The following is a 103,034-nucleotide window of genomic DNA, read 5'->3' on the forward strand; positions in this document are numbered from 1 at the left end:
GGGAAGACTGGAGAGGGCCACAGGACCTGTGCACCCACTGTCAGGGAGATGCTGCCAGCTCTGAACCAAACACACACATACCGTGCAGAAAGCAGGGACTGAAGTCCAAGCCGTTTTGCAAGTAAAGTCTACCTTACTGATGTAAGGCATCAAAGGCCTGAGCACTAAGGGTTGAAAACAGCTATATTTTACAATTATTTTACTGACAGTTATTTTACTTTATTTCTATCAATCCAATTTTCATCAGAGGAAGTCAAGATCTGGACTGTGCCATTATATGAAACCCTAGGCAGAGGCCTCAAGGATGACTCTTCAGTGTCTCTGTATTGGTGCACGCAGTGCTGACATCCCTATTCACATAATTTCTTCCAGTGTGGCCTGAGCCACATATGATGGTGTTTCAGGTGTTTCAGGTCTAGGGAGACCCCGGAGTCAGGACATCCTGCAACAGAATGTGCTACAGAGTTTATGGCACTGCAGTGGGCTGTAACAGAGTGGCTGATTTGCTACTTGCGGATGTGCCTCTCTCCTCCAGCTTCTATTTCAGAAGCAGTTCATTCCCTAGCAAACCTGGGGCAGCAAGACCTGTCTGCACCCTCTGTCATCTACTTATGCCAGCATTCAAACCTCTGTTCTCTTTTCAGATCATTTGTGGGGGGTAATTTCCAGTCACCTACTTGAGCATCTATTTCAGGATTCACTAGCTGGAGCTTGGCCCCTCTCTGTGGCCCGACACAGACACTTCTGTGCACCTGAGGCTATAGGGAGAGGTTTTGTCTAGCTCACTGAAAGAGATGTACACCAAGGGATCATGTCTCTGTTTGCAGGAACAAACTGCCTCCTGTGCTTGAACTTCCAAACCCAGTCTGGACATCACAAAGCACAGTGCAGTCTCCCATTAGAGCTAGTTGATCTCCCAAGGGGGTAAGAGGGGGAGACAGAGAGACATGTGACAGATGCCTGGGAGTAAAGGATTGTCTCAGCATTTTAATGAACTATGTCCTCAGAGACCTGAGAAACTCATGCCATGTATTATGTGACCTACATCCAATCATAGAGGCTCAAGACGCTGTTCTCTGAGACTGATGGCTAAGGGGTCAGTTGACTGAGGAGGGTGGATATGGCTTGCCTGCTTACTGGGGGATAATGAAAACCTAGCACCCCTCCAACATACTTACTGCAGAAGCCCATTCCAAGCTCCTAGACTACAGCCATGCCCATCCTCTCCCAGAAGGATGCTTGTGCAGGATGTGGCTTCTTGGGCACCACATAGCAGGGCTGGAGGGGTTCCCCATGCCTTGCTATGCTCAGTGCTCCTGAATCTCATTCTCCTGCAGCTGGGTAACAGTGGGGTGCCAGAGGGGAATGAACCAGCAAGCAGGATTTAAAAACCAGAGCAACCCACCCTTTCAAGGTCAGACTCAGGTTGAGCTGCACAGGGTTTTCTCTAAGAGGCCACCGGAGCCCTTTTGTTCCTCGCTGCTCTCACCATGTTCATCCCAATGTACATGTGAAAGAAACAATTAACAATAGGGCACTCCTCTACGAGGATCCAATGCACTTTGAAGTGTCCACCAACCAAAGGCTCAAGAATGATACATCATTTTCCACTGTGAACGTGTCAAACTAGTACAGCAATTGAAAAAATGTCTCCACATGCCTTCCCAGCATGCAGACAGGGACCAGCTGGAGAGCCACTTCATATCCGACATGTCACCCCCTGACAGCTGTCTTCTTGGGAATTTTTGGTATGTAAAGTTTTCTGACTCCTTTTTTAAAGTAAAGCACAAGAATTAATCAGTTCATTTGAAAATTGCAGCCAGGTCTCTCCTAAAATGCAGTATTTCCTTCAAGACTGAATGAAGAAGATTTTCTTGCACAAAAATACCTGCAAAGTGTTTTTAAAGTGTCACTCATTGTAAGTGATGTCAATATTTAGTCAATTCTACATCAAAATCTCCCACAGCTTTTTTCCAGGCTGAGGGGCCCATTCAGCAAAGGTATTCCAGCACCAGGCTGTCCTGGACCGTGTGAGCAGACGCACTAACCACAACGCACACCATTAACCGGGGCAGGGATCCCTCTCTCCTAAGTGTCACAAGCATTTCAAAGAGTAGGAACACCCAAATCATGCTGGTAAAGCAAAAGGCAGCTCACTAAACAGATGAGCAGCAAAAAAATGTCTGAGGTCACTGTTCTGACACTAGTTCACTCAAAATTCTTTTTCCTCCACTAAAATGAAGCTTTTTCTACATCCTAACCTGAGTAACAGGTTTTGTCACAGGGTTCACCCTATTGTCAGGAGGAGAGGAGAGGAGAGGTTTGGAGAGGAGAGGACTCCTTGTTGAGGTTAGTGGATGTGCACTTCAAAGCAAAGAGAAAATGGGGCTCCAACAGTTGGGAAACGTAAGACAATAAGCTGGAAAATTTCCAGATGGGTCACCAGTGAATTGTTCCTTTACTTTGTCCCCTACAGGCAGTTAAAAGCAAAGATATTTCAGTTGCATAGCATCTTTTCACTCACCTGCTGCTTCCTAAGTCTCTGCTTTGCCTCCACACTTGAAAAAGAGAGCCAAGAGTGTGAGGGGAGGTGATAATGGTTCATGTGAAACCAGAAGTACTGGCCTGGAGAGGAGTAGTATTGAGACGGAGGAAGACCACTAACACTCGTACTCAGGGATCCTGATTTTAGATTTCATGTTGACAGTGACTGAAGTGGAAAGATGTCAATGACACACTGATGGCATAAAAATGGATGTTATTCAACATCAAACTGCAAGAATTGGGTAATCTTAGGAGTAAATGCAATGAGAGAGGAAAGGATTGCAGTAACTCTGAACCACACACCTCAGGAACTGATAGCAGGAATTTCTGTCATGAGGAAAAATATCACTGCCTGGAAATGCGAAGGAACAACAGCTCATAGGATGAAAACAAACCTCCCTCCATCTAGTCTGACCTTCAAAGTGGCAGGGGGGAAAGGGGTGAGGGAGACAGGTAGTTTGGTACTGATACTGTTCAGGCCTCCAAACAGGTTGTTCTCTAGACTTAGAGCCTGGTCTCAGCCTGGGATGTGAGCCTGGCCAACTCAGGACCTGTGGGTTCATATGAAAGGGATGTCTGACAGAGTGTGCATAGGGGTGCAGCCAAAGCCCTTGGTATCCCTTCCTGCACCCCAGCACACAGGTGCTGCAGACAGCAGCAGGGATGTCCTGCCCTGGCACTGATCCTCATGAAGCCTGGTCCTGACCCAGAGCTCAGGGAAGGAGTATATGAGTCCTCTAATCTCAGGGAAGGAGAATATGGAATTTCTTCCCAGATTCCTGCTGTCCAGTTGTCCACTTTGCTCTCTCTCCTCATCTTCTCGTTGAAACTAACAGCTCTGCTCCCAGGAGAAGAGCAACCTGGCTCTCCCAACAGATAAAGCTTTGACTCTTTCACCCCGCTCCTCTTTTTTCCCTTCTTGACAGTCTGCTTTGACCTGAGTGACATCCTCTCTTTGCTTTCAATCCCTGATTTTCTGCACTTGGGGACAGACTTTGAGCAGGCACTAAGTGCTGAGGCTATGCAGAGACGGTGAGGGGGGGCTGCAGCTACCCCACAGCCTGCCATTCAGGCAGATGGTGGAGAGGGCCGATATGAATAGCTCCTGTCAGTCTCATAGAGCGAACTTTACAATTGTGCTACGTGTTGGACTGCACGTGACTAATGCCATTCTTCTGCAGGCTGCAGGCAGGACACAGCTGTTTCTTTAAGGAGAATTTTGTTTTTCTGGGCAGAAAAGAAAAGCACCCATGACAATGTTGTATTCATGTATCCAATATTACACTCCGTAATTGGGCACGATCAAAGCTCATCCTGCCTCTCTCTCACTGCGTCTCTTTCTGGTAAATAAGATAATGTTTAGAAAAGAGTATGGCCTTGGTTTGGTCCTTCTGGAGGTTTAAATTCTACCTCCCCACACAACAGGTATGCACTGAGAAGAAGCAGCAGGGCCAAATATAGGGTTTTTTTAAATAATTCTGAATTAATTAATTTCAAGATCAGTAATGAACTCCACACCAAACACTACATGGAGCTTCTGTTGATGAGAAATTGTGCTGGAGAAAAGATAAAAAAAATACAGACATCAATATAAACATGTGAAAAGGTGAAGACCTCTTAAAAACTGCAAAATAAGAAATGCACAATGGGTGCTGGACAGGGGATGAGTCTGGATCTTGAGCTTACAGTGCAGAAGGGCCATGTGAGACCAGAAGTGTAGTGCTCCTCCTACCCACACTTTGGTCAGGCTCACAGCCTTGTTCTCTGTTCCACTGTATTGGATGAGGCTTCTCCATATCAGTGTTTCAACACTGAAATCAGTGCTGGGTGCAGCCAGAAACACACCCCTGACACTCCTGGACTAGCAATTCCTTACCCTGGGGCATGACCCTGTCCCACAGCCCAGACAGGGCTGCATGTGCAATTGGGCAGCCCTTGGCATTGGGATAAGGTGCAGACAGCCCCAGGCAGTGCTGCCCTGAGCTGGCCCCCAGGGCAGTCTGTCCACGAGGCACGCAGCTATCTATTTAGCAAGGCACAGTTACATCCCTAACATTTCCTTCCGATTGCCTCCCTTACTGTGTTTCCAGACAGACCATCTGCCCACCAGCACTGGTGAACCACACCATGCAGCTACACTATCTTTTATCTTATCTCATAACTTTAGCATAATTCATAATTTGGGGAGTTCAACCACCTTTGCTGTAGGCAGTAGTTCTCAAAGAAGTAGAATCAAGGTTGTACCAAGTTCAGTGTCATCCCTCCATCCCAGTTTTGGAAATGTCCTTCTCTAAAGTTGTCCTTTTGCTTCAAAGGAGTGTGGAAAGGTGATGAGGGCTGTAGCTGCTGCTGAGTGTCACCCTGGGAACCCCTAGAAGGGTCCATGGTAGGTGAGTGTTGGGAAATGCAAACAGCACACTGCACTTGCTGAGCAAGCTGGTCACAAGGAGCTTTGCAGGGCCTGCTTTTCTGCAAGGTGGGTAGAAACTTCCACAGGAGAGGAAATTATCACAGAGACGGAGAAGCATACACTTCTCTGGAGCGCTGCTGCCATCCTTACTACCCTGACGGTGCCCCAATGTGCGCCTTTGTGCTGAGCACCTTGGGACTAAGTGTGTATGCCAGGGTCTGCCTCTCAGCGTGCCGCATTTGATTCCCAGGCTGTGCTGGCACAGGTACGTGGCCATCACCGGGGAAAACGCCTGTCCGCCTCGCCGCTCCGCTCCAGGGAACAGCCAGGTAAACCCCCGTGCCCTCCCGGGGTGCGCTGAACAGCCCGAGCCGGGGCCGTGCCGCGGCGCTGCCGCCAGGCGGCGCTGCGGGAGCCCGGCTGGGCCCGGCCCGCTCCCTCGAGTTCGCGCCGATGGTTTTCTGTTTGCTGTGGTCCGTCCTCTTCCCTCTCTCCCTCCTTCCTTCCTTCCTTCCTTTTCTCCCTCCCTGCTTCCTTTCCTCCTTTCCTGCCTTCTTCCTTCCCTTCCTCTCCCCCAGCGCTGCTCCCGGCCCCGGCAAGCCGCAGCCTTTACTCCGGTCAGAAAAGCCAACATCAGGGGTTAACTGTTATTTATAACAAATCCCCTCCCTCTCTTCTCCCCTTATCCCCTTTCAGACGGTGCTGAGGGGTGCGTTCGGGAGTTGCTCTCATCTCCCCACACTGTACTGCTGCTGCTAAAACGCTGCGCACCAGGAGAGCAGGAAAAACCATCGCAGGGAAACAAACGAGCCTCTGTATCCAGGAGTCCCTTGCACGGGCAAAAGGTTCAAGGATGCCTGAGCAAAACCCAGGACAGCCCTAGAGCTCCCTCAGTTCAATGCTGCCTGAGCGTCCTCAGCGCCTTCCAGGTGCTTGAATCCAAATCTTCGGGACCAATCCTGCATTCATAAAGCATTGGTAAGATTTTCTGAGGAAAATAGGGTCTGCAGCACATACTGTGGTGAAGAAATCGAGCAAATCACAGAGCCAATATTGATCGAGGCATTACTGATCAGAATCAGTCTCCGCTGGAGCTCAGTATTTGCTCTAGGAGCTCTGGGCTTGGTACTCCCACTGAAGCCAAATTTTAACCGGGCGTGGATTTTTACAGGTGCCAAATTAGGTTCCACCATGAGTTTTCCATTAAAAACACAAGAGCTGGGTACTTGGAGCACATTAGCACTCTGCTTTTCTGGGATATTACGTCCCAGTGTTTACATCCACTGGGATTCTATGGTGGGTGCTGACAGGAGGCAGCAGAGTTTGGTATGTGCTCCTGCAGAATGTAAACTACTTTGAACACCAATATGCTGAAGTAAAAAAAAAAAAAAAAAAAGTTTGTTTGCCTTAACACAATCTCTTCAATCATCTTTTGAAGAGAGAATGCTAATAAAGAAAAAAATAATGTGTAATTGCTCATAACAAATAACAATAAGAATATATTGTCCAAATTGGGCGGCCAAACCAATTTTTCCAAGTCTGATGCCAAGTTTGTCGTTTTTCTTCTTTTCTTTCTGCCCCCAGTGAATGTAGTACATAGGAAAGCCTGTCACTGTTGCACAAGCTAGATCTGTGCATCAAGCTGCCAGGCACGAGCAGAGCTTCACATGAGAGATAGTGGTATTGGAGAGCCTGGTCTGATCCATCATGGGGGACCAGGGGAATTAATCCAGATGGATGGTGCTTTTAAGTAATGCTTCGCTCACAAAACTCTCTAATCAGTGCCTCATGGTGAATGAGAAGTATTTGTAGCTATTTGTGAGAGTAGCTTAAATGTCTATTGCTTGCAGTGTGATTTGCACCTTGGCAATGAAATTAATAGACTTTTATATCTGATGAAACTTTTATGTCTGAGGAGGCTTTTATACCTGAAATACTTAGCAGAATTTGTATTCTTTTCTTCATGGAAGTATAATCTGAAGCTAGGCTCAAGGACAGCAAAGAGTGGTACAAGCAATACTTTGGCACAGCTTTGGCAATCCTCAGCTTAGTGACTGCTGTTTGTTCTATCAGATAGGAGTGACACAAAGTAAACTAGAGGAGACTTACAGTTTACCAGCCTGACTAAAACAGAGCTCTGCCTCTGCATCTGCTTGTCAGAGAAAGATCTGTAGACTATAGAGCTACCTGCACTGAGAGTAAATAGGAAGAGTGAAAATGCAACTTGCTGTCCTGCTAGGAGTCTCCTTCTCACTGACAGGAAGAGGTATGAGCATATATGTGTGCTGCTGTAGATCCCAGTTCAGAGGAATACATGAGCACGAGCTTATGTGCACTCTAAAGATGTCAACATATTCTTATTTATATGGACTCTACTAAATTAACCTTTGATTAGCATCAATCAGTTCTCCCTAACCCACTTCTTTTGGACAATGCTGAACAGAATGCTAATTCCAGCAGTCCAGGTTTACAATGTGATATATTTGAAACAATTGTCCAGTTGCAACTGATAGAACTTAAATGTTGGATACTGAGGGAGTCCTCAGGCCTGAGCTGGTCGAGAAATCCCCCTCAGTCTAAGAGCTTAACCTAGATGTACAGGACCCTTCTGTTAAGGATTAGTTTTGCTGGAAAATGCAAAAGGTTTACATTTTCTGATAAACAAGTGATTACATCTGCATTATTCCCAGAGCTGAAGCTTTGATGGCAAGGTGGAACATCTTTGGACAAAGAGAAGCACAGCCAGCCTCTGAAAAGCAGACCCTTTTGGATAAATTGACCTGGATAAAACAACAAGGACAAGATAGCATTCAACTCAGTGTGCTGAAAGAGCAAATATGAAATTTCTGAGCTACCAAAGCAGAACTTACACCAGCCACCACCTCAAGGAACAAAGGTGAGTAATGCGATAGGGACCTGTATGAATAACAGAATAAATATAGCAACATTTCCTCTGGATTGGTGGTAGGTTTACAAAAGGGCTTATGCTAGGATCGATGCTGTTCACCATCTCTATATGGGGCATGGCAAAGCGGGTGAATACTGGCAAAGTTTGCAGATGATACAAAATTATTCATAATAATCAAAGCTAAAGCTGACTTTTGCAGAAGGAGCTTATAATACCAACTGACAGTGAAGTGCCAGATGAAATTCAGTATTGACAAGTGCAAAGTAAGGCACTTAGGGAAAAAATAACTCTACTTATACATCTGCAGTGACGGTCTCTAGATAGCAACACTCAAGAAAGTTCTTGGGTAACTGAAACTGAGGTTTCTGAAAACATCACTTACTGCCCTGCAACAATCAAAAGGCAAATTGAATAGTAGGAATTGCTAAATGAGAGAACACAATAAAACAGAACAGAAAATAGTGTTCCAGCACTGAGCTAATAACTTTAGAAAAGATATAGAGCAGGTAACAAGGATGGTCAGAGTTTTGTAACAGTTTATTTTTCAGGAAAGACTAAATTAGACCTTTTCAACTTGGAAAGAAAACTACCTGAGGTGACTAGATTTAAGTGTATAAAATCACCAATGGCATGGAGAAGGTAAACAGACCAAGGTTAATTTGTATTTCTCTGATACAAGAATTAGGGATAACAAATTGAATTATCCTACAATAGATTTAAACCATAAGGAAGAAATTTTCCACATGATGCATTAAATCATGGGACTTGTTGCCAAAACAGCAACTTGTTGTTGCACAAATGTGTTTAAATAAGACTTAGACAAAGTCATGCCATATAGGACCACTGTTAGGATGAAAAATCCACCTTCAACCTGTAGCTCAGGGACTCTTGAAACTATCGATTGCCAAAAACCAGAAGAGGGTATCAGGTGTAGATCACTGTATACTGCCCCTGTCCTTGTGCCCTTCCTTAAATATCTACATAAGCTGATATCTGAGGTGAGATACTGGGCTATAGAGACTTTTCATCTTATTCACAGGAACATTTTTTATTTGAAGGAATGGGAAAATACATCCTGGGTATGATTATGCAGTGAGAGGCAAGGAATGTGTGTACTGGAACCATGTGAAAAACAAGGTCCCATTTCCTTCAACGCACTACTTACAAGTTTGTTTGGGACTATTCTGCATTGATAGCAATTTTGTTTTGATCCTCATAAAAGGACGTCTGCAGCTCAGAAAGATTTAGTTAGGATTTTTTTTAAAAGACGAGGTTGTTCTAGGGAGCTAACGTAATTCAAAGTGTCATCCATCATGAAAAAAATACTTTATTTTTTTGTGAAGATTTTGTTTGAATTGTTGTTGTATTATGGTCTCAGTCATAGCATCTTTTCTTACACCGGAATATACAGTACTGAGCCCATTAAAACAAAAGTCCCAGTCCAGTTCTGAAAGCAGCAACATGCCTGCTTACCTCTGGAGCCTCTCTCCAGCATGGCAGGAAGTCAGGGTGGCCATTCATTTCTATACACTTGAGTGTGTGTGTGCTTGCAGATTTGTGGTGCGGGAGAAAATCCAAGCCAGAGAGAGAGAGAGATAAAATTATATTTCTTCTTATTTGCTTGTTTGCAGACTCTACCAGGGGCTCAGATGCACTAGCTCAGTTGGCACAGTGTCTGCATCTAGGCTGACTGTGGGGTCTAAAACATAAACAAAGTAGGCAGTTGTTGAAGGCAGCACGCAACTGGCAGCAACCAGATGCGGGCCTGACAGGAGGAGCAGACAAGCTCCTGGGGCAGCACAAATTCAATTTTGCTCAACTTGCTGCTGAGTCTCATGTTGCATTGCCTGGTTTGCAAACACAGGGAGGCATTTTCCCACTGGAGCTAAAAACCACTGAGATGGGGATGTTTCTGCTGTCCCATTTTATCATACAGATTTCATGACCACATTTGAGGACATATCTGACATAGAGGCAAAAGTGAAAGACTTTGAGATTTCCCAGGAGTGAGACAAATATCCATCCTCAGCCCCAGGAGCCTTCTGATACTGCAATGAAGTGTTTTTGGTAGGAAAACTTTGGTTGCTTTCTGTTCCAAACAGCTCAGCTTTGATAAATGCAGCAGGATTGATCTGTGCTGTGTGTCCCTTAACTGAGTTACCATGTATAATCCTCTCTGGAACAGAACATTTACATTCCACTGACCTAGTTGAAAAAATGCATTAATTTTAATTTATGCAAAATTCTCCCAATAGAAGAGTGAGAGGAGAGAGGCGATTTTTTATTTGCAGTCCTTGCCTGCTTGGAGCTAGAAGTGAAGGCCAGCTTTTTAATCAGGATTTTTTTAAAATGCTGAAGCATTTCAGTGGGTGTCTTGTTCATGTAATCCAGATAGAGCTTTATTACCTCACATATATCTCATGGAGTCACAAATACAAAATGTACCATCAACCTGTCTCCTCTCCACTGCAGGGTGTCTCTCTGCCTCTGGAGACCCCTGTGCCATGGGGCACCAAGGATAGTTTAACACAAGAAAGAAAACAAAGCCTTCACCCAGACACCTCATTTCAACTGGCCCTGTTGGACATCTCTGTGAAGGCTGATCCCATATGGAGGGATTGGGGAACTTTATTGTTGAAGAGGGGGTTAATGGTGCATATTCCTATATCAGCTGACCTGAAAAGCTGACCTGAAAGCTAACCAGAGAGCATGGTTAGCCCACAGCCCAGCCCCAGTGCTGCAGTTCCAACAAAGGAAAAATGGCCAGTAACATTTGTGAGAGTTGGCTGTGTAGCCAAAAATTTGGCTGTAAGGTCACTTCATCTGTCTCAGTGAGTCAAACACAACAGGAACATTTACAAAAGGAACTGAGTGGAGGGTGCTTTGCTATTGCTTCAGCATGGAAAAACAGAGGGAAAGATGCCTCATGTTAGAATTCCCTTTAGTAAGAATCATTTTGGGGTCTCGACTCAGCAATGTGGCTGCAGCCAGCCAGCCCCATTTCCACATGGGAGGCTGGCAGAGCAAGGAAGAGGTAGGAGCCATCATAATTGCTCAGCAAGCTCTTTGGCGGTTACCAAAATTGCTGCAATCAGTGTGAAATAAAGCAAATTCAGGAGCTTTTCATACCAAAATGGCCTAGGAACAGGAGAGCACCACAGTGTCTGTCATCTTTTTCTTTACTCCTGCATAAAGGGTAAATTTGGGGCAGGTGAGCACAAGGTCCTTTCTCTATCCCTGGGGGCTCAAACCCAGCCTGTCTTATGCTGACAGCCCAACTATGGCTGAGTCCTCTTTCTGTGCCCAAAGCAGGAGCTCTGCGAGCCTGAGCAATGCCACAGCTGTCCACAGGAGCCTGTGTGTGACCTGAGGGGGCAACTCAGAAACCCACTGGTCTGGGGAGATGTTTGAATCCCAGTTCTGTCATGAACCCTCATCCTATAGCAGAAACATGAAACACAGCCTATGCTTATGCACTGTTGCTGCATAGTATTTTGTCTCATGCAGTCCTTGACAAGGTTACCATGCAAACATAGGAACCACAACTTGAGCAAATGAGAGGAAAAAAAATCCCAAACCATAGTTATCTGCAACTGTGTAATTCTTAAATCTCCTTATCATGTAGTACCCTGCTGTTTACAGTCTTGCACCTTTCTTTGTTTCAAAATCATCTCTATAATAACTTCAAGAATGAGAAAAACTTCCCTTGTACGTGCAAGTAAGCGTTTGTGTTTACTGGAGATATCACAGGGATGAATTTTATTGCTAATGTGTAAGGGCAAGAGCCACCATGCTTCCAAGAGACTACTGCCCACCTGACATGATATTTTTTCTTGGTTGCTGGTATCTTTAGCTTACAGTAAAGCTCATTTCAGATGGAAAGTACTGTAGATGTTTCACTCATTACCAATGGAAATGTGATGGTGTGTTCTCAGTAAGGCTCTGAATGTGCTTATCTCCAGCTGTTTAAGAACACATTCATGTTGCTGAAGAAGGGCAATCCCTACACTAAACTGCAGCTGCTCAGAGAGATATAGTATTGTAAAATGCAGACAGTGATTTGTGACAATAGAGAAATTTTCCTTTTTTTCCCCAGGCAAAAAGCAGTCATTTTACAATCTATCTTATGCAGCATGAGAAAGCTATTATGGAAAGTAACCTTTCCCTTTTTCCAAATGAATAGATACCAAGAACATCAGAGGTATAGTATCAGGCAGGTATAAATAATGAAAGGTGAGGAAAGCAGAAGGTATATTGTCCACCAAAAAAAGTACCCCATCAGCTCCCTGAACATATATAAAGATTTATTTGGTAATTAAACCAGCAATATTAATTTCAAACATTACAATCCAATTGTCAGGTTTTCAAGCCTAGATAACTCACAAGCTGTCAAATCTCCTTCCAAACACATGTACACTCTTACAAACCTGTCTTTCTCTGCAGCTGGACTTCGGCAGAGTCTTAATTACTTCAAGAGAGAAAGATGCTTATGCAATGATACAACTTTTGCTAAAAATAAAGAAAACAGAAATCTATAAGTAATATCAGTGAAACAATGCGCATCTCTCTATACAATTTAAGGTTTGGAGAACTCTGGCAGAACGGAGGGAATTTTATCAGCCATTCTTCCAGGTATGGAAGTGTTGAGAAGAGACCAGACAGTAGCACTAGACCAGTTGTTCACTTGAGTAGCTTGGTAAAAGCAGTCTGCAGGTGGCGATACTTTTTCAGAAGAATCTTTATCTTCCATGGAATTTGTCATGATATTCAGGAATTTGAATTACTCATAGTTTATAGGGATTTGCTGTTATTAATCTAGTTTGTTTTAAGATTTCAAATGTCATTCTGTAATGTCACTCTAAGGACAAAGCTGACCAAAGCTTTCTGACAGAGAAGATCATTCCACAGTTTTGAACACACCTGGTGTTTTGTGCCATCACATCCAGACGCTTACTAAGAAAAGCAGCACATAATCATGAGCGTCCCACCTCTGTGGTCAGGTAGGATTTGTTCAAATAGGGGTGGCCCACTGTGCTATACCCTGAACCAGACCCTGTTCTCTGTGCAGGGTCTTTACCAGTGCAAGGAACTTGGCGGACCAAACTGGAGATGCTGCTAAATCTGTTTTGAGGGAAGGAGCGATCTATCAAGAGTTTGGCAAAGCTTATTGTATGAGCTGAATTGGCCTAATGTGATCCTACAACATCTAGGAACAAAAGTATCCCTGAAAATGTGGGAGTTTTGCCACCTTCAGGACAGGCTTGGTTGCATACCAGAAGGGCTTCTGGCATGGTAGCCTCACTGGCTTGATGCAGATGCATTAGTCTCTTCCTTCTTGCTATTACATTAATTCATATTTGTGCAAGCATACTGGTCAGAAACTCCTTGAGACTAAAAAAAAGCTTTTATTTTTTTTCTTTCTAAGAATTAATCATTAATTATCCATTCATGATTTCCTGGACCATTTAGGTAACCCACGTTTCAGCTAATGGGTTTATTCATTTTATGTCAGTTTAACTGTGTCACATTGTATCATGTTTCTTGATTGGGTGAATGAAACCTTTAAAATGGGATGTAGCAAGTAATGAATACCATGCTCATACAGTAGAGTAATTCTTCATTTTGTGTGTGACTGACTATGCAAACAAGATTACATCCAGGCCAGTGCAGCCAGCCACCACAGGGTGAATGCAGCAAGCCAGCTGCACAGGGAGTAAGTGGAGTTTGAAAATGTCATGGCAGACCTGGTCCAAATGCTGTGAATGAAACATCCCCTTTTCACAAAGTTTTTGTAAGAAAAAAATTAACTGGCCCTACAAAACGATCAGCGCTATCATCTGTTTGTTTGCTTGTTTGTTTTTGTTTAACAGTGGCTTTTTAAAACCTTTAAAGCGTATTGTTACCACTGGACTGAGTCTAATTTTGTTATCTGAATACACTAACCAGGGATAGCTGTTCCAAAAAAAAAAGGAGTAAATATAAAGAAAACCACAGTAAAACAATTTTAAAGTGAACAAAGTGAACAACTGAAAATTGAACTAATTCAAAAGAGTTTCTTTCTAAAATTGTTTTTGTATTTTAATGCACAAGCGTGCCCATCAAGCACGCCCACTCAGCATTATTTCTGCAACTGTAGTACACAGAAGCCTCAACATGAGAGGGCTTCATTGTCCTTTGCTTTACTCTTCTGTACAGGCTGAGCTGCAGACATGAAAATCTATTGCTCCAACAATTTCAGAGGGGGGGGAGAGAATTCTCTAGAAATATCTGTGATGGTAACTACTGTACGGATCAGAAACATGGATGAATCCAGCAGCATTCAGAGGTTTTCACAAATATTTACAAACCCTGTTTGCAGTGTGCAGGCAGCACTAATCACCAGTACAAAAGACGTATCAGCGTAGTGTTTAGCAACTGTGGTGAGCACTAAGAGTGTGAATGCTTGTTGGCTCTGGAGAGATTGCTTGGTAGTGGGAATATTGATTTGCAGACAGAAGATTTAGATAATCCATTTTCAGGAAGGCTTGTAGAAAAAAATAAATTCTGATTGCTGTGTATTTGACACAAAAGAAGGCTGCACTTTGTTTAGTTACATCTGCATGTTACACATCAGAACCTGAATAGATTTCCCTTAAAAACTGCCTTTTACCAGACTTCACACTGTTCTACTACAGGCAGATAGAAGCAAGACAAAGGGGTGTAGAAATTAGTTCTATCAGTGCAACTAAAATAGTTGGAAAAAACAAGTAAACTTTTGAATACAGAAATCATTCTTTAGGTCTGAAACTGGTACCAAGCTTCAAACTCAGTTTAAATTTGTTATGGTAACTGAAACAATGGTTCTGACTGATTACGTACAAAGGTTGGTTGGTACTCATGGAACAGGTGAACGGAGCAAGAGGAGATGCGATGAAGTCCTGCAGCCCAGAAAGAAACATCTAACATTGGAGCAGCTTTCAGAGAGTCACAGATTATGCCGAGTTGGAAGGGACCCACAAGAATCATTGAGTCCAACCCTTAGCCCTGCACAGAACCATCCTCAAGAATCACACCATGTACCTGAGAGTATCATCTAAATGCTTTTTGAACTCTGTCAGGCGTGGTGCTGTCACCACCTGACAGGCTGGGGAGCCTGTTCCAGTGCCCAACCACCCTCTGGTTGAAGAACTTTTTTCTAATATCTAACCTAAATCTTCCCTGACACAACGTCAGGCCATTCCCTTGGGTCCTGTCACCAGTCACCACAGAGAAGAGATCAGTGCCTGCCTCCCATCTTCCATTGCAATGAGGTGGCACCTCAGTCTCCTCTTCTGCAGGCAGAACAGACCAAGTGACCTCAGCCATTCCTCATACAGCTTCCCCTCAAGACCCTTCACCATCTTCATTGCCCTCCTTTGGACACTCTCCAATAGCTTAATATCTTTCTTATATTGTGGCACCCAAAACTGCACACAATATTCAAGGTGAGGCTGCCCCAGTGCAGAGCAGAGCGGGACAATCCCCTCCCTTGACAGGCTGGCGATGCTTTCCCTGATGCCCCCCAAGGACACGGTTGGCCCTCCTGGCTGCCAGGGCACTGCTGACTCATATTCAACTTGCCATCAACCAGGACCCCCAGGTCCCTTTCCACGGCACTGCTTTCCAGCATCTCATTCCCCAGTCTGTCTGTGCATCCAGGGTTGCCCCATCTCAGGTGCAGAATCCAGCACTTTCCCTTGTTGAACTTCAAATGCTTGATGATTGCCCAGTCCTGTAATTTGTCGAGGTCTCTCTGCAGGGCCTCCCTGCCTTTGAGGGAGTCAACAGCTCCTCCGAGTTTTGTGTCATCTGTAGACTTGCTTAGTGTCCCTTCCAGTCCTGCACTGAAGTAATTTATGAAGATGTTGAAGAGCACAGGGCCTAAGAAGGAGTCCTGCAGAACCCCACTAGTGACACTATTACCCTCTGTGCTCCACCCGTGAGCCAATTGCTCACCCACTTCATTATGTGTTTATCCAGAAGGATCCTGTGAGAGACAATATCAAAAACTTTACTGAAATCCAAAAAGATTGCATCAACTACTTTCCCTTCTTTAGCACAAAACTGATGTCTTTGCTGAGCTGGTAATAACTCTCTCAGCAGAGAGATTTTTTGGGTAGGTTGGCTAACCTGTTGAGTACACCTTATCTGTTGGTGTGACAAGGAAAATGGAACGGATCCTTCACAGTGTTATATCAAGCAGATTATATTAAGTGCAACTGGTCAATGAAATACATCCAAGCTGACATGTCTCTGAAATGCTGAGACGTTTATTCAAAACAAGATTGTGAAGCAGAATGAAGGACCAGTGGGAATATATGTGGCTCATATTGATTCAGTTAGGAGCTTGCTATAAAGCTAAACACAACAAGCTTCCAGTGAGTTCATCTGTCTGTCTCTGTTCCAGGCCCTTCGGTGCTTCTGTCCATTAGCGAGTCCCTTTTAGCTTGGGGTGAGTTGTTAAAAGATCTTGGACTGCTCTGGATCAGGGCTTCAGGTTCCTCCTCCTCATCCTCCTCTGCTCTTCTGCACCAGGACTCCTTTCTCTATCATTCCTTCTCCTCTTTGTATTGTCCTCTGTCATAGATTCATATCATTTCTATCATCATCTTGCTAACAGCTCTTATTTAGAAGTAAAGTAGGATCTCTCACCCGTATGTTTATCTTGCTAATGGGAATTATCTGAATAGAAGATGAACACAAGCAGCACTCATTTACCATGAAAGAGCAAGCTGGAAAGTGTCAGAGAGATGCGATGAATGAACTCCTCTTGCTAATGGCTAGCTGGCCTTGTTATTAATATAGTTATAATAATGTTAAGCTTCTTTATTAAGTCAGCAGACTGGGGCTATTGGTTACACTTCATTTCTATGAAATAGGCCCATTTTTCAATTACATTGTAATTCATGGTGCCTTTAAATGCCTGGAAAATGCAAGAAGTTCAAGAACATCTCCAAAGTTTAACTACAACAAAAAACTCTGTACAGAAAGACCACATCCGCTGGCTTGTGATTTACTTCTTCCCTGTTCCCAGATGAAGAGAAGAAAGTGATTACGCCCATGCCGATTTGGAACCAAAGTTTGTGACAGATAAAACTGAAAGTAAGTAAAGATTATCCTGAGGACATAACTGAAATTGTCTTTTTAAAACCCTCTGCCAGAGACCTCCAAATGCTGAGTTACCTGGTTGTGCTTAGCAGTCACATACTGGTGTGCAGCTGCAATTTCAGAGAGCCTGGCAGCATGAGGGGACACGTGTTAGAGCACCTTTATCTCTTCCTCATGCCTCTGTGCCCCGATGTAAGCACTGGGTCCATTTTCAAGTCCCTACCTATTGCTGGGGCATAGACATGGTACAGTCCATCCTGGGGCTGTAGGGCACCCAGGGGAGCACTAGGATCCTCATGTCTCTCAAGTTTCTAGTTGTGTGGGGAAATAGCATTACCCTAAGGATGCTCTTGGACAGTGATGAAAGCAAAATGCTGTTTGCCTCTGGATCACTATAGACACTGTATATATCTGAGCTCTCAGCCTTGCCCAGGTCTCAGCAGCACTACTGCCCTCTCCTGCTGTGCACACTGATGTGAGGGCTGGCTCTCAGTTACAACTTGTCTCATGATGCCTGTTCAGGAGGGAAGCAGAGTCTTTTTCCTTTTTGATGTCCTTGTTTTCATCTGTTCCATTTAGTGGTGTTTTGAGGTCTAGTAGGTAGGAGTCCCAGGGGATTCTGTATTCTCCTGGTTGGAAATCCTTTTCAAAGGAGACAGTTAATGGTTGCTGAGGAGGGTGAAGAATGACCGTGGAGGGAATGGTTGACTCCCAACTTCATCAGTGAAGACAAATGTAATAGTGGTTGGAAGGAGGAGAGCAGAAAACAGCTATCTTTTCTCTAACTCTCTTTTTCTGGGTCTCCTGAGTCCCATCCCAGTTGCACAACTAGGCATTATCTTTAAAATTACCCCTATCTTTCCAAGACAGTCAAGTCCTTTCTAAAGCTAAAGCTATGGTTACACCCCCACAACACAGGAGGAAGAGACTGAACTTTGAGAAACGATTGGAAAAACTGCAAATATAAACTTGAAGTTGATCCAGTTACCACTGTTTGGGAGACCCAAGTGGTAGGTTTTTGTAAACCCTTGGCTGCTGATGAAAGGCGGTTCAGTTGCTCTCTGACTCTCTCTCACTCCATTTGTATTGTTCCAGTGTGACAGCTCAGCTTTTGCCAGCATGGCAGCAGTGATTTACTGTTCACATTATGGATAAGGAAAGGACTTGAGGTACGTCCCTTATTCCCCCATCTCTTGGTCTTTCAGCTCCAGTGATTTCCACTGCACTGTGACATGAGCACACCTTTGTCTGGTGTCCAGCTCAGCACAACTTACAGTAAGGGTCCTGGTGCCAGGCAGTGGGGGCTGTTGGTCAGCTAGTCATCTCCTTTTGTTTGGGCATGTAGGGGTGTCTATGATAACACTGAGCCTCTCTGATATTCTCAGGGCAAAGCACTGGCTGCAGAAGACAGCCAGCGACATTTCACCTCCCTGATTAGGATGAAGCAGCCTTTTGAATTTGAGAGTGACTGATATTCATGACCTTTTCCTCTCAGAAGTGAAGAACTGTCTTTAAAACATGCTCCGCCTGTGTCTGGGGATGTGCAGTCAGCTGAGCTGCCCTTGAAGACAGAACTTGAAAGGACTTCACTTCCCAGGGTGTTGGTCCTATGAAGGGAGGGGAATAGGGGGTTTGCTTATTCAGGGTAAGAAAATGCACATGAGCGCTCAGGGGTGGGCAGTTGCACTTTCTATCTTGCTCAGCTGTGACCAACACCGAGGCATCCTGTGCCTCAGGCTGGTGATGGCAGTAGGGCTGGCTGGAGGAGGCATGCCAGAGCCTGAGTGCAGGTTCCACCACAGGACACAGGGCAGGACCTGCCCCAGTGCCAGCTAGGTGATTGATAGTGTGTAGCTTATCCTCCCAGTGTATCTTGTGCTGCCATTTTGTGGTGGGAAAAGTTTCACCCACTAAGAGAGTTTGAGAGTTAAAGGTGCCAACAGCTTGTCCCACTAATGGACTTGAAACCCTTAGAGCTGCCAGGAAGTTTGGAAAACTGAAACCACTTTCTGCAGATTCACCAAACTGTTGCAGTTTGTCATGCATGAGGAGGAACCCCTGCGCATTGTGCCAGAGATGAAAAGGCTTCCTTAGAAGGGATGAAAAATTAGTTTAAGATATGAGTTATCTCCATGCACAGACTTATAAAGACAGATGTACAGCTGAGCAAGGGGGTTGAGGTGTTTTAATCACAGCTACAAGGCTCTTTCCTAATTTCCTACATATCTTAAGACAAACTAGGGGTCTGATGCCAGTTCCTTGCAGGAAGTAGCAATGCCAGGATTGTAGCTTGCAGCCTTATCAAAATTATAGCAAGATACAATTCTGTATTAAATGATTGAAAAAATAAAAAACCACCCCAAGAAATAGAACCAAGGAGTCATAGAAGATGATCATAGCACTCTTATGATCACAGTGAACCTTTTAAGCTTTAAAATTTTGAGACTATAAAAATGATATTTTCTGTGCAATACAAAAATGTCTGCTCATTGCTAAAAAATATTGTTTTCATTACTGCTACTACTGTCTATGCCAAGGCAGAGTTTGTTTCCTCTCTGCATAGTGGAAGGGAAGTCCTGAGAATTGCAGACCTGCAGCTGAGAGTCAAATTACACTGAAGATATTTTTACAGCTTTTGGCTTCTTTTAGTGGACCTCCTTTTGCATGGATACTCTTTTCAAGCAGAGCTTTGTGGATGTAAGTAGGCACAGGAAAAAAAAAAAACAGGAAACTTTCTCAAGTATATGCATTAGCAACTAGTCCTGAGGCTCATCTGAAGCTGTTGTACCTACTTAGGCGGTGTTTGAAGAGCTTTCAGATCATAATGAATTCATGCACCCTACTTAATTTAAATACACGGAGGCACCATTTTTCAGTGCATAATCCTGAGCTCTCCTGTTTCATTTTGCACATCAAACAGGAAGGTACTTGGGATCAGTCTGACCTCGTGCACACTGCCATTATGAGAGAATAAAAACTATTTCAATGGATGCAGTGTTTGGGGCAGTGAGCAGCATCCAAGGGATTAATCCAGGACCCCTGGTGCCCAGCCAGGCTGGCAAGGGGGAGAGCACAGCTGAGGGGCAGTGTGTGGCTGTGCCTGTGAGCCCCCCACCTCAGTCTGTGCCAAAACTCCCAGAGGGTCCCAGCCCTGAGGCAGGGCAGGGGGCTTGAGCTGCGTCTCTCACTCTGTTCATCCATCTATCAACCTTATGCAAACAGAGGAAGGGATGACAGACTGATTACTGCAGATAATACAGACAATACAGGTAAAATAAGAGCTTTTCAGATGTTGGGGGAGAGGGAAGGACTTTTGCAAGCATGGAGGAGGGTGTGTGTATTGATAGGCACATCAGTTGCTGCAATTCCCAGGAAAGAGTGGCTTTACTTCCAACAGTCTTTCCATCTGCATACTTTTTAATGTAAATAAGTCTTTCAGCTCCATCACCTCCTTATCCCAGTGGTGGACTTGGACATGTCCCCATATAGCTTTTGGACACAGAAGCTTACCTGTGGCTTACATGGCAAGAAAACTGTCCCTGCCTATGCAGAGCAGCCTTACACGAAGGCCACAAGTTACACACCTTATACACATATCTTTAGTTAATACAAGGGCATCTCCACAAATGTGTAGCGTGATGTGTGCTTCCAGCTTGCTACACAGAGCTCTCTGTGACAAAAAACTTGTCTCCTCCATGACAGCCTATAAAGGTGCATGGAGTTTCTTGTAATGCTAGTGGCAGGGGCTTGGTTTGGCTCAAGAAGCTCTGACCACTAGTTATATGACCTTAGAGATTTTTCCTCTTCCCTTTCCATCTGAACCTGACCCAATCCAGGCCTCTCCCCAGTAGGGAAAGTACTGAAGAATGAGAAGAAAACAAGGGAGAAGAGATGCCAGGTCCAGAGGAGTTACAGATGGCCATGGTGTATCGCAGAAATCTGTCTGCAGATGAACCCTGGACTGGCCTAACACTGTTACCATCATTGGCAGCAAGTGGTGGAAGTTGATGGCACCTAATCCACCCTTGGCCCCAGATACCAAGCTCTCTACCTCCAAAACGCTTCTGATGCTCAAAGTGCACCTCACCAGACCTTACTGCTGTGAAAACTGCAGTTACTTCAGACTCACTACTGCCTCTTCACACCTGCCATGGCTGCTCTACTATGCCAGCACACTTCAGCCCATGGCCACCCTCCTCTCCAGAACCCTGTCTACAGTGTACTAGCCCTTCTCCTTCCTCAGCCAGGCTTGCCAATTGCTGGTCTGGGGTCATGAGTGCAGTTCTGGAGTACTTCAGCAAAGGGAAAAGGGGAAAAGCCTGCTGCAGGCTGTGCCAAAGGTACCTGAGCAGGTCCAGCAGGCACCTCACTAGCTTTTTGTGTCTCTCTCTGTGCAGCAGCTAATCCACAATCCAGATAAAGTAGTTGTGGGTGATGGAGAGCTGACAGTACCACCCTCTGTGCCGTGGGGATCATGGACAGTGAACTGTCTGGAAGAGGTGGCTCTAGAGAGGTGTCAGCAGGGCCCATGCACACTGCTGTCAGTGAGAGTGCTTCCAATCATGCACTGCCTGTGGCTGATTTGCAAGAGTATGCGCAATGGATGCAGTCTTGCACATGAATCACAGAATATGCCTTCCTGTGTAATTTTATCAGCCGTAAATTGTGAGTCACAACCAGGTGTGCCAAGTATTGAGTTCTGCGTGAGCCCACAGACAGGGTCCACACCTGGAAGATCCAGACTTTGGAGCATTTTGAACACAATCATTTTGCCATGTTGCCCATAGCTTGTTTTTTTACCTTAGGCAACAAGCTTGAAGAGGTCGCCTAAAGCACAGCAGATCTCCTGCCCTACATGTGCCCTATTACTCTTGTTTTGAACTAGTGGCATCCAAGCCTTCCCAGTGTCTTTCAACACCCTTTTTGCCATCTCCAGGATGAAGGATGAGAAGCAGGAAGAGCTATTTTTCCATACATAAAAAAAAATTAAGTAAAAATTAAGTTAAAAAGTACAAAAAGTAAAACATGCATCTCAGGCCCAAGCAGACCAAAGTCACCATGCACTTCAGGGGACAGACCCAGATGAAGCCTCACCCATGCAGATGAGGCTGACAGCTGCCCTGTGATGTGAAGGGGGAAGAAGGCCAGGAGGTCTCCTGAGACAGTGATACTAGGAGCTGGCAAAGCAGCAGAAAAAATAGCTTCCACAGGAGTCTGCAAGATGGCAAGTTTGCCCTAGCAGGCTAGTTAAAGCCACCTTGGGTACCCTTACATGACAGGGCAGACATGCCAAGATCCTTCGGATCCTTTTGAAATTGTACTGACCTCAGCTTGCCCCTCAATCCATGCTCTGGTTGCCTCCCGTCTAAAGAAGAAAGTCCTTTGGCAATCCTCCTGCTCCGCTCGCTGACACTGCCCCTTGCCAGTAATTAAATAATAATGGACTAATGGAATATGTCATGATGGTAAGTGCTCAAAAGATTTATCTTTGTGTCTTCATTTAAGACATTTTAGCATCAGCCAGCAGTTTCCAGCCATCATGATAATTTATTTGAGTGATTTATACGGAAAAACAAGACAATACCTCTAAGACAGCTCCTGGAGCGTGGCTTGTTGCTGGCTAACACTGCCTCTGGGAGCAGAGGTACTCATTTACACCTTGTACTTCTCATCTCAGCGGGAGGGTGATTACCCCTGACAACAACACCCCTTGCCAGGGATTTTAAGCATTTCTGTTTGAACAAATATGAAGCTGCATGGAATAATTTAAAAAGCACAGAGCACGGGAACAACATGGGAAAGGATTATTTCAACAGTGCTCAATGCTGCAAAATGAAATGAAAAGAAAAAAAACCCAAACCAATAAACTCAAAGAATAGATCCAAAGTAAAACCAAAATGTATTTAGGGACTCCAGAACAAAAACTGAGGGGAGAGAGGGCCTGAATAATCTGTGGGAATAATCAGACGCTAGACACTACCACGTTAAAGCTCTCGGAAGCACTGACTGAGAGCAGCTGCAGAAAGTACATTTTTGTCCATAAAAGAGCAGTGAACCATTCTGCAGAAACATACAAGCAATTTACAGGCTCACCATTGCCTCTACAACTGCCTGGTCTATCCATTTGCAGAGAAATATTGCCAGTTAAACAATACTGCACTGTACTAAAAGTTGACTTACTGCATTTCTGAAGCCCTTCAGTGATCAGTGCCATCCTTTCCTCCCTGGACTCAGTGATGTCCCTGCATGTTACATTCATTTGCAGAGCATCAGTGGCCTGGCCACTGGCACACAAGTCATGGAGCCAGGAGGCAGAAGGGAGCATTCCACCTCGCTTTGCAGTCAGAGACAGACAGCAGGGCTGGAGGAGACATATTTCCAAATATTAAGTATCTCTAAGACTAAAGAGCAAGTTATTTTCTCCCAGGGACCATGACACCTGTTAAGCAGTACAGAGGGATCAGCATGTTGAGTCAATCAGCAGATAGAATGTCTCACCACAAGCTGCACCCAAGCAGGGGGTCTCCAGGTCAAGGACAGAGAGCACAAGTCTGAGGGAGAGACTGTCCTTGTTCTCCTGCGCTCTGCTGGTGTAATGAGACTACCAAAGCTTTCCTGTTACAACCTGAGCAAACCCTGCTGGTGCTGCCTAGGGAGTAATATGCTCTGAAACTGCTGCGAGTGTTTGCCATGTCTCCCCCTCCTTGTCCCTGCATCCTCAACACTATTTCTCCATCTCTGAGATAGCTGGGGTAATTAATACCTGTTTCCCAAGGCCACTGCCGATGTGAACAAAGTTAAATAGCCTTTTGTCCGACTGGGAACCTTGTCTCTGAAGCAGCTGCAGTTCAGGAGTTTGTTCTTGTTACACTCTGCAACAAATTCCACCAGTGAAGGCTTTCTCAAAAGCAACAGATTTTTAATAGACTCCTTAGCTCTGACGAAGTGATGTTTTTTGATAAATAATAAAATACCCAACTCAGAAATAGCTATTAATTATTCAGTGGAACAGCAACTACAACTTCAGTTGCTTCATGTCCCAAACCAATGGGGAGGATGGGTAAGGGAAACAAAATAAAAATAAGCAAAAAACCAAAACAAAAAAGCCCCCAACAACACAACAAAATAATCTCACACAAAACTCCCTTACCAATTTGTTTCACTCTTTGCTCCACAGTTTACTGAACCTGTGGGCTCACAATACTGCTTCAGCTCCCTGGGAGCAGAGCTATGTATTTACCTCTCTTACACCCCAAGGAAGTGAATATGCTGTTATCAGGTAAATTAAATTAGTTTGGTAACCAGGCCAAGCCAGTGTAGGTCCCTGGTGATTAAAGAAGATATGTCAAAATACATCAGTTGCAGTCCAGCCTATATTACTCATATTAGCTTTTCCAAGAAAGGAAAGCTCTGAACAAACTCTAAATTCCCTTGAAGGGACTCTGGGACTGCAGTCAGGTTGCAGTGTTACTTGAGACGAGTCGGCAAAAGACCATCAAAACACACAAGATGAAGTACTAAGATAGCAGAACAACCTGACTTTTCAGGATCACCCTCCCCATAATATGTAAGTGCACCCCGTAGGCATGAACAAGCAAGAAACCTCCACACCCTATGTCTAGTTAAGCCCATGTCATTTAAAGAAGCCAGGATTTTCATGCCATTTATCAATCTATGGTAGTGATAGGTGATACCTGCCACCAGGCATTGATGCTTTCCTTATTGACCCTTCCTGCATGAGTTATTACTCTAGAAATAAGGGAGGATGAGCACGATGAAGTAAAGTGATTTGTACTAATGATCACAACTATTATGGAAAGAAGCAACAAATGAAAACAACCCATTGGGTTCCCAGGCTCAGTGAGCACATGAGTCTGTGCTCTCTGTTGCTGTCCTCTTTTCCTAAGCAAAGGAAGGGGAGGGTGGTTGAGATAAGAAGACCCACATTCCCTTTTTTTCATAAGTTCTTTCTAATAAGAGAGGCCTATCCAGGAAAGTAAACTTTATCCCTGATTATTGCTAAAAAGAAATGTTTAGGAGTATATATTTGTTTTAAGAAGTGTTGTGTTGTTCCCTAGTGCACAGAGAGAGCTCTGTGTGTGCACGTTTCTCTTTGTGCACAAGGCTCCCATGCAAGCCATGGAGGAAGCCTCCTAGTTTGGTCAGAGACAACAGATAAAACTGTACCCAGGCTCCTATGGCATGGTTGCTGCAGCAGCAGCCACCCAGCCACAGCAGGATCTTTGATCTCCTCCAGCTTTCTCCTACCCCCAATATATTCTTTGGAGATGTTTTCATTAAATGCTTGAGAACAACATCTGTGCCAGCTTTCCAGTCTTCATATGCATCAGTCATTCCTCTTGAGACAGAAGGGGACTTTTGCTACTGACTTAGGGCTTTGTACTTACAGGTTTTTATAAGCCAGTGATAGGAATATTAAAACCAGCTGTATTTTTAGCACATGGAAAAAAAATGTTGAGGTGTATTATTGAAAGTCAATAATAAAGGAAACATAGGTTGTAAACAAATACTTGGGGGGGGGAGAAAAAAATCCCCAACACCACTGTCTGTACTTCCTTTTTTCACCCAAGGAAATCCACAAACCAGCTTAGTGACCACTCTTTCTTTCTCTCTTGAGTCTGATTCTCCTCTCATTTACACAGCTGTAAATCCAGAATAGTTACTTTGAAGTCAGAGGAGTTTGAGAAGTTCTAAACACATGTAATAGGAGAAGAATAGGTTTATCTATAAACAGACACTCCCCAGCTGACCAGATCATGATCCTGTTGATTTAGGGTATTTCTCAGTTAGTTCAACAAGAGCAGGAGAAGCCACTTCATTCAGTGAATTTACACTTGCAGACAGATCTACTAAATCCATGGAAGTTACATCAGTCTCTGATGTCAGAAGACTGGGGATTTGATTTTGTGCATACTGGCATAACTCAGCAAAAATCTGATAAGTAGGAGAAGTCCAACTTAGATCCATTATTTACAATGAAAAATACCTGCATTATTTTTCATCAAAACACTCATTGTTTGTTAATAGCCTGAACTGAGCAAATCACTAGCAATAAAATATCATAAAGCCTCTAGATGAAAGTTTGATAGCTGATAGGCAGTTTTGAATATTAATTGATGCAAAAAAAAAGGTAAAAAATACCCAAGGACAGCTCTGACCGTGCACCAAGATGAAGTCAATAGATAGGTGTCAAATGGGTACTAAGCAGGAAAAGCAATAGGCCTTGCTATTAGCACAGCGTTTTGATTCACATGCTGTAATAAAATGACATTGTTAAGAGGATGGACAAAAACCTGGAGTTCCGAAAAAAAATATCATTGGTAACAGAAGGTCTTGTTGATTCCTATAGCAATCAGATTCACCAGTAAAATCTAGCATCTTACCCTTGTGGGGATTTTAAGAAACACAAATGCTTTTTTATGTTTTAAAACAGAATTATCTTCTGTCTTTGAAGAGTAATAGCTGATCACTGGTTCTTCAGTGATCTCTTGGAATATGCGTTGTAAAGAAGGTGCAGAAGTTATACTAAACCCACGATTTATAGAGCTGAAAGTGCTAAGGGTTGTTCTTCTGTTTGCACACATGGCAGTAACTGACTTTATTTTCCTTTAACACACCACAGACTACAAGATATAGCACTTTTCTCCCACCATGCTTTCTCCTGAGCATAGATAGTACTGGAAACGATGGCTCCTAAAAACTATTAAGTGGCCTAAATACTGTGGAGTATGGTATTTGCTTTGATGAAATCAGGCAGAAAGTCAGGACTGAAGCAAGCCAACATGACCAGCTGAGATGGGATGGTCCTGCTGGTGGACTCTGGACTGACACGACCACTGAAGGAAAGCCCAGCTAGGAGGCACGTGATAAATTCATACGCATAAAAGCATTATAAGATAACACCAGCACTGCTGTGTTTTCCAGTTTGGAAGGGAACCATATAACCACAGATTTGATTGAGCTTCTGCTGGGAAGTCAGTGTAATCATCACCTTGAAAAACAGATCTGTTGTCTGTCACATAGACACAAATTGCTTATGACACTTTGGGTTGTTCAATTATTCTTACTTCTAACAAGATTAAAAAGAAGTTTTTCAGGGTGCTTTTTATCACTTCCCTTTGCAGCACTAGTGAGGATGCTTGGCTTTAGCATGTCTTTTGATTCCCTAAGTTGAGGAAGTTATCATTTCCAAATAGCTGGGCCTCTGGCTTTTTGTATCACATGTTGCTCTACAGGAACCTTTGGGAGTTGGCCACAGGCAGATCAACATGAGAAAAGGTGGCAGAAATCTGCAGGATGTCATTGGCTTCAGCTCTTCTATCAGCACATATTGCACAAAGCAGAACTTGCCCTTAATATTCTTTTGTTGTTCTAACATCAAAGGGCTAAATTATGCCCACTAATATGTGTAAGAGGCTTTTCAGTTATCTTTCTGATGCAAATTATATCATTTTGCATTATCCACTGATTATCTGTGGTTTGAAAAGTACCGCAGATGTTGAGCAAAGCCTATATGTCAGTTCTCTCCTCTGAGAACAGCATCCATAAGAAAAATTGAAACAGCCCTGTAGGAATTCTAGTTTAGCTGTAGCTCAAGGGTGAAATCAGTTTGGGCTTTAAAATATTTGTCAGGTATTTGATGAAACTGTGATTAAAGGACTGGGTTTGCCCAGCTCAGCACCTGGATGTATACCAAGTCATCTCCAGCACATACATCCTCTCCCCTTGCTAGATACCTATATTTAGGATGCTGTTACATTTAACAGGCGCTCCAGGTCCATTAGACAACAGCCCAGTGTGAGATCTGCCCTTGGCTCTCACTGCACAACATGGAATAAGTTGTATTTGATTGTGGCAACATGCCGACAATACCAAGGTTAATGAATTAAAGATGTAAAACAAAGAATGCTTAAAGAAGTCCAATTACGAGTGATTGTTTTACTAGGTGGTATTTAGGATTCAGAATAATGATTACAAAATAAATCCTCTACTCGCCTCTGACTGGGCTCTTGTAGAGGTGCACAGCATTTCAAAAAACAGTTGAGTTGAGAAAAAGCAAATACAACAAAAAGCAAGGCAACATCAGCCACATGTGGTATTACTTCCTGGTTTTAAGGAGCAGTGATAGGAAAGTATGGGGGAAAAAAGGAACTATATCTTGACTCCGCCCTGTGAGTGTTATTATCATAATGTGGATAGATCACCTTTCTGTTTTTGCTTGTGTTAAATATCAGTAACCTAGCTCATTTGCAAGTTCAAGCTTTTGTATGTCTGTAACATAGCCTGTGACTGTAGTCAACAGTTATTAATTTAATGGTAGTTTCTGGACCATATCTTATTATCTAGTCAGATATATTGAATTATGACAGAAGACTTCTCCAGAAGTCCACTGAGGGCACTCACAGAACATTGCCAGATGATCCAACATCCAAGACAAGGAGGAGTGAGAAGAGCCTTATCACCCAGTCCCATCTATGCCTCTGAAGGTCTGAAGCTCTATCGAATTCACCCAGTCCTTAACTTGTGGAAGTTAGGGAAGATGTGATTCTATTAGACTCTCCTTTTTCCTCCTATGCTGAACACCCTACAAGGTTGCAACAGGACCACAGACAGGCCTTGACCACACATTGAAGGGCACAGTATGAAAGGTAGCTGCCAGAGTTGGAAGAATCAATGTCAGCTCTTTCTCTTTGCCAAAAAGACTATTGATTCTCTATACTAACTCCTGTAACTTGGCTGACAGGTTCGTAGGACAACAAGAATCTCAGCTAAGAACAGTGCTGCTTCAGCCAGTTGTTCTTAATAACACTGCCAAGAAAAGATTTATAGACAGGAGCTGAACACGACGAGAGACTTTTTTTTTTTTTTATGTAAGAACATATTTCAGGAATTTGCTTGGGTACCAGTTTTCTCATATTCTTTTCCACAAAGATGCAAGAGTACAGTCTCTCTGGAGTGCTTGATGAGTAAGAGGTGATATATGAAGTGGAGTAAGAGGATGTACATAAAGCTAGTCTGTGTGTTCCCTCACATAGGAGCAGCTGTACAATAGCATGGGTTCTTAAACCACGACCTTCTAGACTCACAACTAACCCATTCCCTCTTGAAGTTAATTAGAATTAACTTCAGATCTTGGTGATCTGTATGCAGATTGTATGTTTACCACAGTCAAGGTCTGGCCCTCCATATGTCCTCTTTTCCTAAGGCCATCCACTTGTTTGGCTGTTCCTGCCATGTGCATATATTCTTCAAAAATAATAACCAGATCTTTAAACGATTTCTCTGCTTTATCAGACGTCTATATCCTGACCTTTTGTTTGAGAAACACTACAAAATCTGGCACAATGCACTGGCAAATAAAGGCAATACAATAAAAATAGTGGTGATTGGTTGGATGTTACCACTATGGTAGAATATATGTTAGAAGAGGGAATATGCTATGTTGACTATAGGATAGCTCTGATTTACTGTACTTTCAAACCATAACTCAAATACCCTGTGTTTTTCAGAATGTCTGTAACTTTTTTTCTCTTGTCTTAATGCAGTCCCTTCTCTCCATTATCTTTATGTACCCTATCCTGTCCAGAGAATATCTGGTGGAAACACAAGCACAGAGCACCTTGCAGGCTGGCAACTTGGGCTTTGCAAAGCTTTTATGGGAGCAATAAGGAAGACAACCAGCAAAAATAGATTGATATCTGAGATAGTGTCTACACATGCTTGTTATGTGATTGACTGTGACAATGCCAGATGATGGAAATAGATATTTCTCAAGCTTTACTCATCAAAAAGAAGCAGACAGAAGCACGAGCTTCTTTCATATGTTTTCTTTTTGTAAATCATGTTTCAGTAAAACACATGAGTAAAGTCCTATTTAATTTGAACTTTAAGTCTTAACTATTTGTTGAACAGCATCAGGCAGGTAATGTCTGGGGGACTTCTGAGGACTTGAAACCTCTCACTTTGGTCTTCCAGCATATTTCATATCGGAACAAAAAGCCAGCATCCTTGAAAACAAAAAATCTTGTAAAAACATTACCCCTCTTGGATTCTGGCAATACACTGAATGGGAGTGAGCTTTGAATTCTGAGACTACAAGGTTAGGTTTAGTGCCCAGGTGAAGAAGTCCCCTGCAGAGCAAGTACTGCAGGGGGAGAATTCAATCACTAAGGTATTTCCAGGCTGAAACACCTGGATGGTGGATTAGACTGAAATACATTCACAGAATGTGCTGAGATGTTTCTTCCAAGCAGGAACCAATTACAGAAAAGAGGACATTTGTTTCTTTAAGTACAAATCTAATTTTTGGTTATTCTACTGGATATACAATATAGAAATTTTTCTACTTTAATAGATAGGGATGAATTCTAACTTGTGCCTGAGCCTCTCCCAGTACTAAGCAATTATTTCTCCCTTTTTCTCACCCAGAAGCCTTAAGATAGTATATAAAAAATAACAATATTCTTCTAAAAGATTTGGCTGTCAATTTGCTGAAGAGTGTCTTCTGGCTAATGGGACACAGTTCACATTCAACCTTAAAAGGACTGTGATAGAAACTATTAAATACCCCAATTAGGAATGAGAATGAGCAGTCCCTTAGGGACCTTTGCACTCTGATGTTCTCACTGCCAGTGGAAGAATAAATAAGTGCAAAGCCTGTCACCCTAGCTAATAACTCCCAGAGACAGAGGTTACAATGACACAATGGGAGTTAGCCCATGTTTCAATGATGTTTTGCTATTAAATTTGCCTCTCTGAAAGGCTTTTTATGACTGTGAGAAAAAAAGAGGTGTCATGCTCAAAGCATATGACCCAGCAGTCTGGGTTTTATGACAGCCAGCACTAATCAAGCACAGGAGACTTTTATTTTTTTAAAATAATGTACCAGTAGCTTTCCTTTGGAGGGGAATATGAGCTAGAATTGACCCTTCTACAGGGAGCAGATATTTCTTGACCAGGCAAAATCCTGGACTACACAGAATGCTGCCAGGTCCCCAGGTCCCCAGTAACCATAACAAATCATAACAAGGAGGAACCAGGAGAATGATGAAGATTCAGCACTGCAGTAGACATCACAGGGGCCAGTGAACCCATATTCCTGTTATTAGGAGGATCTTCATGCCACAGTCTTGTCCTGCTACACTTTTGATGACTGCTGGATAACCACTCAGATTAATGTCTGATCTCTCATGATTAAAAAAAAATTTTTGCATGCTTTAAACCTCGTATTTAGATAAATGTGAAAAAAACAAGTGTTCTAGAGGTATTTTTTAAGTGAAATTAAATTTCATATGCATTAACAGAAGATGTCATGTGCAGCAATATGGCTTCAGAGATGCAGAACATTTAAGATGAAAATTCTGCTTATGGGAGAGTCATGAAAGGAAATGATTGCTGGAGCCTGCAAGACTAGCAAGGGTGAGGTTAAAAACATTTAATATTTTTACAGGTTGGTCTACACAAATCAAAGTCAAGTAAGAAGGCAGCAGGTGTTAAAGTTGTTAGTGCCAATTATTAGTTTAAGGAGTTAAGAAACAGCAATGGAGACAAATTATTTAGGGCTTTTAATGCAAAAAGAACAAATGATCTACAGTGCTGGTTAGAGCAGCCAGTATGATGGATACCCTGGGAGGTTGGTTTAGGCAAGAATGGAGAAACTCCAGTTTTCTTACAAAGTTTTCAATTCTTTACCTCCATCATATGTCTTTATTAAATTTTCAAGTAAAAAATGGAGCTGGATGTCCAAGCTGCAGCAGAAATAAATAGAAAAGCATTTTTACAGTGTGTGAGGATTCACACTAATTGCACCATGAGGGCAGATTTACAATCCCTTAAAAAGCCAAATCTGAGGATCTGACCCCTGCTTGAAAAAAAAAATAATTAGAAATAACTGAAGTTATAACACTTCTTTAACACCAACCCTCAAAGTGTTTTACAAACATTAATTTCGTGCAGACCCCAGGAGAGCTTCATTACTCTTCCCCCGCTCCCTATTTTACAGGTGAAAAAACAATGCAGAAGTGAAATGTCTTTCTCAGGACCACATACTGCCTGCCTTGTACCTACCAACTTCGATGCCCCTGCTCATACCACTAGATCATGCTGACAAGTTAGTGTGATAATTCTCAATGTGAAATAGTCTCCTGGAAAAGAAATGTATAACCCATTAAATATACAGCTTACTTACATTTTCTTACGTTTAAAGTACATCTTTAAATAATATGTTTTCAGTGAGCAATTTGAATAGTTCATAATTTATAACATTAAATCATGCCAAGGTGTTTTTTTACAGTCAAATCTAATGAAATTTCTGTTAACTTCATACCAGAAGTTGAGCCAGTGATTCATTGAAGGTTTTGTCACTGTCAGATTTGCAGTTAAACATATTAAAAATTGATCCACTTATATATACTTTGCTGCAGTTGAAGTTATCAAGGTTATAAATTCCGAACAGTTCCCATGCTTGTGGTGAGGAATACCAGTTTTAGGATGACAACATTCAGCATAACCTTTCTTTTTGCACTAAAAAGCATTTTCCTCCACAACCTGCATGTTTAACCTCTGAGATTTCCCCTTTACAGAACACAAAGACTTCAGTTTTCCTTGTGTTTTAGAGATCATCAAGAAGCAGTATACTTCCTTTTTCTTTTCTTCAATGAGTGACTGTCTTTGAAATCACTGTAAGTGCAAGGCATGAAATACTGCTTTGTGAGTTTACATACCTCTTCCAAAAACACTGGAAATGCCAGACTAATGCGTTCAAAACAGATTGGCTTTGTGGTTGTTTTTGTATTTAGGTGTCTGATTTGGGGTGTCTGGAAAGAGCCCAATGCAAAGGATGGTTTTTAAACTTCAAGTGTCTCCCAAAAGATCATATATATTTATATATGCAATATGTGTGCCTATGCACTGAGCTCTCTGAGGAGGTGACTCTGGTCTCTGCTGTGAATGTTCTCAGCCCCCTCGAATGGAATAAAAATTCCCAGTCTTGTTTCTCCTAACTGTTCATCTCAAGCCTTCAGATCTTTCTTGGATCTATTTCTAAAACTATTTTTTTTCCCTATAATATATAATCGGCACTCACCTGACAGGAGAGTTTACTCAAGACTTTGAAAAAGCTTTAGGACCACATGATAATAAATTCTCCTTAATCCCAAATATATACGAGATACAGAGCAGGGCCCACAACAAGTTTTATAGAGAGCATTAGTGTCATCAGTTTAAAGAGAATTAAAAAGAAAAATAACATTGCATTCCTGAGGAAAAATCCAAGTAGTGCATTATACTAAAAGGAACCTTTCTAGGGGGAATTGCTTATGAAAGAGATTTTTAGTTCAAAATAAAGAAATCACTAGGCACTGCATTAGCATTATATTCATCAAAAATAGTCTTCTGAAATATCAGGATCCAAAGAAGAGACCAAGTAAAAGACACAAAGGAAAGTAAGCAAGCCAAATGGAGAAACATCTTGCATTTGCAGCAAAGAGTGTTTGTGATCAGATTCACAAATAAGACAGACGCTCCCTGCAGTTGGGAACATTCGAAACCTGACTTATAGCTATGATCCATTACACTGCTAGATTTATTGACCACCTGTTGTGAAAACAGACCCTTTTTCACAGCAAAAGCTCAACTCACTGTTTGCGAAGTATCTCCTGTGTTATTTTCCCAATTTCCTCGAAGACGCGATTAACCAGTGCTGCTCCATCCCTGCACGCTCACCAATCAGTGCAGTATTAATAAGATGCCAGGTGAGACAACTGAACCTCCTGGTGAGCTATTGAAAGGAAAGTGAGCTTGCTAAAAATATTTAGAGATTTATTTGATTTCTCTGCATGAAGTCCTCTATAATTTATCACTTCAGCTCACACTTGTTCTGTTTTCTGCTTTGTTTTATTTTAGAAGGTGGCCTTTCTCTCCTGATATACAGTAAGCACATCAGATGTTTGGATCTGTGATGGTTATCTGTGCACTCCAGTCCCTGTGTTTAGCTATTTTCCTATCTGGTACACTAGCAGGCTTCTCTGGTTGTTCTGCTGAGCACAGAGAGGCTGAAACGATATACATCTCAAATGTGTATGTATTGAGCAATACGGTTACAGTGTTCTCTTCTTTAGGAGTTATATTGTTCATAAATATCCAGATATGAATGGGCACAGCGCTGGGGAAAGCAGGAGATTGATTCTTATTCTTCTGAGATGCAGAAGCAGCCTGCTCTGCTTTACTAAATCACAGTAAAACAACCCCTCATATAATGGTTATTTAATTTTATCAAACAGGTCCCCTTGGAACAGGCAGGTTTTCTGTGAGAAGCTGAAAGCAAAATCAAACATGACATTTTGGGATATTCATCAAAAGCAGTTGAATGAATGAATGTCTGAAAACAAACACCAGTTTTTCCCCAATATTGCAATAGCCAGGGTTGGAGACATGACAAATTTTAGAAATAAAAAAAAACATTGGGCTTACATTGTAAACTGCTGACAAATAAAAACAATCTGTTAAATTTGTTTGAAAACTTGCGTTTACTTAGCATTATAATGGAAAGTCTTATAAGCATAGAAACAGTCCCATGGAGCTGTTGGATGCCATGTAGTCAGTAACAGCAACTATTCTGTGTATGAAAGTCTGTCAAAATCAGTAAGGACTGCAAAGTCCAAAAGCAAAATAGGTACGGGAACATACAGGTAGTGGATGTAGTTGCCACTCAAGATGACCCAGAACTGGTTATCTCACTACATTTACTGAGAAAGGTAACAAGGCACTTTTGTTTCTGGTACTTCTAAATGAACACCAAAACTGACTACAGGACAAGTACATGGAACAGTCTGGTTGATACTACAGAATAAAATCAAGGTTTTCACAATAAATCAGTCTCAAAATGGCCAATCCTAGCCAGATTGAGAGGTCATTGTATATCAAGCCATCTCCTAGGTAATGTTGAAGTAGGAATATTTGATAGATTCATATGTGCCTGGGTGGAAAATTACCTGAAAATGTAAGAGGTCAGGCCTGGTATAATACAGAAGGCATGAATGATATCCAGAAAAATGTTTTGGTGAATGGCTTGAGTTATATCCCAAAAGTCTCAATGAAGTTGATGTTGTTATCTTAGGCTGAGCACTCAACAATGCTGCTCAAAATCATTAACTGCCTTTGGAGATCTTGATTTTTTAATGTGGAGAGCCATTTGCAGGTGAGGAGTTTTTTTTAAAAAAACACATTGCTGTATTACATTAAAAATACATTATATTACATTGTATTACATTAAAATACATTGATATATAGCCATGTAAGTAAATATATAAATTAATTTATTCCATTCAAGAGAGGGCTATGGGCATGTTATATTTATCTCCACTGAGCACTGAATAAAAGCTTAAGAGCCTGTGGAAAGAAGTAAGGGCTGAGTACTGAAAGATGGAAGCTTACCACTGTTTTACTGCTCAGTCTTAGTTTCACAGGATTTAACCTCAGGCAGAGATTAAATGGCAACTTTTTACAGGTTTAGACAAACTTACTGAGCCCATTGCGTGCAACAGGGCATTTTCTTTCAAAGGTGATTTATGTCCTCTGTGTGGCTGGAGCAATAAATACTCTGCAAATTAACTCCATGCTGGCTTGTAAAACAAAATCTACATTAATCTCAACTATCAGAGACAACTATAAATCGAATGAAAGTGAAACAGGGTAAAGAGAGTTTGGAAACAAAGCTCCATCACTGGCAACACAGCCCTCAGCAGACATTTTGGCAATGTTGGCTGAGTTCAGCTGTCAGGAGGCTCCAGAGGACTGACTCTTGGGGCACCTTCAGCAAGGTTGAACATGAAGCTTCAGGTCTCCATAGGCCACATGCAGGGTCCTGGAGACCACTGTGGGGAATAATTACCTCTGCTCCAGGAAGGAGATCAGTAGGAAAGCTGAATTTTTTGTCAACAGGAGGAGGAAGGAGTAATTGGAGAGCAGGAATAGGAACATGGAGAACATAGCAGAGTCACATTGGTCCTCATGGGTCAATAGAACAGAGAAACTTCACCGTTTCCGGTTGATGTGTATGAGTCACATGTGTTTGTACCCAATGTGTGAGTTATCCTGGCTCTATCTTTCTGCAGTCAGTGCTCTGGGAGAATCACATTATTGAAGCCTTCTATAAAACTTGTTTCCAAATTATCTTTTCTGGATGAAAGGTCAATGCTCTTCTTTTTGAGCTAGCTCTGAGGAACCTCCCCCATAACTAAACATACAGGATTTCCTACAAGCAGTGCCTCCAGCTAATGCCAATGGAGAAAGCAGGAGTTGTTTCAGATTTGAGAGCTAAAGGTAAGGAGGAGAAGGAAAGAAGTATACATAGCTATTGTAGCTATTTCTACTGGACTATGAAGTGTGGCGAAATTCCTATCGTTTTCTTAGCCTGAATAAATGTATTCATCAGGGCCCCTTTTCATCAAAGAATACTGTATGCAAGTATCTGTAGGTGCATGGACCCTACATCCTATAGATGATACACAGATGCAGCGTTAGATATACACTTACGAAGCCTCCTTAATTACAATATAAGCAAGCATCATTTGCTATCAGATTTGCAGCACTCTCATATTCTGTGCTCCAAATTAGTCTTGGGTGAATTCCATCCCCGCAGCTCACCCATTCTTCTATTACAGCTAATCCAATTACTTCAGACTCTTATCTTCCTTCCAGTGTGCACATATGCCATCTTCCTCATGGAAGTCATTCTGTAGAAAAGTTAATAAGCATATTTCTGTTACAGAAGTAATGCACCAAAGTTTTTATGAGCACAGGAATTCATTGTCTTTGTGGTGAGCAAAGCAACACATTGATGAACAAGATGGATGAGCAATTTAAACAAATGAAAAGGAAGAATGAATGGATAACTGAAAAAGGCTACACCTCACCCCCAGTTCAGACTGGAAATAGCACAAAGAGAAATGTTCTTGAAAACAGATGGTTGACACTACAGAAAGCTTTTGGACTCAAACTTTCCCCTTTTCCAAAATGAAAATATGCAGAGTGCCTGTTGATGACGGAGTTTCCCAATCTGTGGGTGCCAGTAGGATCTGACAGGGCACACCAGAACTCTCTACTTGAATCAAGTCAAAGCTGAAACTTGACCTGGTTCTAACTAAAAGTGGTTGTAAGGAGAGGAGAAGCAGTGTTTTCGTGCACTTGAGCTAGTTACAGAAATGAGTTTGAATTGTGAGAGACAGATGTTATCAGAGCTGAAGGTGCCTGGAGGCCTCTGTGTACAGGTGGCTCACTGCAGACAGGGGACCCCACTGAAGCCTCTGTGTGAAAATGCAACCACTGAGTTTGCCGGCTCACATTCCAGGAAATGCATTCTGGTGCAATTATTCTCTTTCTGCATCTGCGTGGTGTCTTATTTTCCAAACTGGCAGTGGAGAGCTCAGCTTCCAGATTCAAACACCAAAATGGGATCTAATAACTGCTCATATGAGATGCTTGGGAAGCAGCCTGATGACTGAGTTACGTTTTAAAAGATGAGAGGGGTAAGATCTGTACTAGCTGAGAGCTAATCATGCTCCAGCACCATAAAATTGGAGAGAAAAGGACTAATGCACACGCTGAACAGTGATGCCAAACTCCACCAACATGGCCAGGAGAGAATGTCCTGGGACTCTGGAGTTGCACCCCGGGACTGGCTCTACCCCTCCACCACCACCAGGGCCAGGGAGAAGAGGATATCAGCACCAGGTTAACCTATAGAAGGAAAAAGGAAGGAAAAAGGGGAAAGAGAACCAGCCTGTTTGCTCTGGCACCCAAAGCAGCTCTTAGCTGTTCTAAACTGTTCTGTGTGGGACTATCAGCATAGTTGATGCTGGATTATTCCAGCAAAAATGAGCATTATGAGAATATATTCAAGTGCAGGAGAAGGATAGGGTAAATCAGCATCTGGTAAAACAGCTTTATTATGAGGCAATTTTTTAACTCAAGAGTAAACATTTGTTCCCCTGAGCAAGAAGTCATCCGTCTTAAAATCCTCCATAATGAAAAGACCCATAGGATATACCATCTTCAGGACTCTATTTCCTTTCCCAGTGGGAAGACTCATTGCAAAGACATTCAAAAGGACAGTGGGGTTTTTTTATGGAAAGCAGCATGGCAGGCCCATGGAGGTCCTAACTCTTGTCGTGTCGCTACCTGAAAGCAACAAAGAATTGCTCCTGCCTGCAATATCCAGTATGCAATGGCAGAATTACATTCCTATATGTCTAGGACAAATGTATGGAGCTGGACTGTGGATTTCCAGTTCATTGGACAGTGTTCTACAGGCATGGGTACACACAGGCTGCTGCAGGCATTTCAGCTCCTCTCCCACAGCTGGGACTCAGCAGGACTGCTGCTGTCACCTGGTCAATTTTTTAGGGGAAACCAGAAAATGGCAGCTAAGGAGCTGATTAGATAAATAACATGGTGTTTCCAAGAAAAAATAAGCTGCCCTTTGCAAACAAAGATACTTCAAAGACAGTTTGCTTATCACTTTCCCTTAATACCATATAATTTATATAATTTAATACCATATACAATTGGGTAAAATATATACCTTCTCAATGTTCTGCTCTTTAAGACTGCAAGTGCACTGGGGCATCCCTGCCTATTCCTTAGCATTTGACCTGGGCCATATTAAGTGAAGGCCCAATACTAGTTCATCCCTTGGCACTACAGCAATAAGGAAAAGGAAATGATATTCACATTAAACAGTCACTATAGCTTTGGATACAAAGCAAGTAAAATGGATTCACCAGTTCATAAACAGAGAAATGTTTCCTTTGGTTATGGGTTTTCTCCCTGCTCATACAGACAATTGCCAATTATTCCTGCCTATAGGTATAGAAAGATTACTCATCACCAAGTTAACAGCAAGGTAATCCACAATTGCTTCTGTAATTCAGGTTTAGAGTTATTACAGCAGCACGAGTCAGAAGGATTAAATGAGAAGGAGGGTATGCTGAATACAGGAAAATATTAAATGCAAATTGTAATTATTCATGACTGACTCACGAAAAAAATTTGTATTCAAAATCTGTCATGATTTAAACATTGAAGAATACAATGCTTTGCATTTATGTAATGACTTTCATCAGAGGATCTCAAAATGCTTAGGTGGCACTGAGATGAATGCAAAATAATGTCAATCTTGCAGAGGGGCTTTAGGTGTGTTTCTTCTCAAATTAGCAACCAGTGGAAGGTCCTGCATTTGGGATTTGAAGCAAGGGATAAGCTAAAGGACAGAGGAAGCATCTTAAGACAGAGCCTAACAGTCAGTTAAACAAGACAAGGGGGCAGACAAAATGGTGTGAGGGGCAGTCAGCAATGTGAGACATACCACACATCAGCATGTTACTCCTCTGGGAGTGAGTGACCCCAACCAACACTGCTAAGGCTGCATGTGGCTGTGTGCTTAGGTGGACACTGTGCCAGGAGAAGCTGAAATGTGTCGTCATTAGCAAAGATCAGCTACTGCTGCCTCCATTATCTCTTCATAACACCTTGTACACTAGTTATCTTCCACCACTGCATCAGATAAATTGATGGGAAAGTTCCTCAAAACAGGGCCTCCCAGGGGTTTCCAAGACATCAGAATGAAGAAAAAAAAATTGCAAAATTAAAAAAGAAAAGAAAAAAAAAAAGACACACGCTCTTCCTCCACCTCCTGCACAGACAAGCAGAACTAACAAGCAAAGAAAAATGGAAAAAGTGAAAGCAGCATCATTCAAAACCTAGCCCACTTTGAAATAAAACCATTGTGAAAATATGGCACAAACTAATACTTGATGGTCTGGGGAACAGAAAGGGCTGACAAAGATGGATCTGATCCATCCTCTAGTCCTCAAACTGGTTTAGCCTCTGTTGATCCTTACAGATGCATTTCTAATATCCTTTAAAATATCCAGTGATAGAGTACTTAAAAATATATCAAGCCTCTTTCATCTCTCTGATTATACCACAAGTAAGCAGCAAGCAAATATGTTGCATATACAAAAATACCCCAAAAATTTCCTCACTAGCTAAGAATTCTTAGTACCAGAAAAAACATGATGTGGCTCATCACTCATCACAACAAAGACAGCATGGGAATTTTGCAGCACGTTCCTTCATCCCTTTTCACGTAGGCTGAGAAGGATGGTGGCATTTTAAAGCAAGAGAGAGTACACCTCAGTCTGTGTGGAACAGAGTGTAGGCACTGATGTTAGGGGACATGAAGATGGAAACCTTAACCACTGTCTTCCTGGAACCTCTTGAGAGCTCTCTCAGTTTCATGAGACAAAGCGAACTGCAAGATACAGAGCACTCCAAGGTGTAAGTGCTTTGGCTGGAGGAACTGTGGACTGCCAGGCCCTGTTGAGAACTTTCTTCTTTTACCTAGTATTTGGTAGAACACGTATTTGTTAAGATGAAGAAGGAAAAAGAACATATCAAGGGTTTGAATGTTGCCAAAAAGATGGGCTCTCAGAAACATAAAGATAATAACTGAGATTTTATTAATAAGAGATGATTTCAGAACTTACACCTTTTTTCTTAGAATTGTTGCCTAAACATATTGTTGCTTTTCCTTTATGTCTAGCTGAGAAAATTCTTTGCACTGCGTATGCCTCCAGGCCTACCTCTGCAGTGGGCCTTGCTGCCAGAAAAATGCCTTCTGACCCTAGAAAATACATAGAGCAACCCACAGTACCTCAATGTTTAAAATATTTTATAATACAGATATGTTAACTTTTGTACCAGCATTCATCTGTTCTTCAATGGCCAAGCAAGGATTAGTGCAGTTTTCAGTTCTGAAACACCTGTATGTTTGGCTGTCTTCTGTACAAGGAAGGAGGCATGGTCTGTCAGGCAGTCTATGTGTGTGTGGCTCTTTGACAGCTAGTCTAAGCCACAAAGAACCATCCTCCTACCTACTGACCTAATATAACAAGATCCTAGCAGTATCTTACCAAACACTAAGATAACCTACCACCTATGATCAGCAGGCAGATCCCAGTATATCTTCTGCAAACCAAAAAGCGTAGGCACCAATTTAGGTATCTTCTCTTTCTTCAGACATTAGAGACCACACAGGATGTAAGACATGACAGCAGTGGCCAACTGGATTGGTGTGCCTCAGGGTGACTTCAGACACAGATGATGCAAAAGACTTAGAGAGATTTAACACCCTGTAAAAGTCTAGAAAACACTGACAAACTGCTGGATCTTCCTTCCCAGCTGCAAACAGAGAAGCAATATATTGTCAGGAGAGTACAAATGTGCTGGACAGATTTGAATCAATATATTAAACAAAAGCCTGTATTATGGACCAGAAGACCTGCTGGGAGAGCTGGGAGCTGCTACCAGTAATGCCAGTGACAGCTGTCAGTGTTTGTCCCAGAGCAGTGTTTGGTTCTCAGCATCCAGATGTTGGAAAGAAACTCTCCCCATTAACCCCAGCGCTATACGACCGCAGCAGATCTCAGTGGCAAGCTCTGCTGCCGGTGGTATCTTTGTGATAGTCCCCCACCAGCTGTGATTTATAACCAATCAATAGCTCTTGTTATGAGACAGATGGGCCCATTACAATGTGACCTGCTCAGAGTCTGGCTCTTAACTCTTAACCTCGGCTGATATAAATTATTCACAAAAATTCTGTGTTGAACATTGGCACAATCTCGTATTTCTTTCCGTACCATTAACAAATGTCACATATTTGTCAGTGGTACAGATTATCTCATCCACCTCACCACAGTGGATGCCACGTTTTCAAATGTGTTGTTAAAGAAACAGCAGAATGGCTCTTTACCAAAATCCACTGCTCTAGAACATATGGATCCATGAATGAAAATTGAGGCCATGTTACTGAGAACACAGCTGCGTTGGGCAGGACACGTCTCCAGGATGAAGGACCACCGCCTCCCTAAGATCCTGCTTTATGGTGAACTTGCCACCGGCTGCTGCAAGAGAGGAGCCCCAAAGAGGAGATACAAGGACTCCCTGAAACAACATCTCAGCCTTGGCCATATTGATCACCATAACTGGTCTACTCTGGCTTCCAATCGGGAGGTCTGGAGACACACCATCTATAACGCTGCTGATGCCTTTGAGAAAGCACACAGGATCACCCTTGAGGAGAAAAGACAATGCAGAAAGAATCGTGTCTTGCAGAATACACCATCTAAGGAGTCTTTCTGCTGTGCCTTTTGCAACCGATCATGCCTGTCTTGTATTGGCCTTTTTAGCCACCAACGTGCTTGTAACAAATGTGGGTAGAGCCCTTCCCAAATCTTCATTGGTGAAGCCTAGCCATGAATGAATGAATGAGAACATATGGGTAAGTGAAGAAAATCAAAAATTACTTTGGGTGTGTTTCTACCAGTATTTTCTTATAACAATTAATAACACCTTCATGATTTCCTCTCAGCATCCCCACAGCTTGGAACCCAGATATGAACCTAGATGGTCTATGTGCTCACAGCCACCAAGACAGGTTGGACAACCCATACCTGAGATCTGCAGACCCAGAGCTTACTAAAATCTGGTTACTAGTTTTTCAGACTAGGAATCATGTCAAATAAAAACAGAGAGAGGGAGAAGAAAGAGAAAGCAATGTTCTGTGAAATGGACCATCTTTCAAGCATTTTTTAATGAAACACTGTCAAATATACAGACCTGCACACAGTAGTTTTAGTCCCCAATTCAATCATACTTTTGCTAGGCATAGAAACTGCTGGACTTGTAGTTTTGGGGAATATTCTGATGCTTGGGATTCACTAAACTGACAATCAAAATTATATCAGTCAGACTAAAATATATGCCCGTTTCTCCTTGAAGGGGGACTTAAAAAAAAAAAAGGCAGCTAAACTGATAGTTTTGTTTTAGAAGCAGTGATTCTCCATCCTTGCCTTTCATCTGGAACTACTTCGACTCCTGTACGTTTACTCAGTCCTGTCCTTGCTATCTGTTTCCATAATAGTCTTGGCAACCATGGTTCTGGTCTTATATCGTTCTTCATCCACAAGAATCTCAAGGATAGTACAGAAACACATCCTTAATAGTAGTATGGAATAAACAACAAGGTACCTTTTCAGGGCTTACTAGGGTTTGCTGAAATTTTATCACCTGACCAGTCATTTTCCAGAGAAGCAGCTACAGACCACAACTATTAGACATTTGTACTGGATTTCCCTTATAAAGCAGATGAGGAATTCCTCTTGGAAATGTGTAACCAGCCCTGCCTTTTATATTGAATCTGCAAGGGAACCAAACAGAGTCCAAGAGTAAATGTGAAGGCAGTGTTTTCATACTGTCTTTTACACATTCAAATAACAAGTATTTAATCTTCTGTAAAGACAGATGAGACCTAAGCAGCAATACATAATGAACGAAAAGTGATATAGCATTTCAGTGATTCCTGCAACCTGTAGTTCACTCAGGATGTAGGGACTTCATTATAATAGCCATAAGGGACTAAGAATGTAATATATTTAAGAAGTAGTAATATGTTGTGTGAGCAATTGATAAAGCTGAAAAAAACAGACATTCTTGGGACATACAAGCTCTTCCTCACATCTAGGACTCTTCTGGACACTTTAATAACTAATCCCACACGTTTTATCTTTATAAACAAAGAGTAGGGATACTGCTGAGCAAATCCATTTGCTGAAGAGAACAAAATGTGAGAAACTACTGAAAGTGAGTAAGCAGGAGGCCTGTTTATCACCGAATGCAGCATCTCAGAGCTAGAAAACTGAAAAGACAAGAACAGGCTTACATGATGTATAGCCACAGCTTTTTTGCCCATGAATCTGCTATGTCCTGTAATTTCAAGTGATGGAGTACAAGCTAAAGACGACATGATGGAGCTCTCCAACATTGGTCCTATTCACTCCTCACCTAAACTGACATGGAGCCATCGATTTTGATTAAGGTATTCCTGATCTATGGCAAAGAAAAGGAAACACCCTGCTTTTGTTTTCCAGATGCAGTGCAGTAGCCCATATTTATGTGAAAGAAAACTTGAAGAGTACCTACTGAAATTTGGATACTAATGAAACTTAAAACTCATTTCCAATCCTTAAGTATAATGAAAATCAAAGAATCAGATGTTACAACAGTTTATTCTAAATATGCTCAAAGTTAGGAATCAAATTTTAAATGATCAAATCTTCCAAAAATCAAATCTATTCTTTGCATGGTCCTCAGTTTTATCAAATAATTGGGATCATCAAGAAGAATCCTATCCCCTTCCTGGGAACTGATGACGGTGTTTGGAGAAATGCAAATTCCTCCACTGTTTCGGACACTGTGACCTTTATTGATTTCTGATCTTCTAAAACCTTCCCAATAAGGTGTGGATTTCTGGCAGAGACTTTCAATCTAAAAACAATAAATTTGCTTTCCACATGTTGAAAGCACTGCTTTAGATATATGGAGCAATAAAAATATATTTTAAAAATAGCAACAAAAATATTTTCAGTGCAAGCCAAAGTGATGCTGTACATTTACTTGCTTGCTGATGGTTTTCTAGACTGAAACCCAAAAATTCATCTGAGACAGACCATGCTTTCAGGCTGCAGAAAGCTTTGAAAATTCAGTGCTGAAATATTTTCTGTTTATGTTTTGGCTAGCATTTCACCAGGTTGGACACTCTTCTTCAGTTCATTGACGCAGATCCAGAAATGTCATTAGCAAAAAAAGCTTAAGTGGATTCTTCCTAGGCCTGACTGACCACAGATCCTGAGAAGAGGTCGCCTTCACTTCCTCTGCCACTAGCTCCAGCTAAAACTCCACTCTGATGTTTCAGAAGACATAGGGACAAAGCTTGCCTAAAGTCAGACTGGGAATATCTGTTGATTTTAATGAAGTTTTGACAAGTCAGCCTCGAAGGGAACCTACTCCTGTGCCCTCTGAACACTTGAATTCATGCTGTAAACTCCATCAATACCAACAAAATAAATAGCCTCCTAAAGTCTATTATAAAGTTATGGCTACTTAGATTAAAGGAGTACAGTAATATTTGTTTGCACAGGTAATCAGTGCAGCAGTCCTTACTAATGTTTCCTGAGTAGCTGTTGCACTGGAGTGTTAATAACAAGTTTTTCAATTATCAGCAATTGTTTTGAAAAAAAGCCACAAAGTAAAAAACATAAATACTCCTTTGGTAATCAAACCAAAGATGAAAAGGAAAAAGTAATGGTCATCATTCTATCGAGTGTTAATATTCAACTTAAAGCTTAAAAAAACCTGCTTGAATGATGCTATTTGTGCAGTCTTTTTCTGAAAACAAATAAAAAACCCCTTTTAAAATAGCTGAAGTTATTATTTTGAGCTGTAACACTTACTTTTAACACACTTTTCATCTCCAGAGCACTGAGCCAGAGCATGGACCTTTGCTGATCACACCAGCAAAGGAACTGATATTGGTCATGATTTTTGTGATGTGCTAAAAACATTTTGGAGGACAGGACCCTGTTACTGCTTTTCCCACCAAACACAATACAAATTTCAGGTAGCTAGATCTGGTCATGCTGGTTTTGACAGGCAGGGAACCTGGTGTAGGTAATTTTAAAAATATGCCCAAGGTGGCAGGGAAGTTGTGGCTGGTAGCAGTAACCAGGAAAGCCTGGTTCTGGTTCAGGGATGGTAGCCCTAGCCATTATCCTGCTCAACACTTCAGTAGTGTGACTGCTACAAACAAATCATTCTGTTCTTGCACACACCAGTCCTGGTGCTACAAAATACTTAACGCGTTATTAAGCAAAACATATTTCAAGCCTGTCATTGATTCAGTCTTGCAAGCATTACATCATTTATCTTCCTTGTAAGTGGGAAAAATTCCTGGACTCTATTTTCTCTCCATAGAAACTACAGAAGAGAAGCCAATGTAATTAATTAAAAGCACTGGTGTCATGTGGACAAGGACAGGGCACATATTCAGCCCTTTCTTTAGCCATTCAGACTAATGGGAAATATGCCTGTATGTGGACCACATGACTGGGTCCAAAGGATGGATTTAATGTATCTGCAGACCAATCATTTTCCCAAGGGAATTGTCAATTACCAGAGTGAAACAGAAAGGATGCTGATTACCTGGGCTAAACTCTGCTCTTTTTTGTGTCAGAACAATATCCCTGATTGCACTTGCTTCTATGCGACGGGGTTGAGTTTGGCTCTGTCTACTCAGTTCCCTGGGTTGTCTTGGAACCACAGAAACAGTGCTTTGAGATGGACAAATAGCTACTTGGACAATTGCTAATGGCAGGCAAATCCGCAGTTCTTCAGACATTAAGGCTTTGTAAATACTGAAAGAAAATAAATCTGTGTTGTATTTTTTTGGCGTACAATGCCTAAAGCCTTATCTCTCATTCTGTCAAGAACCAAGAACTATGTATACAGATGGTGCAATTTATTATGTTCTGTACTGTGACCAAGTGCTGAAATACCTTCAGGAAATCACCAGAAAGCCTGAAAAGCTTTGCTGTCTCTTGTGACTCCAGCTCACTAAAACTATAATTGAATGAGCACAATATATTAAGCCCTGTGTATTACACAGTAGGCTTACAGAAAAGGACACCATCTTTTTCAGCATCATTACAGAAAATATATTTGCTGTACAATTACTGCCCACAATGTCTCTACCTCTCGGTATTCTGCCCTCACAAAACCACAAGGCAGGGATTTACAATAAATGTCTAGGTTCAATGAGTCTACCTCAACTCAGGTGGAACACCATCACATTCCAGTATGCTGTTCTCATTTGTAAGATGCTGCTGGGCCTTATAGTCCTGACATTTAAAACAGCACCTGTTGGGGCTGAAATGAATGGAGATGGCAGTGTAACAGTGGTATGAAAAGAAAATTTTAGCTGTGTATCAGCTGAGAAATGAATGTATTTCCATTCCCACTTCTCTGAGCAGATTTTTATGAAACTGATTATTAAACTTGACTCAGTGGGTGCAAGAAATACAAAAAAACCCTAAATTCAGTATCCTCAAACCTATTCATCTCAGGATATGAAATATAAACCCTGTGTCCAATATTCTGTTCAAACCCACATGCTTACTGCATTCGAAACATTGAAAACAGGACTCCTGTGCCATTGATCCAACAACAGACGTTTGATGGTCATTCTGATACCCACAAAGCCCAACTTCCAGCAACGGCCACCATTCACACAGCAGTTGTTTTGCTCATTTACTGCTTCACTTTATTCTTGATTTTCTACTGTTTCCTTCTTGTGGGGAAGCCGGGTTGCGGTGCCTTGCTGTTGTGGGGGGGGAGTGGGGAAGGGGAAGGTGGTCTATCCACTTCCCCCCAAGCACTGTTACACATTTCTGCGTGCTTTCTCAGAACATAGAAACACAAATGCCATGAAGCGTCTTCCCTGTTACATCCCAGAGACACTGGGCTGACCCAGCCCCAGCTCCCGCCTGTCGCAGGACAAGCCCTTGTATCACTCGTGAGCGAAGGGGGGAACACCAACAACCACCAACCGCAAAACCACCCGGCCTCAATTCTGGATGAGGCTCCTCCAGGACGGGGGGTGCCGGTTGATCCCGCGCTTTCCCCTTGGCTCGGTCCCGCTCTCGGCTGCGGGGAGGGCGCGGTGGGCGGGTGCGGCGCTTCCCGGCTGCCGGAGGTGCCCGAGCTTCCCGGGGGCCGCCCCCGCCGGGGCTGAGCGGAGGGCAGCCGCCGGGAGGAGCCCGGGCGGGGAGGGAGAGACGAGGGGAGCCGTGCGCGGAAGGGACTGCCTTGATGGGCTTGAAAAATCACTGCAGCAGCAGCGGCGGCGCCGGCGGACAGGGGGGAGATGCAATCCCCGGGCTGCGGGGCCGCGCCGCTCCCCTCGCCTCGCCCCTCAGGCTCCGGCCCCGGCCCTGCCCCTTTTCCCCTGCGCCCGGCTCCAAACTTTTTCCGCCGCCCGCTCATCCCCTCGGGTGTGAGGGAGCCCCGAGCTCAGCGGTGAGCGCCGGCCGGGGAGCCCCCGGCACAGGCAGGCTGCCGGCGGCTACGGCCAGAGCATCCCGTGGAGGGGGAGCCAGCGGGGCGGGCGGGGAGGGAGGTGGGCAGGGCGGGGGTGGAGGCGCGTCTCCCTGCTGAGGGAGCTGGGACTTGAAGAGCTCTGGGTTTTCCCGACCACTCTTTCCCCTCCCCACCCGCCCATCTCCCTGCCTCCCTCTCCCCCCTCCTTCCCTCCCGCCTTCCCTCCCTCCCCTCCAGAATTAAAGTTGGGACAGTCGCGCTCCGGGCATGGGTGCGAGCCAACGCCTCTGCCGCCGGCTCGCTCTGCTCCCTCCCCAGGTCGCCCGGAGCCCGCGCCCCCGCCCACCCGCCCAGGAGGGATGCTGCTCCGGCAGCTGCTGGGGCTGCTCCGCTGCTGCTGGCCCTCCCTGCTGCTACACTGTGCCCTCCACCCGCTCTGGGGGTCCCTCCAGGTAGGGTCGCCCTAGCCCGCTCGCAGCTGCGGGGCGAGGGGGGTGGCGGGCCGGGGCCGGGGCGGGGGCAGAGCGGGGGCGCGGGCAGAGCCCCTCCGGCACCCCCGGCACTGCGGGAGGAGGCCGTGGCGGCCCCCGATCGGGGTGAGCTGTTGCTCTCGGGGGCGCGGGCCCCGCTCGCTGGGCGCTGCGGGACGGCGAGTGTGCGGGACGGGCGGCCGGGGACAGCCCCGAAGCGCCGAACTCGGTCCGAGAGCGGTCGGTCCGAGCAGGATGGAGTTGACTTTCTTCGGCGCGCTGGCGGCCGGAGGGATGGAAAGCGCATTTTGCTGTAGGTGGCAAGATGCACGGAAAGAGGCAGTGGCGGAGCGGAGACCCGGCGGTCATGCCTTGCCGTGGGTTTTCGGTGTTGATTGCGAATTGAGGATTCTGTGGGTTAAGGGCTGAATCAGCTTTTGCCAACTCCGACACGGTGGTGTTTTGTGACCTTGATTGTAATGTGAGGTGACCAGCAAGAGAGACTGGGAGAAACTGGTATATAGTGAGGGAGAGCGCCTATCCAGTTTGGAGACTCAGAACAGCAGCAAAGCTCAAACTCAAATGCGTCACTTCGATATTTTAAAGTTTATTTATCATATATGTCTTCAGAGAAGTGATTGATGAGCCAGCCAAGTGCCGTTCAAGAACTGACCAATTACAGTTTCTTTCTTGGAGAAAATATAGTGGAGACTCCACATCTTTTACTCCCTGATCTAAACTTAGTGACTCCCAAGACATTAAAGAGAGATGTTGTTTGTTTTAGCATCTTGTCTCTTGCCATGAATGACAAAGAGGATTTGTGCTCCTTACGAATTAAAATGAACAGAAATACAACTAAAACAACCCAGTTCCCCTGTCATAGAAATCCCTGCCAGTGCTACCTTCCTGCTGTCCTGCTCAAGTATTCAGGTAGCTGAGCTTAAGTTAAAACTATAACTGCATTTTTCAGGGAAGCATAGTTGGGTGAAAAGAGATGCCTCGTGCAACCTCTCTCCTGTAGTCAGTCAGTCAATCAAATAGAAAAAAAAACAACTTGCATAAACATCTTTCTGGCAAACTAGTCAGATAATCTAAGATAATCTTTCAAAAATAATTATGTTTATAAAAATTGAAACAGGCTCTGAGAAATGCAAAAGCCAAGGAGCGCAAGCTTTCCTTGCTGTAATTTGGAAGTTTTGTTGTCCCATTCATCAACTGTACTTCTGCTATTGCCTGCTGTTCTGTCAAAGAGCAAGCAATAAAGCTGCTCAAGCTTTTGTCCAGTTCACCCAAAACTAGGCTTAATCTAGAGCTCCTATCAGCAGGTACCAATGGGAAGGGCAGGTGTGGAATGCTCACCTGCATGCCAGCCTTCCGTCCTTCCTGTGACTGAAACTCCTTCATCTTTGAACCCCTCCCATGACTCCCTTCCCCATGTTGAGTCATAATCCTTGCTGTTTATCTTCAAAGTCTCACAAGCCATGTTCTCCTTGACTAATTCTGTAATGTTGCATCGTGTCGCTCCCCTGCCCCTGCTCCATCTATAGCAGCCGTCATGTTTTCTCACGTCTCTTCTCCCAGCCCCTTTTCACCCATTCGTCTGTGCAATGACTTATGTGTGGCATTGCCTTCCCTCCCACCTCTTTGCATTCCCTCCCTAGGCCCTGCCTTGTGACACTTAAGGGAATCAGTCAGATGCTAATCAAAGGAGAAGCATTTATTTTATTAAAAGCAAAACCAAAACAAACCTCACAATTTTTTCTCATTAGCCTCATAGCCAGCTCTGTGACAAGAAGGATGGGATGATTCTGTCTGATGCTTTTGACATAATTTAAAAAACAGAGCAGTAAGGGTCATGATAAATAGCAGGGTCACATTTTTTCTGGTTTCATAAACATGGATCTGGATTAACTCTGATGTGAATTACACAGAGCTGTCCTGGGATTTATGCAGTGGTGTTGAGATCTCATCTCTGTAGACTGCTTCCAAGAAAGCAGTCTTGCTTTCTTTGTAGAAGACAAAGCTCTTGCTACATCAGGAGGCTTTTAGAGGTCCCTGTGCCTTTTCAGTCAACTGCAGTTTTCTTTTAAAGCTTTCCTCCTTTTACCTGATTAAAAAAGTCGCAAGAGGGCCACCCTCCAGGGAGTGTATTAATCCTGTTTTCCCATCCCACTCTGTAGAACATGCTCGTGGACTGCTGCAATCACATGGGACTCTGAAATACTAAAGAGCTCTGGCCACATGCAGGCAGCCCCCGATTGGGGTGAGCTGTTCCTCTACTTTATGTAAAGCAGGACTAGGACCACTCTTTCTAAAGGAGATTTTGCATTAAAGAGAAATATGCTACAGGTACAAACTTCAACAGAGACTGCAAAAAGAAACCACCAGTTACCACTTTCTGTTTGTTTTTCCCTGGACATTTGTGGATCAGATTTCATTTCCATAAATATTTTAAAACATTTGTCCTTTTTGCAAAACATGTTCGCATGAAATGCAAAAATCCATAAAGTCAAGTCTACATATTTTCAGAGCAGAGAAAAAAACAATGCATCAGCTTGAAGTCCAGGCAACACGTCTAGACTGGCCAGCTGCTGAGTGTGTTTTAAGAAAGCCTCATGCCAAACAAACAACCAAGTTTAAGACAGGCCATGGCTTCTCCAGCACCCAGACAAATGGCTGGAAGGTGCAGAGGTAACAGCTAGGGAGCAAGCCCTGTGGGGTCCATTTCCAGAAGTGAACCCTTCCCAAGGCAACCTCTGTGCTACAAACTGCCTGGCAGCCTGTTGGGTTTCTAGTTACACATGAACCTGCAAAGGGCTTCCAAAGCCATTCTGGGACCATGAAAGTGTCCAGCAGAACAAGCAAGCAGTAAAGTTTGAGGCCAGATTCAATTAGCAGATCTGGCCAGAAAAAGATTAGGGTCTTTCAACATGCCTTTTTTCTCCTGCCACATGCTGTAAAAACTTACCTGGAATTTCAGACAGTAAGAAAGAAACATGAAGTATTATTTTATCATCTTTTGCCAGAGCAAGATTGCATATTTTCTAGTGATTTGTTCTGCTTACCTTTAGGAGACACAAGTAACAGCCTTCATTTCTTTCATAAGAAGACTAATAGACATCAACAGAGGGATTTTTTTTTCCTTGAAAAGGGTCCAAATGTTTTTCTTTTTTTCCTAATTCTATTTTGCTACTGTTATCTACTGTTTTATGTTACTGTTGCTATTCTGTCTTCCTGCAGCAGTCCTTGGCTATTTCTCTCCTCTTCGAGGCCCTCAACCTCTATTTGAGTCTTTCCTTTTCCTGCCAGATTTCAGCCAACTTACAAAATCTTTGTTATTGAAAACTAACCATCTAAGAGAAACCCCTGCAAGGTAATATCTGTGTTCCTACAGGTATCTTCTAACAATCAGACATTTTACTCAGTGACAAGAGAAGGGAAACAAATAGGTGATAAAGCCTCTGCTTTTAAATGTCAGTTCTTTCACGATTCTTTAAAAATGATCATACGGAATTTTGCTAAAGGTGCAGGCTCAGATACTGAGAGACAAAGGAACTTTTTTTTTTTTTCCCCAAAAGTAATATTTTCAAAGTAGACAGGACAAAGGAGTGACTGGTCATGTATAGGGTTAATATTGTCTGCAAAGTAATTGAGAAAATTATCCAATGGTTTCTGAGGACGCTCTATTACCAGGCTAGGGTAGGAGAGACTCCAGGGATTTAAAAGCAGTCAATAGCTCTAAAAAAAAGACAGAGCAAGCTTTTGGTTCATGTTCATATTAGGTTAGAGCAATAAGTCAATGTAGCTTTGCCATACCAGTACTGTCTTCAGACTTACATACACAAAGCTGCTTCTGGTTTGCAAACAAAGCTGGCTCCAAGTCTGCTCAATGTTATTCTGCCCTGTGTCTATCTTCTCCCATCACACTGGCTCATGTGAGACTGTAGTGAGCTCATAGGATTCAACAACAAAGGATCTAGTTAGGGGACAGTAGTTATAGCTAGGAGTTAATAGTTGCTTCCTGATCAGTTGCTGGGACCAGTGGAGAGATGGTACCCCACCTCCTTCCATCAGCACAGTAAGCATTGTCACACCCATTCAACAAGGTATACCACAGCCACTGCATGGAGTGGATGCTTTTCTCATGGGGCTCTTCTTGGGAGCGTGCCTAGCACCCCAACACCACGTGTGAACAGTGTTGAAAGAGCTGAGGCAGTATGGAGGATATTCTGCTGCCTGGGATCACTTACTTTAAAAATAAATAAACCTGCTTAGCAGACAGATTTATTACCAGTCATGAGGGATTATGCAGCCGAGTCACTTTGATTCATTAGGCCGTTCAGAGAGTTTGTGTAAGTTCCTGGAAGCTGTCTGAGATGGTCTTTAACCGTCCTCTTACTGTTACCTGATGGTGAAGGGGAAACTTGGAAAGCACTTGTGCTGAATTTGTTTTTCCCTATGTTTGGTAATAGATTTCGACAAGCTGTTTAAAGAACTGAGCCTTCTGCCTTATGCTGTGCTGAGCTGTCCTTCCGACTCAGCTACATGTAGACTTTTCTATTCTTTCCTCCTTCCCTCCCTATAATATTTAATCAACAAAGCCCTACCTCCATTTCCCTGAGGCCAGAGTAATGCGTCTTTCTGCATTTAGAAACCTCCTACGCATGTGAACGTGTCCTTTGTGCAGTGATGTTGTTTTAATTAGCCACATCTCTCTTTTTGGCCAGAAATATAAAATGACTGTGCACAGCTTTCCTGCAGCCAAGAGGCAGTGCAACCCCCTTGGTGCCCAGCTGGGGGGAGTGGGAGAGGTGCCTAGCCTGGGGGTTAGGGTTGAAAAGGCAGAGGAGGCAGACTGTGCCCGGAGCTGGCAGGGAAGGGAAGCAAAGCTTGGACGGGAGAGAGAAGCGGGGAGAAGGCAACCCTGGCTGACCCTGAGGATAGGCAGAGAGGCAGAAGAAGCATGCCTAAAAGAAATCAGAAAGCATGGCATGAGACATCCTCTTTGTAATGACCAATATGTTGTGGAAAAACTCTGATTACAGAGGATGATGTTAGGCCAAAACTATTAGGAAAATAACCCGTCTGAGACCAAACTGCACGAGGCAATAGCTGAATGCTAGTGTAACTGTCCTTAGCTTCAGCAAGACACAAGTCTGTCCCAGGTGGTCTCCTGATACTTACATTCAAAATGCTCGTTAGATAACATGCTTATTAATCTTTTACACTTTACTTTGTCTCCTTAAAATTGTATCCAGTATTTTCCATCTGAGTATAAGTCATTCAGAAAGAGCTGGCTTAGAGACCTTTGAAGTTAATATGTCTCAGAAGCTTCTGTGATGCTCAGCAAATTTCCTTTTCATTAGGGACTGACTCCATTTTGTAGCATTATAATAGGAATTTTAATGAATATTCCTTAAATCATTAGTTATGTAAATACTGCTGATGAAAAGACAAATTTGCTGTTCATAAGTGGTCCTTGTCATGACTAGATCAAGCTATTGAATATATCATATACCAGTACTGGCTAAATCATTGTCCATTGCCAATCGATGCCCATACTTGGGTTCTGCAGTGCCTCATCTTCAGTTTTATTAGCCAACACTGCATGTTACACAGGTTACAATGTGGCATTTCCATTTTAACTGTGTCATTGCTGTGGTCTACAGATGAGTAAAATATGTGTTCGCTCTCCTCTTGGTGGGAAGTGAAACACCCTGTGAAATGCTCTCTCAACTTCAAAGTGATGCTGGCAAAGCAAAGCAGAGATGTCCTCTGGCTTTCAGTTCTGCCATAAGGAAAATGAACATAATCCTGACCCTAACTGTCTTGTAATTTTTATTAGCTCTCTTTGGCTTGCAGCAATGACCCTGTGAATAATGCATGCTGCTAGATGGCTTTCCTAAGGAAAGAAGGCTTACGCAATCATATTGTCTGCCACTGCCTGCCTTCTCCTTACTCCATAATAACTCAAAAAACAGCTGGCCAATTTCAACCAAATTTGACAGAGGCAAAAGGAGTCTTGAAGATATTGTATTAAGTAAATAATAAAAGATAAAAAACGGGAACCACATAGGGAATAGACACTCTTGTAGTCACCTTAATGAGGAACGTGAGCTCAGTTCTCCCTACAGGTCTGAGGTGCCACTCGGATACTCAAGTCTAAGAAACACATTCATGGAAAATCAGTTGTCACTGTTTTGCTGCTCATGCAATGACTTGTTTCTTCACAGATCACTCAGGGTGAGCCCCAGAAGTCATGCTCCAAGCCTGTAGCAGAGAAAGTTACAGAGAGCTGCCAGGAAATTTGCCAGTGCAGGCCACCTCCACTGTTACCACCGCCTCCTCCACCTCCACCGCCCCCAAGGTTGCTGGCGGTGCCGAGTAAGTAGCCACTGGTACAGTTGTGGTGCACTGAAGGAGGGCAAAGCGACGGGGACACCTGGACAGACAGAAGGAGAAAGGATGTGGGAGAGGGCACAGCTAGCTTGTTTGTCATTTTCCACTTAGCAAATGGAGGAAGAAGTGTTCTCAGTAGAGATGGAGATCTGTTTTCTGATCAATGAATGATGCTTAGCTTTTGGAGGAAAGCCAGACAAGTTCCCTCCTATCATTGTATTATATATGATTCCCTAGTTTTAAATGGTTTCCTAATCCCCTAGCCCTGGGAAATGCTTTCCTACGGAGACTTAGCGCTGTGCTGACCTTTGAGTTGCATGAACTCCTTTTACGCCAGGTACGCGGCTTGACAGTCTGGGTACTCCAAGGGAAATTAATTACGGCTGTTACAAAAATCAGAGGCATGTCAGAAGTCAGTGGCAATTGAGCAGTTTTCCCACTAATGCACATACAGGCTAAGACTCATCTATTTCTCTTCATAAAAATCAATGCTCCCCATCTTTATCCGAGTTCCTCCTAATTTCCAGCCATGCGTCCCCATGTCCAGCACACTTGGTGCCTTCAGCTCTGCCAGCTCCCTTCCACATCAGTGGTCCTGTGATCCCTGATGCACAGATCATTTCTGGAGAGTGATAGCTGTGCTGGTGGTCCCCCAGAGGCAGTCCCTGTGCAGTGGGACAGACCTCACCAGTGCTATGTGCGCTCACTGGGTGCAGAGACATGGACTAGGTCCCAGGTATTTGGTATTCCAGCAAATCTCCTTAATGTTTATGCATTTTCACAAATTCATCTCTCCCTATAAGGCTGCCTATTAATTCATCTCCCTGCTTATATAAACTCTCCTGGGAGCAACGTTGCAAAGTATATCTAGTATCCTCAGCACTTCCCTCAAAGAAAAATAAATCATTAGGTATCATCATTGGGCTGTTTGTCTTTATCAGTGCCGTCTCCAGATGTGCAGAAGACACGAAGTCTTCTGCACAGCTTTTAGTCAGACGGAGGACAGGCAGAATTTTTCAGTGTCTTTTCTGCCAGGAGCATGATTTGTACTTGTGCTACACTGCAGAAAATTAAGGCAAAGGCAGAGAAAAACCAACAGGGAAACACTTGGGAAAGAAAGTACAAAGACAGCTGGGAAAGGAGAGAGGGATGTTTTTTATAGCAGAAAAAATCTCTTTCAATGTTCAGGAAAATGTCATGGACAGTAATATTGAAAATTACCTTGATCTTTGTATCACAGGCAGAAAATTACGTACTTTGCCACTCTGTTTTCTTATACTTGGGGCACCCTGTGTCCCTGAGGGAGACAAGATGTGGCATTGGCACAGGGACCAGCCCTGCTGTCCAGCTGCAGTGGGAAGGGGGGACTGGTGCCAGGCTGCTTCCCCTCCCTGGGCTGCCATCAGGCAGCTGCTTTGAGTGCATGGATTTGGCTCCTGTGAAGTGGGAAGGAAGTCATGTCAGAAAAAAAGAAGTCTGTCACACATTGCAAAAAGATGAACAAGAATTCAAATGGGCCTGTGACTGGGATAGCCTGATGCTTACTCAGGCTGGATTGCCAGGTGCTAACCCAGTTTTAAAAATGAGCTATATATATCCAGATGACTAATATTTAAGCAAGTGACTTCATTTCAAATACAATGAAAAAAATAGATTACACATTTCTTTCACCAGTAAGCTTTAGAGTAGCAATCAAGTGCCTCATCTTGAAAGATGCTTTCATTATTATCAGCTGTCTAGGCACTGTGATTTAGCCCATGTGTACAGCAATCCTCATCCTTGTGATAAGGAACAAGCCTAGTGGTTAAATATTGATGTTATAGATACTGCTTTTAAAATGGTATTCAGAGAAGAAGGCACTAAAAAGCCAAAACGAGCTATTGTGAAGTGGTTGAAGCTAGACTTGCACTTTGCACTTTCTAAGTGATTGAAGTTTAGCATTGGAAAGACCTTAGCAAAAAAGCAGCAGCCTGGGAGCTGCAAGATTTTTACCTTTACAAGGTACAGTGTCTGCCCCACGAGGCACTCCATAAAGATGCTGGCATTGCTCTCAGAGGTTTGTGAGGCACAAAAGGCTGCAGTCTGCTAGGTACTGTCCTTAAAAGCTCTCTCAGCAATCAAACTGAATCTTGCTGGAGGTTTAGATCAACTCTAAAACAGCTGCTGTGGTTTGGGCTGGATGATTAAAGCCAGTACATACAAAATTCCTGTCTATCCAATAACTAAAGACAGTTCAGTTACCTGCTAAATGAAGCCATCTAGTGCTCTTTGACAGCTGCTGCTGTGGAAAAGCAGGGGATCCTCTATGTGTCCTCTTTATTAGTCCCACCTGAATGTTTTGCAGCCCTCCTTGGTTGTATGGGATAGCACTGGGTAACTGTTTGTGAGCAGCTGAGTCATTCTCTGAAAGGCTATTATTGTTCTTGAGGACAACTGAGGACTTTCAGGAACAGTTACAGAATCACAGAATATGCTGAATTGGAAAGGACCCACAAGGACCATCAAGTCCAACTCCTGACCCTGCACAGGACTATCCCCAAGAGTCACACCATGTGCCTGAGTGTATCATCCAAATGCTTCTTGAACTCTGTCAGGCTTGGTGCTGTCACCACTTCCCTGAGGAACTCATTCCAGCATCCAACCACCCTTCTTCTATGTGAAGAACCTCTTTCTAATATCCAGCCTAAACCTCTGCTGACACAACTTCAGTCCATTCCCTTGAGTTCTGTCACAGGTCACCACAGAGAACAGATCAATGTCTGCCCCCCCTCTTCCCCTCATGAGGAAGTTGTAGACTACAATGAGATCTCTCCTCAGTCTCCTCTTCTGCATGCTGAACAGACCAAGTGACCTCAGCCACTCCTCATACAGCTTCCCCTTAAGGCCCTTCATCGTCTTCGTTGCCCTCCTTTGGACACTCTCCAATGGCTTAATATCTTTCTTATATTGTGGTGCCCAAAACTGCCCCAATATTCAAGGTGAGGCCACCCCAGTGCAGAGCAGAGCGGGACAATCCCCTCCCTTGACCGACTGGAGATGCTTTGCCTGATGCCCCCCCAGGACACGGTTGGGCCCCCTGGCTGCCAGGGCACTGCTGACTCATATTCAACTTGCCATCAACCAGGACCCCCAGGTCCCTTTCAGTGGCACTGCTTTCCAGCATCTCATTCCCCAGTCTGTCTGTACATCCAGGGTTGCCCCATCTCAGGTGCAGAATCCAGCACTTTCCCTTGTTGAACTTCAAATGCTTGATGATTGCCCAGTCCTGTAATTTGTCGAGGTCTCTCTGCAGGGCCTCCCTGCCTTTGAGGGAGTCAACAGCTCCTCCGAGTTTTGTGTCATCTGCAAACTTGCTTAGTGTCCCTTCCAGTCCTGCGTTGAAGTAATTTATGAAGATGTTGAAGAGCACAAGGCCTAAGATGGAGCCCTGTGGAACCCCACTAGTGACAGGTCACCAGTCTGATGTTTCCCCATTCACTATTACCTTCTGTGCTCCACCTGTGAGCCAATTGCTCACCCATCACATGGTGTGCTTATCCAGCTGTGTGCTGGACATTTGTCCAGAAGGATCCTGTGAGAGACAGTATCAAAAGCTTTACTGAAATCCAAAAATATTACATCAACTGGCAGTGCATTAAGCATCCCTTTAGACATTTTGATATCGACAGGTTGATCCAGCAACAAATCATTAGCTCTGTTTCCTGCAGATAGATTTGTACAAAATCTATTAAATGTTGTGAATTCCATAATTCATATATAACTGGCAAATGTTGCGTTTACTCTGAGTGGAAATAAGCTAATTCCCTCTGCAGAAAATTATTAGAATTACACACAGCTTAGCAGGCAGTCTAAAACCTCGAGCAGTGTTAGGAACACCAGCTTTCCAGGCTTTAGGAGACACCTCCCTGTTACAGTTGTGTATTTACAGCAGGAATGTGTGGGTGTTCAGGAAGGACATCAGCTGTGCTGCCCCCTGTGGATGCTGGTTCTCTCAGTTTTGCTAGGTGAGCCTTATCTTTTTCTGCAAAGTGGGGCCTATGGAGGATTTAAGTTTTTGGTTTCCTGAGCTTCATTCCAGATGCAGTTTGTTGGCAACACATTGAGATATTGCTGTCTTGTTTGGTATGTATACCTTGCTGAGGTTCTTCAAGGAAAGGGGCTCCAGCCCATGTTAGAAGAAAGTAGGATTGTGGGGACTGTGTGATGAAGTGGTGAGGACTGTCAGGAGACGTGGTCTCGGAGCCGATTGAGGTTCCTCCAGACAGTCTGGCATATTGATGTTTCCGGAGTAAGTCCCCTTATGCAAGCAGCAGCCTGCACTTTAACCCATGCCTAGAAAACTGCTCATTGATAAAGTGAAGGGAAAGCTCATGAGGCTCTGAGGGGCCTAAGGCCAACTAAGCTTAGATGCTGACAGCAAAGGAAGGAGGAACTTTCAGTGAGTATGCACCCTCAATAAGGCTCTGGTGACCTGAAGGAGATAGAGATGCTCAGAACCTGGCCTTTAATTAACTGTGTCTTTTTTCCCCCCGATCTGCTTTCCTCTTTGCCTCTGGATTTCAGCCAGGACTAAGACAAGGTGGATGGAGTACTTGTTTAGGCAGCATTTCCAACCTGCCTTCATGGACCCATGAGATTAAGCTAGTTCAAATGATGTTGACCCTTAAAAATCTAAGAAACTGCTGTTGTCAACCCTTAAATACTCTGTGAGCATGCAGGTTTCTCCAGGGGCATTGCAAAGAAGAAAGGACTTTGTTTGAAAATAAAAGGCAGGTTTTCAAAACAGGAAAGGGTTAGAGCTGCAGTCAGTATCGGTTTTAGACTGTGTAAGGTCTGAGGAAAAAACCATTTCAGAAAGTACTTCTTTAAAATGGTACAAGGAAGAGAAAGGATGTTCTACATGAACTCCTCACCTGCTGTTGAGCAACATTTGCTGTCTCTGCTCTACCTGTCTCCTGAACTGTGTGAGGAGTCCACAGTACTGCCATCTGCTCTCTGTATGATGGAAGGGTTCAGTCAAATATTGCTTCAGTTTGAGTTTAGAGGATGAAGCTTAAGCTGAGTCTGGATACATGAACCATGTTGTATGCTTGCACACAGGTACACAGTGAAGTCTTTACATCTCTTGACCTCAGTGACAGTTTGTCCTGAGCTGACAGTTGAGATCAAGCATGATCACGTCAGTGCAAAGCCAGAGTGAATGACATCACTGCAGAAGACTCTAATCTCCATGCAGTAATTGTATAATTCTGTTTTTAAGGTGAAATCCTTTCCTTTATCTTCAGAGATAGAGCATCTAATTAACTAATTATTTGGACTGACGAAAATGCCAAAATAAAAATGACAAACTCCAGGAAGGCTGAAACCTTTTGGCAACTATATAAGCTCAGATGTACAGCTTGATTTCAGAAAGTGTGCAGGGTCCCTTCAGTGCAAGTAGGAAAGCTAAGGACATTCAGATCTTTTGGGACAGATGATAGAATCATGGAATGGATCATATTAAAAGGGACCTTGAAGACCATCTAATTCCACCCCTCTGCCACAGTCAAGGACACTTTCACTAGACTGGGTTGCTCAAAACTGCATCCAACCTGGCCTTGCACACTTCCAGGAATGGGGCATCCAGAACTTCTCTGGGCAACCTATTCCAATGCCTCACCACCTTCACAGTAAAAAATTTCTTCTTAATACCTGATCTAAATTTATGCTCTTTCCATTTAAATCTGTTATCCTTTATCCTTATTCCTACATGCCCTTGTAAAATACCCGTCTCCAGATTTCTTGTAGACTCCATTCAGGTACTGGAAGGTGCTACAACATCTCCTGAAGCCTTCTCCAATCCTCTCAGGAACAACCCCAACTCTCTCAGCCTGTCTTTGTAGAATAGGTGATCCAGCCCTCTGATCATCTTCATGCCCCTCCTCTAGACTCACTCCAAGAGATTCACATTCTCCTTATGTTGGGCACCCCAGAGCTGATCACTGTTCTGCAGGTGGAGTCTCATGAGAGTGGGGTAGAGGGAAGAATCAGCTTCCTCAATATGATGGTCATGCTTATATTCATGCAGCCCAGGACATGGCTGGATTTCTGGGCTGCAAGCTCACACTGTTTCTTGTTCAGCAACATCCCCAAATCTTCCACCTCAGGGCTGCTCTCAATCCAGTCTCCACCCAGCCTATATTTGTGCTTGGTATTGCCCTGATCTGGGTGCCAGACCTTGTTGAACTTCACAAGGTTTTCACGGGCCCACCTCTCAAGCTTGTCAAGGTCCCTCTGGATGGCATCCGTTCCCTCCAGTGTGTTGACTGCATGACACATCTTGGTGTTGCTGGCAAACTTGCTGAGGGTGCACTCAATCCCACTATCCATGATGCTGACACAGATGTTAAACAGCACTGGTCCTAATAGTGACCCCTGAAGAACTGCACTGAAGGAGATATTTGGACACACCTGAGGAGCCTTGGGTTGATTTCTCCCAAGTGCTGATGTCCAAGGGAATTGTTAGCAAACAGACAGGGCTGGGTTTGTTTTATAATATGGGGAAGACATTTTTCTCCATGCTTCATACAACATAGTGACTACCAAAACTGAACAGCAGAGAGAGAACTACAGTAGCCCCCAAATGGCCAGGGCCACATCATCTCCTACATGAAGACATTTGTGGTAGTGACTGCTACTGTGAGAGCAAGTCTGGTCTAGACAGTGACTGTTTTTAAATGCAAACAGTATGCTGAAACAGGGAAGCCCTTCCAGTTTTGGTAACACAGCTGTCATACTCTGAATTGCAGTCTTCTGTGAGAACATTGTTCATAATTTACAAAGCAAAACCAAAATTCAATTCTTGTCTTCTCCCACATACACTTTCATGTTACTGGAGGAATGTGACTCTCAGAATTGGCAGTAGGATTTTGAGGCTCTCAAATCTAATTTGAAATCCAACCCCGCAGCCTGGAGTCATAGATGATGGCACATATAGATTCCAGTCCAGGTCTCCATCATGTTGTTTTCACATCACAGACACTCCGATCTCTCTTAGCACAGTGAACCAAATAATTAAGCGTCCAAGACTGGATTTAAGCAGAATTCACTCACCTAAATCAGAAATGCAGTGATTGGATTTTCTGCCTCAAGTAGCTGGCACCTCTGATTTTATCACTGAAGACATAATCCTGATGTTTTTTGGATTTAGCACAGTTATTTCTGGTGTAGGAATAAAAGTTACAAGTCCTCACCTCTCAATCAAAATGAGAAAATTATTTAGGGTGAGGACATTTCTTAAACAGCAGTCAAATAAGAAATTTGAAATAGTTCGGGCATCTAAAATGTTATAGTAAGTCTGAAGAGCTGGATTAGTGACCAAAAAGCAGGTAAGATTGGAAAGGTTCCTGCTAATACTTCCATGATAGAATTCTGCTGTCACTCGTGCACCTGACATCTCATATTGGGTTGTTGTAAACTCCCTGTCTGTCTGTGTAAAACACTGGTTAGAGCAGACTGTCAATCACAGATTCCACTCCTTTCCCAATTCAGAGTTTTTCACCACAATAAATTCTGAAATGTTTTGTCAAGTCTAATTGTTATTTGGGCAAGTGATGAATCTTCCCCCTGCTCTGGGACCTTCTGTATTTGTTTTGAATTTTTCATGCAGTAATAAATCTATATAATGGAAAAATCCTCTCTCTTGAAAATGCATTTTGAAGTATTTAAAAGTAAGAGCCTCAGGACAGATTTTGCAGTGCAGGAATCAGTGGGAGTTCTGCTATCTATAGATTAAAAGCATTGTCTAATTTTTTAAAAGAAACATGAGATATTAAACTGGTTCTGCAGTAGAACAGTCCTTTCTATTCTGAGATGCATACTCCAACAGCTTGTTTTCTTTGTTGTTTTTTTTTAAACAGAAGGAGTTGGCTAAGCTGGAGACATTAATTCCTTCTGTGGATGGCAGTCCATTTGTACGTGCCTACCATTTCACTGATTAAGAAGATAACAAATCTTCAGTGAAGTTACTGATGAGTCAGAGGCTGCTGATTTACAAGTAATTGTAGGTTCACCTGCCCCTGGCAGAAGGAGTTGTGCCTCATCTTGACAAGTCAGAAGTCAATGCTTAATTGGCACAAGCTGTTCCAGCAGGGAGGGCTAAGCAGCTGACCTCGCTAAAACAGACCCACAGAAATATGTTCTTGTAATAGTTGTGAGCATTGTATTTTTGTGAACATGATACAAAGGTGTTGCACTGCTTGTGTAATTGCAACTTATGGGCAATTTTTGAATCAATATAGCAGATCAAGGAAGCAGCAGTCTGGGAATTTGGGATGTTATCCCAAAGTGAGGACATAGTGTCCATTAATATACTATGAACATAGGTTAATAACTGATGCCACTGCCAAAAACTGTCATTAATAATTATGCAAGTTAATTTAATACTTCCACTAGTAAATCATATTACCATTATAACCACATAAATACAGCAGCAGATTGTGGATTCTTAATTGTTATTTAAATTAATCGTTTTATAATTTTGAAGTGTCTTTTAAATGGAGCTGGTATTTCATCAGTTCATTGGTTAGAAATATTTTTAGACAAAGATCTGTTCCTTGACAAATGCTGCTATTAAACTGGACCTTTACCAATGGAGCAGATTCTCTTGAATCATCTCTGGACATTTTCCTTTCCTTCTGGAAGCAATGCATAATCTTATTTCATCGCCACTATCAAAGGAAACTACTGTCAGTGGAGCACAGGGAGGGTTTGGTATAACCCTCGCTTAGGTTTGTCAAGCTGCAGGTGCTCTACCTCCTCTTTATAGGGCACCATTCTACAGCATGGGCTGCTTACAGCTGTAGGCTTCAGCAAGGAGTGATGGTGAGCAGCACTTCTGCAAAAGCTTGCCTACCTGTGCAGGTCTAGACTTCTGTGTAAAGCCTGAGGACAATGCAGGCAGCAACCTGCTACCAATTTGGTTGTAGTTGTGACTGGAAGGTAACCTGTGCCTTTTCTTTTACCTTTCAGAGAGTTACAAATGGACTGAGTGGTGATTGAGGACTTCATATTGGGCATTTGGCATGGTGAAATGCCTTGGTCTGTTAAATGTGATGTAATTGCCTTTTTAGTGTTCTATATTTTATGGAAACTGCATGAAAATTTATCATTTGAAAAATATGATTTTATTTATATTAGAATTAAATTTACTCCTGGTTTGGAAGGCATTACTCACGTCAGTTCCATTTTACTCTACATGTGTCATCAACTTAATTTCCCTTAAGTTGAACCTGAATACAATTTGGAAAAGGAACTTAAGTGCACTAGGTATGGGAATTATTTATTGATCTCCTGAGGGGCATTTTTAAGTGATCACTGTAGCTCTTATTTCTGGCAATAACTGAGCCATTGAAATTATAGAAGGAATAAACCACGTAATATCAAACAGCAGGATAATGTTTATATAGATGCCGTACACCAACAGAAGTATCAGCTACTTAGTCAGCTGACTGTTCCATAAAACTTAGACATATGATTTGCAATATGGCTTTCTTAGTAAAGTAAACTCGTTAAAGCCATCTGTACTTACCAATCTAAAGTGTGTGACTATTATAGTCACTCTCTCCATATAGTGGAGTGCTCAACAGGCAGACCATTAATTTTTCAGAGATGAACACAAACTGGTGCCTTAGAAACCGCTGTATTAACACATTAGGAAAATGTTCTGAGTATTTCCAAGTCTTCCACAATCTGTGTTAGGAAATTCAGTCTGCAGTTGGCTGAAGCTGGTTTTGTATCAGGCTTCTCTGAAGGCACTAATGAGAAAGTGTCAACTCTAAGACGTGAGGTTTGTCCTGTCTTTGCTATTACCTGGAGGTTCCTGACCTCTTTAAAAAGCTTTCCAAAAGATAATATCTTAGTTATACCAGTAGCACAGAATTTTATTCACATTGCATAGCCTGTGATTTTGATGGCACCACTCGTGAATGCTGTTGAACTTGAAGAAGTTGTGCAGATCTGGACTTTAATTTAATCTGTACACAGAACATTATACCAAGAAAATCTGTCATCTTTCTGTGGGCTTGAATCTACCAGCCTTGAGGTATCTCATTAATCATTTGCTGGTCAAAGACTGGTCATCAATATAGGAGTTTAGACTCCTGAAACCGTGTTACAGCTGTTTGCATTTCAGCCTATATCATCCCTCCTTTGAAGGTCTGTTCACTGCAAGAGCCGAAAGATTGATAAGCTCTCAGAATACTTGATGGTGATGTACTGTGACTCCTGCAAGTGAGGCATCTTGCCCACCCTCTGGGGAATGGTGAAAAGAGAGTCCAGGGCACTGCTTATCCCTCTTGCCACCAATCTGCTGGGAGATCACAAGAGAGTCAGCTACCCTATCAGCCACTCAGAGTTGTCATATCTGAAACAAAGATACGTTTTCACCTCTGTAAACTTTGGATTTGAGACTAGTGGACATCAAGCACTGAAGATTATTATTATTATTATTATTATTATTATTATTATTATTATTAGGCTCAGAAGTGAACTATAATTGCTATAGAATTGATCAGCTGTGTCCTGTCCTACCACTCGTTGAAGAGGAGGCTGTACCATCACACAGCGAGGATGACCATGCCAGGAGTGAGATGCAAAGTCTATGGCTATGCTGTTACCACACAGTAATGAATGAAAGGAGGCAGCCTGAGGAGCTGGACATGAACCCACAGTACAACACAGCACTATGTCCTGTCTTATTTCTCCTCTGTCAGTGATGATACAGCTTCAACAAAACCCTGACAAAGGAGTTTGCTGTATCAGCAAATATAGGAATTAACAACCTGGAAAGGCTATCACTATTTGTACTTACAGTGTCCACACAACTGCCACTACCACAGGACCTTAACAGGCTCACTGGAACCTGCCTTCATGGCACCTTTTGGGGCATGGATTTCATCCAAGGGTGCCTGAGGCTCAGTGGAAGCAAGAGCTAGCTTTTCAAGAGCTTTTATCACCTAAAAATGCAGATGGATGCTGAATGACCTCTCCAAACCACTTAGCTCTCAGCAAGTGTCCTAAGCCATGGCCCACTCCACCTTATTTTGGAGTGGAGAGGTGCTTTCTATGTGTTGTTTACAAATCACTTCCTCACTGTTGATCTGAGGTGAGTGGTGGCCAGCAGGTCACAAGGGAGGATGAGGCCAATTTTCTACTTAATGTCTTTGCTCTTTGGCAGTCACTTCTCCATGAGATGCCTCCTGCAGCTTCACTGCCCCATGAAGGAGCCTATCTCTCCCAGAAATATCTGGTAGCTGGTGATGAGCCCATCTTCTGCCCTAAGACAGCCTCTGAAGCAGCCTGAAAGCAGGCCAGCTTGACTGGGGAAGAAACTCTCCAGAAGACTCATTTCTTTTCATAGTTATCTTACTGCAGTGGATCTGGGAGGGGATATTGGCTATGTGATGAAAGTGGGAAAATGCATCTGCTTTCCCTAGTGAGTTCCACTTTAGAAGCAACCCTTCTTTCACTGGTCCCTACTTTTGTTTGATGTCAAATGGCTCAGGGCCCAGTGCCATAAGCCTGCAAGCAAAGGTAGCTCTTTTCCCAGGAAGCTTGAACAAGTCTCCCCATATCTGATTCCTAACAGCAAACCTCCTCCTGCCCATGTTGAAGTTGTTCATGCCTGTACTGAGCTACTTGGGTCTCAGCAGGCAGGCACCCACCACAACAAACACCAAAACAGAAGCTCCTGGGTTGTTTCAGCCTTGTTATGAGATGCAGCGAGGAACGGTCTCACACAGTGGGGCGGCCAACCAGCTCCTTGCAGAAGTGGCCACAGGACACCATACCTGGGGCATGCAGGCAGGGGACAGGCTGCAGTATTTGCTTGCTCTGCAAGGCTGATGACAGATTGTTACAGGCACCAAGCTCATCTTTAAAACATGTTGGGAGTCCACTCATCTTTGTGTGTCATACTGGTTTTTAGATCCTCCCTGGGAAATCTGTGCCAGCCAGAGCAGAATGGGGGGAGGGGCACATCTGTATGGGTGTCTGTGTGCATGTGTGCAGTCTTGTTAATGGAAGTATGCTTGTTAATGGAAGTGTGCTGAAATGGCAAAGGCAGACTTAACATGAAGGTTCAGTGTTTTCAGGCCGCTTTTTTTCCAGGATGCTCTTTTCACTGCTGTAATGTGATGAGGTCATCACGTTTGCTGGGACAAGCAGATGATGCTCAGCACTGATTTTTCCCCACTGAAGAATTGCCAGTGCTCATAACGTGCCTGTGCACGTCACTCGCTGCTGGAGAGTCAGACTGTGTGTTTGTGCAATGAAGTGGATGGTACTGTGCTGGCATATCTCTATGTCTCTCAGTGGTGCCTCTGTTCAAAAGAACTGAGAATTACTGTCCCCAGGTCAGTGCTGTGCTCTGCTGTTCTGTCACAGACTGTGGCCTTACTGCTGTGTTTCCTTGAAAAGTTAGTTGACGGGAAGGTCAGGGAAATAGAGCTAGTCCTTTAGAAATATAGATGAAGTACTTATAAGTGGGCCTATTTATTAAAGAATCGGGAAAGGAATAACAATGGTGTTGACATGCAGCCTTATGTTGCACTTTTTATCTTTACATCTTGCAGCTATTTAGAAAGATGGGGCTATCCTGTTCCCATCCTGGAGAAGGAGAAACAAGGCTGGAGTGGAGGTCTTTCCAAAATCACCCAACAATCAAGGGAGAGAGCTAAGCGTGGAACCCACATCCTGAGAGGAATTTCTTGTCTTCCACTCACGGTGACACTCTGCCTAAGTAAAGAGAGGTTAAAACCTGTACCATAAAACTCAGAAGATTAACTTAAGGTTTTGTATCTGCGTACCCGACTTAAATCATTCCGGTTGTCTGAGTGCTGAGAACCTCTGGAAATCAGGTCACCTTCTAAAATAAATTCCAGGGTACTAATTTAACAGCAAATTCTCAGGCACTTGTGACCTGTTTCTTAGATGAATCAGATACCCACTAATTTCATCGACATCTCCTGCATTTCAGAAAACATACCACCAAGTACAGTAGGGCTCACTTAAGCATCAGCTCCCACAGAGGGACAGGACTTAGGACTACCCGGAGGTGTCACTGGGATTGTCTCAGTGCTGCCTAGCCTGGCGGTGATCCAGGTTGTGGAGAGCAGGCAACTCTGAAGGTACCCACGAGGCTCTCCTGAGTGTCGGTGTTAGCTGCAAGGAGAAGGCTGCCTTGCAAGGCACAGACTTTGGTTCTCATTTGCTTGGGACAGAAACCAATAGGGTGTGATTTAATCAGGGTAAAAACAATTCAATCCTTTATGTTGAGAGAGAATCAAATGATGATGGAAAAACGGCGTCTCATCGGGAGACTGCTATTAGAAAAACACAGGACAAAGTCAGATCAGAGGGCAGTGGCTGATGTGAGCATGCATTGTAAAGATAAATGCCAGAGCTGAGTGTTAACACAGAAGCTAGCTATGATGTAATCTCCTTAAAAGCCTTTTTTCCACAAGGCCTATAAATGCTACTACTTCTCCAGATCGTGCTTTAGAGAACAGATTCTCCCTCTTTGCTCTCTAACCCCACTCTCATCCAAAAGACCTTGGCAGCTGAAACCATGTTTTGCCCCTACTTGTGGGGTTGTGCCTCAGTTCTGGTGGGTCCCATCAACTTCACCAACAACCTAATAGGATTAAGGCTGGCAGGTCTGGCCCTCAGCCTGTCGATCGTTTGGAACACAGACTTTCCCTCCCTACTTTGACAATCCATTGACTGCTCTGATCTGTGCATTGGCATCCTTCCATAAGTATGTAGAATTGTTCTCTAGTTTTCCTCTGCAGTTGTACAAAACCAATACAGGTTATCCTACAAGCTTAGCATCATCCCTTCCTGGGCACCCTGTGGGATCCTACCTTGTTCCTGTCCATAGGTCTTGCCTGCTCAGAGCTCCTGGGCGCGGTGTCAGTGTGCTGGCTTGGGGCAGAGATTTGGCACCTGCCTGGGAAGGCAAAAAGGGAGTTTTTTGCTTCCACCCCATATTGTAGTTTTGGCCAAATCAAGTGTTTGTGTTTACTCTCAAAGAAGAGGCAACATGTTCCAGAGGGTAGGACTGGCCAGGAGTCAAAAGACATTTTGTTTCCTGGCTCTCTCACAGAGCTGCAGTGACTTTGCACAAGCCACTTCCTCACAATGTGCTTCACTTATATCTGAGAGACCAATACTTTCACCTGCTATTATTTTATTTTGGTCCTTATTATATGTTCATTTTCTATAGGAATCTCAAATCTGCCAAGGAAAAGCAGCTACAGGACACCTACCAAGACAGCACAGCAACATGGGGCTTTAGTGAAATCCACTGCAAAACCCAAACCTAAATGCATGCAGGTTCAATAACCTCTAAAGGTTAGATCTTGAGCATCACACTTAAAACTCCCCCACCCAGCTGCTCTCTTTCTCACTGACTGTATCCAGGCTCAGGGTTTTTCACCTGCAGTTTCAGATCTGTTTCTTGCAATGAGCCATGCATTACTCTATTGCCTGTGACCTTCAGAAAATTCCTGCAGAAGTGCCCCTTTCTTCCACCTCCTGCACATTCCAGTCTCAAAAACTAAGTATGTTTCTTGTTTCAGAAGGGAAGTGTTTTTAGAAAGGAAGAGAAAACTAAGGAGATGAGGGAACCAAGAGTGTAGAATAACAGCGTCTCCAGTGTAAGAGCTGCGGGGGAGGGAATTTCTCCAGCATCAATCCCACACATTTTTATTATAGCAGAAGTTCCCGCTGCGTAGTGATTGCAGTATCCCCCTTAAAAGTGTAGTAGGAACATATGCATAGAACAGCTGCATGATATAAACTTGTCTGCAGCATAATGCAATAAACAGAAGTATCATCTGCTACAGGAATAGCTGATTTCTACCAGTGTTATTTAACCTAGCTGTTCCAGGGAGGCCGTAAATCAGGCCAGGCTTCTGCTGAGCACACCGCTATTGCCTGCTTGTTTACCCAACTGGCTGCTGGCACTCCGGAGATGGCCCTAAGATTACAGGCAACAGGAAGGGTGAAGATCTATAAGGAAGTTTAAAAAAAAAACAACAACAAACAAACAAACAAAAAAAAAAAACCAGACATTTTTTCTGGAATAAAATTTGCTCCAGAATTACGTGATTCTTCTTTTCTTTAAGCCAGTTTGTTGCACATCATGTGCAGTTACAGCCATGCTCCAGAGATGAGTGAGTTGGCATAGGATATTGCTGGTCAGAAGCAATTCTTTGGTCTTTCCTCACTGGGTAGTATCTTCCTCCTGTTCTGTGTACAGGATCTGAGGGAACAGGTCCAGCAAAGCAGCTTTCTGGGTCATTGCTCACTGGGGACTGTGATAATCCAAATTCTTTCCATCATGTTCGAATTTACTGGAGATGAACTTGTCCCAGGTGGTCTTCGTTTATTATTGAAGTTGTTGTCTATTCCTGCTTTACATTCCTGCTGTGTTGGCCTGGTCCCTTGAGTTAATGGTGGCTGTAATAATGACCTGGCTTTCTGTGGTATCCATCCTGCACCTTTTTTACCCCCGACTCTAAACGGGAAACAATGTGTCCATCACTTTGAACAGAACAGCCCTGGGAAGCCACAGTGCTGTGGGAGTCTCATATTTTATTGTATTTCCTGGAGTTAAGCCACCTGAGACTGTTTTAGTGTTTGGAACTCTTCTTTGGAGCTTGCTTTGTTTCTGCTGCTCAGAGGAAAGCAATGGCAACGCAGCAGCGGGGCTAAGGCTGTCTCTCAGCTGCTGTGCCAAGAAGCTGCAATGGCAGAGCACCTCCATACTGGACATTTAAACATCACAGAGCCACAGAATGGTTTGAGTCAGAAGGGATGTTTAAAGCTCATCTAGTCCAAACCCCCTGCCCTGGGCAGGGACACCTTCCACTACACCAGGTTGGCTCGAAGCCCCATCCAGCCTGGCCTTGAACACTTCCAGGGATGGGGCATCCACAGTTTCTCTGAGCAGATATATGCAAGCATATGGCAGTGCACATGACACCACCTTGCTTTTCTAAGATGGTCTGCTCCCAGTATCTCATCTACATGGTTTCATATCTCCCAGGCGACCAACTGTAGCTGCCATTGGGATGCCAGGAGGGGGGCAGTCTTGCCCAAAGCCCTCCAGCCTGCAGTTAAACACATTTGGTTATAACCATGTCTTACCATGGGCAAAGAAGTTGCCCCATTGCAGTCCTGGCCAAATTCAGTTTATCTTTCTTCAGTGTATAATTGTGTGTTCATGCTGCTGGCGACAGCACCTGGTGCCACCATGAGCTCATGTGATTGAGGCTAGACCCGCTCAGACTCCTCCCGTGTTGGCTCCACCATAGCTGAAATCTGGGAATGCCTCCACCCTTCCCTCCCAGAGTCCGGTCACAGACTTTAGCTCTGGCTTTGCTGTGGGGTCTGGAGGCAGTGCAGAGGGGGATTATGGCTTCTTGCAGGCTGTCTCTGAGTCTGTAACCAGCCAGTCAGGAAGGGGGCTGGCCTAGACCCGAGGCTCCTGTTGATACCAGGATTGCTTTTGGCATTTGATATGTTGTGCTCCTACATCTCCCCTTCAGGAGTTCAAGCATGGCCAGGTGTGTTGTCTGCGGGCAACTGCTGTGAAGGGAGGTTGATGAACTGATTTTCAAACCCACCAGAGAGACAGTAAAGTGCATCCATTCATATGGCCAATGGCCTCTTGGCCTATATCAGGAACAGTGTGGCCAGCAGGACCAGGGAAGTGATTCTTCCCCTGTACTCAGCACTGGTGAGGCCACACCTGGAGTACTGTGTCCAGTTCTGGGCCCCTCAGTTCAGGAAGAACATTGAGGTGCTGGAGCAGGTCCAGAGAAGAGCAATGAGGCTGATGAAGGGACTCGAGCACAAGTCCTATGAGGAGAGGCTGAGGGAGCTGGGGTTGTTTAGCCTGGAGGAGACTCAGGGGAGACCTCATCACTCTCTCCAACTCCCTGAAAGGAGGTTGTAGCCAGGTGGGGGTTAGTCTCTTCTCCCAGGCAACCAGCAATAGGACAAGAGGGTACGATCTTAAGCTCTATCAGGGGAGGTTTGTGTTGGATATTAGGAAGAAATTCTTTACAGAGAGAGTAATCAGACATTGGAATGGGCTGCCCAGGGAGGTAGTGGATTCACCATCCCTGAAGGTTTTTAAGATGAGACTGGATGTGGCACTTAGTGCCATGGTCTGGTAACCATGGTGGGGTTGGATCCAGGGTTGGACTTGATGATCTCAGAGGTCTTTTCCAATCCAGTTGATTCTATGATTCTATGATTCTATATCTAATAGCTCCTATATCTTCAAAATAAATAATTTCAAACACATACAGAGGTGCCCCAAATGTAAACATTTGTCTTTATATGTTCAGTTGATGAAAGAAATCTCAAGTGCATGGAAGAGGGAGAAGAAAAAAAAAGAGTTGGTAGACGAGTTGGTAGGTTCTCTTATTCTGTCACCAACAGTTACTAATAAATCCTGAGGAACCACTGAGAATGTAAAGACATTTAACAAAATTATTTGCGGAGGTTTCGTTTATATGGATGCATAGGTATACCCCTTTATAGACATACATTAAATATATATATTATATATATCTCCTTTCTCTATATATATGTGTGTTCATACACATACATACACATACATAGACATGTATATGTATGCACATATGTATACACACATATGTAATCATATATTTTGTGTGTTTATATGTGCAAACACCAGGGAGTTCCCCCCACAGCACACAGAAGCCTGACATGGTTAGACAAGCCGCTTCTTCATCAGCAGTGGAAAATGTCAATCCTTCCATCCTTCCTTCCTTTGGTGAGCTTGTCTGCACCTGATCACCGGCCTGAGCATTGCCTTCTACAGGCAGCTGCAGCTGCCACATGAATGAGAGCTCAGGGTTCCCTCTGGCCACACACAAGCCACGGGGCTCTGTGCTGGGGCAAGCATGAGGATTCGTGTCATGCTTGGCTTCCTGCTCCAGGAACAGGCACCAAGGTCGCCCACCTCCTGGTCAGCCTCCTCTCCCCCATCCTCCCAGGAAATTTTCCACTTAAATCCAAGAATGTGGAAGGGAACACATACTTTGCCTATTCCCAAAATGCCTTTCAGGATAACAGCTGAAGATCTATATTTGTGTCAAGGTCTAGCAGCAACACGAACTTCACTAGCAGGCTCTTTTGAAGGATTATTTTCCTGTGCTGGCTGGCTCTGGCTGTTAGCAGCCCTGGCTACATACAGTGTGTTTCTATCACATGGATTATCCAAACACATCTGTAGCATTTCCTACGTGGTGAAATACAGCAAACAGGGGGGACATGAGCTGACACTGTCTCACAAATCTCTCCCCATCACCCCGAGTAAGGTAACAAATCTTGCTCCCAGAGACCCCAGAACCTCCGGGGCACTTATGAGCATCATTATGCAGATGCTGGGACAAGATCCTCAGCTGGCCCCAGTCCCATGGCTGTGTGGACTGCTACTACTTTACATCTCTTGAGTCCTTGGACCTTTTTTATTAGCTGCCTAAAGCTTCTTCCGGATGTACAATTAAGTTAATCAGCATTAAGTTAATCAGCACTCACTTTAGGGTGAATTTACACTGCTGGGGGGACTAAAGGACCTTATGTAAAAGTAGACAAGAGATCTCAGGCTAAAGACTGAAATCAGCTTTCTCAAAACGGATATAGGCACGTGATGGAGGTTCCCCTTTTTTCTCATGTTTTACACAACACTATACTCATAGAGTAAATGTCCGAGCCTTGGTGTCAGTGTAACTGTTCCTTCTGTAGGGTTTCTCCTCACAGAACCCAAGTTATTTCGCATTAATCAGGGGATTCATTGAACTCCTCTATTCCACAGGGGCTTCTATAAGGCACGTTGATGTGACCCAAACTGCAACAGACACAAAATCCATCTCCATATTTAACTGGGATTTTTTTCATATACCTTAACATCTGAAATCATATCTAAACCTCTTCACATTTTCTGAGCTTGTCCCTACATCCCAGTGTGATAATGGGTGTAGAAACTAGTGTCTCTCAAATGGAGATGTCAACATGCAACTTACAAGAATATATCAAAATAATAGAGCAAATAGGAGGGAAGATAAAGTAGAACTACAAACCTTGGTTTAGCCAGCAGATTAACAGGTCTCTGGAATATGTGACATACATAGAGATTGCTAAAAACACATTGCCTGCATCTCCAGTTCCCTTTAAGTTGCATCCAAGACTGATAAAACATGGTATATGGTATATGAACCTGCCTTCAAATAAAATCTAATCCTGCTTTCTAACATGCTAATTATAAGCGCATGGCTTATAATAGCCCTACAATAGCAAGAGAAGTGCTACAGGAATAAAGATGGCCCCTGCCTGTTGTGAATATACAATATTAACACCAATAAAAAGATGTCTCATAAAGATCATTCTGACAGCAATCTTGACCTTTCTGCAAGAACAGGAATAAAAGCAGGAGGAAAAATCGTAATCAGTTTTGCTTTATCTTGGAAGCTCTCTTCCTTTTTTAGGCATGAAGTTACTGTTCTTGTAGAGAGGTGATGGGGGTCACTGTCACCCTTCCACATCATATCAGTGGACACTCACCAGCTGCTTGAAGCTGAGCCTGTGAGGGAATTGACACACTCAGACCTCAGCCAGAGACAGCTCCCCTGAGATTGCACATGGAAGCATGGGTCTCTGCCTCCCTTAGCTATTTTCCAGCTTAGCCCTGTGTTTGATTTTGGTTTGTTCTTTGTTTTGTTTTTCTTTGCTTTGCTCTGCTCTATTTTCCTTTGGTTTGCTTTGCTTTGCTTTGCTGGGCTGGCTGATGGGGGTTGGCTGGTGGGAAGGGATGTCCTGATACAGGGTCCCTGTCTCGACATCACTGCTGAGGGCTGCACAAAGGCGCCAGCTCAGCCCAGCAGGGCCCCCATGATGAAACACTTTCTGTCTTCTGACAAACTTGGTGGTGTTACTTTGTCCCGGCATTCCCATGCAAAGAGCGATTAGCCTAAAACCCATGTTTGTAATGGAAAATAATAACCCTAAACAAAATAAATTATAGGAGCACTAGAGTTCAAAAATACGAGCTTCATGAAGTACAGCCAGGACCACTAAAGATAACCTTATGGTGTATCCAAGGATTACAAGTCCTGTTTCTATATCTGTCTCAGACAGTACAAGAATGTGTCACTTTTATAACTTATACAAAACAATTTAATACTTAACCCAGAAGATTAAAACAGCTTCATCAAATTTTTTTGTTTTGTTTTGTTTTGGAAGCTCAGAGCAGTTTTGAGAGTGACCCATTGAGATTTAATAAAAAGAAATCAGAGGCTTGCAATTTTATGTAAGCATTCTTTCCAGTGATACAACCTCTATTTTTGTGCCTGAACATTGAGGGAAACCTTCTGTAGCTGAGCTAATCTTTCCTGGTATGCACATTTCCGACTAGAACCATGTGTGGTCAGATACCTGCTAACATTAGAACTGGAGCTGTGTCTTTGTGCTGAGCCTTCAAAACAAACTTAGTTAAAGAAAGCAGGTGTAAGATTTTTGTGGTGCTGAAATAGTTTGCAGGATGCCTTTGCTCTAAAAGTACTTTTTCATTAATTTGTTTTCAATAAGTTGGATCCAACAATCCACTGTAGGTGTGAAATGGGTTTGTTCATTGTATTTATTTAGGCCTGGTGCTGATGGAAATAAGAGAAGGTGATGGCCCTCTAAGAGTAAACCTTACCAACTTCATGTACTTCATGAATTTAAAGGCCAAGAGAAAAAAGGCATTTGCTCATGTGGACTTTGCAGAGACAGAGCATTTTCTTTACTTACTCAGTTCTTATTCTGAGTCCAACTCTTCAGCTGAATTTAGACTTCTTACAGGAAAAAATAGAACCTAAATTTTTCATTGGAATGCTTGACCAGAGCTGAAAGACTATGGTAATGGTTAATTATCCTTAATGATAATAATTACCCTATTTCTAAGCTAAATATGTTTGTCTCTGTTTGTATTGGAGCACAGTCCTGAGTCATTTACAAATTCTACCCGTATCCTTCACCCTATTCTGGGGCAAATGGGAGGTCACTATTAAAATCACACATTATCTCAGCAGTGACTTTCCATTTATAGTTAGATTTTGAGACGTACCAGTTCTCTGGCTTTTAACTCAATTTATGTGTGCCACACTTACTGTGTGGCTTTGTAGTTTCATAACCCCAACATTATATCGAATTAAGTCAGATGTCATATCAAAGTCTAAGGTTGTCTCACCAGCACTAATACATCTATTTACCAAACTAGTAAACTCCTCAGAAAATATCTAGTTGGATTGACAAGATGTATCTTCCTAAGCCTGTGCTGTTTAGCATCAATTATTTATTTTAATATTTTATTTATAGAATGAGATATCATTATTTTGGCAAGATTTCTATAAGGATGTCAGACTGTGATTGCTTAGCTTACCCTTCTTATCTTCTTTAAAATGTCATCACTTTCCTATCACTTTCCACCCAGCGGTGTGTTCAGCGTGCAGAATGACACTTCAAGGTTTAGGAGAAAAAGTACATTTTCCTGAGTTTTTTGCTCTGTGAAAATAATTTGTCTCCATTCACCTGACTTTGAGAACAGTGAAGAGCAGCCAGGAGTGAGTCAAACCAAGAAGCAGTCATGCTGTGAGCAGCTGAAGCTGCTCACATGAGACTGGTGATGGGTGCCAAGGGAGCACCCACCATGGCCAGGCTGGGCAGTACTCAGCCCTGTGATGATGATGACAGGACTCCAGGCACCCAGGGATGTCCTCCACCTCCCAGATACACCGCTGCAAATGACAGCATTATGTGGCTTGTTGTTTCTTTACACTTTTTTTGTAAACACGAGTGTAAAGAGCACAGTTCGGTTCTGAAACCATTGCGGGTTTTTAAGGTGTTTGAAAGAGGTGGTACAAAGAAGGAGGCGACTGTGAGAATGGTTTCCCTGCATTTCATCAGAGGTTTTTTAAGACAATGAAACAAGTGGACAATGACATTGTTATAGATAGTGTGGAACATCTGCTCAGTGTGTTTTGTAATGATTTCAGTACCTTCTTAGAGGAGGGTTTGGGACCCATATCTTTGCTCCTCCAGAGAGTGCCCAAGAAATACATTTCTATTCCATGCAAAGCGGCACAGTCGCAAGAGGTTGTGGCAGCTGCCCTCACCCCAGGATAATTTCTGATCTTTGAGGGCTTATTGACACATGTGGGCTCAGCCCTTCCCAGATGAGACCTGTTTTTTCTACACTGCAGTGTGCAGCTGGGCTCTGGGAGTCCAGCACAGGATGGAGAGCCTCCCCAGCCCAGGGGTGCCTCAGGGAGCTGAGCTGTGAGCTCCAGCCCATGGAAACTGAGACATCTACAGCTCCCTAACATCAGGAGCTCAGTGTGGGGCTCACTAAGAGGCATGCTGAGGCATCTCTGAGGACATGGTGCTTCCCAGGCACCTTGCTGGCTCTTTGGGAAGTTCCCCTCTCAGCTGACATTTCTAGCTGTACACAGAGTCATCCACGAAGGCCAGACTCAGCCTTCCCATCAGCATAAGGGATTAAAAGCAGTTCTGCTCTTCCTCAGAGGATAATTGTGCGGAGAAATGCATTAAGGACATAGAAATGCCAGGGTAATGAGGGCTATGTGAATGCATACAGGGAAAGGCAGAAACGTGCATGCAACTAGGAGCTTATTAAAAAAGGAGTGGACATTTCTAAGGAAAACAAGATTACCTAGCACTACAATAATAAGGGGTAGAAATAGAAAATAATTTTTAAAGCTGTGTGAAGCCATGAGCCACTAAGAAAAAGGATTCCAGTGTGACTTCTTGTGCTTCTTTCTGAGTGCCTGATCTGGACCAGTGGGGAAGGGAACTGAGTCAGATGTATTAGGAGTCACCTCCACATTAGCAGTTCATATTTTCCTGTCATTAATGACTGCATACAGGCTGTCAGAAGTAATATTTATTATTCAATCCCACATATATCTGTTTATTCTCCATGTAAAAATACAGTGATAAACCACGAAGGAGCACAGACATGTGGCAAGCATGGCTTTATACCCTGTCTCTGCCATTTGTCAGTCTCATTTGTTGTGCTGAGGAGCAACCCAGTCTCACTATCATTTTGCTTTATGACTAGTTTGGTTGATCCTGCCTTTGAAGAAGAACGAGGATTAGATAAGGATAGCTGCACTTCTCACATTTTCTGTGACCTCATCAAATTTTACATGACACCTGATGATGGATGTGTTTCCTTTGACTTCACTGCAATCTTTTGTGTTTTTCAGGACAACATGAGAAGGGTAAAATTGACCTTGAGACTGCCTGCTCCTTCATGCAAAAATTTTGTCATCTTTGAAATGCCTTTTGTTCTGGAATCTTAGAAAAAAATGACATTGAAAACTTTCAGAGAATATTAAAATCATTAGCTTTATCACAACAGAATAAATAGTTCCATCACCCACTGAAAACTGACTTCTGCAGCTGACATAGTAATAAAGTAGAAATTCAGTTGCTGGGACCATCTAGGAGTGGACATAGTCAATGAAGAAGCCAGGAACCACTAGTTTTTAAAATCACTACATTTTTCAGCTTTCTTTTTCTCTCCCATAGGGCGAAAAAACAACAAACAAATGCAAAAAACACCCCACCCTCACAGTCAATATATGCACAATAAATGGAAGGCAATATTTGCTAGACAAGTATGATCATAATGATAGCATGTGTTAAGGGCTGATGCATGTGAGAAAGACAAGACCTTTTATTGGTACCACATGCTGAACTGCCCATAAATTATCAGGCTGTTGGGTTTGATTACTTCTTACAGTGCTTTACCTAGTCTTTTCCTAAGGTGCCCCTGGAGATATCTTGGGATGAATGTTGCCAACTCCTCTTTGCCTCTTGCAAATGAAAAAAAAATCTTTTCTCAGTAATTCTGTAGTTCAGGATTTAACCTGTTAGGAGTTAATCTAAGGGTATGTGTATGTCTTTTCCTAATCAAACACAAGAGATAAAGCAGAGGTCAAATCACAATACATAATGCCAGACTAATGACATATTTTACCTTGTGCAGCTATTTGTGATGTATGTAAAAGGGAGTTCAGAATATCAAATTAAACAATTAGACTTAAAAAAGACCTTTTTGTTATTTAATTAATTATTAATTTTACTATTTAATTCTCTCCCCTTCTTAGCTGAGCATGTAGATATAGACAGTCCCATTGACTGATTGGTTATTAAACTTCACTTAAGGTGACTGAAATTCTCATGGATTTATGTGATTGCACATGCTGCATTAAGGGTCTCTTTGCCTGTCATAATACACTGGTACTGCTCATGGCATTGGCTGTTGCTCACCGTTCTTCAGGAAATAAGTATCCCCCCAAAGCATGGGAAAAGGAACATGGCTCCAAAGAAAAATATATTAACTAAACGCCACCGAATGTGAAATACTGATTGAGTAATATTTACATAGAAAATTCTAGCCCCAATTGTAATAGGAAAAATGTAATATTAACTGCTTATATTTTCACAAGTTAACATTTTTTAATGTTAACATTTCTTAATTGTTTGACTTAGAATTAAAAGACAGTGCAATGAAAAAGAATCTTGTCAACTATAATACTCTGAACATAATTAATAAATGTAATAGAATTCATATTCTTTTAAAACAAATCCCTCTTCCTCACTCAAAGGTTACAGTAATATTAGCTGCAATATGGATTGGTAGGCACTGCTGCAGCTCTCCAGCAAACCTCCCCTAATGGGCTTTCAAAACCTACTCTTATCAGCTTAACATCTCTCTCTAAAATTAAATCTGATGCAGCAGGAGATGGCAAATGCAGAGGGAGAAGATGTTTCCCACGAGTAGCAGAGCTGAGCCTTTCTCCTTCATGCTGAGCGCCAGATTGTAGACAATGCTAACACAGAGAACTTGGTCATCTGAGGACCATGACAAGAAATATCTAGTACCCAAAAGAGCAATTGGTTGCTTGGGGAAAAAAAAGAAACGGGTTCTAAACGTGAAATAACCTCTTTGCCTGTATCTGTGGCCCTGGTATAGTGCTACTGCAGGGGAGATTGAAGTGTATCTGATTATACCCTGTTGATTTGGGGGAACTCATGTATTTTTCTACTCTGTTTTTACAGCTCCCAAGTCTACCTTCTGTCCCACTGAAGAGACCTGGTGGCCAGGCCTGATTATTATCATTGCAGTATGCTGCGCCACACTAGTGTTCCTCTTTGTAGTTGTCATCATTTGCTACAAAGCCATAAAAAGGTAAGGCTCCAGATGCTTTTACTGTGCCTAAGGCAATGTAGCCCCACAAAGGTTGACCCAGGAATTTGCCTGACACTTTGTTTTGTTTAAAGGCATCCTAAAGACAAAAGGCATCCTGTAGTCAACATGTGTTTCCATTGGAAGGTTGCTTATGTACCATATCTTACCTGTGTAAAGGGTGAAGTTCAGTCATGGGCATGAGGAGGGGAAAAACTAGAAATGGGATAGAGTGCAGTGTTCAGATTAATAAGAACTTGCCTGAAGTCAAATTGCTGGAGGTCACTGGTGAATGTGGAGAGCTTTGGCTTGGCCAAGTATAGGGGTGGGAAACTGTCCTGTTCACTTCTGGTAGTGTTCAAAATTTACGTGAGGGACATGAGATTTTTGGCCCAGGCCCATCACTAATTTTAGCACTTCAAATTGATGCAAGCTCTTTTAACTCTAAGTCTTCATTTGGAGGCTCTACTTCTAATTTATTCTTCCTTCAAAATTATAACCTATGGAATGAAATTCAAAACCTGTCTCTTTTAATGTAAAATCCTCTGTGAAACCTATGTACAACACAGTGTGTAGTAACCATTTCAGGTCACTGTCTTTGCAATAGCTGTGCTTCATATGACCTTGAGTAGTTAGAAAGTATTGACTTCAGTTACACAGAAAAACGGGAGTGAGAATAATTTCTTCACTTAAATAACATTTTATATTCTAGTGAAAAAAGTCAAAACTAACATTTCTGTATGAAGGCTCCAACTGCAAGTCCAAAGGGTCAACTTAGAGGAGAAAGTAACTTGTGCGACTTGTAGGCTAGATGGATGAAGATTCTTTTGTCCTCTGTTGGTTTTAATATGGCTCTGACAGCACCCCACAATAGTGTCTTCATGGTGTCATGTTTTATACTGTAAGTGTCTTGGACAGAAGCTCTTAGTATATCCAGGTGCCCCAGCCTGAAGTAGAGATCACAATATGCCATCCATACCTCTCATGAGACACTGCAGTGACATTGAATTGCAGCTTGGATTAAATAACAATTTTTCTCAACTTTGTCATTTTTGAATTATATTTTCTTGGGGGGGGGAAATGAAAATAAATGAAAATACGTTTAATGAAAAATGTTATCTCCATGCAAAGCGATTGCAAGATTTGTGTTGAGCCTCAGCAGGGACATCGCAATGGTGGAGCATTGGACATGCTTTGTGATTGTTTGAAAAATTTATACAGGGTTTGAAAGAGCATCAAAAAGGGAGAATTCAAACAAGAAGAGAGAAGTCTCTATTTTATTTCTTATTAAATTTACATAAGTATCTTTGCTATTCTAGTTTAGCTGAAATGAATGTTTATTATTTGGGGGAAGCTGTAAAGTTTTCACTGTAGCAACGGCACTTTTAAAAAGTGATTTCTGGAGGACAGAGATCATAGTCCATTTGAATTGGTAACACAGTGAAAAATCTCTCACTTATAGATCCTGATCTATCATTGCTGCTCATTTGTATTTGTCTGCCAAATTGTGAATGATTTGTGTCAAGGCTGCAAACTATACATGTGAGAGCAGTAGCCCTCCAGGGCAACTTGTGCCTAGCAAGGAATTGCTTTTCAAATCTGCCGTGATGCTGGTAGATGGGAGGAATAGATGAGAGGAAGAGAAACAAAATTTAAATAGACAAATTTAGAGCTGCCTTGCAAAGGTTTGGGGAATTCACATAACAGCCTCATGCTTCATGTCAGTGAAGAATAATACTGATACTTGATGAAGATACCCATTATTTGTCAACAATATGAATATCAACATACAAGTTATCTGCTTGAACAGGCATTAAGCTCAGAGAAAAGTGAAAATTCCTCTTAGATCTTCTTATTGTTGACATTCACACTACTGACAAATGCTAAGCTAAAAACTGCTCGAATGTGGGATGGACAGCTATGAAGGAAAATCTTATTAATTAGAATTTTATAGACTAACTAGAGCATTTCTTTTCATCAATGAGTCCTTCTTAAAACAGTTCTACTAAAAGAATGCCCTAAAGTGCCTGGCAGCATTCCCCAGCAGTTCAGGTTTCTTGATCCACTGTAAAAGATATCTATTGATAAATGCTGGGAAATAAGATCAGATGCTTCACAAGAGAAACATCTCTACCTTCAACACAGAGTATTATCATATATTGTTGAGCTGAATCAGCTTCAGTTAGAGTGAGAAATCCTCCACTCTTTTTATTGGGAGGTAGAAGTGGCTAGAGAAAGAGTAAGGGGATTAATCTGGGTGATACTGAAGCCTAGAATCCCTCCAGTGGGTTCCCAGCCTCTGGCTCCATAACTGTTGGCTGCCCTGTCCTTTCTCACACCCCCATCCCACCAACTCTCCTCTGCACTTCTCCCTCTAGGCCCTCCTTCCTGCACATCTTCTGGAACTGTAACCTCTGTCATTGCAGCATCTCTGACAAATCTGTCTCCTACCTCCACTGAAGAGGTGGTGAAGAGTGAAATAAAAGCAGTCATCTGGTTGTAGGGTGTAACAAGGGTTAAATGTTTTAGTAGGAAAGTGCAGGCAGGGATTTATTTGCACAGAGTTTGTATCTGTTGTTAATCTCTCACTTTCATGTGAATCAAATTTGAAGTAGAAAAGAAAAGGAAAAATCCTATTGTGCTTAAGTTGAAATCTCATTTCCTGGTTTCAAAGGGCCAGACCCAGTCAAACTCTGTCATGTCTGCTTTTCTGAAGCAGGAAGAGAGGGACTAACTGCCCTCGGGGTATCATAACTCAGATGTATTTTTATTCAATCTGTATATAAACTGTTTCTCTCAGGGTAGTTTGTTTTCCCTCGTAAAAACTGAAACTTCAGCATATCACCAATTTTAGGCACTAAGACATTTTGTAATAAAATGCAACCTAGTGGATTGGTGCTTCTTTGTGTGTAATAACTACCTGAACCAAACAAGCATGCTACTACCTCCATCCATGCGTCTCCCCTGGAAATACTCAGGTTCTCCCAATAAGAAATGGTCGTAAGAAATGCTGAACCTCTCTTGTCCATGAGGGAACTAATAGCAAATTGCATCTATCAGCTTTAATATTCAGATAAATGCTAGGCAGGTTAAACTCTTGGGAAAATAGATATGGAGCCATACTTCAAAGGCACTTCAAACAGCCTCTAAATTTCCTGTGTGTGTTGCTAGTGACTGCAGCATTGGACACTGCATGACCAGCACACAGGGTACAGGTGTGTGTTGCCGCACAGATCAAGCACCAGAGGACATCATACATGATAGTGTCGCTTAGCACCATCTGTGACATTTGCAGATTTCTAGGACAGGCTTAATCACTGGCTGGAGCTCAGCCTCAGTGTAAGCAGTGGGACTTTTCCACTCATTTAATGGATGAAAAAGTGATCTCACAACCAGTGATTTCAGTAAAACATAGCAAGAGCAGATGAATAACTGGTTCAAAATCTAGAATACCTCCAAGTAATTACCTATCATGTCTCTGTCTGTAAAAACTTGCCATTCTTACTCTTGCCCCAGAAGACTGTCATCAAGAAGTAAAACCAGGAGGTCCAAGGACAGTTCATAACTAGAATAAGCTGGAGGAAGTTGGATTATTTCAGTATATTACATGATCTGTGGGCTTGCACAGTGAATGCCAGCAGCTCATCTTCATCTGGTGTAAATCAATTCAGAATCAAAAACAATCAGTGGAATTTAATTGATTTTAATCAGCTGGGGAGGTGACTGTCTCAAGCTTTTTTAACATCTGCAAGCACCTGAATAATAGTGAGACAGTAAGACTGAAGGAAAGTGAGAAGTAAACAAGAGTAAAGAGGATTAACGAGAGTTATTTGGTAAATAAGCAGATGAGATGGGGGAGAGAGGGACCTGCAATATATAATCCTATTTCTGCAGCTCACTGGTATGTCGGTGTCTGTGAGAGGAGTAAGATATTTACATAAAAGGGAAAAATACATCCCTGGCTTTCTGTATGAAATTAAGATACTGGAGCCATCTCTTAAACCTCAAAGGGGAAAACAAAGCTGAGCATCCTGGTCTCTGTGACAAGTGATGTGCCAGCGATGCAGCCTGGCAGGAGGTGTTTCAAATGGCTTTCCAACGTGTGAAAACCATACACTTAGTATCTTCAGAACATCCATATAGTCTGAGATGACCCATGAGCAGCTCATTGTGTCTAGGGATGTGGCTCCTTGGCTCTGCTGGATTTTAGGTAGGATGGATACATCTATTCTGAGATGAACCACAGGGCTTGCTGCCAAAGAGCCCTCTTTCTAAGTCAGCAGGGGAAAACAGGCTGATGGTAGGCAAATTTTTCATTATACACCTTTTATTCACTATTGTAACTTTGTCAAGCTGCTGTTTTGTATGTGTCCCATAGCCTCAGAGAAAGGTACCATAAATGCCTACATATGCACTTCCTTAAATCGGCACTGAGTTCACCTTCAAATAATAATTAAATGGAAGAAAACGTACCGAAATAAAACAACAGGTCATATTTAAACTGTCTTAAAATTCATTGCTCAGGTATTTCTAGGGTGCTTAGCATTAGTGTATGATTTATGGTCCCTGTATATTGCAAGATCTAGTTTCAAAAGTGGGAGCAAGGTTCTGAAATTCGGCTTTGTTTAACGAAATGAGGCAGATGCTTGTGAGGCAAAAACACTGAGGAGGCCAAGAAGTAGCAGTGGGGACCGTGGTGAGAGTGTCCCATGGTGCAGGAATTGATTGCCCACGAAACGGGTCATGGCCCTGTACCTTTCCTCCAGCCCATTTTGTACCACTCACTCCCCCAAAGAGCAAGAACTGTGTAGTCCTCTACGTGGCCATCTCCTGTGAGCCACAGAGGCCAAGTACAATCTAGTCCAAAATCATTATTAATTGCAACAAAACAGTTCTGTCTATTGTGGGGAGAGAAGACAGAACAGCATCTTAAATGTTCTTATCCCCTTAAAAGAAGATGCTCATGGCATGACTGATGACAGATGGGTCAAGGTGAATCGAGATTGTTGATCTCTTCTACCTGACATATTAGAAGGTTTTGTACTGAAACTGTGTCTTAATTCTCAGCAAGTGCCAGCAAAGACAGCAGTTACTCAGGAGACACAGAGTAAGATAGTTGATAGAAAAGCTGGGTTTAAAAATACTGTTTGAGTGGGGAATGCTGAGAGGGAACAAGAAGATCTATGGGGGCAGATCTCTGCCTCCTTGATGCAATTCATCGATGTCAGACCAGTTCAAAAGGGAATAGGGTCTTCATTGAAAGATCTTGGGAATGTTACTGAGGGCAGTTGAAAGACTTGAAAATTTTGGAAAAGCAAGGAAAACACATTGTAGCCCAATTCCACTGTCTGAATGTTGATGCTTAACAACAACAGGATCAGTATCTACTACTGAACACCACTGTCCAGGTCTTCTGTTACCCCCAACCAAAGCCCAACATCCCCATGTGTTGCTTAGCCTCTCTGCCTAATCATCTCCCAGTAGTTAATTTACTCTCATCTTTGGAATGAGGCTGCAGGTGGTCTTATAAAGACAGTTTAAATACCCTGAGCAACCAGTCTTTCTTCAGGAAATCCCATATTTTAACCATCAAGAAATGAGTTCATAGAATCACAGAATGATTGAGGTTAGAAGAGATAGCTTCTGATCCAAACTTCTGCTCTAACAGAGTCATCTAGAGCAGGTTGCTCACATCTGTGTTCTGGTGGGGTTTGGATATCTCCACAGATGGAGAGTTCTTGCTGGTTTTCTTGTGTTCTTTCAAAGCTATCACTATTTATTAAACTAAATGTAGCCCTGCCTGATGAAAACTGTGTGCTAGTACAAGGAAAATCGGTTGTTATCCCAAACAGTATTGAAGTCTAGATGTTGGTTGTGCAATAATTTCCAGGGTAGTGTTTATGAGACAAGCAAGCTGCTGAACAGCTTTACAACCTGACCCAAGCCCACTAGAAATTCCAGAGCTCTGCTGTATTTATTCTATTAATTTAGTGGCCTCATTGGGGATTTTGGACAGGTTACTGGTAGTTAGCGCTGCCCCGTGTTTTTTGGGTGCATCGAGATGAAGGAAGATTGGCCTCATTTTTTTAAGTACAACAACAAAAATATTGCTACTACTTGTTAGGTTCCTTTGACAGATCAAGGACTGCTGTATAAAGTGGATGAAATAGTCTTTTACTTAGAAAGACAGCTGAGCCAAGCTGTATTAGCACTGCTGTGCAGGACAGTTTGCTTTGCCGTTGCCTCTGCAGAATGTGTTGGTTGGATAAGCAGAAGGATCTGCTCTCCAGTGATGTCAGTCTGGGATTTTTATAAGTGCTACATGATTTCATAGCTGTTATAGGGCAGGATTTCTCTGTCTCTTCTAAGTTGTACAAACTCACATTCTGCTAGGGAGAAAGTTTGTGGTCATAAATGGATAAAATGCCCCAGTGTTTCTCATAGCTGGGAAGACTGGAAGCCTTCAAGAGGCTTTAGTCTAGCGTAAAGCAAGTGGTCCAAGCATTTCACAGAATACTCTCTGATGGATCATTTTGCACTTTTTCACTCCTAATTTGTGATGTATTGATAAAGATGCCAACAGAAATCTGAAGAGCATTACGATCTACCTTGTGAACAATTAACTTTCCACTGTGACCTGAAACAAACTTCTCTTTCTACTGCAGAAGAAATTGAACAGGCAGAAGTCTACCAGTAGAGCCAAGTATTGTAGAGTTACTGCCTCAGTGCGATCTAGTAGCCATGGGTGGATTTTACGTGCTCATAACAGACTATAATGCTCATGGTGGTCTAATTGTATTGGTTGGATTTACCCCAGCACAATTAGAAGACACAGGTGAATGCTAGAGCTTTAAAATATACAGGAGAAGAGAGTTGCCAGGTTTACCATGATGTTTTTATTACATTTGTTCCTGAAGGCAAGGAAATAAAATTTTCTTAGACCTTCATATAATTTTTAAGCCAATCATAGTTTTTGCAAGCTGACAGGAGGTCACTTGTGGCTGACCCTGTTGGTGAAAAGCCACAGCTGTGGCTGAGGCATACCCAGCACATTTGAAGAAAGTTTTTGTCTTGATTTGAGCTTAGGACTGTGTCTTTTACAGCCTGCAAGAACCCAGCAGCAGCATCCTGGGGTTCTTGGGTCAATCTTTTTGTAACTCAGAAGAAGAAATTGTGCCCGTGGTAGTAGGGTGGCTGTGTGGATCCTTTACTCCAGCTCTGTATGACCCAGAAATTCCCTCTACACAGTAAGATTCCTATAGAAACGTCCTGGGTGCCCTTATTGCCCCTTTTGCTTTGCATCTGGAGTAAAAGCAATAAAGCCTGATTTCTCCAGTGTCTGAATAACTGCAGCTCCTCGTGAGTTCAGCACACATGGTGAATTTGCAGGAGTTCTAAACCACCAAAAGTTAGAACAAAAAAGTTAGAAAAGCATGGGAGTGCCCTAGCAGTTCCCACACATGCCCTACACTGCCCCAGGCAGGCTTTGCCAGACTCAGTCTGTTCTGCCTCAGCCTGACAAGAAGCCAGACCTGAACGAGAAGCAGCTGAGCACCAGTTGATCTCCCACCCATCGCGAGCATCCGAACACTTTCAATATGATCAGACCATTCAGCACTCCACTCAGCCCTGTGCACATGCCCCTTTCCCTACTCCCAATCTCTGCCCTTTCATGTTTTCTGCAGAACTTTATTTTCTGCATCACCCTACCATTGCCCCAAATTTGGCCACGTAGAAGACACCCCCTTCCTACCTGACCTTTCAGCATCCTTCTGGCCAGCAGCCTTGGCTTGGTGCCACCCTTGACTCCCCTAATTTGTGGCCTCTGCTGGCTTTGATTTTGATGCCTGGCTCTAACCTGGACTCCAATGTGCAGAAACCCCAGGGAAAGGCGGAGCTCGACAGCACGAGCTGCGCTCAGAAGCACTTCCCTCCTGTGCAGAGAATCCCAGCCAGAGGTAACAAGGCATCTGACCAAAACAAATTTTATTTCCTACTGTAATTTACGTGCATTAGCTTCACACCTTGTTTAGTTAGTCACAGCTTGGTGTTTTAACAAGATCTCAGCTTTACCATGCCCTCACAGAAAGCAGGTGTTAATAAAGAAAGGCTCAGAGGTTCTTGTCCACTTGAGCTGGTTTCAAGGGTCCCCCCTGAAGGAAGGTTACATCCTGCACATCCTCCCCTTGCTGTGCTATTTACTGCCCTGCAGCCACACTGCCCAGCAGGAAAGGGTGCAGACAGGGTCCCCCTCTGCAGATGTGTGACACACCAGGGGTGCACATCAATCGCTTGCAGCCACCCTAGAGCCCCTTGCAGCTGTGCTGCCACCACTTGTGTGGCTGCACAGTCTGATTTCTGCTACCTCTGTCCTTCCTCCTCTGCACCCCGTGTATTTACTGCTGAATGTTTATTATGCTGCAGGGTTGCTAAGCAGCACAAGCTCCCTGCTTTGGAGAGCCTTGCCATGAAGGCGACACACGCAGTAGGTCAGTGTGGGCAGAGCTGGGAGTGGGAGAAGATGGCACTGTCTGGGGTGGTCCTGCTCTGCCACACTCTTGCCTTGCTCTCACACCAGTGTCCCCTCCATCAGCAGGCACATGGCCACCCCCTCCAGTATGGCTGGGCTGGAGAATGATGCTCCTGGTTTGTCCATCTTGGAGAGCTGCTGGCTAATTAGCCACGTCAGAGAGCATTCGTGGAGATGAACGTCACAGCATCCATTCCCCAAGCTAATGCCAGGTGAAGGAGTGAAGGACTGATAACAGAGGGTTAAAGACGTATGTAAAGAGATGTATGTAGAGTCTGATCCCAGCTGTGTGCAAGGTTGGAGTGCGAAAATAGGTAATTCCTCATTCTGGCCTTTAAAAGAAGCCATGAAAAGAGGTCCCATGTGGAGAAATAGTGCTCCCTTTGGTGTTTGCTTTTTGAGGCAGCAGCATGAAACCTTATGAAATGTTAATACTCCCAAGCTGCTGGAACTTCCCTTCAGTTGCTCTGAGCCCTGAGAAGCCAGTGTGGAGACTGGCTGAACTCAATTTCTTTCTCAGAAATTGTCCCCAGTTACAATTTTCTAAAGCCACATCTGCACAAAAACAAATCTTTGCATAGACATCAAGGTGTGCAGGACTTTCTGGTTGCTCTGCTTCTGCATGGACTTGCCCCATTGCACACCTGGAGCGTGGGAAGGCTGAGACCACCCTGTCCAGTCCATGCACAGCGGGTTTGCATTTATCCTGCAAAGAGCAGGATCTGGCTCTGCAGACTCTTCGTTGTGAGTGGAGAAAGCCAGAAGCAGATGCTTGGAAATAGTGGTTTCACTCTAGTTGGAGGTAGAGACAGATTGCCTCAAATGAAAAGTGATCTAGGTAGCTGCAAAGGTCAGTTCATTTTACAAGTTTTGATTTTCTTCTCAGTTCCTTGCATTTATTTGTGTTGCAGACACTCTTCTCTTGAAGACATTTATATAGCAGAAAATCTACAGAGAATTCTTGTTCATCTGCACAGAAATTACTCATACTATTTAAATAATTTTGTGAAATAGCAGTAGCCTTGTTCTTGTGTATGGATCAAGTCTTATCATTCAAGGTCTTGTCTATGTTTACCAGTGATTAAATGGCAAGGTAGTTACTTGTATTGAGCAAAAAATCTGGGCACAGCTTTATTTTGAGGATGGAAAAGTCCATTGCCTAAAATGGCAGTATCTACAGTCACTTGGCTGGTAAGAGACATACTGTCCTTCAGAGACAGCAAAAGAGCAGCGAAGAGCAGCCCTTGATCATCTCCTCTCTCAGTCCCTTATTAGTCCAACCCCACATCTTTCTAGTACTGATGCCCAACCTGACTGGAAGCATGGGCACCAAAAGCCATTCAGTTTGCAGACATGGTAGGGGATTCTTCTACCTTTTCCTTCTTCCACTTTCCCCTCCAATATGGAAGCTGTGTAGTTTTCTCTCTCTCCCTGCTCTCTTCTCCAGCGATCCCAGTTCAAATTGGTATTTTGAAAGTGGAAGAAACTTTCATTTGCATCTCCAGCCTAAATTTACCTATGGCTTCTTCCTTTCTTCTTTTCAAATGCCGTTCTCCTTTTCTGGTGTTCCCTGAGGCCAATCCCATCCACTCTTTCTTTTCATTAGGCTAGACTGTTCAAGCTTGTTTATTGTCTTCTGTAAGAAGTTAGGACAGAAATTGGAGCTGGCTACTCTCTTTAAATGATAGACTTGTTAGGACAGATCAAGCCTAACGCAATAGAGTTACATATAATTCGATTTATCTGGGTGGGACATATATATTGCCAATCCCAGGCTGTTTCTGGATTGCTTGGAAGATCGTGGTGCACCATGAACTAAGCTCCATGAATGTGCCTTAGCTGCCTGCACTGCTCTGCAGCTGCTCAGGCCTTTGAGGAGCAGGAGTGTGCCCACCTCATCCCTAAATGGCACTGCCCAAATGTCAGGGCCATGGACATGACCATCCTCCAGACGTGTTTTGACTTTGTTCCATACATTCGATGTCTTTTTTTTTTTCCTCTTTTGGTTTTTGGGGTTTTGGTTGGGGGGTTTTTGGTTTGTTTTTAGTTTGTTTGAGGTTTTTGATTTCATTTAGTGGCTTTTTGCCAGGCTGGAAAGCTGGCAACATGAGCTCATTTTTTTATATTGGTCTCATTCATTTTTTTCTTTTTGTAATCAAAACATATCAACAGTGTATTCCACACTGAGAACACCCGACAGACGTCAGCTGTAATAACCCTCCAGTCAATAAAACCTTTTAAAGATCATTAGAGGAAATGCAAAGAATGGGTTGCAATGTGAGGGGTCACTGAAAGTACTTTTATCAGTTATGTCAGTTAATTGTCTAGTATCCTAATAATAAAGCTGCTTCTCTTCCTTAAGATTGGTTTTGTGTAGGAGAAAAATTCTGAAGTTAGCTTCATTGAAGGACTTAGTAGGAAATGGGATTGCATCACCTTAGTCTCCCAGGGACAGATCTTCCTCTGTAACATCAGAACAAATCTTCCTCAAGTCCAACAAAGTCTGTGGATTTACTCTGACTTTGCACTGCTCAAAATAAATGAAGACTAAACTCCACTTCTTGAATTTCATGTGCGGCTCAGCAATCTACTGCAATTACTTGCAATCTGAACGGGCCAAATCCTTCCTTCAGATATACCCAGAGCGACTTTAGCAGGCTGGGATAGATGCAGTTCTGCAGAAAGAGATCTGCCTGCCACGCTTTGCAAGCCTGAGTGCACCAGCTCAGGGAACCTCTAAGTGCTGATGAATGGCTGCAGAGCAGTTACGTATGGATTTTTTTTTTCCCCAAGAGAAGCACTCAGCAAAGGCTTGATCTTCAATCTGTGCACAGAGAGGGGGATTTGAGTGTGAACCATCCCAAAACAGAAATCACCCACACACCTGCAGGGCTTGCTTAAAAATACACCAGGAACCAGTCAGCTAAAACTGGCTGTGAGGGAGAGTCAAATTAGCGGTAAATTGCAGGCTTCGAAATGCTCATGTGAACAGCTAGAAAAGAAGAATCCCTCCTTGGGAGATTGTATCTTGGGGTTAGATCAAAGCCTATTGCTGCAATATGACTTCCAGAGCTGTGAAAGAGACTTTCCCCTTTTGCATAATAGTCCTAACACTGTGCAGGGCACTTGTACAGATCTTCTCTTGTTCTCCACACAAGACAGACAGAAAAGGTCTGAAGATTTAAAAATTGTATGCTTACTTACTCTTGTAAATATTATTTATCACCTGATCACTAGTTTTGTTTGGCCAAGACTGAAGTACTCAAAGGTCTCTAGGAAAAGAATGGCCTTTTCTGATTCACAAAATACTTTTTATTTATTTTTGTAAGGAGAAAAGGGGCAATGAAGCTTGAGGAAGGAGAGCTCCATCAAATGTCCAAATCTGAAAATAATCCAGTATACATAGTCCTTCCAAATGCCGCAAGTAGTATCATCCAAGTTACCTATAAAACTCTCTAGTTTGGAAGAGTAAGTAAAGAAAAAATCACATATTGGGGTAATAAGTAATAAACACTGGGACAAGACAGTTTGTCTTTTAGATGCTGGACTATCTAACTTACTAGAGAGGAGATGGAAATACGGGCAATGTAAGAGCCTTGGGAGACTGGGAGTACTGAACGTTGGTCCATGACAAGCACTGAGCAGTAGTGAATGTGTTGCTGAAAGTTGTCCAGATGGAGTTGTGTTTTATTATAACTGTAAAACATTTACCTTGTACATGGAAGGTAGTTGAGCCAGTAACCTCTTTCTACAAATAATAAGTAGTATGCTGCCTTTTTTCTGGTCAGATAAATGGTCCACATATGGCCGTTAACTAATTTAATAGAGAAAAAACAAGGTTTCAGAGAATTTTCGTCATTAGAGTTTCTTCTTTGATTTCTATCTTTAGATTATCAAGTAGAATATATCTGGACTAATTTTTTTTGTCCTTCTAAGACAGTCAAAGGGGAGAAGTTGGAATGTGATTCTTCCCATGGCTCTGAAAACTCTCACCAGACAAGTGTCCTTTTTCAACATGAGCCCCATATGTCTGAGTCATAGCATCAGGCTGGCCAGCAAGGCTCATTGTGGGTGGCTGCACACAAATTTGATGGCTGTGTCCCTGAAAGCAACTGTTATCAGTGCACTGAGCTCCTCTAGCAGGAGTCCTGTTCACAAACCAGTCTTAAAGCAAGTTCACTTCTCCCACCAGTTTCTATTGTGGGAACTGATTTGCCTCTGATGACTGATGGCCAGCATGAAGCAAATGGCTGTTTGATGAACACCCCCAGTACTGAGATGTAAACAGCCTCCATTCATGTTCTTTATATTCTTATAAACATGCAAGTTATGCAGATTGATGGTCTAGTAATTGAATAACATTACAAAATTTATTCTTCCAGTCCTACCCTGTATCTGCTAAATAAGGATGTTTTTGAAGTGTGACTAGAGCCCACACATCATCTTGTCTGGGCTTCCAGCAGTGAAGTCTAGCTGAGAGCTCTAAACATAGCTGCCACAAGTACTGCTAGCATCCTAGCCCAGGAGATGAAGCTGAGTGAAAATATGCTTAATAGATATTTACCTTGTTTCTTGAACAACTTTTTGTAACCCAGGAAGATGCCACTGCAGTTTGATCTCTACTGGTAAATAAGTAGCTTGGATATTTCTGCTGTGCACTGGGGACTCATAGGATAGACCAATCCTATGAAGTAAATGGGTGTCTTGTATGAGACCCAATTTTATTGAAAAACATTTTTATGTGTTGATAGCTAATGAAATATTCATCATTATGGAGAAGAGCTTTGAAATCATTGCACTTATAAGCAAAACAGCTCTCTGATTTACCTCCTCCTTTCAGCTGCTTTTGCTGGTGGGGCAGCTCCCCAGCTGCTTATCCTTGCACAGCCCTGTGCTGTGATGTGCACCAGTGGGGCTGCCCAGAGAGCTTGGTAGCAGCTTTGTTATGGGTAGGAGCTTTCTTGAGGTGAAAGTGCTGTGAGAGGAGAGACAAGTTCTTTGTGCACTATTAAAAGCAACTTCCCAAGAGGAGCTGAAAACACAAAAGGATTTTTTGCATGGGTACCTTGTGCCAACTTTGGCATGGGTACAGTTGTGCTAAGACAGTACAGAGACGCCTCATAGCTTTCACCATTGGTAAAATCTCTGTCAGTTGATACTGATACCCATACAACGCAATCTTTCAGATATATATAGAGAGAGAGAGAGATGTATTTTTGTAGATGGCTTTTACAATTTTGTACCGCTGCTCGGGGAAGAGTGAAGTTTCACTTTGTTCTTCTGAGCATTGGGCATCTCCTTGAACAACACACACTAAAAAAACAGTCTTTCCTCCTCTAACTACATTTGAAAAGAAGAATGACACTCTATTCCCATTTCATAAGAAATAGGATATGTGTTTCCTCAGAGAATAATCCAGGGCAGCAAATCCCAAGTCGAGACAGGTGTCTCCTGGCAGTGCTGAGTTGGGTATGGGAACCCCAGAAGGAGATGAATTTGAGATCCTGTCATCTCTCTGCTGCCAGCCCAAGGTCACCCCCTCCTAACTTGACTGGTTTTCCCCAGGGCCCAGCCTTCCCAGATACTGGCCATGATGCACTGGCACTCAACAGAGGCTTTGCTATGGAGGTAGGCCACAGCAAACAGGTTTGCAACGCTCAGACTTGCCTTATGAAATCAGGTTTTATTCTTAACTCTCATCCCTTTCAAGCATGAAGCACCTGCAATTGTATGAGTTGTGGATTGCACAGTGACTTTTAAACTCTGTTGCAGTTTACTGTTCTGGACAAAACTTAAATTCCCATTTCTAAGTGGTCTTATTCTCCTCAAAGCTTCAGTAAGCCTATAATGAGGCATAATAAAGTCCTGATTAAATTAATAGTTTGCTCTGCTCTTGCTTGATTTCGTCTGAATAGTCACCTATAGAGATTTTCTTAAGTGTATACAAGTGAGACATGAGGTGAAGCCCTCCCCTAATACTCTACCACACAACTGCCTTACTGACTCCCTGCCAAATTTATACCAGTAGCCAAAGCTGGCAAGAAGAGTTTTGTCACATATACTGAGTTTTGTGGCTAGACATAATAAAGAGCAAAAAATTATGTTTCCTCTAGGAAATTTTCTGAACACAGAACATACAAATTATGTTTGAATGTGCATCATTACATTCACCTTTACACAGGACTCTGCAAAGGATTGGTACAAGCCAGTATGACAAGTCAGTATGAAATTCTTTGATAAATAAGGTTTATAATGTGATCAGAACCTCCTCTGAAATTTAAGCTTGATATGTGAAATACACTATTAAATGAATGTTTCGTGCTTTCTTGGTTTTAGGACTCATGCAAGTTAATGCATGTGTGGTGATGAGGTCAATATGGAATCTGAGGCATCATTTCAGGCATGTACTAAGCTGTACAGAATTGCACGGCCCTTTCATTCACAGATGTTTGGCATGAAGAACACACCAATTTGTTTGCTAAACATCCAAGCACAATGTATGGCAAATCATACTGTAAAACAATGCAAACCACTTATTAGCAAACAGCCTGTTTCGCCTGCCACCAAGTGAGTATGTCACAGATATGAATAGTTCCTTACTCATTCCCTTACTAATTTGAAACATCCCTTTGACCAGTGAAGAGCAACCCTGGAATGGAAATGCATAAATGCGTGGCCATAGCTCGTCCTCTTAAAGGGGGCTTGGAGTATTATACATTGGAAGATCATGCATAGTCTACCTTATTAGGCAGAAAATAGGATAAAGGGGTTCCCCTTGATGTGTGAGAGGAAAATTTGCATGCTTGGATCTCAACAGTCAACAAAATTTGGAATAAAAAAGAGCTAGTGGCACACAGAGAGCCATGCCCTAATGCAAGAGGGCACTTGAAAAATCAATAGGCCAAAATGACCTTGCATATCTAAATACATAGGTCAGTTTTAATCATGGTGACAAGTCCATGCAAGTGTGCCAAGTCAATGATTTAAATAGTGTAACTTGGTCAAGTTTGACCCCAAATCCATTCCTGATGTGAATTTGGAAACAAATTGAGTGAAGGAGTTAAACAGAGCAGTCTCCAAGCCTGAATTTTTGCATCTGACAGTAGTCTTTTCATTGAGACAAGAAAATAGCTGCTCTGTTCTGCTAGCACTAACCCTGAGCAATTGATAAGGCAGAAGAAGAATCTTGATAAAATCTCCATTCCCCTACTTGCAGGTTCTGAAAAAATACCCTTCCAATGCATGCAAGTGCCAGTGGTGTCATACCCCTGGCAACCTCTCCAGGGAAAGAGCAAATGGCAGCTCTCAGGGAAGAGCAACTGAAGGAAAAAAAAAAAAGAAAAAAAAAAAAGAAAAAAAAAAAAAGAAAAGAAAGAAAGAAAAAAAAACGCAGGGAGGAAAGTAAAAAAAGTTTCAGGAGAACTGAAGCAGTCTGTCTTAAAATCACTTCTAGAAAAGAGAAATATGTAGATAAAAATGAGAGGAATACATTTTTTAGCATAAAGAAAGAAGAGGAAGATTAGACAGGGTAAAAGAAAATGGAACTGGAGAGGTGCAGAGAGAGAGACCAAAGAAAGAAGGGGTAAGCAGGAGACAAACAGCAATTAGAAGTGGCCAAAATGTCTTCATTTTTTGATAATTGATAGGTTCGGAACTAGGGGAAAAGCAAAAGGAAAGAATTTTTGAAAGCAGCAAAGAAGTTTAGATAGCCACAGCAATTTTCCTGCCCAGAAAAAAAATAAGTGTTGCCATCAAATTCTTCATCCCTTTTGTCAAGGATGTGGCAGGGTGCTTTACAATGTCACAAAAGACAGAGCCAAAGGACCTTATGTCAGATGCAGACAGGCACTGCATGTTAAGGACTGAAAAACAGTTCATAAAACCCTTAGTCTCAACAACTCTTAGTCCTCCCTTGCCTTCCATTTCCATTCTGGAATCATGACTAATATTAACAAGTTTTAACTCTAACCAGCTAAAGAGAGGCATAAAATAACACAATCAGAAGTATTGTCTTTGAAATAACAAGCAAACAAATTTATCTTCTTGTAATCATTCTCCATAAATCGTTTATTAATACTTTGCTGAAATTAAATGTCATTAACTGTCATTAATTGCTGCTTGTTTTTTTAAACATTGTCAAGAACAATAGCACAGATAGACTGTTTTATTACATGTATCTGGTCCTCTTTTTGCCCTCAGAAGCACCTTAAACTCAAGGCCCTAATGTCTGAAATATCTGTGTGGAAAGCACAAAGCTTTTTCACAGAATCACAAAATATGCAAAGTTGGAAAGGACCCACAAGGATCAGCAAGTCCAACTCCTGGCCCTGCACAGGACCATCCCCAAGGGTCACATCATGTGCCTGAGAGCATTGTCCAAATGCTTCTTGAACTCTGTCAAGCTTGGTGCTGTAACCACTTCCCTGGGGAGCCTGTTCCAGTGCCCAACCACCCTCTGTCTGAAGAACCTCTTTCTAATATCCAACCTAAATCTCCCCTGACACAACCTCAGGCCATTCCCTGTGATCCTGTCATTGGTCACCACAGAGAAATGATCAGTGCCTGTTCCTCCTCTTCCCCTCACAAGGAAGTTGTAGCTGCAATGAGGTCTCCCCTCAGTCTTCTCTTCTCCAGGCTGAACGCACCAAGTCCCCTCAGCTGCTCCTCATACAGCTTCCCTTCAAGGCCCTTCACCATCTTTATTGCCCTCCTTTAGACACTCCTAAATAGCTTTATGTCTGTCTTATTTTGTGGTGACCAAAACTGCACACAGTATTCAAAGTGAGGCTGCCCCAGTGCAGAGCAGAGTGAGACAATCCCCTCCCTCGACCAGCTGGTGATGCTTTGCCTGATGCCCAGAGAATTCAGAGAAAAACAAATGCCTTGGGCACAAAGCATCTGACTTATTTGGGGTTTCTACTTTAAGCTGTTCTGAACCATTTTTTATTAGTACCTGTTTTTCTCCATTGACTGTGAAGATTGTCAGGTCACCACAGGTATCTGTGCTGGTCAGATGAGTCTACTCTTAGTGACCGAACACAGTGTGGTTTATGGGTTTTGTGGTGGGTCCTAGGTGGACACAACTGGTCATCATCCCAGTCTGAATGATGTAACACTTTGAGGAGGAAGGCCAGGACTGCTCCGAGGCAGAGCCCAACCAGCATCCCAGCCTCTCTTCCAGAGATAGAGGTGATGGTGGAGGACACTGCTTCCAGCAGCCTTCATCTCATGTAACAGGTACACCTGTATCTATTACAGGTATTCAAATTAGCATGGGCACACCAATAGCACATCATGAGACCTCAGGATCAGACCTCTCGCCCTCCAGGTGAATCATGATGCTTGACAAATTTTAACTACTGATTTGGCCTGTGTTCAGAAAGGGGAAAAGAGATAGAAAAAGTTCAGCATTGTGATGTACCTTACATGTCCTTGCTTTCAATCTGTATTGACAAAGAAGATGTTTATCTCTGTTCTTTCTTTTCTCCCCACCCTGCCTATACATCACCGAACCTGGGATCACCCAAGGAAACCAATGAGAAAAGAAGAGAATGGAACCAGTCGGTCGGAATATGCAATGACCTCCTCCCAGAACAACAAAACAGTTGATAACAATGCGGTCGTATAATCCCTGAAACCCCGCCAAGGGCGCAGGAGGTGGTAAACTTTCAAAGCACACACATGGAGGATGCAAGGTGGGTGAAATAAGGCAACGAAGGGAGCTATGTGGCCAAGGACTTCATTTCGGAAACAGCGCACACATCAGTGATCCAGAAGGGAAAAGCAGGCTGCTCTCCAGGCTTGCTGCTTCTCCAAGGGAGGATAAATTCACCCACCTGGGCTGCCCGGAGAAAAGGCCTCACAAAGGCATAAGCATTGCATGCTACCTCTCATGAAAGCGATGTTGCAATGCCTCCCGCTTTTCTTCTTCCTCTCTTCCCCCTTACTTTTATGTTTGTATTGAGTATCCACAAAAAGCTGCTGAAGTAGGATCTTTTGAGGAGAGAGTGATCTACCAGAGTGGTGGCAGCTTTTCATAAATGGGTCAGAGGGAGGTGTCTCCCTTTATATGGGAGGACACCTCCCTCTATATGGTGGGAGGTGTTACCTACATGCTTCTCCAGCCTGTGCAGTTTTGTACGCTAATAATTCATTCTTAGCGTTCTTATTATTTCATTATTAAAAGGGGAACAAAGGTTTTTGTTAAGCCATCAAGGAAAATTTGCGTGAACTTGTGACTTGTCCCAGGAAATTTATCTGCAGTCTGGTGACTATGCAGTTTCCATGGCTGAAGACTTTTCAGGCAAAAGAAATCAAAATGTAAGATTTTAGCAATTATCATTGCTATTGAAAGAGAGATGTTATTAAGAGGTACTTTGAACGTTATTACTTCATAATCAGACTCTTTTTTTTCATCACATTTAAAATTTATCTTTAAAATTGTCCTTCCTTTGCAAAATTCTACACATTTCTCTGTGTTTGCATCACATTGATTCCCCAAGGAAACTCCTACAGGAAGGATATTGTTTACATCTTGGCGTATTTGGGCGGGATTGTGTTGAAAGGACTAGCAGCCCTTTGAAGTCCTCTTCATTCACTGGTTAGTGTTGTTTTCTTAAAGTGTTAAATCTCCTGAGCTGACCTACTGAGGACATTGCAGGTCTGGCTTGGAGGACCACTTTTGAGGGTCCAGTAAGCTGGTTGTGCCCACGTTAACTCAGTCTCTGCCTCTCCTGAGCCGAGAATGCCGATTATGCCAAATTCAGTGTAATAGCTTAGTATACGTTCCGTGAGGTGGATTGCAGACTATTTAAAGCAAGGCTGAATCTACCCAAATTCATTTCATGTAGGATCTCAGGTTAGACTCAGTAAATAACCCTTAGGATAAAGGTGATGAGACTAGTCGAGATGCTGGTCTTTCCCCACCTCCTCAAAACTTTTCTTCGTGTCATACCTCCACGTGTATGTCTCCGTTTACCTCTGTGCTGAAAGTAGTGATGCAGTCAAAGACAAATTTACACCCTGGCTTCTTGTCCGGACATAAAGCTTCAACACCACTGGGTCTCTGCATCTATGAGTAACTCCCAGGTGTCAGCCCAGTCCCTGGGATGTGGCTGTGCCCTGGCTGTTATGTCCCTCGGTACTGCAGCACGCCAGTTTTATATAAGGATGTGCCTGAACTGCAGAAATCAGACCTTGATTTGAATGCATTCCTGCCTGCAGTTGGTCTATTACTGAGATGCAGAGTTTGGCCTGATGGTAGAGGAAGACAATGTTCTGCAGACCTTCCCCAAAAGAAGCTCTGGGACGTTCAAATCAGCAGTTTCAGGTCAGGCCCATCTGTAGCTTTCTATTACCTGTTGAACAATAGGGTGTATGTAAATATAAGTATCTTTTCAATGATAAAATGAAATGCTGCTATATACTGCTCTTGAGAAATTTATGGATTTATTCATTTAGCTTTTTAGTCTGTCATCACTATGTAGAAGTTTAACCACATAAAATTATTTTTTAAAGCTAGATCTTCTTGGGAAGTGAATGCAATTACAAAAGTGAAAGGGAATAAGTAACCCTTTGCCCAAGAGTATGATCATTCCCAGACACAGTCATTTTGTGTGCTTGCACAAGACAGAGTGATATGTTCTTAGATCCAAAGTGGGATTAAAATGACAGGATTTACACTTTGAGTCTAGTATCCCAAATGATGATTGCCTAAAGCACTTAGCTCCTAAATACTATAATAATAATATTACAAGTATATTTCTAGAATATTTTTTAAGCTATAACATTTATTTTAATGTAGTTACCTATGTTTGCCTTTCTTTTTTTACTCCACTTGTTTCAGCCTAAATGTGAAAATGTGGCATAGTTTGAGACTGGTTGCATGTGTCTCTGAGAGTATAAAGTATGAATGCAGATAAGTTTAGCATGATACAGGCTCAGGATTAGCACTTTCTCCTAAAGGTTGTTGGTTTTATTTTATTCCTAATTCAGCTTTAAAGGCATGTTCTGTAAGGTGAAAATCACAACAAGTCCATCAAAATGCATCTGTTTTTGCAAGAAAGAGATGGTCACTAGACACTGTCTGATTTTCATTGATGTAAATGGTAAAATGTCCTCACTAGAGAAGACCCTGGTGCATGACACAACCCACAAGCAAACTCCCCCAGGCCTCCTGAGGACTCCTTAGGAGAATATAAACATTAAAAACTTCATGGAGAGTGGGGAGGCGGGGCATTGCAAGACGTACTACATGTGGACTAGGATCTGTTTTCAACTCTGCCACTGAATCTGCTCTTTACTAGCAAGTAATTTTGCCTCTCTGTGCCTCAATTTACCCATCTGTATAATCAAGATAAAAGTATGTACCAGCTCTGTGGCAGTATTTTGAGAGATATAGATGTAGCTTATTTGCATAGGCAGATATACACTATCGTTATATGCAACATGCTGATAAATGTATTTGGGCACATAATCACCATAATAGTTCTTGGAACAGACATTTCTCTTGTGCTTTTCTAATGCATTGGCCACAGAAGAGCAGCAGCAGACAGCCTGAGGGCTGCTCCTCTGCTTGCCCAGATACTTTCCTCTCAGCCCTCACACCATGGCACGGCAAGGAGAGGTGGGAAATCTTCCATGAGGTAGTTTTGCCTTTAGATTCCTGCCTAGGTACAGTTGACTACACTGCACTGAAATTTAAAGTGATATTCAGAAGTGCTTAGAAAAGTATACTGGAAGCAGATATAAGTCTTCAGAAAAGAAAGGCTAGAAAGGCATTGTCTCTCAGGAGTGAATTCAGAAGCCTGCTGATGTGGTATGAGCTTGTGTTTAACACTCTACAGACTACTTGCAAAGCTTTTATAAGAGGCTTCTATGCTTCCTTATTGTACTATAATTAAATACAAAAGGAAAGGAGTAGGCCTGCTGGATAAGCGCTTCACTAAGCAGTGATCCTGGTTCTGGGGAACTGGCAATCTAATATGCAGCTTTAAAAGCATTTTGAGTTCCTTTTTAGCCACCAAAGCATCAGGGATAGAAAGGTCCTTCATAGCTCCATTCACAAAATAGCCGGATCCCCAGCAGATGCAAAGGTGACCAGTTTCTACACAGAAGTTACCTGTTCTGCTCTGACCACCACCAGACAGACTGAGTAAACTGCTGTGCTCAGTCTGAGGGAAAGCAGCCACTCAAAATCTCTTCTCAAGGATCACCACTAGCGGGGAGTGCATTTTAAGGGCCTGAGCTGTTGAGTTTCCTTGTTCCTCAGCAGCATCAGGAAGGTGGAGCTGCCACCCTTCCTGACCCACACCCAACTCAGAGGTGTGCCTGGGGAAAGCATCTCTGCCTTGGACAGATGCTGCAAAAACAGACATGGAAGGGAAGAGGAAAGTTCTACTAAGTATAAGATATAAATATACTGAGATATATATATCTATACAGAGACCTAATTGTCCGGTCTTGCATGCCATATGGTCACAGCATGTGAAGAAAGTGTGGGCATCCTGCTCCAAACAGGTCATGACCATAGACACTGCCAAGCAATGGAGAATCAGGCCTATGGTAGATATGTATTTACAATACTCCTTGCACCTGTACAAACAAAAATATATTATTTTAAACTGCAACATAGTGTGTTTAAATCAATGCATGAATGTAAATATTCTAAGATCTGCCTTCTTGACTGTGTACCACATGTACAGATGAAAACGAATATTGTTTATAGGAAATCTGTATCAGTGGTTAAATGACTAAAGAGAAAAAAAATATCAAAATTAATGTTGTCATGTTTCTCAAACAAGCCATTAATATATATTTAGTATTTAAGGATATTGCTCAATAAGTATGTTCCGTACCAAAAACTGTGTTGCATATACAGATTGTGCAGTACCCTATTTTAAAAAGCCACCATAATTAATTTTTATTTTAAATAAAAATGTACTTGTAAAAAGTTTCCTGTGTCCTGTCAGTTATGTAGTTGAGAGCAGTCTACACGTTGAAGGGAGGAATGGCTGCAGTGCCTCTTCAGCACTCTTTTATTGCCCAAATTCACCTTGCTTGCATGAACACTTTCTGTTATGGTTTTGGAGAAGCTTGGGGCTGCTGCTTGTGCATGTGTCCAGCCAGGTTCTGGTTCTATCTCACCTAAACCTGCAGTTTAATCCCAGATAGGTGCACTGCTGGTGCTGTGTAAGCAAAGGAATTACACTCAGACATTCCTGCAGCCCCACAAAGTTCATGAAATCCTTTCTCTTTATGCTGAGAGGCTAGAAGTTTCCCTAACAACATAGTCTAGTTTTAGA

General features: G+C 42.9%; 1 protein-coding gene and 1 long non-coding RNA gene across 4 annotated transcripts; both read left to right on the forward strand.

Moving 5' to 3' along the window:
• The first annotated feature begins 5,132 nt into the window (after positions 1-5,132).
• Positions 5,133-45,280, forward strand: LOC127479568 (uncharacterized). Of its 2 annotated transcripts, none has more exons than XR_007907599.1 (3): positions 5,133-5,932; positions 7,645-7,850; positions 44,645-45,280. It is a non-coding gene; the product is annotated as an uncharacterized LOC127479568 (long non-coding RNA). The 2 variants fall into 2 exon arrangements; XR_007907598.1 differs by lacking the exon at positions 44,645-45,280 and adding an exon at positions 9,799-10,051.
• Positions 45,281-48,076: 2,796 nt separating this feature from the next.
• On the forward strand, positions 48,077-102,682 carry PRIMA1 (proline rich membrane anchor 1). 2 transcript variants are annotated; one of them, XM_051806713.1, is made up of 5 exons: positions 48,077-48,451; positions 54,703-54,853; positions 80,075-80,204; positions 95,068-95,298; positions 98,260-98,374. In XM_051806713.1, exons 1-4 carry the CDS (start codon positions 48,359-48,361, stop codon positions 95,081-95,083), a joined length of 390 nt encoding a protein of 129 aa, XP_051662673.1. In that variant the 5' UTR covers positions 48,077-48,358; the 3' UTR covers positions 95,084-95,298; positions 98,260-98,374. The 2 variants fall into 2 exon arrangements, with proteins under 2 accessions (XP_051662673.1, XP_051662672.1); XM_051806712.1 differs by lacking the exon at positions 95,068-95,298 and having other exon boundaries at positions 48,080-48,451; positions 98,260-102,682.
• Positions 102,683-103,034: the final 352 nt, after the last annotated feature.

Source organism: Manacus candei, unplaced genomic scaffold (genome assembly GCF_025592945.1).
Source record: "Manacus candei isolate 608988 ecotype Guabito, Panama unplaced genomic scaffold, ASM2559294v1 h1tg000067l, whole genome shotgun sequence".
NCBI classification, from domain to species: domain Eukaryota; kingdom Metazoa; phylum Chordata; class Aves; order Passeriformes; family Pipridae; genus Manacus; species Manacus candei.

Excerpts from the sequence above, each read along its gene's own strand:
- PRIMA1 (XM_051806712.1), top strand. The coding sequence starts at position 48,359 with ATGCTGCTCCGGCAGCTGCTGGGGCTGCTCCGCTGCTGCTGGCCCTCC. Across the intron at positions 48,452-54,702 it reads CGCTCTGGGGGTCCCTCCAG|ATCACTCAGGGTGAGCCCCA; the intron begins GTAGGGTCGCCC and ends GTTTCTTCACAG. Across the intron at positions 54,854-80,074 it reads AAGGTTGCTGGCGGTGCCGA|CTCCCAAGTCTACCTTCTGT; the intron begins GTAAGTAGCCAC and ends CTGTTTTTACAG.